The sequence below is a fragment of the Strigops habroptila genome, chromosome 1 (genome assembly GCF_004027225.2).
Source record: "Strigops habroptila isolate Jane chromosome 1, bStrHab1.2.pri, whole genome shotgun sequence".
Taxonomy (NCBI): Eukaryota; Metazoa; Chordata; class Aves; order Psittaciformes; family Psittacidae; genus Strigops; species Strigops habroptila.
In genome coordinates, this window is record NC_044277.2 from 109,473,348 (window position 1) to 109,617,526 (window position 144,179).

The window sequence follows — 144,179 nt, forward strand, 5'->3', positions numbered from 1 at the left end:
TCAGCTGAGACCTGTGTCACAAGTCAGTGTGAAAAGAGAATGCAGACAGTGTTCCAGCAGAAAAAATAACCCCTTGAACTCACAGGGTAATCAATGCAAAAATCAAACTTCTGCAATGAATAAACTCAACTAAGACAAATAATAAATTAAAACAAAGAACAGAATTCTCACATCTTTGAACTGAGGAAGTACTTTTGCATCCACTGCATTCTAAGGCAGATATTGATATATATTACAGTAGTTTGGATGTGGATCCAACCTTTCCCTCACAAAAGGTACATTGCCAGTGGTAGGACATTATAAATGGAGATATTTACATTATTAGAATATGACAAACAAAATATACATTAGTTATTTAAAATTTGAAGTTTTCACACATTCCATTTGCAGAAAGGAATCTCAAGAGGGATGTGAAAGAACAGTAGAAGGCAAAGTCATGAAAGGGAAAACACTACTGTATCAGCTTTTAACATGATCTTATGGCTGAAAACAAGGAGAAACGAGCACCATATACCAGTTTCTATAATATAATAAGAATGCATGGCTTTCAGTTTAAAGACCTACATGGTGCTGTGAACATTCTCAGCTAACTACAGCACCAGAATAAAGAAGCCCTGAATTGCCATTTTACGAGATCTTCATTCTGAGACATACAAGAGGAAAAACCAATTTGCTATAGCAAGGACTGTCACAAACTAGGGAAGCTATTTGTAGCTAATAAGAAAAAAACCCAGCTGCTTTGAATTATAATCCAGAGAACCCACCTTCTTCCGTGATCATAACAGAGAGCTTGCTACTTAGCTTAAAGAGCTTAAGCTTGTATGAGTCAGACTCCACAGTGTTTATCAAAACTCTAATACTCTGTGGTGCTTTAAAAATAGGATAATTTTGTTTTGTTTTATTGGACTTTGTTAACAATACACTCTTCATGTAACAATCTTGTTGCCATAATAATCCTAAACCAAAATGTTTAGTTTACTTTGGATAATTCTAAAAGTTTTAGAGAAAAAGATATTCAGAATTTTATAACAAGCATGTTGCTCCTTCCAATTCACTTTTACTACTTCACTCACTGTGATACTATAACATTACTAAATTTCCACTTCTTGAAACAACACTCAAGTTCAGTACAAGTTAATAGTAGCCCTATCATCTGTAACCAGCTTGGAATATCTAAGTGTTTATTCCTAATGGAACCAGTTCGTAAAAACACTGTTTCTGACAAACTGAACAGCAGTTCTGCAACAGAGGCTGTACCATATGGTAAAAGCTCTTTCCTGTCTGGTTGTGTTTTTATATTCTCACCCCACTTTTCTTCCTGCTTCACATGTATTTTCCCTGCATACACCATGACCGTGTATCAGAAAAATAAACTAGAAAAGTCTAGCTTAGATACCAAATCCTTTTCCAAGTAAGGCCTTTCTTGCAGTAGAGTCTTGAAAAAAATTCTGTCATCAGTGATCTGAGTTCATAAGACAGTGTCAGAAATACTGAGCTTACCTGGAACCTCAGCTTTCCCATCTAGAAGTGGTAGTCTAACACAGAAGACCACTTTTAGCCTTTGTTCAGCACAGCAGATTCTGGATTCTTTCTATCCTCAGCCTCAAAACTGTCATGGTAACAGGACACATGGCTCTCAATGTCTATACTACTAAAATTACAAAGATAAGACTTTCCTCCCATGATAAGACTTTCCTCTTTCCTGTCATGAAGCTGTTAATGTTGTTGGCTAGAATGAAAGTACTACTTTTTAACTTTTACTGTTAAACCATAAAGCTGTAGCATACAGAAATTTTAGACCATGTGCATGTCATGGATTTTTACGGGAAAGGGAAGTTGTAATCAGAAGACAGGAGGCAAAGCAAATAAAACTTGACAATGTGATACTATTATCCTATTTCCATGTTTATATTTATATCTTATAAGGGAAGCAATGTGCTTCTTATCACATTTCATATACAACCAGCACTACAAGTGAGCAAAGTCACTTGAAAATGAACCTATCTTGGGGTGGTTCCACAGAGTCAGGAACATGGATGGTGGCGGAGGTCACTGACACAAAAGATCACAGAACAGTGGTGGCCAAGCGTACTAAAAATAGTGCTTACAATATTGAGTAGTCTTCAGTGAGAGGAATGACAACTGAAGACAGCTGAATCTTTCACAGGAATATAAATTATTTTATAGCTTTAGATTCAAGAATAAATATCAGTAATACAGAACCTAAAGTTACATATTCAAGTCACTGATAAAAACAGCCTCTCCTGGAAAAAAAAAAAAAAAAAAAAAAAAAAAAGAAAAAAAATGGCCCAGTATCCCTAACTTAGCACTGGTAACAACAGTGTTACTATTCACACACATCTCAAAATAACAGTAACTGTGGGAATAAAGATTACTTTCAATCCGTTTTAACAGTTACGCTTGTTCATGAAATACTAAGTTACTAGAAGGTAAAGTATGGAAAATAATTTTGTATTGTGGTATCAGACAAGTGGCCAATCCAACCATTTCTACCTCAAACTTCTATGAAGTTATTAAACTGCACTTTCATCATGAGTGGCACAGAGAAAAAGGAAATAAGAAACATTTTATAATTTTCCGATAACTGTTATCTCATGCAAATGAAGTTTAACATGGAAGCCCTAACCCACACCAGCTTAGAGCCTGCACTGCGAACACGACCATGCGAACTCATTACGAGACTACAGTGGTTGTAAAACTGAATTAGCTCCATTATAAAGGAACAGAGTACAAATTTCCCCCCATAACATGATCCCTGTGCTGGACATGTGCTCAGCTGTCTCACCCTCCAAAGCCTGTATTACATCTTTCCTGTTAAGGACATTTATTACACTTTGTTCCAAGCACTTGCTGACTGACAGCTGCCAGAGGTTACCATGTAAGGGACTGCTGCTCCAGACCTGCTGACTACTGTCAGACCTAATCTACAAGTTATCTTGTTTCATTTTCACTACTGCCCTGACTCCCTAGCAACATCTTACAACTTGATGACATCATCTACAGCAGCATAGACTGTGGCATCTCGTCCATGTGTATGGCTTTCGGGAAAATCCTGGCCCTAACATTTAAAAAGAAAATGACTGCAATTCCAGTGATTTTAGCTTCTCCATGCTTCTAATGATTCTTAGAGTCACAGAATCATAGAATGGTTAGGGCTGGAAAGGACCTTAAGATCATCTAGTTCCAACCCCTGTGCCATGGCCAGGGACACCTCACCCTAGACCATGTCAGCCAAGGCTCTGTCCAACCTGGCCTTGAACACTGCCAGGGATGGGGCGTTTACCACTTCTTTGGCAACCTGTTCCAGTGCCTCACCACCCTCACAGTAAAGAACTTCTCTATATTTAACCTGAACTTTCCCTGTTTAAGTGCACATTCAGGTTCGTAAGATGATCTCAAACCTGATGCTCTACTACAGTGGGCCTAAGGTTTCCATTCTCACAGTCCCTGCACCTGCCTTCCAAGACTTGAGTGGTGTGGCTAGAGCACTTGTCAGTGAAGACTGAGGCAAAGTAGTCATTGAGAACCTTCTTTTTCTTTACCCTAGACATCTAGGTACTCCATGAGTTTGACTCTCTTCAAACTATGAAGTGATCTCTGTTTGCTCATTCATCAAAATCTTGCATTGACTCATGCTACTCGCCCTGCTGGCTGCACAGCAAGAGTTTCCTCTCAGGATTCCAAGATTTTAAAACTACACTGATTCTTCCTTAAAACAAAAATATTTTCAGAGCAGCTGCAACTCAGCTGGCAGTCTAACCATGCACATAATCTTCAGATGTTTATAGCCTGTAGCTGTCACTCTTCCCTTTCATGCAAGATGCTATACCATACCCCAAAGTACAGCCACATACTACCCTGGGACACAAAGGAACAGGTGAGTCACATGGACCTTCCAGTCCCCTGGAAAAAAAGTTGAAGACAGCTGTACCATAACAGTCATTAAAGCAATGTTGTGAGACATTCATTTTAAAGACAAGATATTGTGTGAGGCATTCAGTCTCAGCAGCAAATAGAGGCATTCAATATATAAGAACGCTGCCTTCCTGGAAGGTAAACGATAAGCTTAAGATAATTGTAAACATTAAACATGCTCCATCTATGTCTGATCAAAACAATCACCATTCAATTTATTCACAATATACTGATTATTTTCACATAATGATTCTAATGGTGTTATTAAAATATATCATAAAGGGACTTATAAGGTCATTTGTATAAACAATCAAAGAAATGAATATTTTCTTTATCAAAGGAATTCCAAGGAATTCCAATGTGTGTACAGTTTTGGGTTTGTCCTTTTTTTTTTTTTTGTGCTACAGCATGTAGAACTGACTGGCTGGCCGCACACAAAGAGTTGTGATAAACGGCTCAATGTCCAGTTGGAAAGCAGTAACGAGTGGTGTCCCTCAGGGATCGGTGTTGGGACCGGTCTTCTTCAACATCTTTGTTGGTGACACAGACAGTGGGATTGAGTGCACCCTCAGCAAGTTTGCTGACGACACCAAGCTGTGTGGTTCGGTTGATACGCTGGAGGGAAGGGATGCCATCCAGAGGGACCTTGACACGCTTGTGAGGTGGGCCGATGCCAACCTTATGAAGTTTAACCAAGCCAAGTGTAAGGTCCTACACCTGGGTCGGGGCAATCCCAGGCACAGCTACAGGTAGGGTGAAGTGATTCAAAGTAGCCCTGCAGAGAAGGACTTGGGGGTGTTGGTTGATGAGAAGCTTAACATGAGCCGGCTTCAGTGTGCGCTCGCAGCCCAGAAAGCCAACCATATCCTGAGCTGCATCAAAAGAAGCGTGACCAGCAGGTCGAAGGAGGTGATCCTGCCCCTCTACTCTGCTCTCATGAGACCCCACTTGGAGTACTGTGTCCAGTTCTGGTGTCCTCAACATAAAAAGGACATGGAGCTGTTGGGGCAAGTCCAGAGGAGGGCCACGAGGATGATAAGAGGGCTGGAGCACCTCCCGTATGAAGACAGGCTGAGAAAGTTGGGGCTGTTCAGCCCGGAGAAGAGAAACTGCGTGGAGACCTCATAGCAGCCTTCTAGTATCTGAAGAGGCCTATAAAGATGCTGGTGAAGGACTCTTCATTAGGGACTGTAGTGGTAGCACAAGGGGTAATGGGTTCAAACTTAAACAGGGGAAGTTTAGATTAGATATAAGGAAGAAGCTCTCTACAGTGAGGGTGGTGAAGCACTGGAATGGGTTGCCCAAGTTGTGGATGCTCCATCCCTGGCAGTGTTCAAGGCCAGGTTGGACAGAGCCTTGGGCGACAGAGTTTAGTGCGGGGTGTCCCTCCCCATGCCACGGGGGTTGGAACTAGATGATCTTAAGGTCCTTTCCAACCCTAACCATTCTCTGATTCTATGTGAGATAAAGACTATTTCTGGTGTCACAGTTGGCAAAGAATGTGCACAAATGCATTCTTACAAGAAATCAATATTAAATATATCTCTGCTAACTATTAAAATTTCACAGGCAAGGAGAAACAAGAAGATACTATTAAATCCCTTCACAGGAAGAAATTAGACAACATTTCATAAGGCATCCAGACTGGCATCTCACAAATGAAAATGACTCTGCTAGTTATCAAAGGCCATTTTTTCTTATTCCACAAATGGAAACATTACATATTTTTATCATCAGTTATGATCTCAATTCAGTCATAAAAAATATTTAGAAGCAAGAATATGAAATTTGTACCTGTCAACTACTACACTGAAACTATCAATGGGAGTGAAAAAAATTCCTGACATTCTTCTTAATTTCAGCATTAAGACGAAGAAAGAGGTGGGAAGGAAGTTACAAGCAGCAAAAGCAAGGAGGAGCAAAGTAAAATGGATGGTAGGAAAATAAAGGAAAGGAAGAAAAAGAAGGCTGGAGTAGGGAGAAAGTGAGACAACAAGTGTATACTAGGAAATAAGTATTGACTGAACAGCAAACAGTGTAAGTAAAAATAAATATGTCCACCTGAAGAAACAATCATCTTTGCTGTTACGTATTATTTACAATACCATAACAGAATAAGAAAAAAAAAAGAAAAAAGAAAAAAATCAAAGGTGAATACTGCTTCTTGAAGTGCAAATTATTTGGACCAAATACCTAACTTTATTGCTTTAAGTACTTTTAATCTCTCTCAGAAACTGCTGGCTGCTGATACACAAGCTCTAATGGTGGCCCCACTCTCTACTTTACTGCCAAAATTGCTCTTTTAGTCTCCTCAGTCCTGCAGAAAGACAACTTTGTGGCACTGTTCTTCCCAGATAGATTGTGGAGGAGACACAAATGCCCTGTACACTCTGGAATACATTTCATTTTCACCAGTTATGCTCCCCTTCCACCTCACAATCCCCCAAATTAATGTCTTCTTTAGGTTCAGACATTTTGAATACTGAATCATTTTTCAGTCCAATAGTAAGATACCACACTGCATAATAAGAGCATTTGAAGGACTAGGGTCATAGCAGCAACAATAAAAAGTACAGTCGTATATCATTCCATCCGAGCACTCTATCACTAATGGCTGCCTGAAGTCTCCACAACCACCCAGGTTATTTTAAACACTGCTAGAACCTTCCATTTGCAGGCAAGCCACAAAACTGCAAAGAAAAATATGCATAACCTCTATTACAAAGAGTGAGATCTATCCTCAAAGGGAGAAGAATCCCAAGATAAATATTTGTCAAATCCATTGTTTATCAGTGCTAATTAAAGCAACATAAATACTATAACTTATGCAAAAACATACAGTAAGAAGGAAGTTCACTATTTACAATGCAATACAGACCAAATTCACTTGTTTAACTCTTATGCATTATCAAACATGTAAAGACTGCAAATCATAAAACCACAGTTTCAATTAGTTTAATTTTAGATAAACTAAAATTCTCCAGCATCATGGGACCTGCTGCATATACAAATATTTGGGAGGACTGACTGCATTTTTAATTCATCATATCAGTAACTGCGTAACTATATTTATATTACCTTAATTATACTGCCATGTTAATTTGGGATTATAAAATTCAAGTCTTTGTGGAAGGGAACAACCATTGTGATGTCTGTAGAACATCAAAGCTTACATTTAGAAATGAAGTTACGCTTATCAAACCAACTAAATTAGATTAGGTCATTACTACTGGTATCACTTCCTGAAGTATAATTGTGGGTATATAATTTTGGGTAGAAAAACATTTCTGTGTTTTTTGGTTGTTTTTCTTTTACACATAAAAATGATCCCCAAAGTCATAAAAGAGAGGAAGAGGTTACTCTTTCCTTAAGCAACCCTGAGTTATACAAATCATGTGAATTCTTCTTTATCTTTCCAAATTCTTTCAGATTTTTTTTCCCTTGCAGTTGTTTCTATGAATTCTGCTGAGGGAAGAAATCAGAGACAGCTTTAGGACAAAATGTCCATTTGGCCCCAATCCACCTAAGCACTTAGTTGTGTGTCCTGTATTCATGCCTTTCCGGAAACAAAAGACTAAGCATTTTTCCAACCTAACTCTCCTGAGGAATATAACAGATCTTCAGAGAACTCCTTAATATCATCCACTCTTTAACAAAAGTGACTTCCACGTAAAATTACACAGTGCTCACCTCTTCTATAATATGGCCTAGCAATTACAGCATATGACCAGAAAGTGACGGTCCTGAGATCAGTTTTGCTCAAGTACATTGAAGCCTTCCTCCACAATCTGCCCTATCAGTCAGGAAGACATTTTTCAGGATGAGGACACTCCAACGCTCATACTGAAGCTGTTACAAGAATTCACTAATCCAGAAGTCCTGTACAAAGGATAATACCACCTAATAATCAAGTAGTTAGGGCACTCATCTATAAGAAAGAAGTTCTGCATTCTAGACAATGTTCTAAGGTTACTGTTAATATTTTTACATTGAGCATTAGAGCAAATAAACATAATTCGCATCACATAAATAGTAATTCTCCTTGATATCTTAAGATCATTTGTACTACTTAAGAGAACACTGCAGAAGTACAACATTCTGCTTATACCATGATTAGTCTACTACCCTTTTAATGCAGACCTTGAACATGTACATTCACCCTACCCATTTCCCAAGCTGACACATACCCTCTGTAGCTCATAGTACAGCAAGCTTACAAATTATCCTGTGGCGCCAAATGATGGCTCACTGTGGAAGTTTTCTAGGTGAGAAAGAAAGACTTTCATATTCTTCCCCCCCAAATCAGAAGAAATAACTTAGTCAATTGTATGATTCATTGATCAATTAATTAGCACAATGTTTCCTTTGCGTGAAGTGTCTTTTTCTGTTTCTGAGACTTTTTTAAACTCTGAGCAATTATGATACATGCATGACTAGCATGGTTCATTTTTTTCCAAACCTTGTGTATCTGACACAACATATCTTTCACAATAACACAAATCCTCTTTGATCTGCAATATTTTTGGGTGGCACTTAGCTCAGTCATGAATTTTCCTACCCAATAAAACAAGAAAAACACAATCCTAAATTAAGAAGTGGACTTCAGATTGTGTCAAACCACAGAAAGATGCATTTTTAGGGGCTTAAAACTTGGCTTTTTTTCAAGAATCAAACTTTGAAAGTTAGATAACCTAGAAATATATAGCATGGTAATAATACTTGTTTGCTGGTGGCACTGAACAGTGAATTTAGCAGTTGGCAGCAGGAGGAAGGAAAAATAATGCCACATAATGAACCTGCTGAACACAAGTTAGAAATTTTAGTACGTGTCATTTAAGAAAAGACATGAATTTATCAGGGAAGAAACAACTAACATGCCTAAAGACCACACTGACCCTTTTTCCATATAGCTATTTTTCCATGTAAGTATTTACAGAATGTTTTCCATAAAAACCTGGAGGCTTCAAAGCTAGTATGAGCTGAACAATACTTACTGGGTTCGAAGTTACATTTCCATTCAAAATATATTGGAATTAATTAATTAAGCTAGGAATTAATTTGCTATTATCATGTATTACATTCAGATTCTGAGATGGAAACACTGTGGAGGAAATAACTTCTACAAAAATACTTCTCAATCACTGCTTTTTTTTTTTAATAAAGAACAGTTATAATTAAGTAAACACAGGGATTATATTTGTGCTTTTCTTTTATACAAGGCCTGATTCAAGTACCACTAAAAAGTCTTGCCATTTGATTTTAGTGGGAATTTCATCAATGCCTTGGATTTGTACCTAAACTCTCAATTGAAGTCAGGCAAATTCAAAGCAACAGCCATTTGACATTCAAGAAAAAGTTGTAGCTGATGTTGAGTATGTGATTTTCCTTCATGATGAATACGGTGATGTTTTACATTATCATCCCCCACTGGAAATAATAAAACATCCTTATGGTTGACAGTTTTCCCCTCTCCCACGCCTTGTGCTAACGGGGGCAGTGTAAATGGCTTGCGCTTGCTACAGTACATTAATAAGTATTTTTGTCCCTGTATAAAATGGGCATATTCATAGACCACTGGTATGACTCTCTCTCTTTTAAAAGCTGATATTGCAGCCAACCAGGACATCATCCATCTTTACAGAGAAAATTATTTTAATTTTAGATTACTACTGTGAAGTAACATTAACATTTTCACCACCTTTTCTATAATGTCTATATTGGTCAGTTTTAAGTAAATTTCTCTCCAAGGCTATGTTAATTGATGTTCTCTACCTAAAAAAAATCTGTACCAACCAGAAATAATACATTAGAAAATCTTGTCTGAATATTTATTAAAAGACTTAACTATTCTTCTCAAAACTGAGTTATCTTTCCATTGCTTTCATCTCCCTTCCTTTCTCAACCAACTCCAATAGCAACTTGTTTGAATCTCTTGGAGATTTTGCTATACCTTTTGTACCACACTAGTTCTAGATTTCCTCTCATTTACACCTTAAATTTCTAACATAAAGAGAGCCTTGCGTATGTTAGTGTCACTAGGACTGTCATTATGCAAGAGAGAAACTAAAAAAAAAAATCCCCAAAACCAACCAACAAAACAACACCGAATCCAGCCCCTGTATTACAAAATTTATACTGTTAGCATGACACAATTGAAGCATGAAAACGAATAGGAAAGAGACTAAGTAGTAGAAGAGTTTATATGCAGCACGTAGGGCCGTGCAATATTGTAGAATTAATGGAAGAGAACAGTCAGTTTTCTTCAAGAAATCACTGTCACCATCTGCCCAGAAATGATAACTCAATGACTTCTTCTTTCCTTCTTTTCATGCTAATCTGTGCATTCCATGACTAGCCTGTTTCATTTTAAAATGCTGAGATTTCTATAAATCCTTCCATCTCATTCTCTGTTCTCTGCCTGTTTTTTAATAATATTAAAAAGTTGAATATGCAAAAGTTAATTGTCTTTATGATTCATAAGTCTCATGAAAAAATGACAGCTGGGCAGAAGAGACAGCTCCTACAAGCACCTCAGACAAACCTGAAGTGTGGGCTCACGTACCACTAGACTCCACAGAATCCACATATGAAAGAAAGGTCTAGCTGCAGAAAGTAGTTTCATTTGGCTGGAAATCCACTCATTCAGCTCTGTTACTCATGCAATAATCTCATTCTTTCTGGACATGACTTGCTCTTCCTAATTTAACTTCATTTCAATGGAAGATGTTGTGCTAAACAGTCTTATTTAACCTTGTGGGATATAGTTGCAATGCAGCTAGGTACACCTGTATAAATCATGAAGTACTGGATGCATCTCTGGTATTACATCCAGGATATGAACTGTTTTATAGTTCAAATGCAGCATGGGTAATGATGTTGGCACAGAAAGTTGAGGTGAGTAGCAAACCAAAGTATATTTAAAGGGTCAATCGGGATTTCTTAGGTAGTGATAAGACTTAAAGATGAGCAAATAGACTAGATCTAGATGGCACAGGGAACAAATGGGCAATGGCACAAGGATGCAGCAAAGCATCTGCAATGGTCAGTATCAGGGAACAGTCAAAACCCTCCTGTCCTCTCCCTATCCCATGTAAACTGATTCTATTTAGTACTACAGTAAGAGGACAATTAAAGAGCCTAATGTAGTGTGCAAATCACCTGCTGAGGTTTTATTTGGATATTTATTATCAGTTTGCATATCTCAAAAGAGCCTATTCTCTTATGTGCCAGTATGATTTATACAGGTGTACCTAGCTGCATTGCAACTATATCCCACAAGGTTAAATAAGACTGTTTACCCCAACAATCTTCAATACTCAAGCCAAGCAGTCACTCCTTTAAAGTTTATAGGCAATTGTATTGCTGGAAGATATTTAAATATATCAAGACAGCCTCAGGAACAAACAGTTCCACATCTCTTTCTCTCCTCCCACCTCTACTTTAATGACTTGACACAGACAAAATAGAATTCTTTCCTGACAGATCTGTTGAAGAACAATGTAGTAGCTGCATAAATGATGAAAACAGTGAAATCATAGGCAGCTTCCTAGTTACACAAGGGTGGGGAAAAAAATACATCACTCATAAGTTCATAATGCCCCATAAGGCAATTTGAGGAAAAAAATACTTTCAGAAAATAATAGCTCCTTAGCATCAAGGCTGTATTTGAAAGCAAGAGGGACAAGTCTACCTACAGACAAAGTGTAAATGTTTTAGCTGTAGTGAATAAAACAAGGTAAGCCAATTCTAAAAAATTTAGTAGCTGCACCAAGCCAACCAGAACCAATGCAAAGCTTTCTCAGAGTTGCTCAAATGACAAACTATCATTGGTCCATGATCTTAAAGCATTCATAATATTTTACACTAACCAAAGACCTTCCTACTGGTTTTACAGACTTTGGATCAAGTCACAAATCACTCAAAGACCTTAATTTATCTTTTGCAGAGCTACTCTCCAAGAAACTAATGTGATTCTAATTCAAACCAGAAGCCTTTAAAGAGAGTATATGTGGGTTTACATATTTCTAAAATACAAGTTCACCTTTATTATAAACTATGACTCAGAATGTTCTTTAGATTCAGGAAAGAATACAGTAAATTCCCCTGTAGAATCACTATTGTTCATGGTATGCAAACTCTTTGGCTACGAGTCTTTTCTGTTATCAAATCTTACACTCATTTTAGCCTCTGAGTAGATCTGCAAATGTGAGCTGCCCACATAGTAGGTATAAATATCTATTTGCAGGTATGGTTTCTTCAAACATTTATCTGTGAGTAGTTTCAACTGAACTACTCAAATGACTGTACTTCTGCATGTGTCTGTGTGAAAGCTGACAGGATGACCATGTATATTTTTACAATATGAACTAAGATGTGAAGATGTTGAATAAAACCAGTAATTATTACAGCAATTAAAATATAAAACATGAGTCAGCATTCTGCTGCTGTTCCTGACTCTCTCCCTGACTTGCTATATAATTTTGGGCAAGTAACTTAGCCCCTGATTCTGCAAATACTTTTACCTACGCTAAGTACCACAAAGCATATGGGATAATATGGCTTTACTTGTTTAAATTGAGAAAATCGGGGTCTTAAGCTGTTTCTTACATTGCTATGATCAACACAATTATTCTATTGTACTCCAATACAGTGTTACAATACAGAAAGTTTAAGAGAGCATTTCTCTACCAGTACTAAGCACTCCCCAAGAAAAAGCATCAGTGCACAACAGGAGAACAAAAAGGAAGGCAGAAAGACTGGGATTCCTATCTAAAGTAATTTCTCCCAACTGCTTTACCTCTGTTACTTCCTTAGACTCAACCTTTGTCTCCAAGCTGTAAATACTTACAGGAGGTAACTTCCTTTTCCTACTGCCACCTGAACGTCTGCTACAGTTTCAAGATGCCACAGCAGCAACATACCCCAGAACGGATGAGAGGAGCAAAAAGACAATGAACAGAGCTCTAGGCCTTTGGGTTCCCTGCCTGACAACGGCATACGTGGAGCAGACTCTGTAACACAAACCCTGCCAGGCGACGGCAGAAGTAACTCCTTTCGCTCATTGTGCATTCACTGTGCTCCTCGCTCCCAGCAGAGCAACAGCTGAGCGCGGCAGGGCAGGCCGGGCCGCCTCAGAGCAGTCGGGCAGGAGCAGCCGACACGCTGGAGACAGATTTCCCCCTCGAGCCCCAGGCAGAGTCGGGCACCCCCACCCGCCCGCCAGGCCTGCGGCAAGGCTCACACGGGACGGCCAGGCCGGGCCGGACTGGGCCGGGCGTTCCCGGCCGGCGCAGGGCACAGACACCCTGATCTCGGAGAGCGCAGCCCCAGCGCGCGGGGCCCTGACGGCGGCCCTAGCAAGGGTGTCCGCCGCAGCGCTCCCGCAGAGCGGGCTGCCCACACGCGAGACGAGAACACGCGGCGCCCCTCAGCCGCTACCGCGGAAGGGATGAGTTAACTCTGGCTCACAGCGCTCCCTGCCTCCCCCCCCCGCTGCCGCCAGCCGACGCGCCAGCCATGTTCCCGCATCGCCCCCGCCTCGGGCGCCGCCGGAGGAGGAGCACCGCAGGGACCCGCGCCCCCACCTGCAGCCCCGCCCTCCACCGCTCCCTCAGCCTCGCGTTACCCCCCCCCCCCACCTGCCACATCCCTCCGACCGTAACTGCACGGCCCCGCCCGCCGCAACGGGCGCCGCTCGGGGCGGCAGCTCGCTTTCTCATTGGCCGCCCGGCCCGCCCGTCAGCCGCCGCTCCCGAAGGGGTGTCGGAGGGCGGCACCGGGCTGGGCTGTCAGCGGGAGCGGGGAGAGGAAGCGGCGGCGGGCACGGTGGGGAAGAGGCGGGTGGCTGCTTGCGATGTGAGGGCTGCGTCTCTCTCCCGCTCTTTCCTCGTCTTCTCTCCCTACCCCGGGCTGTTTCCCGCAGCCGCCCCCTCCCCTCATCTACCTGTCTGTAAACACGCACCTACACCGTTTTTTCTCGGGTTCTCTTCCCGCAGACGCTAGGTACTCGATCGGGCAGAGTGCGCACGCCGGGCAGCAGGGCAGACCCCCCGGCCAGGGGCTCCCTTAGCGACCGCGCTCCGTCTCGCCCGCCGGTGCCGCCACCGCAGCGCCATGGATCACCAACCGAAGTTCTTCGAGAACCTCTCGGGCACTGGGAAGGCCATCGGGGTGCTGACCAGCGGTGGTGATGCCCAAGGTAGCTGCTCACGCCGTTCGCGGGGGGGAAGATGAAGGGAAGGAGCCGCGGAAGGAGAGACAGAAGATAGGGGGAGGGGGAAGAAACCATGGACACGACGGGGAATGGGGGCAGCGGAAAGGCACGGTGAGGAGCCCTTCGGGGATGGGTTGAGGGTGGCTGGAGAAGGAGCCCGTGGGGGTAGCAGCGCCTGCGAGGAGCGAGTAGGAAGCATGGGCTGCTCTGGGGTGGCGGCGGCGGGAAGCCACGCCGGTAGGGGCACGTGGGGATGGTGGATGGAAAGGGGGTCTGGGAGTGGGACACACGAGATTGCCGTGATCCTCGGGTTCCTCTTCCTGTGATGGCCTTCGAGCTGTCTCTCTTATTAAGAGCATTTAAAAGATAAATCGCTTTTGCGCGGCCTGGGCGCCTGAGCTGCGACCATACCCTCATCCTTTCTCAGACGTTTCCTCTGAGCCTGCCTTGCAGGGGAGAAGGTAGAAGCGCTCTGATAACTTTTACAACCAAAATGTCTTCACCCCTCGTGAGATGGTGGGGAGAGGGGGGAGAGCGGGCGGCTGATGCGAGCGGGAGGAGGCCGTGCTGCCCTGCACGGCGGTGGGAGGCTGGCTGCGCCGCTGGGGCCATGCCAGCCCTCGCCTCATCTGCTTTTCAGTTCATGTTGGCACCAGGAACACTTACGTTCTTACCCATGATTTAGAACGCTCAGATGGTAGTGTACTGTCTAGCCCCGTAGGAGTGTGCTGGAAACGTGCTTCACCTCCTGAAATCTCTTTACGTATAGAGGGAGTGCTTGCTACAGCGCAGGGCGAGCAAAAGACCTGTAGACGTTAAAGAGGGAAAGAGGCTTGATCCCCATATACTTAGTCATAAAGTCGTTTTCCTACACTTTCGTTTCCTCATTTCTACCAGAAAATCTCATGTATGTTAATAGGTTGAAGTTTCAGTTAATTAAGATTTCAAATATGCGGTACTCCGTGCTCTTTGAGAGGACTTTTCTCTGCTTTTGCCAGGAGAGTTGTTTAGTGATGACTGGTTTTAGCGCTTTCCCTTAAATGACGATTTTTTTCTTTATAATTATTATTTTTTGCGGAGCGTGTCTCGAAAGTACTTTCACTTAGAGAAGAAACGGCACTCTTACTCGCGTTTGTGAACAGAATGGGGGGAGGGGGAAGCCTCTCTTTACTTTTTTGTCTCGGCTCGGTAGTTAATGACCAGTTTCCCCAGCTTTCTACGCGGGGACGTGAAGGCACCAGCCCGCATCCGTGGCTGGGGCGTTCTGCCCGCTTTCCCGGGCGCAGGCAGCCGCCTCTTGTCCCCTCGCTTCCCAGCGCGTCCATGCGGCTGGTGTAAGCCTCTATGGACCAGTGTGTCCGCGCTCCTTCCCCACCGCCGGTGTGTACGTGATCCGCCGCGAGTCGCTGCAGATTCCGCCTCCTTGCGTCATCTGGGCTGGGAGAAGCATCCTCCCTCCCCCTGGCTGCAGGAATAACGGGGAGCCCCCGGGTTTACCTGGGATTATCTGAAACTAATCAGGGGTGGAAGGGATTTGGTAGCAATCGGAGAGGAAGACGCTACACTTCCGAAGAAAACGCAAGTCGATGCCTCTGAATGGCTTCTCTTTTGCCGCTCAGTGGGGTTACACTTGTTCGAGTTTTATCCACAGTTTGATCTCAGTGTCATCAGTTCCACTGCTAAACGATTCTAGGAGGGACCATGAATCAAGGCATCTCTGTTTTAATGGTCTGGTCCCCAAATCGCCATTTTAATTTTAAAGTGAGACAGAGCTTTGCTTCAAGCAGCAGTAGCATGTTCAGCAAGAGGCTGAGCCCTGCAACTTGCTTCCGCGTGGCTGGAGATTATATAATGCAGCAGATGTATCTCTTTTTATAAAGTATTAATCTGGACTACGTGAATTAAAGCATTTAAAGGACTTGCAGAATCCATGGGTAACATCTAGATTTTGTTTTCTGGCATATTGCTTCTGAAGCACATTTACGTGGAGTGATAAAAAGTGACAGCTTGTGAAAGTTGTTCTGAGGAGTGAGATTGTCACAAAGACCAAACAGAGTAAACTGGATGCCTTCCACATTGTTTTGCAGGCAGTGGTGTTGTCCTAACTTAGAAGAAAAAGGGGAAAAAAAAACCCAACCAAAACCTTGATAATTTCAACTGACTCATGCAACACAGTCGAGGTTCATAACCCTTATGATCTTGGTGACAGTGTAGATGTGTAAAATACACATCAAGTCTGTTCGCATGGTAGGTTAGGAGTTAAACAAGGGATGGGGTGAGTCATGCCCTGTCAAGGTCGTTTACCTTCTGTAGGGCAAATGTTTGAGAGAATTGAAGTTCTGCAGTATAAGCAGAAGGGAATATGTTGCTATTATTGCAGAGCTGTTCAAGCAAACTGTAGGTGAGGCAAAACTGCTAGTACTGAAGTAGGCAAAAAAGTACTAATACTAGAAAAAAGTTCCAGTCTCCTGTGTTTTTTGGAGGGTGGTGGTGGTAAGGTTTTTTTTGGTGGTTGGTTGGTTGGGGTGGTTGTTTTTCTTTTACGTTTGTTAGACACTAGAAATTCTCAGAATATCTGTAATGCAAACTAAACTCACAGGAAACTGAGTGGAAAGAACACTCATTATTAGTGTTTCAGTAAACACATAATTTTCACATGAACAGGTGCCTTGATTTAGATTTGGCCGCAAATCTCAACCCAGAAAAAATATGCTTGAAACTGTTTTGAAATGAAGGTACTACCTTTGCTGTTACTATACTTCTTAATAATTTAGAAGCAGCATTATGTAAATTACACAAGCCTTTGTATTTATAGGACATGTTATGTTTTAAATTACTTCCTGACATCTGTGGTATTTCCTTGAAAGGGTTTTTTGTTTTTCCTTTTTACTACCTGTGGAATATTAAAGACAATAGAATGTCTATATGTCATACTCGAACTATTATGGTTTAGTCACTGTATTTTAAACACAGGTATATTCTTTTGTTTGGTGGAGTTAAAGAATTTATCAGTGGCTTATTTAACTGCAAAAAAAGATTTGCGTTTTGTATACTTAATGTATGTAAATACTAAACTTGGCAGTCCATCACTTCAGCTAGCCAGCTCTTAAATTGTGAGCTAAACTAAGTAATTTCCACCATAATCACAAGTACCTTGAGAGGCAAAAGCTTTGACAATTGATTCTGAAGATTTAAGGGTTAGTTCAGTTTCTGAACTATTTCTAAACTGTAGTGGTTGCAGCTCAGAAATGTAGACTAATAAATGGGTTTTAAGTCATACTTCTGCTTTCAATGTGTGGGACTCTGGCCATAGTCTGCTTCAGGTCATGAAGTACCCTGGTTGTATTTTATGCGGGTTACCAGTGGCTGCCACAGACAATTTTGGCTGCTGTAGGTCACTTTTATTTTCATTTCACCTCCAATCAGACTGCTTGTTCTAGGACTGTGATAGGTATGGCTGGGCAGCAGGAGCAGTGTCATCTGAAAGCTGCTGACAACAGGCGATTGTGCTATTGAGGAATGATGTGTTTGTGGCTACTTTGAGCCACTGCCCAATTTACTGGCTCAAGATTATTTGAATGTGACCATGTTATTTTTGAGATAAACTCAAAGATCTAGTGTTGTGGAAGACAGCATAAGGGGCCTATGGATTCTGTGGTAATGGTCTGGGCTACTGTATACCATGAATGTTGAAGTAAAGATTTACGTATCTCTACGTTTGAAGCATTATGGGCTTCTCAACATTTCAAGGCATATTTAATATAGTAGTGTAGATGTACTGCTCTTGTCCTGAAGAAATTTTGCCCTTGAACAGATAATAAATCTCCACTTAGGGAGCAATTATTGAGCTTAGAAACAGCTAAAACCCGATAGTCTCTTGTATTCCATGTTTTAAAGTACCACAGACCATGACTGTGGAAGCAAAGAGCTACGTGTACTTCTCTTGAAGCATTACAGGCTTCTGAGGAACATGGCAAGATATCTGATACGGTACTAGAGATGTACTGATCTTGTCTTGCTAGCAAATGGTGGAAAAAGAAATTTGCTAATGGACAAATAAATTGCAAACAAGAAAAAGCCCCACATTCCTTTTATGTCATTCAAATTACAGAGTTTATTTAATTTACGTAATTTGAAGATAATCTCAAGGAGTTTTGAATTCTAAAGGCACTTTTTCCAGATAATGTGTGTGCATATAGATATCTATATAAAATACATATATATGTGTTCACATATGTAGTAGTATAGTTTGTATGTAAAATTGAGGAATGTGGCTATTAATGGATAAGTGTAACTATTCTAATGAATTCTATATTTTGGAGGAAGTGCTTCTATAGTTAATGGATTTTATGGTTGAAACTAGTCTCAAGATTTTTTTTTTTACATCTTGAAGGAGATACGTACGTAGCTATGTATGCAGGTATGTAATTTTATTGTATATATTCAGCAGAATGCTCTGATCTCGTACAGTGTTACTGTTTAGAAAAACTGTATTCAGGTATCTAGAATCTGTTATTATATGCAGTAAAATATGTTAGGTAATTAAAAGCAAATTAAACCCAAATTGGAACAAAACCTAGCTAGTTTTCTTAATTATTTGTTCAGTTCTTGTGTTTGACTGCTTCTTCTTATCTTTCCTTTAGATGATTATACGCTCTTACAAAATTACTGATATATCTATCCATTTGCATACTTGAATGAAGTCTTTCTAGTTGTTAAATGTTTAGACATTTTCCTTAGTTTGTGTGTTTTGCTATATATTCTTTTAAGTCTGGGTCTTTGTTCAGGGTAGCACTTAAACGTGTGTGCTAAGTCTTTAAGCATGCATTAAAGCCAGTGTTTATCTTTAAAATTGGTGGTACTTCAGTGTTTCTTGATGCTTGTCCAAGATGCATAGTTTTGATTTTTCTTTTATATGGTTACTATTACAGTTATTTAAAGGCCTGTCTAGCTGACTAAAGTGAGGCAAACTTGGCTTCAACACAAAATACTGTAGAATATCCTCTGTTGTGGTGGCGCATATGTATGTGGAACAGGATGTAGGTGCGTGAGAGCAATACTCTTTTGGGGAAGGGAGTGCCTTTAAAATAATTCACAGATTTCTGCAGTATTGTTTGTAGCAGTGATATTAAATTATTGCTTTCAGAGGCAATTGGGTAGACAATACCAAGAAAGACAGTAAATTATCAACCCTTTAATTCAGACATTGTGTAAAGCCATGTCAGTAGTTGCAGTTTAGTTAATCTTTGCTGAGTACAAAAGAGCAAAATAAATCTTTTTTGCTGTCAAAAGCTTTAATGCAAAAGCAAGTAATTCTGAAATAATTCTTACATTAGTAAAAAAATACCGGTTTTACTCGTGGCTTTCTTTTGAAGCTGCTAGTCTAATCCTATGTTTATCAGGCTATATTTATTATTCAGGACTAAATCCATAGTTAACCCAGTAAATCTCTTTTTCAGTGGTAAGCATATAATTGCAATAGTATTTGTGAATTACCATAATAACTATGAAATGTAAGACTCCACAAATAATCAAATACAACAATATTTTGTTAGACAAGTTCTGCAGAGACTTCATGAAATTTGCTGTATTCGCATACTTGAATCACTGCAAGCAGCATATTCAGATTTAGATAGCCAACATACAAATTTAAAGCTTCAAAGCTCTGTGTTTTGTAAATATCAAATTATAACATTCTTCAGTCCTCAGCCCTTCTGAAATGTAGGCCACTTCTTTAGGACCTTGCCGATAGACACCCAAGTCATTTTTCTGTATAAAGAGACAAAATATACATTGACAAATAATAATAAAATGTATGTTGCATAAACTTATAAAATTACACTGGTGCTACTGATAAGATGCACTCTGTAATGTGTGTTTCTTTTGTTTCCTGAGCTTTTGCCCTTTTTTGCAGCAAATAAATTATGAATTTTACCAATTCTTCATGTAGGATACATGGGAACTGGAAAATATTCACTAAGAATATGTGTCTGTATTATGAATATATTCGCATGGAAAGAGTTAATGGATTTGTCATTTTGAGAAATAAGTGCTTGCATTTACTCTGTTTTGCAAGAAGTATGAATGTTGATCCTAATCAGCCATTGCAGGCTAATATATGCGTAACAAAGGTATGGCAGATCTGAAGAATTTGTGATGAGAGCAGAGTGACTACCTTTCTTTAAAATAACTGATTGAGTTGCATGCTAAAGATAAAAAGATAGGGTACATGACCAATGAAGTAGAAAAGTGAGCAAGAACAGGTAGAAGACAAGTACATATCTTGGTAGACATGGATGTTTAGTGTCTTCCTATTTTATTAAGTACTTATTTTTGCTGACAAAGCTATTCTGCTTTAATCTGTTTGGATCATAGATGCTTTTTCTTTATTCTAATTAGATACTTGGAATACAGAGACTACTGCTGCACGAAACACTGGAATCGTTAAAACTGAACATATGTTAGATACCTGGAACAGTCTTGATGTTTCTTCTCAGGTGCCAAACAGGAGAGCTGACAAAGTTGAACTTCAAGAACAGAAGGTTATTAAAAGGGCAGTTCTTAGTAGTACTCGTGTGGTGAGGATGAACTTTTTCCATTCAGAAAATGAACCTTTTAGCTGCTTTTTGAGAATTCCGCAGCCAAATACAGAATATAAGATGTTTTTCTTCTCTCTAAAAAGACCTCCTTCCATAAACAAACAACAACAATGCCCCCCCAAAAAAACCCCAAAAAACAAAAAAAAAAAACAAAGAACAAAAACCCACCAACTCCAAACGAAAATGAAAACTCAACCAAAACCCAAACAGTAAACTACCAAAACACCTCCTTACCAACCACCACCACCAAAAAAAACCCAACAAACCTCTTGCACATGCGTATTAATAGAAGCAAACTGTGGGCTTTGATGGTGGGAGTAGCTTGTGCTTATGTCTTTTGTGTTTGAGGAAGGTGGCAGTGCAGTGAAGAATTGTCGGTTTTATAAAGTTAAAGGACTTTGCAGGGGACATTGTGTGTGAGAGGTGAGGGTGTTCATTTTGTTATGAAAACTGTTTCACTGAGGAGATAAGTTCACTCCGTGTAGTAGGTTTGTTTTGATCTGAGACTCAGCATGCTAATTTACTTTTCAGTACAGCCTGTCAGATGAGATGAGATTCTCTGTTTTAGTTTGGCATCATCCAGTTCATCGTCTAAAGCTGTGCTTTTAGCTCTCTTGGCATTTGAAAACTACAGCTCTGCCACAAGGCTGACTCTGGCTCAGAGAATTCTTGATGTTATTTGCTGATGTGAAAACACTGTTACTCGTGATTTTAATCTTAAGTGACACCTATGCAAACAGCAAAGCAACTTCTGATTTTGGCAAATTTAATTTCATCTTTTGCATTGGGCAACTTCAGGGACTTTTTGTTATGTTCCCAAAATAATAAATGTTTGAGTAAACCTCAGTCTCATTCTTTATTCAAACAGATAAACTTTTATAGCTCAGTATTTTTTCCAGTAATGGTAGATATTGTAGGAATAAATCTTTACAGCTTACAGTGTTGTAGGTTTATATATTGTAGTTACAGATTTTATATCTCCAGATAGGTGAACGCTTACCACTTACATTGAACAGCAAAGCTGACCTACTACTTTGCTGTTAAGTGCAATAGATTTGGAGAATTGGTGCCCAGTATGTTGGATTGTCATGTTTCTGGCATCCCTTTTCAACTCATGTGCCAAGGCTATTTTTTGTGGTGTAGCTCAACTACTGTTTCTGTCCTCATGCTTTGCATCATCTCTTGTGTCTGTTTAAGTGGTATGGAAGCAATTAGTTTATTACTTTTGAAAACTTCCTGAATAATGAGTAAGGTAGTACAATATTGGAGGGGATGGGTTATAACACAAATTCATTTGACCTATGTAGGGGGACCAGTAGAACTTCTGTTGTTGCTCAGGAGGTTAAATGTTTGAGCACTGGACTTAAATGGAAGATTTTACAGGAGTTTGATTTGTCAGGTGTCTGTGAGCAGGGAATTCCCATTTGAGCTTGCAGTTCTGGGAAGCAAAGTGGCATTTAGGCACTTTCTGTCAAATAAATCCATGCAGCATTTCTTGTTTTAGCAGCTTACTGCTACTTCTGTCTTTTTAGGTGGGCACCTGTCTATGTCAGCTTTGTCTATGCTCCCCACAAAGTACTGTGTGTGCACCTGTGTTACTTTGGAAAGCCTAGAAAAAAGAACTGTTACAGTATATTTTCTCCTTTGAAGAAGTTGAATTTTAACTGGTTGAACATTTTACATTTTAGATAGAAAACCTATCATTATTGTGAAATAAATCTATTTTCTGTTTCTGGTTTGGTAGCTGTTACTTTTACAATGCTGTTTTACAATCAGCAGCAATTTAATCTCTGATTAACACACGTACTGGCATCCACATAATTATTGTAACAAAGCAAATAGTTCTGCACTCTTCATGGTCTGATTGCACTGTCATTAAGCAAATTTCTGTTTTGATAGATGCTGATCATTGTCTTTAGGAATGAATTAATGCTTCAATTTTTTTTTAAAGACATCGAAAATTTGTAGTATGCAAAAAAAAAACCCAAACAAACCCTGATAACCTGTAACAATGTGATTTTGCTTTTTTTTCCCAGGTATGAATGCTGCTGTGCGTGCAGTAGTACGTATGGGAATCTATGTAAAAGCCAAAGTGTATTTTGTTTATGAGGTTAGTTTCTGTTTTATTCATTCTGTATTTGTCTAATGACTATACTTGAGTTTTTGTGGGCACCTCATGGAAAACGAATAGTATAAAAAAAAAATGTACATGTCATTTAATCATATCACTGTTTTATTTAATTTTCTTATTTTTGTGGAAAGTAATTTTCATGAGGCATATGCTAAAACTATTTCATTTAAAGGCAATTTTTTAAATATATGGAATTCTTCATGTGCCACTAGAAGCTTGGAAATACTGAGAAAACCAGAGGTGGTTGTTACCCAGCAGTGAGCTATGTACCTCTGTACTTGTTAGATGTACTTTATAAATACCTTCCGAAATCTAGTTAAACTTCTAATTCTTAACCCTCTGACTTTCCCCCAATCTATTTTCCTAGGGTATGGTAAGGATGTGCCATTACCCTCATTTCACAGATTACACAACTTGGTCAAAACCAAGAGTACTGTCGGGCTGGTGCCGTCTTTCCTGTATTATAGTTGTTAAAGTTGTAACTGAAAAAACTCCAACTAACAAACAAAAAAGACTACACCAGAAAACCTGCACCTGAATTTTGTGGTTGAAGCTTATTACTGTATGTGCATGAAGATTGTTAACTTCCATAATAATTACTTGATATGGAGAAATAATGAGTTTAATGTAAATGCCAAAATAATGTATGAATGTATGTCTTACTAGCAGACTAAGTTATAGTTAGACTTCCACATGAGGGAAATGTTCCATTTTTATAAAATTTGCAGATTAAACAATACAGTAAATAATGGATCAGGAAGTCATTCTGTTCACACTGGAATTCCCATACAATTCCTTAGAAGTTCAAGCTAATTACAAATCATAATAAACATTCAATATTGGGCAGAACGTGATAGGCAATATTCCTACCAAAATGCAATTTTAATGTTTACTATAAAAATATAGAGTACTGGAGTTAGTGGAAGTGCTGGGGAAGTACTTTGGATTTAGTTTTGCCCATGCAAAATATACAGTTTAGCTTTAAAAGGCAATTTATTCATTTTCTTTCAGTGTCTGTTTATTGGTATAGTTCCTTTACTAAGAGATGCAAAGTATATTGAAATGCAAATAAGCAGAGCACTGTGCTCCAAAATTCTTTTGTACTACAGTGCTGCAGCAAGTAGCTCTGAATACTTAGTGTGTACTAATTACGTGGCCAATCTCTAGAATTTCTTCAGTGATCAGCTGTTTTGCAGGCCTGTTGAAATGGGTCAGATACTTTTGTGGAAATTAGGGTTTTCTGGCTGTATTTAAAGGCCAGGTTGGTTTGTTTGTTTTTTTAAATGATGTTTAAGTTAAAAATTAAAGTATTTGTAGTTCATTTTACTGTATGTTTACTTTGATCACCTTTTAAAAACTGTTTTCTATCACAGTGTGTTCAGTAATAAATTTCCAGAGAAATCTAGATATTTCTCTTTTAATAACTTACAGTGTTCAAGTTATTATGTTCCTTTGTTAATTGCTAGAGTTTGCCAATGTGAAGTCACAGGTACTTGAGAAGGAAAGTCAGTTGTAAAAATCAAGTCAATGTTGGAGTTCTGAGTTTCCATTATATATTGTCATTCTTCATTATAACAGTGTAGTCTGGGAGAAAAATGCACATTTCACTGTAAGTATGAATAATAGTTCTGAAAGAGATCTTTGCCCCTAGATTACTCCGTTCAGTTTTGTTGCAGGAAGTACTGAATGCTAAGTTTTTTTCTCTCTGACTCTGTGCTAATTAAAATATGAAGTCAGTTTTCTTTCACAATGCATGTAAATACTTCAGAGAAATACTTGCAAGCTTTGAAATGAAACAACTTTAATTTCAGCACTTTGAGGTGCAGGTGACAAGTATAGAGGAAGGTAAAAATCTTAGGGTAAGGCTTACCACTAATGATCCTTATTAGAAAACTTTGCATGATGTATAAAGAAATATATTTTTGTATATACTTGAAGTTATGTCCTTCTCAATTACAGTTTTTCAAATGCAACTTCAGTGTGTTAAGCAAGGAGAATAGTATATTTTTAGCCTACATTTTCAATAGGTGGTTTAACTACATACATGTGTGATACTTGCATTGAAGCTGCTTTGAAAAAGTGAGGAAAAATCCTGAAGTGGCAAAGGGGAAAAATTTTGGGTTTTGGAGCCAAAAATGGAGTTAAAGGTCTCAGCCTTTTCAAGCCTACTTTGCTCTAGTTGTCATACACTCTTTTTCTCCTATAACTTTCTCTGTCATTTTTTGGTACTGTAAACCCATCTGTCTTCTACAGTTGTGGCCAAAATGAGCTCCATATTCCAAGTAAAATGATAAACCTATTTTTCTTTTGTTTCCTAACTCCATTTTGGTTCATTTTGTAGTGAGAGAGTACCAAGATAAATAAATAGAAATTTGCAATAAACTAGATGTAAGTATTTTGTTGCCTTTTATAAGTTGGGTTTACCAAAGCCCAGAGAAAGAAACGGTCAGAAACTGGAATTGAACATACTTTGATTCCCAAAAGAAAAACAAAACAAAGCCACATGTCAAAATTAAAGGGATAAAATAGTTTATATAAAACTATAAATCACTATAGTTGTATACAATTTATATAATTTCTATAAAAACTATAATTTTATATAAATTAAAAATTATTATAACATTTAAGAGAACCCATGTATCTTAATTCATTGAAATTAGCACATTTGAAAATTTTGCTACTTACTTGTGGTAACAGTGCTTATTCTTGCCATTGTTTCATATTTTAATCATGCTAACATCATTCAGTATTTAATTTTGATATATAAACAGTCTGTAGCCACCCTGACTGACTAGCATCATGGTACAGTATTCCTCAGATCTGTCTCAGTCTGAATTAAAATTTGAATATCCATGGACTTATTTCACTCATGCTGTGAATATCTAAGAGATGGAAGTACATGTAAAAACACCAGGCTGCTCTAGGAGGTTAGTTTAATTTTTTTCACTAGCAGAAGTGACTTGTTTTTTGTATTTTTTCTTTTTAATTGAGAATGAAAAGAAGAAGTGATGCCTCTCATTTATGGCAATTCATTTTAGAAACTGAGGTCTTAAGTATTTATACAAATAACCTGGGCTTTTTCCAGGATTGAAGCGCACTGTTCCCAGTGGATGCGTGCTCTTACTACTAAGCTGTGGAACTTTTAGATTCTTCATCTTGATTAGGAGTCTTTTTCTCAAGAGACCAGCATTGGAAATGCAATGGTACGGCAGTCATGAACGTCTGTGAGGAAAACTTCATCTTTTATGGTGGTTTGTGCACTCGGTGATGCTAGTATTTTACTTTGCCAAGCAATAGCTAAAAAAGCTCAGTAAGTAAACTTAACTGTTAAAGCCCCAAATGTCCCACATGTAGCAGAAGATGGCTTGTTCTTCTTGGAAAGCTTTAGTGTTAAACCTGGAAGCAAGGTTTGCTGTCTTTGCCACTCTCTCCCAGAGTTACCGTGTATATGTATGTAGCCTGTGAACGTTTGACCTGCAGAGATTTCTTCTTGTTCATCTTTCGAATATTCAGATTTTGAGTAGAGGAAGGAATAAGCATAAAATGGGGTTGGTCCTCACATACAGTGCTTGCTGTGTTTTGGACAGTTTACTTTCTTCAATTCTGGCCCCATGATTTTAGTATCTTAGTACCCAAGCTGCTATTTTTAGAATGTAAATTGACAGGTTCGCATCCTCTTTTTATTAAGTTGTGTGTTCATATCTGCCAGTAATTTTCAGTAGCCAGACAACTCAGTGTTGAACTATTTGATAAAATATTTCAAGTTAAATTCCACCTTTAAAATGGATTGCCCAGTCCCTAAGTCAGCATCAGTGTTCAAATAACTAAAATGATAAATGGGAATTGTGATCATTGTTAATAGTTCCGTTATAATTAGTCATCTTTCCCCAACACACACCCCCCCACACACCCCGTAGCTTTTCTGCAGAGTGGTTCTAATTCTATGGAATAGAATATTTCATATCTCTTAATGGTATAAAAGAATAGTGTGGAAATTCTAGCTACTTTGTACAGATCTAGTTTAGATACACTACTTGGAAAAGAGAACTGTTAGGAAAACTTAATGTAACAGTTAAAATGGATCAGGCCTATTCCAAAGGCTCCCTGTCCTTGCCTTGTTGTGGAAGGAATTGTTAATACACCCCCTGTACTCACTTCTCTTCACAGAGAAAGTAGAACCGATGTGGACTCCTGACCAGAATGCATGAGTTCTTTCTCCTTTAAAGATGCATGGTGCAGGAGTTACTTGTAGCTTGTCCTTAGCCTAGCTATAAAGTATTTCAAATAATCTTATGGACAGTTTCAAATAGTAGTTTATCCATTTGCTTTTCCTTGTGTTTTAGGCTTGTTAATAAAATATGCATTAGAAATTTTCATCTATGAGTGTCATGCTATGTAGATAATTATTTGTATATTTCCTGTATATAATACTTTCTTGGACACATTTTCTTTATTTTGCCTTTTAAGTAAAAATGGAAGGTGAATGACTGGAGCAAATATGTGAGCTATATATGTTTTTGTCAGCTTGAGGTACAACTTACTACAGTTAGTGTTACAAACTGAGTTAGGATGCAACATCACGCTATTCTTTCAGGATTTGTTGCCTATGAATCTTTGTTATTGTAGTTGCCAGTAGGAACACCGATAGGAAAAGCTTTCAATTCGTTACTGAGTGATATAAGGAACACTGGATACTTTGCCTTAAAAAACTCCAGCAGAACAGCAGAGCTGTGATAAGTGAACGTGGTAATTTATTAGCCTTCAAGCACAGTTGGATCCACTGGAGTGTTTTTGTCTGAAAATATTTGCACTTTATAAATTATTTATTTATATAAATTATTTATATATTTATAAATTATTTTATTTTGTTGGGTTGATACATAATCATTATCTTTTCTCTAACTTACTCAAATTTTGAAGGAATTGCGCAAATGTCTTGGCTTCAAGTCATGTGTATACATTGGTATAGAAGACAATATGTGTATACATTAGATACATATCAAAGTTATCTCAAGAGCGTACAAAATATTGAAAAGATTTGTTGAATGACAGAAATTAAGAGACACAGGTCATTTTCCAGTTAGCTGTGTCTTTACTATTACTTAATCATCTTGTATGTAATTTCATTAGTCAAGTCTTACTGAACAGAAACTTTAATGCTTGCCCCTTGAAATCTGTACTAGAATCCTAGAAAGCTTAATTTGAATAACTCTTACTTTCCCTGAGTCCACATTATCTTTATATTATCCTATCCCATAGTGAGGGACTCCAAGTATGATACAGTATTAATTTAATATATATGGCTTTTTAAGCCAGTGTAGGCTTAGTACATCCCCAAGTTAACTCCTTAGTGGATAAAATCTGCACATACCGTGGATTGTGCCAAAGTAAGGGTCTCCAGTTTATAATGTCAGGTTTTCTATCTTCTAAACTCTCTTCTGTTTCTAGTTCCACCTGATATATTCTTGAGAAACCTAAAACTAAATATGTGCAGTCTTGCAAGAACTGAAGAAAGGTTAACTAACTGTTCCTCAGCATTATTACCTGTGTGTACACATAATCTAAAAATGGAGACATAAGCTTTATTGTTTATTTTTCTTTAGTGGTTTCTTGTTTGTTTTCTTTAACCTCACATGTTTTTGATTTTTTTTTTTTTCTTTTTGGATTTAAATAAATATCAAACAGTTGAATGGTAACTCCAGTTTTATTCTGGTGTCTGTATCAGTTAGGTTTTTCCAGTTTAGAACTTTGCTGTATTTTCTTCTTTTAAATTGGTGTTTACAATACCACCTAATGGAAAAGAATCTGTAATTGTCAGTGTCTTCCTGCTGGTATTTATGCAGAGGATTAATAAAGCCAGGCATAACAAAACCCTTCAGCTGCTGACTGGATAGTTTTCCTTCTTTCAACTGAGTGTAGTTCTTCCCATATTACAGCATGCCTTGTTTTCTGAAGACTATTTAAGATAAGGTATTAAGGAGTTCTTAAATGCATCACTGAAATTGTATTTTTCTACTAAATTTCGTTCATTGATCTGTTGTGTAATTGCCTCAAATATGGCCTGATTCTTCTTCATTTATTAAAAATATTTAGTTGTTGCTCTTTTTTGTTTTGCTTATACCTCCCTTGGGGAAAAAAGTATACAAAGTGTTGCATAGGTAAATTTTTCCTAACATTGTGACCTCAGGCTGAAGTTATTTTTTTAGGAAGCACATTTTATAATGTTTTTCGAACTTCTTCCATCTTTGTAGTTTTTCAGAAATGACTCAATATTTGTTCGTAGGAGGGAGAAATACAATGTCGTTCTAGTCTATAAACTGTTATCTGTGTAAAATATTAACTTTATCTTGAACTTTTCCTCAGAAACAATCTTCAGGAAGAGGGTTTGGCTTTTCCGCTCCCCCCCCCTCCCCCCCCCATGTGATACCTGCTTGAATGTTGTTTCATTTAAATTGAGTAATTTTTTATTCAGTGGTTTTAATTACTTAAAATTGTATTAAAATATACAAGGTGAGTATTACTGCAGTGGAAATGTTACACAATTTTTCAAATCAGACTTCTGAAATACTTTTTCTCTTTCAGGGTTACCAGGGAATGGTTGATGGAGGAGATAATATTGTAGAAGTTTCATGGGAAAGTGTTTCAAGTATCCTACAAGTGGTAAGTGTTGGGGGGTAGGACCCAAACTCTCACTCTTACAACAGGGAACCAAAATTCTAGATCCAGGCAACCACTGTAATTATGGATTTGAATTCTGTGATGACTGAGCGACCAGCACAATCCACTTTTAGGCAGAGGCTGTATTCTACAGTGTGGATGTTTGACACTTTCTAAAGAGCTTTGTATGGTCTTTTATTTGGTGCACAGAAATAATCTTGAAAACCTTTGTGCTAGATTTTCAACATTACATCTCATTAGCCTCCTGAAGCCATAATGACAAGCCTGTATATAATAAAAAAGACATTATAGGGCTAAAATATGAAACAGCTGTTTCGTAAGGCAAGTGTTTTATTATGAAACCCTGTTGGCTTTCTGTATTAAGTGAATTTGGAATTATAGTAATGCATGTAGTTACCGTACAGTTTTCCAGAGCTCAGATAATACCAGTGACTTAGTACATTTCTATTACAGTGTTCTGCAAGGGGGCCATTTGGCTCTCCTTACATTTTACCTCAGCATGGTAATGCTGTTACCTTTGCCAGAGCAAATGCTATGTTTGGCAAAGAGGCCCTACTGCTTGCCAAGCTTTCTGAAAACTACTTCTAGGTGAAGCGTGGATTTCTTTTGAGCTTTCTGTGATTCTAGTATAATAAACATAAAGCAGTTAGTAGAGAGAAAAATAGACTTTTTTTTTTTTTTAAACAGAGATTCTCTAATACTGTGAGATACTTTGTCCATGTATGTTTGGGGTTTTTGGCTGGTTTTGTTTTTTTTTTTTTTTTTAATCCTCTCTCTATCTTGTAGAATCTATAAACATAGAATATCTCAGTTGGAAGGGACCCGTAAGGGTCACTGAGTCCAACTCACTGCTTCTCGCAGGGCTACCTAAAGATGATGCTCCTAGATGACTAGGAGCATCATCCAGACGCATCTTATGGTTAAGAGAAAGATAAGATACCATGGCCAAGCCATGCAAAAGCATAGACAGGAGCAGGATGTAGGCATCCTATACAGCATACATACTGTAATAACACCTTTCTGAGCTTGATAGGTAGGAATTTAACAAACCAACTGAGCTGAGGATCCATCTTAAAAAGTGTGTTTAGTTATTTTGATAAAAGATTTTTCATTGGCGTGTGTTTCTGTTTAATCAGAACAAGTTGTGATACATTGTTCCAAATACACAGTCTCTTTTCCACTTAGAACTAGTGTTCTAAGTATGAAAATACCTAGTTTAGATATGATTTTTTAGTACCGTTTGTTATTTTTAGAACATCTCCATGTGTACACTTTTTTGACTGTGTAGAAGGCTTCTATTCCACCTGTTTTTTTTCTCCAACTAGCTGTTGTGGTTGCAACGTAGGTGGTAAAACAGTGCCTAGGACTGGCTTGAAAGCTGAAACAATTTTTTTTGCCATTGGTAGGGCAAATCATATCAGTACAGCCTCTACAGATTTGAAGCTCAAATTTAGATTGACATGGCTGATTTATTACAAAGTAAGGTGAAGGAAATGTTTGTGCAAAAAAGTGAGGTAATCATCTTCAGATTTGTTTGCAGAAAAAAAAAAAGTTTTTGCAGTCTTAATTTTACTTTTTACTGAGACAATAAATAGGCAAAAATAGACTTTTCTTGAGTGACTGAACAACATAAATGTAGTTGTGTAAATAACTTGTTTTCAGCAAGATGCTCAGGAATTTTCAGTGATAGGGTGATTCAGTCTTTTTTGAAAATAAAACTTCATTTCTGGGAGAAGTTCCTTAAATCATGTTAATAACTACAGCAGATAATTAATAAAACAGGAAGTTCAGCATTACTCTGATCCATGAGGTACTAAATATGGATGCAGTTCTTCCCACAATTCTGTGGGATGACAGATGCTAATTTTGATAAGGATACGCATTTGCTGTTATTGTTCACATATCTTATTTTGGGGAAAAATGTCATACTTTGAAGCAAATTCACCTGAATATGTAACTACTTAGTATCATATCACTTTTACTATTATCATTGCATGTAAGTAACAATTAGATCATTTATTGGCATGCTACTGAAATTAATCCCAAATAATTTAGCATTTTCCTTCAAGAGTAGCTCTTTATCAGCCGGTTTTGAGTGTTTTCTCCCTTTTCCCTTATGTATATATCTGCTCCTAAGAACATAATTTCCCACGGGTTTGATAATTCTTCAGTTTTCATTACTTGTTACCTTAAAATTGAAAGTTGAGGTTATGCTACAAAATAGCCCATGCATGATTAATCCATCTTGAATACAGTAAAATACTGGGTTATATATTAAAACTGTTATACTCCCTTTTTCTAGGGAGGTACAGTTATTGGTAGTGCACGCTGCAAATCCTTTCGTACCCGGGAGGGCCGCCTGCAGGCAGCCTACAACTTGGTTCAGAGAGGAATCACTAATCTTTGTGTGATTGGTGGAGACGGTAGCTTAACTGGTGCCAATCTGTTCCGTGAAGAGTGGAGTGGGCTTCTAGAAGAACTGGCACAGAAAGGTAAGTTTGCATTTAGACGCTACAGACTTCTAGTCCAATCTCCCGGGAAGTTATGTACCTTAACTATACATATGCAAACTATATCCAGAGCTTAAACTCAAAATCAGATGCATACATTCTAGGAAATTACATGGTTCTTCATAAAGTAATAGTTTTTTATTTCTGCACATTCTCTCTTACATACCATAAAGGTTCAAAAAGGCCAAATAAGTTACTGGGCAACAGTCTGTATGGCTTTTTTTCCCTTCGTTATGAATCATTTTCAGGGTCGAAACTTTGAACGTTCTGCTTGAAAAGCCTTTTGCCCTCATATCCAAGCTGAGATGGTAATTCCTTTTCCTCAAATAGCCACACGTGTGGTTGTTACTAAATTATGATTCCTGACTATATGACACTCTTTAAGATCAGAATGTAAGTGGCTGTTGGTAAAAGTGCATCCCACCCAGTAGCTGTCTTTGATAGCATCCAAAAGCATGTATAGGGAAGAGTAAAAGAACAGGACAAGCATAAATAATGCTGTATTGATGCTATATGTTATTCATAATTTATAAATACTCTTGATAGGTTCCATCCATTTCTGTCTTCGGGACTTCCTGAACCAGATGCTGTTAGCAGTCCTTAATGAATTTCTCTTCTATGAATGTATACAGTCTCCCTGAAAGCGTACAGATTGTTGCTGAAAGCATTGTGTAGCAAGGAGTTCAACTTCATTGAATGATGAAGATTTTGAAGAATCTTCTCCTGTTTATTTTGATCCTTCTGGCTTCTGATATCATTTGATGTCCTATAATTTTTATGCTAGAGCAAACAGTGATCAATCCTGATACCTTTCTGCATGCCACTTGAGACTTTACAGCTGTCTTATATTCCCTTCAGCATCTCTTTTTCTAGATGGAAGAGTCCTAATTTGCTTAGTTGTTCCTTATATGTAAGTTCTATACCTTTGATCATCTTTGTTACCCTTCTCTGAACCTTTTCCAGTTCTACCATGTCCTTTTTGAGGTGGGGAGGACCACAACTGCACCCAGTATTCAAGATGAGGGCAAACCATGGATCTACACAGTAGTATAATGATCTTTGTTTTGTTCTCTGTTCTTTTCCTAATATTTTCTAATATTTTAATTTTTTTTTTGACTGCTGTTGAGCATTGAAGCTGATTTATTAATGAAAACAGCATTATTATATTCTTATGCTGAAAATAGCATTATTTTGTTTGTGCTGTTAGGGTACATTTTTCATGTGCATTAGTTTACATTTGTCTACAGTGAATTCCATCTGATATTTAGTGCTCACTGTGTCTTGCTAGTCTTCTTCATTTCTTCTCAGACACACCATACCTTTAGAATGCAAATAATTTGGTTTGATCAGTAAACTTTGGCACGTTACTGCTCATTCCCTTTTCTAGGTTATTGCTGGGTATATTGAACAGCGCAGATCCCTGTAGAACTCCATTGGTTACCTTTCTCAGATACCAGAACTTGCATTTGCTACTGCTCTCTGTTTCTTATTTTTTACCCTCTGTTTCACATTATGTATTCTATCAAATGCCTTCTCTCTTATGCTGTAGCTACTTAGTTTCCTCAAAATCATTTGGCGACAGGTGTTGTCAATGGCTTTTTGGAAACCTAAGTAGAATATGTCAACCAGATATCCCTTATTCATGTGATTATTAAGTCACGTTTGGAACTCTAGAAAAGGTTTGTAATGCATGGTATACATTCATAGAAAACATTTTGATTCTCCTTCAGAATGCTGCATTTATCTTTATGGACATAAGTTACATTTTTTCTTTGTGTTTTCTGTTATTTTCTGTAGTATAGACATTAAACACACTGATACATAGTTCTTGAATCTCATGTTAAAGTATTGGCATTATATTTACTACCATCCACAGATACTAAGGTAGTTTTAAGCACTTAAGAAGCTAAGGTATTTCATCCTTGAGATCCTTTAAAACTCTTGGATGATTCAGCATTTTCACTGATGTCTTGAGTGACTAAGACTTGGAATAGGAGCTTTTCTATTATATTTGCTTATTAATCATGAAATCAGAGCCTTTCAGTGTTGCAGAAGAGATGTCTTCAAAAGTTTAATGCTGGGTTTTGATTGTTTACCGATGCCCATAATCACATCCAGTTTGCATACTTTTACTTCTTCATTGCATGTTATAGACTGAGACTACAATTTGAATGCTATTGTTTAAGTCCAAACCATCAATTTTAAGGTTGGTTGCAAAACTTGATAATCTGCTGACATTTTGAAATGGACTGAAAAGCTCTTGTTTCCTTCCTTACTGTAAGGAGTTCTATGCGGGATTCTTTTGTTTGGTGGTTTGATTGGCTTTTGTTTGTAGTTTTGACTAACCTTGTTACCTAAAATATCTAAACATAATTTTATGTTTGGATATGTTTCATTTACAAAAGTAGAGCATCCAAGCAATATGTCTAAAAGTTGTTTGTGGTTTTTTTGGGTGGTTGTTTTTTTGGGGTTGGTTTTTGGGTTTTTTAGTTTTTGTTGGTTTTTTTTTTAAATAATAATCTTACAGCTCTTTCTCTGGATACTTTACAGGAAAGATTGATGAAGAGGCTGTTAAGAAGTATGCTTACCTTAACATCGTGGGAATGGTTGGATCCATAGACAATGACTTCTGTGGTACTGATATGACCATAGGTACTGACTCAGCCTTGCACAGAATCATTGAAGTTGTGGATGCCATCATGACCACTGCTCAAAGGTAAATTGTTCATATTGTAGAAAACTGTAACAGATATACAGTTGTTTATGCTTCAAATCTTAAGTATCCTATTGCCGTACAATAGTGGAGAATAAAAGTTAATCTTAAATAGAAGTTAGGTAACTAGTATTTGTAGTATTTCTAGAGTAGAAATAAAAGTTCTTTTGGCTGTATCTTTCAAGTGTCTTGGGTTCTTTTTTCCTTAGTAACTGCTTTTCCATCATTCCTGTTGTGGCAGCACTTCAAGCATCTGGTTGTAGAGGTTTCATCAGCTTTAGGGGCAGGCTTTGGTTTTTTTAAGATGTTTTCAGAGAAAATAAAGAAACACCTTGAATAGTACAAAGTAGCATCTATTTGTATGTAAGCTTCCCCTAGGTAAAATTTAAGCAATTACATCATTTATATATATACATACCTTTTTCTTTCTTTTTTTTTTCTTTTTTTTCTTTTTTTTTTCTTTTTTTGGGGTGTGGGTAATACAGCTATAATCATTACAGTTTTTAACTATGGGTCTGCATCATTTGCATTTCTAGTAAATGCAAATTTTACCTCTTCTCTCCTAACTGCCCTTACGTGTTTTAGAAGAAAATAGTCAGGAAAATGAATTATGTGTTGGAATATATATCATTTTAAATACACTGTTTAATATGGCCTTCTGTTTTGCTAATGAGTTCTGTGTTTGGTGAGCATGGTACACACAGGCTGTTTCCTGATAAGAGGTTCTGATTTCAAGATTTTGGACTGAACTTTTGAGTTGCAGTATTACAGTTCATTTGTTTTCTTAATTTTACAGCCATCAGAGGACATTTGTTCTGGAGGTTATGGGGAGACACTGTGGGTATGTATTATCTTCAGCAGTTTGTGCCTCATATAGATATAATTATGAAAGATACGGAATCTGAACAGGAGATGTCTAATCATCTGTTATGTTTTATTAGGTATCTAGCTCTTGTTAGTGCCTTAGCCTGTGGTGCAGATTGGGTATTTATTCCTGAATATCCACCAGAAGAAGGATGGGAAGATACAATGTGCGTTAAGCTTTCAGAGGTAATCTATTAATATATTTGGGATTTCCTGCCATTTTTGCAGATGTTTGTTTGAAAACGGTGATTTAAAAATGTGATCAGGACTTTCAGCAAGCCTTTGCTTCTGGTGTCACAGCTAGTGCTATTTGACCTTTAACAGTTCTTTTCCTGCATTTTATGATTGTTTTGAAGAATTATATGACCTACTCTAGACATTACATAAAACTATTCCTATAAAACGGCATGTATACCTTTCCTCATTAATTTGATATAAGACATTTCACTTTATCAATGAAAAGACCTATATGAAGATAAAATGTGTTCAAACTCTGAAGTGACCAAATAGAAGAAATAGTTCCTCAAATCCTGGCAGCTTAGTGTGTAGCAATTGATTATAGAATTGTGATGTAAATTGCAGTGTTTTATTATATGGAGGTGCTTTTGTTTTTATTACAGAATCGTGCACGGAAGAAGAGGTTGAATATTATTATTGTAGCTGAAGGAGCTATTGATTGCCATAACAAACCTATAACGTCAGAGAAGGTTAAGGATGTAAGTGTCAACAGCCCTGTGATACATGGAGCTTGTTACTAGTAATAAAATTTCTGTAAAGTACGTCTATTCCTATAAAGTAGCTTATCACACAGTTTGCTGGTTGTATTTTATATTTATGCTTCATTATCTGAATCCATATCCCACTTAAGGGAGAATTGTTTCAGTGGCTGTTAATTAGAACCTTTTCTCCTTGTAATGTAAGACAACAGTCCAAAACACCTACTTCATGGGTGCCTTAATTGATAATCTGAAATCATCTCAAATCACTAATTATAATCCTATTTTACTTTATATTTCTTGTAAAATAGTGTTAATGGACTGTTTCACAGTGAAATAATACTGTCTACTTTGGGCAAAGTCTTGTCACTTTTTTCTAAATGGTTGCTTTTCCAGAAATGTCAATGGTATTTAAGATTAAGAAAAACTTTCGAGCTGAAATTATTATTTTTCTTAGAAAAATAAGAATTCTTATTCTTCTTTCTAAAGAAGGTCCTTTAAGGAAAGATGTTGCAGACCAGTCATTGGCAAGAAGGACCTATGCCATTCTGATTTTACCTGGGGTTTATCTGTCCTGTGACTGTGAAGTTTTGTTTTCCATAGCTGTCAGTTTGAGTTTTATTATTATAATTTTTACTGCAACTTTTAAAAGTCTTGTCAATTAAGGTTAAATCATCCACTGAAGTTTTACTCAATCTTTTGGGATGTGCAGTCTTACACATAGATGAAACATGGAGTTAATCACACACTGTAATTGCACTTCTTTCAAGTATTCTAATTATAATATTTAGACCTGTTTTTATAAGGCTGAAGACTGTGCATAATGGAGTCATTGTAACTGTAGTTAAAGCATGGTAATCTAAGCCATATTTTATTATTAAATAAAATGTTCCTTGGAAACTAAACCTGAAGTTTAGTTCTAGGTTAGGAATAAACTAAAACTTTTAACTTCTTGAAGTTAACTTACAAGTTAACTTTAAGAAGCTTAACCTAGAAGCTTAGAAGCTTAACTTCTATAGTATTTTCATTTACTGTTGACATACTAATGTATACTATATGTAGAATTTTATTATTCCAATATTTATTCCAATAAAGCAGGGTAATGCTAATGCATATATGAAATAATGATGATAAACCCACTGTATTTTGAAATTCTTCGCAGCTTGTAGTTCAGCGGCTCGGTTTTGACACACGAGTAACTATATTGGGTCATGTGCAAAGAGGTGGAACCCCTTCAGCTTTTGACAGAATTTTGGTGAGTAAACCTAAAATACTTACTCATGACGCACCACATAGTACAACTACATTTTGATTATTTATTTGGGGGTGAGGTGGTTCTTTAGCTGATTAACTTGACAAATCCAATTACTATACTGCATTAACTGTTTGGATAGCTCAAATTCAGAATAATGAAGCATTTTGTGCAAAGGAATCTATATTAGGATTAAATAGCAAAGCTTCAAGAACAATTGTCCATATAAACAGCCTGCGACATTTTCGCCTACCAAGGAGTGAGTGGTTTCAGCTTGATTTACAGTGAAATCATGACCATTTCTGTGATTGGAAGCCTTGTGCTTTTAAGTACTTGGTTGAACACTTGAATATTATCTATCTTCAGGCAAGTCGCATGGGTGTGGAAGCCGTTCTTGCCCTTTTAGAAGCTACTCCAGCTACCCCTGCGTGTGTCGTGTCCCTGTCTGGAAACCAGGCTGTCCGTCTGCCTTTGATGGAGTGTGTGCAGATGGTGAGTTTCTGGCAAAAAGCCAGTTTACAGTTATTCATTAGCTACAAGAGACCACTGTGTACAATAATTGTCCATTGTCATTAAAACAGTGGTGGGGATATGTGCAGAACTTTCCCACATTTGGGAATAATGAACTTCATGTGTGTTCTCTATGTGTAATTACTTGCAAACCACCAACAAATAAGAAATATGTTGGGTTTGGTTTTTTTGGTTTTTTTTTTTTCTAGTTTGTTTGTTTTTGGAGTTTTTTTGTTTTCTTTAAAATTTCATCCCAGATCTTCTCTTTTTGTTGCTGTAACAAATTATTCAGATGCTTGCATCCATTTACATGTCATACACAACAGTCAGGTTTCTGTACTAAAACTGTTCAGCTTAAACTGAAAAAAACCCCACAACAAAATAGATACATTGATTTTTATTTTTCGTCCCAGGAAGGCTTTAGGTGTCTGCTTCTGGTTTGTTCTTCTCCTGTCTGCTGTAATTTATGCTATGATAGAAGGTAGCTCGTGAATTAATGAAATGTCAGTATTTTATTTTTTTTTTCCACTTTGGAAAGTTATTTCAAAACTATCTATTTGCTGGAATATAGTAAATAATCAACTTCCTGTGTTTTTTAAACACACTGTGTAATCCACTTGTTTTTTCAAGACTCAAGAAGTCCAGAAAGCCATGGATGAGGGAAGATTTGTTGAGGCTGTGAGGCTTCGTGGAAGGTATGGCCAATAGCTTGTATTGGTTTATTATTTACTCTAGAAAAGCTGAATTGCTTTGCTGTTCTGCTAGCACTTGGCATTTTATTTTGAATTTAATATCCATATGTTTTTATGTATTTAAGAATAATAGAGAATACAGAAGAAGAGTTGTTGAAATAGAGTAACTAAAACTCTTATCTGCATAAAAACATGCAAAGCAGTTTTTGTGAACTTTTACTGAACTAGTTTAGTTCAGTAGTGTGTCAGACTAGCGGCTGATACTAGGCTAACTAGTCACAAAGAAAAGAACTAGCGGCTGATACTAGGCTAACTAGTCACAAAGAAAAGAACTGCTATGCTGTATGAGCTGACTAGTAGCAACCATATGCCTGTTCAAGATTTTGAGGCTAATCCTATGCGCTTGTTTGTAAGTAGCTGGTAGTTTTCCAACAGTAATGTTGGAGGGAGACATTCTGCGCTCGTGTCAACAGAGCATTTTCTGTTTCAAGTAATTTGATAATAAAATGCTTTATCACTGATCTATAAATATACTTGCCAGCTATATAGTTATTTTATGTTTTCTTACTACTTTATATTTTCTCACTGTCTTACAGGATTGAGTATTTTCCAGTGTTCTTGCATTTTCAGTTTTTGTGGTTTGCATTTGTATTGATGCTAATGTTATATACCCATTTTAAAGCATTTCTTTAAAATAACTATGACTTGAAAAAATTACTGTTTTCTTAATTTATCTTTATTTATTTAGGAGCTTTGAAAACAACCTTAACACCTACAAATTACTGTCGCACAAAAAACCAGATGCTGAGCTTCCAAAGGTAAGGATTTTTTTTGAGTGTACAATGCCTTTGGGGTATTGTAACAAATAGCGTTTTTCTTCTTCTCTCCCCATCATACTGCCTTAATTCTCTCTTCAGACCTATGCCATAGCATGATAAATTTGTGTATTAGCTCAGGCTGTTGAAATTTTCTTGCATTTTGCTTATGCAGTTTGCAATCATTTAAATTCTGTTTCCTAAATTCCTACAGAGTGGCTAAACTTTCCCAAAGGTCAGTCATGTACAGTTTTAATTCTTTACTTAGATTTTGCTCTCAATATGAATTTCAAAGCTGTAAAAATAAAACAATATTAATGCATTGCAGTGCCTTCTTGATTTTTCAGTAATGGATTATATTTTTATCTGTTGTAAATCAACACTTACTGATGCCAGTGTTGTATTAAATTATACTAGCTGACCGTTTCTTAATCAAAGATAGTGGTCTCTGATTTATGTGGAAATAAGCATTCTATTTCATGGAATATTTCATATACAGAAGATCTGCATTTCATGCTTTTCAATTAAAATTTAATACAAAGATGCTTACTATCATTTTACACATAGTAGTACTCTTGCTTTTTATACCCTTACAGTGCACATTCAGGAATAATCTTTCTGTTACATTTTTTTTTTTTTTCATTTTAATGCAAGTGTTGATGTTTTTTTCCTCTGGGAAAGAATCCATGATCTGAATGATACTGGATTTATCGGTATAAAATGTTCTTAATTTGAAAACTGAAAACTCTTGTGGTTTTAGAGTTGGGTCTGTTGTATAAAGAAGTTTTTAATAGTATTTTGTAGTTAGATTGTGTGATTTTGGCTACTTGTGGTGTTCAGTCTTTTAATAACCTTTTAATAAGCATTAATACTAATGCTTACATCCATTTAGCGTAGTTGTTTTACCTAGAGTACAATTAATAACAAAGCAATAGAAATGGGGACTAAATGCATAGGTAGGGAATACACATTATATATCAAAATATTTAATATTTCATGTTATGTTTTTAATACAGCCTTCTCTGGTACATTGCCTGTGGTTTAAATTACAAATGTATATTTGGTATCTCAGACTTTTCCATTTGCATAGATTAGCTGCTTACCTGGAGTACTCATTAAACTTGGGGAGACACAGTATATAAGCAGTTACTTTGGGTTGTTAGGAAAAGCTTTAAAAACTGTTATAATCTGAAAACAGATAGTATTGAGAAGTATGTCAAGTGCTCCTTTTTACTACTATATTGTCAGCTGCTCTAAAAACCTGGCTGATACTTTAATTTAAAAGTTATCTGTTCTGATTTGCATGGTACTGATGATACACACCTAAATGCTGTGGTGCTAGAATCGGTTCCTGCTCTTGCCTATTCTGGGTAGTTTGAAAAAAAACTACTGCTTCGATAACATGAAAATGGTTGAATAACATAGGGTAATTTATATTTCTTGAACCTACCTGAGCTAGAATATAAAAACCTGAATAACCTAACCTGCAAACCAAATGAAAATGTGTTAAAGTCTTATTTAAAACCAAACACTCTTTTTTTTTTTTTTTTAACTCTTTGTTTCTATATGATAGTCTGCAAATGGGGAAATATGTGTATGTATCTTCTAGTTAACTTTACATTTTGGATTGGGCTTCAAAATTTCCTTTCCTATATTCCGATATTTAGCAACTGTGTAACTGTGTATGATGGACACATTAACTGTTGGAGAAATTGAAGTGCTTATTAAATGTTGGTTTTTTTTTCTTTGCAGACTAATTTTAATGTGGCAGTTTTAAATGTTGGTGCCCCTGCAGCTGGAATGAATGCTGCAGTGAGGGCTGCAGTGAGAGTTGGCATAACTGAAGGCCATAAAATGTTTGCTGTCATTGATGGATTTGAAGGTTTTGCTAGAGGGAAGGTCAGTATTACATGTGTGCCTGGCATAGTAGCGTGTATGCCATCTCGCACCACCACCTTTGTTGATGTTCTTAGAAGGTATGTTCTGTCATAACTGTTGTGAGAACCAATTCTGTAAGTTCTTTTATTTCCTAAGGATATATAACACCCAGATCGTAACTGTATGTCTCAACTATTCAAGTCTATAGATTCATACGTCTTAGTTATTGCTAATCACATGATGCAGAGCTACAGAATTAGTTCAGGTGAATCCTACCTTTAAATTTTGGTCAGCATTTAGCATACGGCAAGTTTTCCACAGAATAGTAACAGATGAAGCGCCAATTCTGTACAATGAGTTGTTGCACCTGTGTAGTTCCTTTGCTATAAGAAACTTTGCAGTGGTACTTGTTGAAGGAGGAAGCTATTTTTTTCTCCCCCAGGTGAGTTAGATTTTTCTGTTTCCCTGTCTTAAGTATCACTTGGTATACTGAGGAGAAACTGGATGCAAGACTTAAGATTTCTTATTTGCCAAGTTCATTTTTGGTGCTTTCTGTGCCCAAAACTTGTTCCAACAGCTTAGCGTTAAATAGTACCTGGTGTTTGCTGCATATCATGAGAAGTAATTGGGTAATTCCTTAACAGAATCTCCTTTTTTATTTTTATTCAAAGATAAAGGAAATCAGCTGGGGAGATGTTGGAGGCTGGACTGGTCAAGGAGGATCAATTCTTGGTACAAAACGGTAACATCAATGTTTTGCCAATTAATATGATGAATTCTAGTATGTTATATAGAATCATAGAATCATAGAATCAACCAGGTTGGAAAGGACCTGTATGATCATCAAGTCCAACCGTTCCCCAGCAGTCCAGCGGTTCCCCAGCAACCAGCATATGATTCCCTGTTCTTTTTCTTACACAGAATGTTTTAAGTGCTTGGGGTTTTTTATTTTTCTTTAAATCGTTACATTCCAACTTAGGTATCTTTATAGTACTGTTCCAGCCCTGAAGGGAGAATGAAAATGAGAGTCAGGACCTCAACTTGAAAAATTCCTGTGGTCCTTACACTTAAAAGGACTGCAAACTCATAGTTTCTTTACAGTTGACATGATTCCTTACTGGTTGTCGGGAAGAATTATTTGTGTGGATAAATACATAAAATGAAAAATATTGCATTGCCTGCTCGGTTTACTGTTTTAGCTTAGTAATTAGTTCTTACTGCTGCAAAGTCTGTACATTGTTTTTATTTTTCTTTTGGTTTAATAATTTTTAGTACTCTTCCTGCAAAATATTTGGAGAAGATTGCTGACCAGATGCGCACTAACAACATTAACGCCCTTATGGTTATTGGTGGATTTGAGGTACACTGAAATGTCTAATTATGTTTGAGTAGAACTACTAACAAAACAAACCATTTAAATTTTAATTTTTACCTAATCTTCATGTAAAATGTATTTGGTTTTAACTATTTTTTATATACAGCACAAGTAGTGTTTAGGATCAGAAGTATTGTCAATCACAGATTGTGTGGAAAAATTGACATTCAAGACAGTGACCAGTAACTGCAAAACAGGATGCGCTAAGTGAATAAATAAGGTGAGACAGCATGATAGTGGTGAGCCACCAGAACAGGTTGCCTGGAGAAGCTGTGGATGCCACATCCTTGGAAGTGTTTCAAGGCCAGATTGGACAAGGCTTGGAGCAATCTGGTCTACTGGAAGGTGTCCCTGCCCATGGCAGGGAGATGAAACTAGATGAGCTTCTCTTCCAACCCAAACGGTTCTGTGATTCTATGATAATATTTTTTTATTAATAAATATATATATATTACTTCAGTAGTGCCAGGTTACAGTTTATACTGTATCAATACTTAGAACATGTAGAAGTTCTTGATCTTTAGTAGTAATTGCACTGTGGTCCCTTATTTAAGCTGCTTTTTGCCACACAGTGCATTTCAAAATCTGTAGTTGATCTAGAGAAGTATTTTCTCTTTTTCCATATTTCATGTTTATTTCCTTTTACCAAAATAATAAATTTCTTGAAACCTTGATTCAGGGAAGTATTTTGCTAACTCTTCCCAGAGAAGACATGCTTATTGCTTCTTGGTAAGGAATGAATCATCCATTCTTTCCAACCTTTTAGGCAAGGTCCTAGTTCAGGAATATTAAGATTTCAAATGAGCAGTAACAGTACCAGAAGATTGGGGAACTAGTTTGCCGTTGTTTATGTTGTACAAAACACTTTGTTACATCTGAATTATATATTCCTGTGAAAATGAAAGTTCTATTTATTTTTTGTTTTGAAAGGTGTACCTGTTTTTAATGCTTTTTTTGTGTGTGTGTTAGATTTAGTTCCTTAATGCTTTGACGTGCTGAAGTATGCTGTGGTAGAAATGGCTCCCCCTGTGGCCCTTTCCATTTTATCACTCCAACTTTGCCCTTATTTTATTCATCCTAATTTTTCACCCAATGCCTGTGCCCAACAGGCATACCTTGGACTTCTGGAATTGTCAGCTGCCCGAGAGAAATATGACGAATTCTGTGTTCCAATGGTTATGGTTCCTGCAACTGTATCCAACAATGTACCGGGTTCAGATTTCAGCATTGGTGCAGATACTGCTCTGAACACTATAACTGATGTAAGTCTATTCTGGTGTGTGCGCTTACTAACTTACAACAGCAGTTCTGGTTAAAACTGTCTATATTGGCTAGAACTGGATATTTTTATGGACCAGAACTTTGGAAATGTAATTTGGAAAATTATACAGTTACTTGATAGAGCCACATTCATGATGATACCTCTTAAAAAAGACAAGATTTAGGATCCTATGCATTTCCATTAGGTTTCCTCTGAAACTACAGCTTTCAGGTGTGATCTGTACATTTTTAAACTACAAAATAAGGTGGCATATATGTTATATATGGAAAAAAGAAACCTAAAGCTAAAACTTGGTGATCATTTAATGCACTGTAGAGGAAATATCCCTCTTATATGTAGAGTATCAGTATACCTAGCTGTAACAAACACTGTGTGAATGTTCTGTTCACGAGATCCTTATTTATGTAACATGTTTATTCCTCTAATAGAGAATGTAAAAGGTCCACATTTCTCTAATAATAGGTATTAGATGTATTCTACTAATAACAGATGTACCAAGAAGAGCTGAGACATATGAAGTATTTTATAAAAAATCACATCCAGTACTATGATCTAAATTAAAAATGGGTTTGTTGTTAATACAAAACTGAGTTGGACAGAAAGCATTGTCAAACACCATACAAATTAAGATGTCAGGCATGCACAATTACAGTTTATCTAGATCACTTGGAGAAACATTAATCCACTGCTAAGAAGAGCAACTCTATATATTATGACATAATTTTGTCTGTGAAACAATAGCACTTCATTTTTGTTTTTCAGCATAATCTGCAGACACATACATATTGCAAGTGCAGTTGTAGAGTGTCCATAGTTCATTTAAAATACAGCAAAGAACTAGTAACAGCATTCATCTTCAAAATTTAATTTATATTTTCCCTTCCAAAGAAGAAACAGAATTATTTCATATCTTAGTGAATTACGATGAATTACTATATTATATTATAAGTTTCACTTTTTGATTTTTGTCTCCAGTCGTGTTGGAGCCAGAATGTAGAATTTTTCACTGATTGTACATAGTGAGCTGCATTTTAAAAAGTGAAAAATCACGAGCACAGTGCTTATGTAAAGCAGGAAAAGAATGTAGAGATGATTTTGAAAATTAAATGTCAGTTCTTCTATCAATCAGTTAGGTGTAGTTGAAGATTTTAATCATAATATTATTTTCAGAAATTTGATGGATTCCTCAAATGCTATTAACTTCAGAAGCACTAACATAATTTTCACCTGTTTTGTTGTTTTGTTTTTTTAACATGCTAACATGAATATTTTTATCTGTAGCAAAATGAACCCTTCAGTTAGGAAATATCAGTTTCCTTAACTATTGCCTTGAACAAGACAGTAACTAAACTAACTAAAATTTATCTTGAACATACTCTTTGTAGACAACTTAGGTTATAAATGGTGATGTTGTTTCCAGTTCTGGTAAATAAAAATATCTCTCAAAAATGATCACAAATTAAGGTGAGTAAAATGATTGTGCATAACACCTACTTTTCTTCTTTTCTTTTCTTTATAAGCTTTGTTTACCTAACTGACTTCTTTTTATAGGTTATTTAATGTAGGGAGGATATATCATAGTCAGTCTCTCTCTCTTTGCGGCTGTGTTTTGCTTTATGTTTAGGTTTCTAGGTATAATTTGCTTTCATTGCATAATGTCATTATCTCTAGATTTTCAATTCAGTAGTTGAAAACTTGTCAAAATGATTTTTTTTTTTTTTTTTTTTTTTTACTAATAGCTTCTGTCTTGGTTTTGCATTTTATTTTCTCTAGATTTTTCTCTGAAATAAATAAGAAATGTAATGGCTTTGCAAGATTTAGATTCAATCCAATGGAAAATTAAATTTTTTTTTTTGGGGGGGGGAAACAACACTTTTGTGTTGGGGAAACATTTCTGCTTGGTATGTTGTCACTTTTCTGCTCTGATTGATTGAACATGATTCACTAAAACTGATAATGAAAATATATCCTTTCATTCCTGTGTCATATTTTCAGATCAGGTTTGGTAGTGATGATGACCCTGTTAAGTGTGACTAGTAGACTAGTACAATTCCTACAATTGCCTGTGGTAAATGAAAGTAGCAGGTGGAACATGAATGTCCGTTATCTAGTTTATAGCAGTTTTCTTCCTGTTGCCTCTATTAGATCATTAAATGCATCATAGTTTCCAACACTCTCAGATTAATACCTCTTACGAACACCAAATGTCATCACACTTAGTTTTTCTGTGGTATTGTTCTTCTGTATTGTTGGCAACTTTTAGTAAGGTAAGTACATTTCTGCTGGGTAATGACCCTTGTTAGTATTTAGCATTACTAGACACTTGACAGTATTAGGTTGTTTGAAACTTGCCAGTATGTAAATGGTACCTCAAGACATTTGCAGATAAAACGTGTTAAGATGCTGCATCTGCATTTAAAAAAAAAAAAAGGAAAACAAACAATAAAATCCAGACCAAGAGATACATAACTTCCAAATGAGAGATTAGATAGGAGTGTTCTTTTCCCTAATTCATAGATAGTGGATGGAACATTTCTCAGTAATTAGAATTTAGATTCTATAACATATATGTGAGCCTCTTGAAACGTTCAATTTAATTTTTTTTTCCATTTTTGTTTTATACTACAGGCTTGTAATCAGTTGAATAGTAGAATTTGGTCTGTCTTTTGAATAGTGTTTTAAATTTATTATATGCTGTATTTTTCACTTAACTTTTCAGAATATTATTGAGAACAATTGTCAATGAGAACTCCAATATAAAATACCTGGAGAAAGCTGAATGTTTCTGTACCTGAAAAGGGTATGCATAAGGCTTGTATATCTAGATATGCAAATTAAGTTGTTCAGGAATGAAGAATAAGAACATGAGCTTTGAGATTTCTGTGAAAAGAAAGCGTCAGTAAAATAAGTACCATAATAAAAATACCTATGTTCTCAACTCCATGTTGTTAATTCCGTGAAATGACTAGAATATTATCTCAGATAGTGTGACCTCTGGAATTTCCCTTGGAAAACACAGACTCCTGTAAGCTCCCAGTTCTGGTGCTAGCATATATGGCTTCACATTAATCTCAACTAGGAAGCTGAAAATCAGCCTGGCTAAGCTAGCTAACTAGTTAAATTTTCATCCATCCACTTCACTCCTAGCAACAGCTGCATGTGGAGGTAGGGCAGTAAATCCTTTCAGTGGCCATGTGCACTTAGATCAACATGAAGGCAACAAACCACAGTCTTTGCTTGATTGTGTGTATTTCTTTTTAAAGCATCCTTAGTTATGGCAATACCCTTTTTAATAACACGTACAATAAAAGGGTGTGAAATGATTAAAGCATTTTATTGACATAGTACAGCATCCCTCTGTAATCTTACTGTAGTACTTAAGAAATAGTTGTAAAGCAGTTATTAAAACCTCCCATTAATTGTTTACCCTTTATAATTATTAAGTGACCCTTTATTGAAAGTATTACCATATTTGGCTGCAGTGATGCGAAGATGTTGCATTATAATCATCTAATGCTCGTGCTTGGTGAAGGTACGGTCTTTCGATATGTTTGCTGAAATCACTTGCATCAAATAAAATGGCAATATTTAATGCAAGTAAAACATATCATAACTGCATTTTAACATATCATAAATGCAGACTAACCAATTACGTTAGTTATTGCTCTAAAGCTCCCTTCAACTTGGTTTCCCAAAAGGTCTCAATATAAAACTTTTTAGAGAAACTAATGTTTTGCAGATATCCAGGAAGCCATGTGGTTTTACCAAACCGCTGTGACACAGTGTCTATCTTTATTTTTCAGTAGAAATAAAAATTCAAAGCAGCCTGAGCTGAGTTGGGCTAGGCAGTTACTGAAATTTTCTCAACAAATCTCAATAATTTTCTCATCCACTCAAAAAAAGAAAAATCCATTTGTGGCTCTTCTGACTATAGTGCTTCTTAGAGCTACAGGTCCGAAAGCTCAGTGTTCTAGACTATGTTTGGGCTTCTGGAAATGAATTCTATCACTGACCTTAACTGAAAGTTGCACTTTGAAACACATGAGGAAAGAGACACTTTAGGAAGTCAGTTTGCTCTTATGCACCTACCTATGTGTCCTGTCCCCCCACTGAACAGGGTCTACTTGATCTATGACAAAAACCTAGAGAGCAGAACTCTCATAGGGGAATTTTTTCCCATCATTTTCTCCTAAGTTACTGTGTAAATCAGGCACTGAATAGATATTTGTGGAGACAGCTTGATAGCCATCTAATTCTGTTCTACAATAGTTTGCTTCTCTGAACTTGCAACAGTTTGCTGCTTTGAACTGATTTGAGAAATTGGAAAGATGAGACTTCTGTGAACATCAGTCCTTTCTGGGAGAAAGAGATTAAGAAAAATGTAACATAGGATTCAATCAGGCTTTCTTGTGGAGAGTCATTACCTAGGCAGTTTAAAAAATTGCTGCACATCATGAGAGATGCTGATTAGTCTACATTAGAAAGAATTGGAATAATGTAACTTAAAAATATGTTTACTGACTTAGAACAGCTGCAAAATCTTAACCTTTAAGTATTATTTTGACATCTATTAGGAACACCTAATCCTTATCCCATGATGATTTATTTTGAGTGTTTGGAATCTTTCCAAGGACCTACAGATGCTTTTGAAAGAATCTTGAACTATACTCAAAAACTTTATTAACTCATCCATGTGCATGTTCCTGGATTTTTCTGGGCCTGCGTCCAGTCTGCGTTCATAGAGGCAGATGTGTGATGTTAATAGAATCTTCGAAGGCACAGGCAAAACTTTTTTTCCTTTTTCTTAGAAATAGATGTGTCTCTTGACTTTATAGGATAACATAGTTTTTTAAAAAGCAGCTTTCTTTAAGCATTTCTTTCAAACTGTAGATGTTTTACTAGTTAACTTTCTAAACTCCTTAACATGTATCAAACTTCGTTTCTTTAAGTGGTTTCTTGTGGAATGATTTCCAGTCTACCTTTATGCTGTCCTTTTCTGCCCAGCTGCTTCAGATGCCTGTGCTGTGCACACTTCACGTTCGCTCTGTATTAGCTTGCCCTAATCTTCTGCATTTCTTCAAAGAGCATTGTGCCAATGCAACCCCAGTGCACTGTTGTGATATGTACAGGATATCCACCCCCAAATAATCTCACCAATTTTATTTACTTGGGCCGATGGACAGCCAAATATACCATCACATACAAGGAGTCATTAGCAGAGCAATCCAAAGACAAGGAATGTATCACTCATACTTGTACCACTGCTTCAGGCCTATGAAAGTTGTCTGCAGCTACATGAGGCACGTTCCTGCTTTGAGGAGTTTTGCGTACCTATCTGTGTGTTGCCTGCTACTATTAGCAACAATGTGCCAGGCACAGACTTTAGCATTGGTGCTGACACTTCCCTGAATGCTATTGTGGAGGTAAGACTGCGTATCTTTTTAAAAGTCAATTAAAAAAAAATTAAAAGATAATAAAATGCATAAGATAAGGATACCTAAAGACCTTGAAATGTCTAGTTTTCTGAAATAATTCTGTTATCGAGGTGTTTTTATGGTTTATAGTTAAGAAATTTTTGAAGACTAATTAAAGATTAACCTTATAAAAATTCATTATGTTCTATGTTTAACTTCTGGAGAGTATGTTTTGTTATCCAGGATTGCTGCATTAGTGCTTAGGGCATTTTCTTTTACCGAGAATAAAATAATTTGCTTGCTTTGATTTTGTTTTTTATCTTGTGTATCTCCTCAGCATTATTTAGGTGAAAGAAGAAAGCACATTATTTATAAATAAATACCACATTATTCCACTGAGCCTAGTGCAGTAGAGCATTTTAAGTACATGGTTAACACTAAACACATGAATAATCCTATAGACTGCATTAGGCTTAACATGTATTAAGTGCATATAAATGCATGCATAGTATAAGCAGTTAAGGCTGTCACTGATGTCACTGTAACTAAACAGTGTAAGGCTAGAGCTTGCTATGAATGAGTGTTCTATTTCAGTCAGAACAATCAATTTTCTAGTTTTAGTCTGCCACAGCTTTTTCCCTTAGGTAAAACTGCTATATGAACTCTTTTTCTTCACTGTCCTATTGAGTCTGCTGGAGCCACTGCAAAGAGAGCTGAGTTGAGGTATAATGCAGACAAGAGAGTAAATCTCTGAACAGTTCTGGGTTTTATCAAACCCCTCATTATCAGTCCATCTAACTAATTATGAAGTAATTGGCCAAGAAAGAGTAGAAATCCAGGGGTTTGAGAAATGCAGGTTTGTTTTCCTGCTCTGATACAGTGTTACTTATTTATATGGAATGAAGAAGCTCCAATAGATAATTGAAAGAGCTGTGGTGGATTACATTATGTCCTAGTCTTCCCTGGGGTGAAGATGACCTAAGGTGTAGTGTGGGTGAACTGTAGCAGTACATTTATAGGCAGGACCCAGTTACTTTCACCACTCCATTAGCTGCTTCCCCCTCAGGCTGACATTTATAGAAGTAGATTAAGTCTGTTACTTGTGACTGATACCACTTCTAACAGAGACCTACCTATAAAAGTGAAAACATGAAAACATAATGGAAAAATTATTAATGGGAAAATACATTGCTGCTGCTTCTGATTTCACTGGGTTTATTATTAATTTTAATTGCAATTTGTACAGCTTTCAGTAATGCTATCAGTAAAAAATAAAATAGAAATGGTTGTATCTATTGTATTTCACAATGGTTAGAATGTTTAGTTTATGCTAAAAATACTACACTGTTCATTTGGTGAAGTTTTATATATCACATTTTTTTTCACGAAGCTGTATCAGTTCCTATGAAAGCTCAATTAGCAATGGAATACCAAAGAGTCCTCCAAAGATTCACCATGCCTTTATGTTCAAACTTCTGAAACCTGCATCAGGCACTTGAGTTTTGGCCTTTCCAGCCTATGAAGTATTATATGAATTAGTGATTCTTTAAAGTCAATATGTGCCATTTTTCTATTTTGGTGTTTTCATCATAGTCATTCTGAGAGATTAAGAATAGTAGAAAGTTTCTACTATGTGTTTTGTATAGCCGAGGATAGAAATGCTTCTAAATGAATCTAAAGTGGGTAATCCCACGCACAACTAATGATTTATATCCTTGCTTAGAACTTGGACCTTCTCAAAAGGTAGAAAATTTTATTCTACTACCAGAAGCTGGCAAACTTCTTTAGAAAGCTTGGAGTTTACGAATGTTTTTTAGTCTCTCAAAATGAAGGAGATGCATGTGCATTTACTTCTTGAGTGTCTAAAGCCAAGATTTTTTTCATAATGTAGGCTAAACACATTGTATCCATCCAGTTCCAAGCAGCTTTTTTCAGAAATAAGTTAAAATTGGTTCAGTGTTGCACCTGCCACTATTTAAAGTAATGGGGATTTTAAGAAATTTGTTACTGTTTACCATATGCCAGAAGCCAGTATTCTACAAAAATTCTCATGAAACCACATCTGGAAGGGGAAAGTAAAGTGCTTGAGGTCATTGTAAACTTCAAAACAAGTAAAAGAAAGTGTCATTTTCAAAATGTATGTGTATATATCTGTGTGTGTATGTATATATGTAACATGCACATATGCAAATATATAAATAAAATATGTATAAAGGAAGTACATGTATCTTTTGGAAGCTGGACCCAAATAAATACATATACTGGGTTTAGTCATTCAATGCATTAAACATTTCTATGTTAGAAGTTCTTGTTTTCTATTATTTTACGTTTTCTCACATATCAATCCATTATTTGTTCTGTAGTATGTTAGGTATATTTTTAAAAGCTGTATTGCTCATGATCTTAATTTCAGCTTGAAGTATTATTTTCAGTTAGCTGAATTGAAGATTCTAGGTAAAGATCTGTGAAACAGAAATACTCAAACATTACAGCATCTGCAGTTATTCAGAAAATCAGTAAGGCATGGGGATTTTTAACTTTATCATAATGCAGGTTTCAAGATGATGAATTTCCCAGGTATTTCTTGTTTTATTTCTTGTTTTTACTAAGCAGAACTGCTTTAGGGACAGTGCATCAGTTTCACAGAATTCTTCTTGTCACCAAGTGTGGTATAACCTATTTATCTATTTTTAAGACAGAAAGGGAAATAATAGTATATTTTGTTTCTCTTATTTGCTTTGTGAAAGGAAGATAAGTTATATGATGACTTTGACTTTGAATGGTAGAAAAATTCATTCCAGGAAGTGAATTGGTCAGATAGCTTTTTGCTTATTATGAAAACCTGGAGATGCATACTAATCTAGTTCCTAGGTTTCTATGTTTTTCTAAGTTTCCTATGTCCTGCCACACTGGAGATTTTCTCTGTTACTAAGTCTCTTAGCTCTAATAAATATTGGTGTTAATTGGTGATGTGTAAGCAACAGACTCTTTGTAGAGAACATTCCTTATTCTGGTCAGAGTCAGATGCAAGTGGAGAATGCAGTCTTTTTATAGTATGTTTGTAACTATTAATAAAAAATGAAAACATTTAAAAATGTGCCAGTAGTGCTTGAAAGAATAGTGTTTATGTGGATATCATTATTGTGAAGGAAACAATAGGGCAATACATGCTCAGAACTTTAGTTTATGAAATTGTACCTTAAGTATGGTTGGCAATGCAGTGAATTTTAAAATCAATACTAAAAGAAAATAAACTCTTCAGTAATGAATAGAGTTAAAGCAAAGAAGAAAAACTTATACAAGAATTGATTAAAAAGCTCCATTTTATCTATTTGTATCTCTGTTAGAAGACTATCACAACTTTTAATTCCACGCACAAACCAAAATTAATTCTTGTTTTAGTATTTCCAGGAAGCAAAAAAATAAGAGTTGATAGTAGCAAAACACTTTACTTTGGCTGTTCAGTGTGTGATTTATAAGAATTACTTTATTTGGTAATTGTTATAGTTGAATGGGTTACGGTATTTTTTTTTAACATATATTTTTATAAATGCTTCAAATTCTTTTACCAGTAAGTGATGGAAAGTTGCATGAAATCTAAAAACATAAAAATTTAGGTTTTTTTATTAAAGCTTACAATATCTTGTCTTTGCCTAGACGTGTGATCGCATCAAGCAGTCAGCCAGTGGTACCAAGCGTCGTGTATTCATCATCGAGACCATGGGTGGTTACTGTGGTTATCTGGCTAATATGGGGGCCCTTGCGGCAGGAGCTGATGCTGCTTATATCTTTGAAGAACAGTTTGATATTCGAGAACTCCAGGTATACAGCATTAGAGATGTTTTTCTCATTTTTAATTAGATCCTAAAATTGTTGTACATATATAGCATAATGTGTATTTTTAAAGTAGGTGGCTCATAACAGAATTAAGTTTAGATGCTATCTAAAAGCTGTGCTTGTCAGTAGCACTTTGGTGTAACGTTAGTTCTTATGCCATATTATGTAAAGGAACATGAACCCAGTTACTCTTGGCATCAGGTTCAGTTAAATGACAAAATCACTGTATTAACCATATTACTAGATTGTTTAATTTTTGGTCTTCTGATGGAAATTCAAATTACATACAAATGAACAGATTTGGGCAGATTTTTATTAAAAAAACCCACAAAAAAACAGACGGGGGAGGGAAAGAATACTTCTGTGATATTGCCTCAGTTCATTGTGTCAGAAGGCTATTCAGGTCAGGAACTAAGCAGTATATAAGGTGTATTAGGTACTGGCTTTGATAGCACAACCATTCAAAGCATGTCTGGAGGTGTTACTAAAATAAAGATCTTCAAGATTTTAAGGATTACTTATTAGGATATAAGCTGATATAGAACTACCTGTGGTCATCAACAAATACAAAGCTAAAAAGGTAGAAATTTCCTGAAAGGAAGAGAAACATGAAATTTCCTGAAAGGAAAAGAGGTGTGAAATGAATCCTTCCCACTCATTTCTCAGTGGTGTGTACTCTTCGTGTCATATAGGGGAGTACCAGCACAGCAGTATGTCACTATCCAGTGACTGTTGCAAGGACTGGAAGTAAGGGCAAGCTATGATCTTTTGTGGCAATTTCTATATTTTTATGTATATTGAGGTTACTCAACTCAGTGCTGTACCAGTATAGCATACAAAACCAACCTTGTGTCATGATTCAAATCATGTAGTTGTGATGTAGAAGTTAGTTTTAACCCAAGATGAATAGCCATGCACAGTATATTCTTCTGGGTCTCCAAAAACATATTGACTATTTGAATTTGAACATAATAGTTGATGTGGAATAATTTACAGAAGTTCTCAGGAGATGTAGGCTCATTAAAGTTGTTTTATAGTTCTGTATGGCTTATTAAAAATACTTTTGTTGTTTCTAGGCTAATGTGGAACACTTGACTGAAAAAATGAAAACCAGTATCCAGCGAGGTCTAGTGCTGAGGTAAGCAAAAGTAGTTTTCATAGTGATGAAAATCATCAGTGGTGCAGAGCACTTCCAGCCAGGTAGGCTGTTGGGCCACTTGCAAAGACACTCTGAGTCTATGTTCCATGATTATTCCTTTAGCATGAGATTTTTAGTAAAGCTGTTGCTGCAGAAGGCAATTCTGGGACCTGTCTGGAAGCGCAAGTCCAAAACTTCCTTCTTTCTATGTAAATATATTTGCTTATAACCTTAACATTTTATCCTGTTTTCTCATCAGCTTTGTCTGTTATTGTAGACTCTCTCTTACTAAAGATAGTGTAAAAACTAGCATACATGTGTACCCATATAGTATGGCCTGTACTATAAAAATCCTATTTAGCTTTCAGGAGATACCACAGAATAAAATAGCTTTCAAAAATCAAAACAGTTAAAATACGTTGATTGGCATGTTTTAAAATTACACCTTCTTAGGCAGCCTGAATCAGGCTGTCGCTTCTCTCTTGAATATTTTCAGTCTGCCAAATAGCAAAGGGCTGAAAGAGGAATACCACAGTAAGTTATATGGGGATACCATTGTGTTTGTTCACGTTCTATTAATAATGGCTAGGGTGAAAAAATACCCTACGTTTACAGTATTATAAGGAACAACCTAAGGTAGTATTCATTATCCATGCTTCTATCAATGGCAAAATGACGATATTGGATGCTGATGACTTTTCACTTTAATGCATTTTTTTCTCTGCATAATGAACTTGTCAGACCTAAAATGATATTTTTCACTACCTTATTCAACAATGGATTCCAAGTGACTTGCCAGTGATGTCAATGTAGTAAAAGTAATGCAGACTTCAAAATCAGGAGCATGTTACATGGTAGTGAACATATGTCATTAGATGAAAATATCCAAGCCATGATTATTGGTATCCAGAAAATGGGAAAACATTTGTCATTCAGTAGCTGTAAAGACATCCACTATTTGATAGTAAATTTGCTAACTGTATCTGGCCTTAATTGTTACAGAAATGAGAACTGCAATGAGAACTACACAACTGACTTCATTTATCAGCTGTATTCTGAAGAAGGGAAAGGAGTGTTTGACTGTCGAAAAAATGTATTGGGCCACATGCAGCAGGTAAAAAATGACCTTAAAATTACAGACAAGTGCATGAACAAAGAGCATACACTATTCAAGCATTTCAAGCAAGTCTGATTCAATAGTAAAGAAAAAAAATGTAGATTTTTGTAGGCAACTTGGAACTATTTGTTTGCAATTTCTTAAAAGTCTAGGGGGAAAAAAGGCATTAGATTCTTAAAGATTTCCATTTTTTATTCCTCTCCTGCCTATATTAATAAATAATTATACTTTTTAAGAGATAATACAGCTATCTTATTATTTAAAAGTCTAGGGGGAAAAAAGGCATTAGATTCTTAAAGATTTCCATTTTTTATTCCTCTCCTGCCTATATTAATAAATAATTATACTTTTTAAGAGATAATACAGCTATCTTATTATTTTAATACATCCTTATAACACTTATCTGCCTATCTGTAATGTATCTGGCTTCTGAATCCTGGAAGAGATGAGATTTCATTAAGAAAATACATGCAGATGGATTGTTCTTGTAGAACAGACAGTAGTAAGCTACTCCTTGTAGTCTTTGTAACTTGCACCTCTTTATCTCACTGTACTGCTTGTCAATGGGCAAATAGTAAGCTTCTAATTTGGCTACACTAATCACTAAGACTGAGGTAGAGTAAAAAACATTTAGAGCCAAATTTCTCAAGTACTAGTAGTGAAACGAGAGTCTCTCATTTTAAGTCATTTCAAGTTATATGCACATTTCCCTTACTCATATTTTTAGATTATTCAATGCTGAGGTTGGCACTTTCTGCATAAAATTTAGCAAGGTTTATTTTGAAGGTCAAGACCAGCATTAGTCAAACAATCTGTTTAGACCTATTTGTAACTACTTCATATGATTTCAGTCCCATCTGCTGCATTGAAAATGGACAGAAAAGTCAGACTTTATATAATATACAGAAAGGGTTAAAAAAACCCAAACCCAAACCAACCCCAAAACTAAAAATATGACTTCTGTTCACAGAACACTATAAAGGCTGCTGTAATGCTTGCAGTGAAAGCAGACAAAAAAAACCCAAAACAAAATTGGTTCAATAACTAAACTAACCTGAACTTCAATTTTCTCACAGGGTGGTGCACCTTCTCCATTTGATAGAAACTTTGGGACAAAAATATCTGCAAAAGCTATGCAGTGGATCTCCAAAAAACTGAAAGAAACCTACCGGAAAGGTGCAGAAATATTTCTCTCTCTGTCTTTGATTAGCTACCAGTATTGAAGACTACTACTATGCAAATGTATGAATGTGTATTAGTTTGTTAGTCAACATACTACTTTCCCTCTTGATTATGTTTTTATTGTTCGGTAGTGGCTTGCTGTGCTTCCTGCTGTAATGTTTCCCCTCGAGGTCAATAATTCAGAGAGCTGTTTTCTTGTCTTTCCTTAAGAAAATGCTAGTGTGATTGCAGTTTTTCATGCATGAAAGAATTGATGGTTATATAGTTACATCTGTTCTTCCTTTTTGTTTCATGGTGGCTACATGGGAGACAGAAGAAGGTAATATGTCTTCTTTGGGAATTTTTGTAAATCACTGTTTACTAAAATCTAGTTTAAAACTGAATGTTAAAATTCAGTCTTATTATTGCTTAGTCTCACAATTTTCATTGCTAATCACAAAAGCTAAACTAAAAACTTGAAGATGTCCTAACCATATTCAAGTACTAATTGATGTTTTATCATTGCATTAAATGTTCAGTAACTGGAATTAAGCTACTGTAAGCTTCGTATTCAGATTAATTACAGAAAAAATGGCATTTGCCCTTACAAGTGAGTAAGAAAGATCCTGAATTATTTAATTCTTTTTAGGAAAAGTATTTGCCAACACTGATGACTCAGTCTGTTTGCTGGGAATGCGTAGACGCAACCTCGTTTTCCAACCTGTGGCTGAGCTTAAGACTGAAACAGACTTTGTGTACGTATACACTGCTTCCATTTTAAACATCTCTGCACAGGCTTCCTTTCACCACATCAAACAAACAACTTCTCCACAATGCTGACACACAGCATTTGCTGGCCCTTTCACTCCACTTTTGTCTCTGGCCTACATACAGCCAGCAATTCACTTTGATTGTTCACTTGTCTTTTCTAATGACTCCCGTTGTGCTTTCTTTTCATCCTCTTTATACTTGGAAGTTTCTTGTTATGAGTTCTGGGATTCCTTTGTTCTTTTAAGTAACTTTCTCATAATTCTTTCATAAAACTCTCATAAATCTATCCTTTAATGCTTAGAATTACTTTACTTCTGGTACAGTTTAGTGGGGCAGCATTTTTATGCCAAATTTGATATTGCTCTTACCTATATAGAGCATCTTCCCATAAAATCTCTTCATTCCTTCAATATTCTGTCCTTATTTCTCCCCATTTTGGGACAATAAATGTATCTGATACTGTTTATAAGGAATGCCATTACTGCTGGTATTGTCCAATGTGTTTTTCTTGGCCATTAAGTAAATCACCTGATGTCTTTTCACCCCCACACCTCTCACACAGACACAGGATTCCCAAGGAGCAATGGTGGCTCAAGCTGCGACCGCTGATGAAAATCCTGGCCAAGTACAAGACTAGTTATGATGTCTCAGACTCAGGCCAGCTGGAGCATGTTGCTATGCACAGCCCAAAGGAGGCAGAAACCGGAGCTATCTAAAGACATCACTTCTAGATTATTGTAATAGATGCACATTGTGAGTAACAATGCTTTAGAATCGTTACAGCTTTGTTTTGTAACATTTAAATTATTGTACCAGCACTTTATGTGAAATGAGACGTTCAGATGTCACACACAGATTTTGTCCTGTATTTGTGTTACGTTTGAAACAAACCCTAGCATCTAATGGATAAGCACCATTTACTGATACTACCCTTTAAGAGCAAGTGCAGCACTGTTCTATGCACTCTGTAAGTTACTCATCTCCTGCACTTTGATTCGGAGTACTTACACCCAAAACTAGGTGTAGATGGCTAGCTTTGTGTTGAGTTACAGAATGTGCTTAATGTATCTGAAGTGAAATAAAATTCTGTTGCAAACATCACGAGCAATGTGTCAGGAATTGTGTTTACTTGCTTTTAGACAGTTGGGGGAATAATGCTTCATAAAGTATATCCTCTGTATGCTCCAGTGAAGGAAAAAAGCACCTGCCAAATGATGCAGGAAGCAGTCACAGCAGCAAAAGTTGATTTTGTTGATTCAGAATTGGGCTAGAACTCAGAATCATTTGTTTTTGTACAGGCATAAAACTGTTTTAAGGGGAAGTGGTGGCGGGAAGCAAGCTTTAAAAACATGAGGGTGTAATGTGGTCCTTGTTTCATGATCCTTTCTCTGGGCTTCTTCAATACTATTAAAAACACACTGATGAAAACCAGTAAAAATATTTCTTCATGCCAGCTTATCTGTCAACTAGACCTTGACAAAAGTTAAGCACTAGACAGTGTCATATCAAAATATTACCCAAATTGGCAAGATAAACTGAATTTAAAATACACCAATTCATTCGTGATGTGCCCACTACCCTGCCATTCACTACACTCTAAGCGTGATGTGACGTGGAATGTACTGTCACGTACAGGGCTCCTGGCTGTAGGTGGATTATGCAAAGGAAGCTGGAATTATCACACCAAAGAATAAATCTGTCAGTATGAGAGACATAATTCTTTATATATCCAACAGCAGGCATGATTTCAAACAACCACCATTTAAAACTCTAGAGTTTTACATATACAAAAATATTTAATTTATATAGTATTCATATGCGACTGGGGGAGCGAGTCTTCAGTAAAATATTAAGGTCTGTCTTTGCCATGCAGAGTCTACAATACTTGCTCTCAAATACTGGATGGTTAGAAAAATTTTCATGTAGTTATTTCAAGAAGGACAGCTTTTAACTGGTTTGTTGGACACTGTTAAAAGCAGCAGTGAGCATTTAGGTTGGACCATAGCACTGTTAACAGTTACTAAAAAGCCTAATGAGATAGTCACACAGAGTGGCTTGTTATTAGCTTGGATGTTCATCAGCAATTCATCGTTTGACCCAGGAGGGATCTTTGGTGATATCTGCATTCTCTGGGCCAAGCACAGCTTGACCACGAGTGCTCTTTCCAACTGCAAGGTACCTGCAAGAAAAAGACAGAAACAAAGAAGGTGCTGCATTCAACTATCCCTAACTCTGCTCCATAGTAAAAAATACTCCCACCTCAGGAAAAAGCACTGTTTGGAACATACCCCCATCTGCCTTGACAGCATCTTTTGTATTTACAGTGGTTTTCCCCCAGTCATCACGATACAATGGTCTCCTAAAGCGCAGCCCTAACTAGTCTTACCTCCTTAGCCTGGTATTCTTCCATAGTGGAATTCTTAATCTAAAGTGGAATTTGCAAGTCTAAAGAAGCACAAAATATTACGGCTCCAGAAGCAGCAGCTCATACAGCCAGGAGCTGATGTCTGTCTCTCCAGGCAGTTTCTGGACCTTTCGCAAGCAAAACAATCGCCCACAAAGTCAGAATGTAGGAGGGAGTTACATCTGCTAGAATGCCATAAGCAGGGCATAATTAACATCTCTCTCTGTGTTATAAAAGCAAACAGTGGAAGTGGTATGAAAGGCCAAGGGAAGAAATCCTAGAACTCTCTGACAACTTTCACAAACTGTTTTCTTCTTTGAATTATGCTTTAATTCTATTTTTCAACATTTTCCTAAATTGAGGAAAGACTTACTTGTTTGATACATCAACCAGGTTATCACTGTTGACAGCAAAAAGTTGTTCCCTGTGCAACTGCTTTTTTTCATCCGAAATCCCATATAAAAAATGATCCATTCCTAAGGAATAAACAAAACAAACTCAAGCACAGCGTTGGTGCCCTGAATAATCTCAGTGACACCTTAGGGGAAACTAAGACCAGTACATGTCCTAGAAGGGAAGAATAGGCCGTCCACTGGGCCATTGTTCTGAGGCACTATCTAAATGCAAATCAAATATCACAGGTTAGAACTGGGTAAAAATTAATTTTCTGAGGTAGTCAGTTTCCTGTTTAAGGGGAAAAATAAAAAAGATTCATACTCTATTCTGGCAAGGGATTTAGTTTGTCAAAAATCTGAATATAATGGTGGTCCAGAAAACCTAAACACAGAATCATAGAATGGTTTGGGTTAGACGGGACCTTGAAGATCATTTAATTCCAACCTCCCTGTTGCTGAGTTGCCAAGCCAGATAAACATAGATCTTATGTAGGCCCTATGTCAGAATGATACTGTAAGGAATCTAGAGGCACTTGCTATTTATGTGTATCTGAATCGGTCCTAAAAATCTCCAAAGTAATTCCTTAATTCTCTTTCTTCAGGAACTTGGTTAATTCTAAGAAGTCTCAGTACTTTCTAACAATATTTTAGCCAAACTCTATTTCATGAAGTATCTATTTTTATTGTGGTTTCTAACAACAAACTCCTCTAAGATTTGCATTCAATTATATGTGCAACACAAAGGTTTGATCACCTTTCTGTACTACACACAGAAATCTGCATACAAATAGTTTAAATGCTTCTGTTAGAATACTTGCCTATGGTATTTTAACATGACTATTAATATTACAGGTTTTTGAACAAACAGAGAACCCCAAAATAATCACAGAAAAGCTTTCTGTGAAGCAAAGAACCATAGGGTAAAAAATGTGGCTTGGGAGGACATTTGGCTGCTAGCCCCACCTCTGGCCCCAAGCAGGGCTGGCTTCCAGGCTAGGTAGGGCTGTTCAAGTCCTTACAAATAACAGTAGCACAAGGGCACAGGTATTTCTCTCTGCAACAGCTTCCAGGCCTGTTGAACAACATGCTTCTGTTCAGTGTTTCACTAAATTTGCCATAGCTCTGTTAAGTTGCATGTTCAAGCATCAAAGACTGTAAATCACTGCTCTCACAAATGCCAACATTCAATATGCATTTCACCATAGGCACCTAAGACTGGTTACTTTTTCAACTGGCCAGACCAAAACCAAGTTCCATCAACTGAATGTCAGCTTCATTTTAAGATTTCTTGTTTAATAAGTTACTGTTAATACAAGTACACATTAAAATAATGCTAATTTTAACCTTGCAACTCCTTTATGTATAAGAAATGAATGTATTTTAATGCAGCAAGTTTTGAACTGAAATTAAGCTGAGAATGGGGGAGGGAGGGAGGGAGGGAAAAAGGGAAAAGTGAGGAAAGCAAAGCAGAGTGTGAGCAAACTGAAGATACTACCAAGCCAACAGAAGTACACAGATATGTAAAGAAGGTAACACCCTCCACCACAGCAGACAGACTTTTAGGCTTCAGCTTCTTCAAAAAAAAATGCACGAAAGGTCAGTGACATCCATCTTCAATAGGTGTACTTGTGTCAGGAAAATAATCCTTCAGCGTTTTTCAAATCAGAAAAATCAATATTCCCTTTTATTTGCTTGCATTCAATGCACTTTCTAAGCCTTGAGTTGTTTCCTTAATCTACACTCAGCTCGTAGTTGTATTCACCTGACATTAAGGAGCCACATGAATACGTATACTTCAACAGAGGCTGAATGCATGTGGTGTTTCTGAAAGGGAACAACAGGAACCGATTGCTTTGTTGAAACTGCAATTGTCTTACATCTGTCAAGTACGAATCTTATCCTATCACACAGTTTAGCAAACTATTTTCTTCCCTTTAAACTTAAAGAACCCCAAACATTGGCAGCGCTGGGAGGCTGGTGAGAATGTACCTTTATCTGAAGGAGCTACTGGTGCATCTACAGCAGCAAACACTGCTAGCTTTGCTTCATCGATATCTTGCTGTGTGAACTCTCCAGATTTGGCCCATTCAACTGCTTTTTCAAATGTTTTCAGGGTGGACAAGGAATTCGGGTCTCTTAGAAGGGGAAAAAAAAATAAAATGAAAAATGGTTTTGTTCTCATTTCATTTATAGTTACTGTACATCATACAAACATACATGAATGGGGATTAAACCAAATTACAAACTTACTTTTTATGTACAAAAAAAGGTTTGTTTTGGTTTTCTTTAAGAAAGAAATATTATAAACCAGGCATTTTTTACTTTTAGATACACAAGTGTAGCAAGTTCAGTTCCAAGACAGTGTGCAGAGAACTGGTATTACAAAAGCTGGTAAACCAGCACTGTTTACAATGTGCTATCATTTTCCTGCAACAGCTTCATAAGCATGACTGTCACTAATATCAACAACAGTCATACTTATGATATGCCCTATCTTCTCTAAGTTACTTTTCCTGCCACACCTGCTTTTGCTCTCTGTAAAACAGGTGCAACAGGTTAACAACTACCGAAATACTAACCAGGACAAGTCCTACCATGCTGAAGCTCCACAAAGAGGCAAGGCTGCTCAGATTTTAGCTAGGAATCCAACCAAGTACTGTGCTAGGCTGTCTTTGGTATAGGAAAATTATTTAAGCCAGGACTCTATAGCCATATTTTTAGTGGAGATCAACTAGTCTTTAATACCTCCAACTCAAATTTCATCCAAAAGTGCCTTGGTAAGACCAATGAAAAGTAACTGTTCTGGACTGGCAAAAAAGAGGAAAAGAAAAGAAGGGAGAAAGCAGTTCTAAGCTCATCACCAGCAACGCTTTCTGCAGAACCTCTGATGATTCCAGCCAGTTACCAAAGCAAGCTGTGTATTTTCAGGTTGTTAGGGACCAACATTATTCTACTTGTCTCAGACTTAGAGTAGTCTTGAATTCCCTTTTTCAGGACCTCCTCAACCCAATAAGCAACAAGTGAAACCCAGTTTTACATAACCTGGTAATGGGACTGTAAACATCTAAGTACAGAAACACAACAACAGTTGCTATCAGCAGACGTAAGCTAGGCTTTCCCAAGGACACAAACCAGAGAAAGTAAGGAGGGGTTTATTATATACCTTAAGCAATTAATCTTAACATCATCAGCACTGAATCACTTTCTTGTTGTGTCATTCTTTTTATTGCACTCAGTCTTGAAAGAGAGCTACTACTAAGTCCAATATAAGACACATGCAAGCACAGTCAGTGGTCCCCTCAGACACAAACAGGAAAGAATGAACCCACTGTTACCTGTAGGAGTAGAAAGTGAATATGCCATTGTGACTAAGTTTAGCACCTCCACCATAAGCCCCTCCCTTCTCTCTGATTTCTCTATGTAGGAATTTCGCTGTCATCAACCGTGCAAGAATTCGAAGGCTGTAATGAGAGAAACATCAACAGCAAAGATGTTAAATGAACTGGACAACAGTAATGCTCTCAACTTCCTCTAAAGTTCACAAAGATCCCCATTTGCAATGTTTTGCTTCTTGTAATCTACAACAGTAATGATAACAATACTCAATATTTAATAATAGCTGAATAATGTGACACTGTTGTACTGCTCTGGAACATTTCTTCACTATTTCCATGCATTTCACTTTAATGAAATACAAGAACAGCCTCCTAGCTTTGTACATGCAGTAGGATTGTCAACTCAGATGCATCCAAGCAGGCAAGGTGTTTTATTCCAAAATTAAGGGGCAGTAGCCTCTCATTATTTCATCTCAGCATTTACTCAAACAGGGCATTTCTGGGCCGGGCCACGCAAAGGTTGCTCCATTAAGATTTTGTGACAAATGCACTGCAAAGCATTTTCTCTCAACACTCCATTTTCTGTGGTCAGCCTAACACTCTCCATTTCATTTTGTGCTGTGCAACATACACAGAAGCTCCTTGCTGGTTCTGCTCCCTACCTTGCATAGTCTGCAGCGGTGTAGGGAACTGTTCGAATGCATTCCCCAACATAGTTCACTGGGAAGGGAAGTACAAAATGGGTCTTCATCTGGCATGGTTTGAAAGTAGGATCCTACGAGAAAAATGCATTTGTATCACAGTTAACAGAGGTGAGATAATTTATCCATTTGAGAACTCAGGCTTTTCTGGAACTATGCAATTCTGTCAAACACACAGACACACAAATGCTAAAGCTGCCACTTGACCTACACTGCAACCAGTGACACCTCACTTGCATCCACATCAGTAGTCCGATACAAAGAACTGCCTTGGGAAACTAATTTATGTGGACACCGTACACATCAGCTACCCATCCTTGCACACCAGCTTCTCAGTTGTGCAGATCTTATATTATTGCCAAAGAGTTTTGACTGGCTGTGTACCCTGCCATGTTTGACTGAAACAAGTCTTCCTAACTCTTCACTTCTATGTCCACATATGTAGATGGTTACCACATTGTATTTCAGTCCACCTCTCAATTTTAGATATTGAACACAGATTCAGAAACCAAAACCCACAAAAAAATACAAACTATTTATGAACAGCAGCAGCTATATGAATTTCTGCTCAAACATCCCCTGCAATAAACTCAATTCTTCCTTACAACCCCACTTCAAAACCCTCAGTCCCCTTCATGTCTCCAGGCTTCTGCAGCACTCACTTCTTTGCCTCCTTCACACATACGCCTGCCTGTGTGCGTACCTAAGCATGAGCAGAGCATTACACACTTCCAATAGCTCTTACTACCCCATTTCAATACTCCCAAGCTTTTCCTAACTTGAAACCCATTCCCTAGTCTCTAACACAACTCTGGCTGATTGGGCCAAGCAGAGCAGCCTATCTATAACTGGTCAGCAAGCAAAACCATGGACTGAGCACTCTGCCTTCTTCTCAAAGGACAGCTCAGGGTATGCAAAGCTGGTTTTATCTCCTGTAGCCAAATACAGATTTCCATTTCTACTTAATTGCCACTGATGCTCTTCTGTCAAGTGTCATTGACATTCAGAATCATTTAGGGAGGAGACGAAGGAAAGGACTAACTGGGAGTGACACCACACCAGCCTGGTTCTGAAAGAAACCGGGCAAAAAATAAAGTAAGCATCACCTACAAGAGGCAGCACAAGCGAGTATTTGCCTGCAGGCATGGATGTGGAGTTAGCTAAAAGATCTTCAGGCCAGAACCAAAGAGAAGGCAACAAAAAGGATGACACAAAGGGATTAACAAGTTCAATGGCTAGTTTAAGGAAACAATTCAGAGAGTGGAACTGAAGGGCACCTTATGGTTCAGTGGTGCGCTTCTAAACAGTAAAAGAATCTGTAACAGCTTAAGACATAACAGTTTAGTATCAGTAACAGCCCTGTAATGCCAATATCCCCAACCAACAACGTACTTACGTTAACTAGCTTCCTTGTGATCTGCAAACCAGTAAGCATTTCCCTTCCCACAGGTGCGACTTCTGATGATTTCTGCAAGAGACCCAGCTCTCATATTAAAAGATGATTTAACAGTTTAGACCAAGAATACTACAAATGCAACCCCTACCATTTAAACCTCTTTGAAACTATCATCAGACTGTATCTTCACAAACATTACCAAGATACTCAATTACTTCTTTATATTTTAATTTCTAAGCAAATGCCCAATAAATTAGTTTTTGAGAGCAATTTGGCACTGAAAGACACCAAGAGATTAAATGAGTCCCAGAAAGTCTCATACTACCATTTCCCTCATGGCTAGGGAACTGGGAGCTTACACAGTCTTGTCAGAAATTAAGACAGATCTACCTATCGACACAGCAGATCCTTTGTCAACATTGCTGAATCAAGCATTTTGTGCCAAATGTCCTGAACACACAAATAATGAAACAAATTCCTACGTAACTGAGGAACTGCACGTCATGCCCTATTTCCTTTTGGCCAACATTTCATGTGAAGTTCAGCTAAAAAAGAAATTACAGTTTTATGCAACAGAGAAAGGAAGAATTTCTTCTCCCGCATCCCACGCAAAAGCAGTGACCTCAGGGTAAGGCTTGACAGCTGATCTACAGGATTACTATTGTCTACTTCATTGAGGTGAAGACAGCACCCGTGGCAAAACACACAGCAGCTTAGCACAGAGCTGGCTCTTGCAAATTTCTTCAGACATCTTTGTATGGACATACTGTCTGAGTTAAAACATCTTCTTTTGATTGCATAGCTGTCTTTACACAACACCAAGTCAACCGTATTTGATGCCCTAGTCACAAATGAAGTAATGTCTTACCTCAATCACATGGGGACGAACAGGTTTTCTCTCTTTTTTACTTCTAGCTATACCCTTTATAAATTTCTCTACTTCTTTAGATGCTTCTGATATTTGTTGAGGTGCTGCATTCACTGAACATCTGTTAAAAACACATAAAAAGTTTTTAAATATGTTTTTGTGTTTTCAGGCTCTCCTTTGTAATTTACAACCCTTTTTCTTCTTAAACATTTTCTATGAAATCATCAGAATGTTAGCTCTGTGCTCACTGATAATCATTGCCACAGAAAAATAAGCAATATACTCATAATCCAGTATTTGATGTGCCAAAAAAAAAGTCACAGTCCAATTGCTTTTCTGTTGCTTGCCAAAAAACACCTTTGGAACTCAAGTTTACCAGCAGCTGTTAAACCACTTCTGTGCACAGGACAGGACTACATCAGTTTTGCAAAATACGGATGTCTCACAAAGAAACTAATGCCCTCTGTATTCTCACTTTACGGGCAGACCTACCATGGTTTTGAACAGTACAAATATTTCCATTATTTCATTCACCACTTCATGCTTTGCAAACCAAAACTTTCCAACTTATGTCACTTCAAAAGGACTTATTTTTGTAACTAATTCATTGGACACTAAATATCTTAAAGTGCCCTCTTACTTTTTCCAATATGTGCATAAAGCAGATTTCAGAATGTCACTGTTCTCCTTTTAGGAGGGAAAAAATCCCAAACCAAACCAAAAGAAAAAAATCCAAACCAAATTCTACTGCTACAATATGATGTAACAGCATTTGTGAAATGGGCATGTTTAAGGAAAAAAAAAGGGGGGGGGACGGGACGACACAGAATTTTGAGTATTTCTGTAAAATCCCACAGGCCATTTGCACACTTTTGGTACACCAGTTACACAGGAAATTTGCCTTAAGTTTCTCATACCTGTTAAAAATTGAACAAAATAAGCCACAGTTACTACTTTGTAAGGAAGGAGAATTTAAACTGGTAACATTTTTGTATTTTGCCCCACAGACAACCTGTTTCACAAAATCCCAGTATCCCATGAAGCACAAAATGCACGTTCACAGGCCATGGCCTCTCTTTAACCAAAATGCCTCTTTTCTTTTTTACCTGGAACTCACCTGATGTTGTCACTATTTAATAAATACTTCTTAATGCGTGGTAGCTTGCGTAGTACCGGTTTAATATCAGACATTTCTGCTATTCTCTTCATCAGCTTCACCTGTGCAGGAAGACTTCAGATTAAGCCAAGCAGGAGAAAAGGCAAAACCAAGCACTAATTCCAAAGTTTAGGATTTGGGCCTTGCTGAAGGACACTATGAACTCTTCACCTGATCCATCCCGCTGAACATCTCTTGCAGTTCTCCAGAAGGCGTAAGGTTTTTGCTGGCTCTAATAGAGGCATATAAATGCCCACAGTCTGGAATCCCATTTGACAGTTCCTGGGCAGTCTTCTTAACCAGCACTCTGAAATGTTCTTCCTCCTCAAATCGGGAGCTGAAAAAGAGTAGAAGCAGGTCTCTGGATCTCATGAAAAAACACACCAATGGAATTTATAATACTGAATCATCCATCACCCCAAGTTCAACAAAGGGCTTTTAAACTGTTAGTTGTCCATTTAGTCCACTACACGGTCATGCAAATGATGGAATACTTAGGTTTAGAAACTGAGAGCCACCAAAGATATAGCTATAGAAAGAAATCCCGAAGTAGGATCTCTAAGAGGAGAATGGTTGGGCAAAGAGGGAAAATGAGAACCCCAAAACACATGCAAAAACACAAACAAATGAAACCCCATGTACTGTACTTGTTAAATATTTCACTCCATAAATGCATCATGTCTGGCAGATTTCTATCCAAGCACAGAGATGAAAAGAGCACACCCTGAAGGAAAAAATAAAAACAAAACACAAAAACCCCCCTTCATACCACACAATCAAAGCAATGGCCTGTGAAATGCACAGTAACTTTTAAATGAAAGTGATACAATGATGCCGACCTAATGCTACACATCACAAAACCACTTTAATGCTGGCTATGCTACTAAAATTAGAGCAGATATGAAACGTGATTGTTCTTCACACAAAGCAAGCCTGTCACTTCCTCCTCCTCAACAGCGAGTAGCAGTTTAGAAACAGAGTTTCTTATTTTTCACATAAAGTACAAATGGAACTGCTCTGGGGATGCACCTTTCTGCAAAGAAGTCCACCTCACCCAGCTCTGGGATCCATGGGGAGCAGGCCACAGCAGCAGACCCCCAGCAAGTCTGAGAAAATCCTTAAGAAATACTGCTTGGACTGTTATGTCCAATTCTAACGACCTTGCAAACATTCCATGTTTCTGAACCACATCAGCAGTGACATACGCACGTTAACAGCCATCTCTATGTATAACATCATACCATTCTGTTCTCTACCTTCTGGTTCCACAATTTTTTGCAGCACTCAGAAATACAGTGACAGATGCTAGTGAAGCACTGCCTTAAAATGGATAACCACACCAAGCACTCCCCCTATGCTAAAATATGAAATCACTGTAATGGTCAAATTTAAATCTCATGCAAAAAGGCACTGGTCCTTTTATGCACTTTTCCCATTACTTTTATACACAGTTTCCAATGCACATTAGCTGACTCTCTACCTAGAAGCCTTGACTGACCCTTAACTACAAAGCTGTTATTGCAAGTGTAACATCTTGACATTTATGATTAATTTACCTGTTCATACACATCCAGGTGTGAATCATCTGGAATGATATGTGGGCTGACAGACATCCCGCCTGTTTTTAGTTCTATTTTCTGGGCTTGTTCCCTGTAATCAAGGGCTCCACATCCCATCCTGTGAAAAACAAGAGAGATTTACTTCCATTTTCAGTGTACGACAAAACTTGAATCCATATGGCATTTGCAAAGTAGACTGTTTAGGCCAATACTAATTTGACAACTAAACAACTGGGGCATTATCAAGCCATCATAATAGTTTACAATTTATAAAAGCTTCACACCAAGCTCTTCAATTAAAGCATCAAAATGGTGTATTAAAACACGTGCTTTATGTACAGGCTTGCTGCCAACATCTATATGGAACATTAAAAACATCACATAAACTGTTATCACCAATAAAAAGAATAGATTCCTCCAGCTCAGGTCACTTGGTCTGCTCTATGCCACTCTTGCTACTCTGATAGGGTTAGTGTTTCTGTGAGTACATGGTGAAATTAAGACTAAAAATCTATCCAAGTGAAAACTTTAATTTCTGCTAGGCTATTTTCCACTTATATGGATTTTCCAATCTGTTCATGTTGACACTGAGGAACAAGGCAATGCAGAGACTGATGAAGAAGGGGAAAGGACCTGGCAACTCTGCAGAGAAGAGGGAAGACCATTTCCCTTGTATACTAAGAACAGATGCTGAAATCATTAAAACCAATATTATTTCAGTAAGCTGTAACACAGCCTTGTTGCTTCAGCTTCTAAGAAAGTAAACCTCTCACTTTGTAATGACATTGCAGAAAAGTGGCACATATGGTTTGAGCTCCTCAGGAAGTGTGTTCAAGCTGGAAACAGCTCTGAAATAAACCACCCCATTGGTTGGCTGAGCACAGTACTGGACAGGAGTTTCATCAGCTGCGGATAAGAAAAAAAACAAACAAGCAAATATCAACCAACAGCTTCCTACTATAAACACGTAAAAGCGAAACAATTTCTTACAAGATCTTCCCATTAAGAGTTATTTTCTCTTGGCACTTCAGAGCCACTTCTGTTTAAATTTTTCCCACTTCACTGAATGCTACACTGAAGTGGTTGTTGTTGTTTCTGTCCATGATAAGGTAATGCATACCTGGACAATTTGAAGAGAGAATTCTGTTGACAGAGGCCACATTTTAGAGGCAACACTCAAACAAAGGAGTGGTAATTTGTTTCTGAACAAGTCAAGAAATTTTGCTCCCTTATTTTTTGCCTTCATCACCTCAAAAGTTGAGGAAAGCAGGTTCCTGCATTCTACATTCTCTCTAAGCTATGGCATTAGAATATACACTCTAGAATTTTCACAAAACCAGGCCATTCTGGCATCAAAATTATACAGTACTTGACACTTGCTGGCAATTTTGCAGGAAAGTGTCTGCTAGAAATACACTACAGAGCAGTGTTACCTGGAATATACTGACAGAACTGTAAAAAAATTGAGATCTACAATTTCTTGTTTCCTATCAATCCACAGCGTAGCCACTGGCAAAGCAGGGAGAAACTGGCACTGCAGTTACAAAGAATGACAACTTATTTTTTTCCTATAGCTCTTGTATGTTGTATTCTGTAAGAAATGGGTAGGCAGGAAGAGCAGTAAGGAAGGCTCGATGCACAAGCTGCCAGAAGTACTGCACCCTGGATAAGCCTATAGTAAGAACGGAGATTGCCCAAGAGTGGTGGAGCATGCCACCTAGAGGCTCCCCTGCCCGTAGGGCAGGGCAGGCAGCAGGGAGCTTGCTAGCATCAAGAGCCTACTGCCAGACTACAGGAAACAGACCATAACTATAGACAACAGAGAGTACGCATGCTTTGCAAAGCACAAAAAGGAGGAAAAGCTGGGCAACAACACAACACTGCTGCTCTTTTCAGGATGAAACAGTGGTTACACCAACCTACAAGTGTGGTCTCTAGCACAGTGAACGGGATTTTGGGTTCAATGTCGGACACTTTCAGAGCTGGGAGACAAGAGGTATCTTGAGGTTTGCTCTGAAGATCAATTAATTCCAAACCTAGTAAGGAGACAGAATACCAGTTTGTCATTTTCAGCTTCTAGTGAAAGTGCTGTCAAAGCCTACTGCAGTGATGCAGATGAGAAAAAACACAAGAGTTTGAAGTTTAGAATTTTCTATCAATTCCTCCAAATATTTTACTGAAATAAATTCTGCCGATTATCACAACAGCAAACAGAACACTCTATCTTCGTAAATTCTCTTTCCAATACCCCCTTCATATCCTGCTTGCAGTAACATGCAATTTAAACCCTGAAGAAGTGACATCTGCTGGCCTGTTCTGCCACCCAGCTCTGCGAATACCAACCCAGGCAACCCAGACCTTGCAGGTAAGAAGCTTCTTCCTAATCCATTCCTCTCAGTTCTTACTCAAGTGCTCTGTCAGTACACTGATGCAGCTAAATTGTGTTCAATTTTACATTTCAGCCTTTCAGATTCTAGCTGGCCACCTCTAAGTACTCTTTAATTTATCTTCGTAAGTAAGACTCGTCTCATTTTCTGCTCCCTTATCCCCCACCTAGTACCAAAGCTTCAGAAGACTTTGGAAGAGCAACGCCACTTCTTTGGAGGATTTCTGCGACCAGACCACTGTTCTCACAAGATTAGATGACTACTCAAGGTGTCTAAGTTTAAGTTATTGCCCAGAATAAGTTAAACACAACCCACCAATGACTTTTTAAGTAGAAAAAATAAGAAACACGATTACGAAATAGGAGTTTTATAGAAGAATGGGACAGATTTGTATGCTCAAAAATAAGTAACAGTTTCAAGGTAAATGGTGGAAATAATCTTGTATTTAGTGCAAGTTAACATGAGAAAGAATAAGCAGATAAATATTTTGAAACAATTTCCCTTCTTCTGCTCTAGGGGAGGCATTGATAATTCTGGTTTTGTGTGTTAAAACAAATGGAACATACCAATTATATACCGTAGTGTAAACACTGTACTGTATAGCCCCATAACACATATACACAAACTTCCAAGAAAAAAATCATCCCTTTCAAAGCAAATGCTGGTGAGTGCCTGACAACTGGAGATATTCTACAGAGCACCAGCTAAAAGAACTGGCTGTGTTTTTAAGCAGTTACCCAAGTGAAAATATGAAAAAGCACATTAACCTTTTTCAAAGATTTGGGTTTTTTCTTCTTTGGAAAGAGCATTGATCTTTTTTTCCAGCTTTTCTGCTTCCAGTTTTGCTTGTTTATCATGGTAGTCTTCCTCTGGACTCATTGACAGAGTCAATCTATGTGGATTATCCTGCAGAAACGTATCACAAAACAAAGCATTATTAATTTTGAGGGCATCTGCCTCCTGTTTTGCCACAGATTGTTGCTTCATCGGCAGTGGATAAAAACAGCCTGTGCATCATTTGGCTTGCATATTATCAAAAATATCACAAACAGGCAATCTGAACTCTTCATTTCATACAGAACAGCCTGCTGCAAGGGTGGGGAAGAGAGGCAGCTCACCACAAGAACAAGCATGAACAACCTTCTGTGAAGCTTTACTATAGAGTCAGAATCCCTCAACAGCGCACAGTACTCGTTAGTTTAATTAAATCAAAGTTAAACAACTGTACGTAACGCTACAGAGCAGCATGCTCCAAGTTTTATCTGGAGAATGTTCTAAGATGCGGAATCTGGTTAAATGCAGGAGGATTTCATTAAACACCTCTTTAAACCTGCCCAAGCTTGAGTGCACAGAGATTCCATATGATGCAAAATGTGCATGCCTCGTCCTGCTCAGAAATGCTTTACATCAGCCTTACTGCCGGAGAACTCCCTACGTTATGCAAGTGTCACAACTGCTGTTGAATTTCTCTTTGTTTATACCGGACCATGGAATTTTAGTAACAAAATTACTCAAGCAGCTTCCATTTTATATAATACCGGGAGGCCAGTCAAATGACAGTGACCTCAAAAACTGTCAATTTCAAAGTAGGAGTCAAACAGCAACATCTGTCACTGACAGACACTTTGGGACAATGTAACCGGATTCTGTTTTATGAGTATCTCTCCTATGCTTATGTGCAAAGACTATGGAAACCTGGTTGACTATGGAGTTGAAGAGGGAAACGCAAAATTACCCAGGCATAGTAAAATGGACAGGATGAACAGTATTCTCTCCCTCACTCTTAGCCTTCCTGCTTTATTAATCTCTAGGCACGATGTACAACAGAGTGTAATCTTCTGATGTGAGAACACCCAACTATTCTCACTGCTTCCTACCCAGTCATGTTTTTGCCTTAGTCCCCTTGCCAGAACTGCACAATAAAGGACATTCTCAAAAATACTGAACCTGTGTTTATTCCCTACAAAATCCAAAACCTTAACAACTCCCTACTACTTTCAGACATTAACAATGCCTTTAGAAAAACAGATTTCAATTGATGCCACCGCCTCTTGTTGTCTTTGAGTATAGGAGAACCAGCACCCACTCACTATTACATCAGGTTGGCAATTACCTATAATAGATCCACCCTTCAGAAAAGCTTAAACAATTTGACTGGAAAAAAGGCAAAAATAAAAAAGACACCAAAAAAACAAAAAAAAAAAAAAAAAAAGGCAAAACCACACACAAAAAAAAAGGCAAACCAAAAATAAATCACCACCACCACAAAAAAAAAAACAAAAACCAAACACCAAAACACAAAAAACCCCACAAAAACCAAACCAAACAAAAAAAAAAAAACAAAACCCCCAACCCCAAAAAAAAGGCCAAACCACGTTTGCATTGATATTACTGGATTTTTTTTCTTTCTGACATTAGTTAGTTCAGGTCTTCAGAACCATTCAATGTTACAATGCCTTCACCATTTCTACTTCTTCAAGAACTCCAGTAGGATGTATGGAGGGCAAAACAAGAAAACGAACAGAAAACAATTGGCACTGACAACACAATTCAGACAGCAGTTCAGTGAACATGACAAGCACTAGAATGATCTTACTTATTCAAAGAAAAAGAGATACATCTTGCTATGCCAATATACTAAGAAACACATAACTAGGTCTATAACTGTTTACATCTGAGCTTCTCATTAGGAAACACTCATGTTGCATCAGGTTTCACAGTTCAGTAAAACGCTGGTGTTTTATTAATGTTCTAATATGCATGTTTTCAAATGTCCAACCAGACAATTTTTTCCACTTCAACCATTTCAAGTTAACATGCCTCATTAAAAGTGCTGCTGTTCATCTACATCTGAAAATATGCAGTATGGTTATAAGAAATTACCATTGAGTTTAATTTTAAAGCTAAGACTGTGATTTAAAAATTAACACCAAAGATACTTGTCTGTAAGTTTGCCTACCTTAAAATATGTTTTAACTTTTTCCTGAAGAAATGTGGGATTTTCTTTAAGGCACTGCCTGAACCGAGAGACTTTATCAGCAATCTTCAGAAGCTCCACTGGATCCCCATCTTGATTCCAGCAGGAGGCTATATACTGAGTAGGAAAGATTAATTAGGTAAGCAGAACAATCCATCTGCATTTCTACAATGACAACACCTGTGTTCCAAAACCACCTTATCATTTATATTTGAATAGCAGACATATAATGAGTAGTTCTATATATCTGGAGAGGAAAAAAAGAAAAATCAGCTGAAATCTTTGTTCAGATTAAAGAACTATAGTCCATCATCATCTGTCCCCTATTCTCTCCTCTAATTTTACCATATCAAACCACCTTCTTTTTTTCCTTTTCCTTCTTTGTTTTGCATACGTGTGTATATCTGCATTCTGGAAATCTATCATAATATTCTTTCCTCCTTCCCATTTAAAATTAATTCATTTTTCAGCCCAAGAAAAAAGGAAAAAAGAAACAGGTGGTAGAGACAAAGCAGTACATAAATTTTACAGTCTATCCATTTATTGTAACAGATGAAATGATTTATAATAAGGTAACTCAAACACGTAACATAGCTGGGACTTTGGAGAAAGAAGACACTAAATAACCAGAAATATCCCCAGGAAATTTCTTTTGGAAGGATTTTTATTCTAGTTTTATTCTTTAATTTGAGAATATTAAGTTTGCTCAAGTTGCTATTGAAAGTTATTCAAACACATCACAGGGCAAGTTATCAAAACCTTCTCCATTTCTACCCCATCTGATGGGGTAAAAATGAACCAAGATAAAATAAAAAAATTCTGACACATATGAAAGCGAAAAGCCCTTAAAAGCATATAGAAAACAAATGCGTTTGAACTGTCAAAACCACCTTTTCTTATTGCTTTAGATACAAGCTGGTATCAGAAGCCTTCCAGACTCTTTCAGTAATATCTATTATTATCTATTCTGTGGAAATTCCCTAATGTGTTTTAAAGAATAATATTCTTTTAGAACACACTCAAGTTAATCCTTTTGAAATAAAAGCCTCCTTATCTGAGGCTTCCATAGGGTCATTACAACAACCCAGTTCTGGTTCTCAGTAAGCAACCTAAAAGCCTAACCATGTATCTAAGAGCCCTGCCCAAACGTTTCTTGAACACTGACAGGCTTGGGGCCATGACCACTTTCCTGGTGTCATGGTTTAACCTTGGCCGGCAGCTCAGCCCTGCACAGCTGCTCACTCCCTCCACTCACCACGGGATGTGGGGAAGAATCAGAAGGGTAAAAGTCAGAAAATTCATGAGTTGAGATAAAGACAGTTTAATAGGTAAAGCAAAGTTACAAATGCAAGCAAAACAAAGTAAGGAATGTATTCACCACTTCCTGTGGTCAGGCAGGTGTTCGGGCATCTCCAGGAGAGCAGGGCTCCATCACGTGTAACATTTACTTGGGAAGACAAACGCCATCACTATGAACATCCCCCTCTTCCTCCTTCTTCCCCCCACCTTTACTGATGAGCATGATGTCAAATACAATGTGATATCCCTTGAGTCAGTTGGGGTCAGCTGTCCTTGCTGTGTCCCCTCCCAACTCCTTGTGCACCCTCAACCTCCTCACTGGTGGGGTGAGAGGCAGAAAAGGCCTTGGCTCAGTGTAAGCACTGCTCAGCAGTAACTAAAACATCCCTGTGTAATCAGCAGTGTTTTTATCACAAATCCAAAACATAGCCCCATACAAGCTACTATGAAGACATTTAACTCTAGCCCAGCCCAAACCAGTACACCTGAGGAGCTTGTTCCAGTGCTTAACCACCCTCTCCATGAAGAACTCTTTCCTAATATCCACTCTGTACTTCCCTGATGCAGCTTGAAGCCATTTCCTCCTGTCCTATTATTATTGGACACCAGAGAGAAGACTTCAGTACCTCCTGCTCTTCTCCTCATCATGAGGGAGTTATAGACAGTAATGACGTCACTCCTCAGTCTCCTCTTTTCTAAGCTGAACAAACCTAGTATCTCAGCAGCTCCCCATAAGTCATGCCCTCTACTCATTTCAGCATCTTTGCTGCCCTCCTCTGGACATGTTCTAATATTGTTATGTGTTTGTATTCTGGAGCCCAAAACTGCACACAGTACTCAAGGTGACACCACACCAATGCTGAGTGTGGGACAATCACTTCTTTCTACCAGTTAACTATACTGTCATTAATGCACCCCAGGATATGACTGGCCCTTTTTGCCTTTATGTGACTCATACTGAATTTACCACCAACAAAAAACCCCAGATCTCTAATCATAGAATCATAGAGTAGCCTGGGTTGGAAGGGAACTTTAGAGGTCACCTAGTCCAACCCCCCTGCAATGAGCAGGGACACCTTCAACTAGATCAGGTTGTGCAGAGCCCCTTCCAACCTGACCTTGAATGTTTCCAGGCTCTTTCTGAAAGGCTGCACTCCACACTCATCCCCCATCTACACGTACATCCAGGATTATACTGTCCCAAGTGCAGAATCCACATTTGTCCTTATTAAATTTCATACAGTTTGTGATTGCCCAGCACACCAATCTATCAAGATGTCTCTGTAAGGCCTCTTTAACCTTGAGGGAATCAACAATTCCTCCTAATTTAGTATCACCAGCAAATGTACTTAGTGCGCACTCGACTCCTGTGTCCAGGTCTTTGATAAAAACATTGAAGAGAACTGACGTTAAAATTGAGCCCTGGGAAACACCACTAGTGACTGGCCACTAGCCAGACATTACCCCATTTACTGAGACTCTTTCAGCCCCGCCTTTCAACCAATGGTTCACCTATGGTGCTGTGTTTTAACCAATAAATCACACACAGGGAAGTCCTAATTTTAAAGCTCGCATAGCACTGGAATACAACATGGAAGTGAGGGAATTTTTTTCCACATGACATTTAAAATTACACAGGCTGTCACCTGTGATAGCCAAAAGGCAAATAGTGGCCCACTAATCTGGTGGCATCTCTACACCTGGGCTGGGGCAATGACGAGTAATCAGTACAAGTTGGGTGATGAATGGTTTGAAAGCAGCCCTGCAGAGAAGGGCTTGGGGATACTGGTAGATAAAAAATTGGATATGAGGCCACAGCGTGTACTTGCAGCCCAGAAAGCTAATCATATCCTGGGCTGTATCAGAAGCAGCGTGGTCCACACATTGAGAGAGGTGATTCTCTCCCTTTCTCCACTCTCATGAAACCCCATGAAGTACGGCATCTAGCTCTGGGGCCCACAGCACAAGATAGACATTGACCTGTTAGAGCAGATCCAGAGGAGGGCCACAAAAATGACCACAGGGCTGAAGAACCTCTCCTGTGAAGACAGGCTGAGACGGCTGGAGTTGTTGAGCCTGAAGAAGAAAAAGGCTCAGGGGAGACCTTATTGTGGCCTTTCAATATATAAAGGGGGCTTTTATGAAAGACAGAAACTTTTAACCATGGCCTGTACTCATAAGACAAGGTGCAACAGTTTTAAACCGAAAGAGGGTAGATTTAGATTAGACATAAGGAAGAAATTCTTTATAATGAGGGTGGTGAGACACTGGAACAGGTTGCCCTGCGAAGTTGTGAATGCCTCATCATTGGAAACATTCAAGGCCAGGTTGGATGGGGCTTTGAGCATCTAGTGGAAGATGGCCATGCCCATGGTAGGGAGGCTGGAACCAAATGATCTTTAACCGTTCCTTCAAACCCAAACCATGCTACGATTCCATGATTAGTTATAACTAGGTGCCTTTCAGTCCCTTTTCAAGGTCAACTTCTAAAACATGACCTCAAGGAAGCAAACTGAAGTATAACCCTCCTCTATGGGAGTATTAACACCAAATGCTGCATGACTGGTCTTTAAAAGCAACAAACGTTTACGAGCTTTCTGTTGTAGTATTAAGTCCTAATAGTTGAATCAACTTTAGGACTTAAAACTGTTGAAAGATAAAATATGTGTGTAAATATTTCATCAGACAGAGTAACTCGCACAATATGAAGACATGCTAGGAAGCGCTGGCTATCAAAGTCAGCCACATTTTTCCAGATCCTACAATGAAACATGACAGGCAATTAAACATCCACAATTTGTCTGTTTCATTGTATGGCAATCTGATTTGAAACAGCTCTTGGTTGTGCTCTCCCATCTATAAGTCTCATGTTAATCCAGGGCTCTGGCACACAAATTTAGGTAAAGAAGCAAAGGAATGAACTCCTGTTCATGTTGAAGATGATGAGCACTTGAGAGACAGAAAGCAAAGGAGCTGCTAAGCAACTGAAGTTGCTGCAGAGCAGAAAAAGAGAGGACACTGGAGAACAAGTGGCAGCAGGAAGCCCTGATTTCCAAACTGACTGCAAATACTGCAGCTAACTCGTTCCCAAATTTACCAATGACTTGCAGGCTTACAAAGACACCACATTCTGCTGTGGAACATGTTTTCTGTAACAGCTTTGTACCAAATTTTGATAGAGCTTTAGTATAAAAATTTGAGGCCAAAAATTGGTGTGTTTTCACTTGTGAATCTTGAAATTAATTTACAGCAGTACAACCCTAAATTCCATAGAAAAGTACGGGCCTTCTATTTGATCTTTAAAAATACATAGGCATCTAGCTAAAACACAAAGTTACAAGAGCCAGTATGGCAGCCTCCTGCAGAAGTAATCAGCGCTACTGCAATTAAAGCTACTATTCAGGCAAAAAGAACAGGTTCACTGCCTGCTTAAGTCATATGGTATGGAGTCCAGTGATAGCTTAAAGGCTACTGAAAAGAAGAAAGAAAGATGTACCTGAGATAACAAAGAAAAAGCCCTTAAGTTAGAAGTTACAAAATGACCCCCTATTTTTGTAAGACATAGACAGTAGATTTCTTATCCATTCCTAAAAGAAACACCTCACACAGGCACATATATGGACTTACAGATGTCAGGGCAAGTCCAAAACTTGTAGACTGATGCTTCAGCTGGATTTCAATTTTGTGAAGTAGAGCTTCAATTCTATCTTCCTCAAATCCTTTCCTTTGGGAAAGGGTGATAAGAGAAGGAAATCATATCCATTAACACTAATCACTTTAAGTGAAGTTATGAAAATGAACTATAACATCAATAAAGGAAGCACTACAACATAATGTCTTCTACACTGAATTAGAATTGATATGAAATAATCTTATCATGCTGTGTCATTTAGTGAAACTGCACTAATATCATTAAACTCCTGAAGGTTATGCTGATGAATATGCTACATTAGAGGAAGTAGCAGATGCAAGTTTTGATAGTATTGAGCAGTGGTGCACTTCATTTAATATAACTAAATTTTTAAGGTATGTTATTATATATATGTCTGTATTATTATATGCCTGTATATCATTATTAATATCTAATTGTAAAAGACTGTAGGAAAGAACTAATGGTATTCTCAAAAATTTAATATTACTCACGCAATAACTTCATCAACTGTTCTGGCAATTATCTGTTTCACAGTATCAATGTCTCTTTCAGCAATACCCTGTAGACCCACACTGAAATAAGCTTCTCTTGTTGAGCCATTAAACCTAGAATAAAGCATATTCAACTCAGAGAGAAGTACTATAACTTCAGCATTAAACCTGCCAACAAACGCAAAAGAAAGGGAAAAACACCCATCATTTTCACATACACACACGTAGGATTTTAAAAGCTAGACAGAAAGAAAAATAATTACCAAAGAGGCAAGAAATGGAACTTAAAAGCATTTTTTTGTTCAGTTTCAGTAGTAGCAGCCACTGTTAAGAAAACATACAGCATATGATATTAGAGAAAGAAAAACAGTTGTGGAAGAAAAGCTGGTCTAAAAGCTGGTCTTTTCTGTTCATCTTGCCATCCATATGTAAGTACTTTCACATAAAGAAGTCTCTGGTTTTAAGGTGAAAATTTTAGCTGCTTGTGATGCCAAACATGCATTCTACTTACACAGCTGAGTGGAATCGTACTTTTAAAGCAGTGCTTGTAAAGTAAGTGGTGAAGGTGAACAAAGCGTCCCATGTTTGTTGCAATTATTTTCCAATAGTACTTAAAACCATAGAAGATAATTTTGTCCAAACTGTCAGGCAGGGTTAATCCTAAGAACTCATCTTTAGAGAGACAAATGGACGCTTGCACAAACACAGAACACCTAGCAGTTTGAACCAAAGCCAACAAACAAAAAGCATTGTCCTGGTTTTGGCTGGGACAGTTAATTTTATCTAAACTCTAAACACCCACTATTCCATGTCTTAAAACGGCAGAAAGAATTCAACGGCAGACTCAGGTGTTGGATTCTTGAATATTGATCTCTGGACTCAAACTTATTCTTCTACATTGATCCATCAGCACAGTCACTAAGGCAAATTAAAGCCAACTGACTATACAGTTCAACCTCATATTATTGTAGTCAACCTGGAAGAGGCTCAGCTGACAAAACATACAACTGAATCACTACTTCAGTGTCTAAGCATAGATTTCTACTGCCATGCTCTGTAAAGTTAAGATGCCTGCATGGCACTGTCATGCATGACACGGGACTTGCAGGAAGCCCATGACTTCACGCAGAGACAGTTCAAGCCAGGCAGAGTACGACATTAAAATCATAGACGAGTATATTAAGGTTTCCCAACCAAACACCTAAGACAGTCAGTGGAGACAAAGGCATGATTTTTGTCATCATGAAGTAAAAAAATCAGATGACTCACACGCTGAAAGCGCTGCTTGCTTTCTGCTGATGATAAAGGCAAACTACAATGAGCAGCTGAGTGTGTAGTTAAGTGAAGACAATCCACCCACCCTTAGTCTGCAGCAGACAGCTTGCTCAGACTGGCTGCAAGAGCTACAGTTTGAATAAGTAAGTGCTGACAGAAATACCCTTTTGTATCGAGGCGACGGCAAGCTAATGGCACAAAAGCACATTTGTGCCAAACCTACCTACTACTAAATCACAGAATTAAAGCAAAAAAGCAAAGGTAACACAGCACAGAGAAGAGCTAGCAAACTCTTCTGAGTAGTACTAAATGGCCAAGACGAAAACCCCAAGCAAATTAGGACACTGAATGTATACCATACTCTTATCTACCCATTTTTCTTGTTTATAAGCTTTAAACAGTACAACTTTGTTTAAACTAATATAGCTTCTATCAAATTATTTTGACAAGCCAAAAATTACACTTGAGAATGCTTTATAGTTCAGCAATATAAACTCTTAGGATGTTTTAATATTAAAATATTATTCTAGTGTAAATTGACTGTATGAGAGATGACTTCTCACAACTTAATACTAGTTTTTAAGTTTCCTAATACTGCTTATAGTGACGAAATGTAAATGGCAACACTTACCCAACATCAGGAGAAAAATCTGTACCAACACCAGACTCAATTAAGGCTTTGTAAAAAGGAGAATTTGGCCCATCAACCAACAGTGACGACAACAGGCTTAGCGTGAACGTTTCAAAAGTGTCTGTAATACTGAAGACAAATTAATAGTTCTTAAAAACCATCAAGCTACAAACATGTGACACCCAGCATCACTGAGTTCATTTCAAAAGAATTATTTTTACAAAACAATGCAGAGAGTGCAAGGGAGAAATGACTGTCAGTTATAAACACTGCACCAAACCTTAGGGAAGTAAGAAAGTTCTGCATCTTTCTCTTGTAACTAGCAGTAAAGCAAGCTGAATTAGGCTGCAAGGGTAAAGTTAGCAGCAGGGTCATACGGAAAAGCTTGCACATGGCAGGAAATTGAAAGACAGGAAGCCATTGTTCCCAACAGCCTAATCCACTGAACAGTTCTATAATTTAACACGTGACTTTCCTCATATCCATCTGCTAAAGAAAAAGACAGGAAAAATTCTGCTTAGCAATTAATCTTCCATTTACTAAAGCAGGATTTGTCTGGCTTTCCCATGGCATTATTTACCTTAAAGATGACATTTATGAAGAGGGATTAGAGGACATGAAACATGGTGCACCTTGCCTGAAGTTCTAAAATGAGCCTTTGATTCAGAATTTCATTTTGATACACTTACTCTGTCAACAAGTAGCTGACACTGACAATTGTCTGCTTGGAAGGATCCGCAGCAAATGAGTCTAAGCCACATGTTACACTGTGTTCTCTCTGTAAAGTATAATAAATACATTTGATGAAAACTGAACTCAGAGCAGAAGTTACAAATAAAAAATGACTGCTTGCATCTTCATATATCAAGAAAATCCGGCCATAATTAACACTCTGAGCTGGGTTTCAAAGAAATGCTTACACTTCTGGACAAGCCAGGGAGAAAAAGGGGGAGGGAGAGAATGGAAAAAAAAAAAGTATTTTTCACACCAATGTTTGAGAGTTTAGGTACCATTAGAAGGCATATTTTCTGACACTAAGTACCAGTATTTCTATTAGTAGCACTAAATGCTTCCCATTAATAAAAGCTTCAAAGCTTCAAATGCTGAAGGACTTGAAAACTGGAAATTAGAAAAATAAACAATGGCATGCAATCATTACATTACTGAAAATCAAAAGTAAGTGTAGTTTTTCCCTGTTGTAACCAGAACTAAAAATATTTCAGCTCATTTACACATGAACACACTTCTAAACAAAAAAGTAACTCCAATAGCCTGGGCTAAAATATTAACCACTTATACACAGGTTCTGCAATTCCAAGATTGCATGTGTACTACTTTTTTTTGTTTGGGTTTTTTTTATATTTTATTTTTTATTCTTACTTACAGGCTTTTCCCAGAGTTTCTGTTTTGGGATGTCAGTATTTGACTCGATTCTTTCAAATTTTATCAATGCTTCCTCATGTATTTGCTTCAAATGTTGCTCGAGTGGAAAATTACCGTAAGTGAAAAATCTGCATTTCAAATTAAAAATTGGCATTAAGTATTAGATTTTACATGAAATTTACAGTAACAGCTTTTATTATATTCTCCTATGTTAAAGACCCACCAGTTTGCCACATACATAAAACTCAGATAAATCACACATTTTCCAGCTTCTGTTTTATGCTTTGGAGGCCACAAAAAGCTACAATTCGTTTAGTTGCAGCAATATATAACCTTCCAAGAAAAAAGCATTAATAATTGAAGCCAGAATCCCAGTGCTCTGAAGGTTTAGAAGACAAAATTCTTATGGTCCTCACACATAATGTATAAAACACAATTATCCATATCTCGACTGATCTATAAAATATGGCTGGGTTCTGCAGGTCAGCCCACCAACCATGTTCCCATGCCTATAAGAAATACTGATGACTTCCACTGGATTAAACATGAGCACAAGGTATGTCTCAGGTGAATCTTACTCCTCAATTAAAATCTAAACACATGTACAGTACAATACTTGGGATGATGAGAAAAACAAAGGGTGGTCATTCATGATCATGACACAAGTTGATGTTCCATAAGTGAATTAATCAGACTAAGACTGACTACTGATTTGGTAGAGAAGAAAGAACAACACTATAGATTTCCCTGCATATCACTTTCAAAATGACTTTTAGCTTAAATACCTTATTACTACCAACAGAATTAGTATCTGACTCAAATGAATATCCACTATTTAGAACCTGGTACAGTAATATGTGATCCAGGAGCAAATGAACAGCCATTCATTTTTATCTCCTTTTTATAACTTAATCTGTGTTGGCTTCAAGAAGGGCAGGAACCTGTAGACTCATCTATACTGCGTGTATCATAACGCCCTAACATTATTGCCAAATATTTATTAGTATGTTCCATTTCCCCCACAACCCATATGAGTTCAAGGTGAAACATCTGCACACAAAAATCCCCCAAACAAATCCTCATAATCAGGCAGGCAAATGCACTCTAGAAAGTCATCCACCTCTCTCTTTCCTGCCTCCAATTCACCCCTCATTGCTTTTCCTAGGGCAAATTCCTTGCTTCAGTGCTGTCCTAGCTGCTGTAGGGTACAGGTTATCTACGTTGCTGGCCATGTGAATGGAAACACTATATTGCTGGTTTTCCCCTCACAAACATACTCACAAAGTGCTAACACACTACATAACCTAGAATATTAGTCACAAATTTCAGATACCTGGAATTGCTTGGATGATAATGTGTGGCATGGAACTGTTTAAGCTGCTCCCATGTAAGATCAGGAATACATAACGGATCTCCACCAGATATTACACCGTATGTGTGATCAGGAAGGATTTTATTCTGCAGGTGCTGTGCAAATATCCTCTCATTATCTGTCTTAAGAGGAAAACACCACATTTTAGTAGAAGTCATCAAAACATATTAAAAATGAAAGGTGCTCTATAATAAGATCTCAGAGCTCTAACTCAGATAAGAACTCCTCACATGATCATTCTGTTCTGTAGTCCCACGTACTTTAATAAATAGCTATGTTTTAAATTTAAAAGAAAATTTGACAACAAAATCCATTAACAAGGTGCTCTTTTATATGTAATCAAGCCTCTGACATGCTAACATTAAGAATAACCATGTAATAGATCGTTGACTTTACTGATGACTTAAATTTCATAAAGGAGGAATGGAAATCTCCGGTGCAATAACATCATCGATAACCCACAGCTTAAACCACCATGTACAAGATCTCAAACCAAACATTCACAGAACTTACAAATGCCCCTTTCATTTCATTAAAAACAACTCCTTTGAAGACTAGAGGTGTCTGAGGATCAGCTGGGTTCTCATGCTCTAATCTCCACCCTTCTTGCCTGAAAAAAATAACAGGAAGTGTTGGGAGTTTGAAGCTTTTGGTTTTATTTTCTTCCTTTTTTTTTCTTTTAAATATAAGGCTTGCATACACCTTAAGCTGCCCACATCTTACCAGAAATCTAGTTGTCGCAAACATGGAAAAAAAGCTGCATCCAAGTACACTGACAGGAGATTCTGAAAATCCTTGGGATTTTGTGTTGAAAATGGGTAGAGTGTGTAATCACTAGCTGCATATAAATAAACATTAAAAGATCAGAGTTTTAGAAAGTCCAAGATGCATTTTGCCCTCATTTGTTACTTCTCATCCATATAAATAACTGCAAGAGAATAAACTTCCTAAATGAAACATATTTTTGCTGAGGAATACACAGAAGTTTAACACTGCAATTATTTTGCCATGAAAACTTTGCTTTTGCCACATATAATTAAATGCATTGTTGTATACTATACAGATCCAGCTCTATTGGGACTTTGTAAGTACCAAATTAACAAGAACTATTTTGTTGCCTTGCTTTGTTAGTTCTTTTATATCTCACAACATTCACACTTAATAATAATGGCTCTTCAAAGGGAAATTGAAGAGAGCCAACAGACAGCTCTACTGCAATAAAACCTCTTGCACTTCAAGTGTTGTTATTATTTACTCTAGGCTCACCTGTGAATGCATTCATAAAAGTGGACAGTGACCTGTTTAACATTTTAAAGAATGGATCTCTGCAAGGATACTTCTGAGAACCACATAACACAGTGTGCTCAAGAATATGTGGGACCCCAGTGCTGTCCATTGGAGTGGTTCGGAACTGTATACTGCAAGACAGAGAGCACAGAGGGGAATGTTGTTATTTCTGATGAGAAGTCCACCCACTTCTTATCTGCAGCTGTGATTTATGGGAACATTATCACTGTCTAATAACTGACATGACACAAAGCAGGATGCAGAGTTAGAGTTCTCAAGACGCTTGAGTGCTCAGCCACCTCTTTCAGAGGGTGCACAACCTATGCACTTCTATTTGTGAAGCTAATACAAAATTTTTCAGCACATAACTAAACACTTTTACCCAAATGGCTCAGAAAAAAGACTTCATGGAAAGTTATGGAAAAAAGAACTGGTCTACATCTTGTAACTATAAGGCAGTTTATCAGAAAGTCCAGTTTTCAGCTCATCAATGCAAAAGAAATTATAAGAAATTTGAAGTAGTTTAGTGTAGAGCCATAAAGATGGCTGGAGCCATGCCCTTCAAAAAGAGCCTGAGGACATTGGGCTCATTTAACCTGAAGTAGAAAAGGCATCATTTAACCTGAAGTAGAAAGGGAACTCCATAGCTGCCTTCCAATACCTGCAAGGTTATGATGAAGACAGGTTCTTTGCACAGATATGCCTGATGGAAGGACAAGACACAACGTTCATAAATTGAAGCAAGGGAAGTTCCAACTCAATATTAAAGAAAAAAACAACCCACCATATGGACAGTCAAACATTGGGAATGGGTTGACCAGAGAGGTTGCATAATCTCCATTTTTTGAAGTTTTCAAGGCCACCTGGATAAATGTCTGAGGAACTGCACCTGAATTAAGTGCTGACCCTGTTTTGAGCAGCAGACTAAACAACAGACCTCATGACACCTATTCCAATGTGAAAAACTCTAAGCAAGTCCCACAAAGGAAGAACTATCCTCTGTTATCACAGAAAAATCCAGATATGAAGCTGGATTACACTTTAGAAACCACAAGGTGATGCTGAGATAGAATGTGCTAAACACGTATTAATGTTTTACCTGAACAGATTATTGGAGTCCTCCCGGGCCACATGTAAATACCTGGCTCCTGTTCTGTCATGACTAAGCTTCACTGCAGTGAGGAACAGCTCAGGAACAGATGTCACCTGCATTGGAAGAAAACATCTGCATTACAGTGTGACTGCAACTAGGTCAAATAAATCATGCATGATAAAGCAATGATGAGTTTTAGCCTGTATATAATACTGCCATGTACAGTGTTACATAAATTCTTTGTTCCTATGATACGTGGGAGAGAAAAATAAGTATGTAAATGAAAAAAATCCTATTTTAAGAACCAATGAAAACAAGACTACAACCAGAGAACTATACTCTTCTGGTATAGATATACAGACCAGAACAATTCTATCTGAAATACAAAGAAAAGGCATATATTCAAATGCCCGTGGTTAGGGCAACAAAAGAAGTATCAATGAACCCAGTTCTACCATTAGCTCCGTCACTAGCAGTCACTTTTTGCAAATTACCTCTACTCTCTGCTTCCGCTTTTTACTTTCAGAAAGCAATCTGACATATTATTCCCACTGCAGGTCATTAACAAAGGTATTAGAAGCACCTTAGGAGATAAAATATTAGTTAAATATATTTCATAAAGCAGCACACAGTGAAGTTCTGTCACCTGCCAGGTCTTTTGGAAGACCACAACAAATGCTCAGCATGTGCAGCAGACACACAAACTCCTGGGGTGTGTTATTTACTTTAAAATAGAGTTAGATCAGTACAGGAACACGCGATAATGTTACCTAAAGGATGTGGTTGCAGAGAGACAACTGTAAGTAACGACTGTATCATTTTTTAACTGACCACCCAAAGCATCTATGTCAATATTTAGTGTGTAGCCTCCTGGCCTCATTTAGGTACTTTCCAGCCAAGAGAACATTTATCTATACGCACACTGAGAATGCACAAGGTGGAAGTCGATGCTCACCTGCTTTACAGTGAACCCATGGATCTGCTCGCCCACCCGGTACTGCAGCGCTCGTTCGCTAGCGGACACGCTCTTCCATCTCCATGACTTCCGATTCGAAGACCTGAAAGAACACTTCCTTTTAGACAAACACGCTCCCACCGGCGGTGCTACAACACCGAACGAGGCACCGCCGCTCACCGCGGCGCTGGGAGGGCAGCCGGGAGCAGGCTGCCTCCCGGCCCGGGGTCCCGCCGGCCCGCAGCGAGGAGCCGTCCTGTGGAGCTGGGCCGCACAGCTGCCCGCACAGCGCCTCTGCTCCCTGCCAGGGACCTGGCACGTCGCTCCCCGTCCTTGGGCTGAGGGCGAAGGAGCCGGCTGTAGTGCGGAGCGCGCCCAGGCCCGCGGCGAGCCCCGGACAGGGGCGATCGGGCCGCCATCCCCTAGGCGTGCCAGCGCCGGGGCCGCGGCAGGGCCAGGCTCGGGAAGCCCCCGCCCGCTCCCCCCAGCTCCCTCCCCATTCTTACCGGCCGCGACTCAGAAACAATCCAGCCGCCCGGTAGCGGCTCCACATGGCTCGGCGCCTCACTGGGACGGGACGGGACGGGACGGGACGGGACGGGACGGACCGGGACGGACCGCACCGCCAAACCGGCGCAGGCGCCGCGGCCCCTGCCCGCATTGGCGGCGGCGGGAGGCTCCGCCCGCCCGTCCGCGGTCCGCCCCGCGCTGCGGCAGCCGACCCGTGAGCGGGCAGCGGCAGGGTCACCCGGGGTGGGCCGCAGTGGGGGTTATCGGCTGTGAGCTGCTGGGGGGTTGCGGTGCTCAACCCCAGCAATTCAGATACACACGTTTCAAGGGCTGCATCTCTCCGTGCCCATGTCTTGCCAATGCATTTAGTATGTTTATGCAAAGATTTTGTGAGGAAAATCTGCAAAGTAAACAGGAGTAAGTGGGAAGCTAAACCAGGCTTTAATGCTGCAATTGTGTCTCTGTGGTCAGAGCCTTTATCAACTGCACAAGGCCAGGGAGCTGCAGGGGCAGCATGGGTTAGATAAGCTAGCAGAGACACAGATGTACTTCTCCCAGCCGGTGTCATGCAAGGAGCTTGGTGAAGATTCACAGGATGGCCTTGTACCCGCCAGGAAAGTGCTCGTACATGCGTAGGTTTTTATTCTTTTTCAAACTAATATGTTTTTTAGATAGTAACTTGGTAACTGATGTCACATCACATGTCCATGAGGTTTCCCAGAAGGCCAGCATCTGCGAAACTGGGCCACCAAATTACCAGTCTCTCATTCCTGAGCATGAAAGCCTGATTATCTGTTTTAGATATGAGGCCCGATGCCAAAAGAGGAGGCTACGTGGGATTTTAAACAAAACCAAGTTGAGCAACAGGTGCTCAGCACGTCCAATGCAGCTTATCTCCAGTTCTATGGCTATGATGTTAACTGAAAAAAATAGGAATTTAAAGTATCCCAGGAATTTTTGTCTCTACTGCCTGACCTCTTCCCCTTCTTCACTGTTTGGCATGCAGTTGTCTGCCTCCAGCTGCTGCTGTCGTCTGTCACATAATGGATTTTATCGTCTTTGCGTGACTCGGCCCTCTTGCTGCCCTCTGCCCTCCCCGCCCTGCCTGCCAGGCGCGCTGCCCTAAAGCACATCCTCCTCCATCGCCCCGCTAGCTGCATGTCTCTGGTCTCTCCAGCGCCATTCATGTCCTCTGTTTTTCTCATTTGTGTTTTCCATTTTCCCATTTCATTAATTTTTAAATTAAATAAAAAAGCCAATAACTTGCTGTCATTAAAGTCTGGATGTTGTGCATTAACCTATAAGACCTGTCATCTATCTTAATTACATACCTTTCTCATTCTTTTTTAAGGCTAGTGAAAAGATCCAGTAACTGCCATATAAAGCTTAGGTGCTGTGTCCTGGCAAATGCAATTTGCTCCCTATTTTCATTATACCTGATTTTCTCCCTGCCTTGTGCCATTTCACCTCATGTGGGTTTTGTCCCTTTTTTCTGCATTTGTTTCAGATTAGATTCAAGTTACACCACTTTGTTAGGAGTTGCTTCCAGTATACATTTCTTTTCAGTATAGGTTTCAGTATATTTCCAGAAAGTGTATGTTTCTAACAGCATGAAGAACCAGTCTTGATGGAAGCTTCTACATATTTTCAAGCTAAAAGCAACCAAGGACATAAACATAATAATGAACAATGTTCTCAAAAGAATAAATATATGAAAAGAAGTACCTCTCACATAGAAACAGGAGTTTATACTGTACGATTCAATTTTCAAATATTTCTAAATATTTCATATACTTACAGTTTATTATTAGTCACGACAGAGTTAATGTGCAGCAATTTTTATGTTAGAAGACTATACTGTTTTTTCTATTGACTGTTCAGTTCCATAGTTTTGCTAACATTTTCTTGATTTGACCATAAGCTTCCATCTCTTTTTACAGGTTTATTGTCATCGATATTTAGTTTGCTTCGTGGTTTATAACATTCATCTTAATGGAACATCAGGCTGGCATTCTGCTGCAGACATTTGTTTATTTTTAGTTGATGTTTATATTGGAAGGATGATTTAGTGGCTGTCTGTTTTCATATCACTGACATAGCGTTTGACAGGCAACCTTTCACAAACCTAAGCAATCTGAGCAGACAGAGGTTCAAAATACATCAAAAACATCATTCCGAAATTTAAATGTAAGTCTTTTATACTACCCCTCAGACAACTTTATTTTTTTTTTTTTCTTTCTCTTGCTGTTATCTTTGATGTATTTTGTGTATCAGAGCTTTTCTTCTGGGAAACGGAACAGACAGTGATCTGTTACACTATTTTTTCGTCGTTTTCTTGCTGTATAGGATTACTGCTGCACTCGTAAAGTGACAATAGTACACCATATTCTTTGTGAATGTACAGGCCCACACATACGTCTGTGTATATATATGTATATAATTTTATAAACATGTCTTTTGCATCTGAAGAAAAGTATAATTCAGAAAAAACTCACTGCCATGTAAAAGCATAACAAGCATAAAGTGGTCTTGGTCAACTTGTCTTGATAAATCACATAAAACCGTTTGGATTACCATGACCAGATTTTGCTTTCAGTTATTTAGCAATAAATTCCACATAACTACAATTACTTCAAAGAGCATTTCCGCTGGTGAAAATGAGATGACAGCTTAATGCTCAGAGTTTGACTAGGCAGATATCTCTACTTAGTGTTACTTTCCTTTAAAAGATTTTGTTTTCAATCACTTACAAATTTATCTAAATTAAATATTTGAGGTAAAGAGTCCCATGCCGATACAAGCTGTTTCCTTAAAAAAAATCAGCTAAAACTGTTCAAGGATGAAAATTCTATTTTGTGTTTAACTAAGAAGCTTCATTCTTTATCCTCTGCCACAGAGGTTGGTCCCTCCCCACTCGTCAAGTGTGTCTTTTCTTATCTTCATGGACAAGGCCCAAATTTTTCCAAGGTAAAATCTCTGAAAAACACTTAGTAGATGTTACAGCTGGAAAACTATATTTTCTATGGTGTCCTCTACCAAGCATGCTCGGATCTCAAAATTTTTCCTTGCATGGAGCATAGGCTGTGCTTGCACCTTTCTGCTAGGGTTTTCCCAGAGCTAAAGTTAATAAAAATTATTTCCTTTGGGACTGTTTCACCCTGCCAGGGGAGAGACCAGTGATTTTCTGCCCAGCCCTGTGCTACATGTTGTCAAAAGCAACATAAAACTCCTTATGAAAGTCAGCAAAAGATTAAAGAAAAAAATCCTGTGCTCAGGGTCTACTGAAAGATAGAAATTTAAAGGGGGTACAGTTGGTATATCAGAAATCATGCTGTCAGTGGCCAAAATAGGCCCTGTCAACCATTTTTTGAAGGCCATGAGTAAAGACTGTGAAGGGAGTTCATGACAGTGGTGAGGCAGCCATTGAGTTGAGAAGAATGAACTTCCACGTCTCAGATGCCAGCCCTTCTCTTCCCCGGGTCCCTACAATCACCACCCATCATCTCCCTGAGAGAGGGTCTGGTAAGAGGTATGGTCTTTGAGAGGATGAGAACCCAACCCCAGCTTCAGCTGTACCATCACATCACTGAACCCTACTAGCTCCTTTTGCTTGTGTAACAATTTTTTTTCAAAATTATTCATGTGCATTTGTATTTTTAAATGTATTCTTATCAATAACAAAATGTTTGCAAGCCAAAGGTTTTGCACCAAGGGTGTCAGCCAACATTCAGCGTGGCACTGGAATCAATATTTTACAAAGCCACATGGAGAGATAAGTTTCCTAGGCCTCAGCACACATCCTAATTTACTCTGTCCATGTTTTCTTCCAGACAAGATTGCAAGTAAGAGGTAGAGACAGAAGCTTATGGTTGTACTGCTGCTGTTTTTCTGCTTCCTTCCTACTTTCACAAGTGTCTGTTAACAATGACAGCTGAAGGAGTATGAATCTCAGGAGTAACATAAACAGTGAATTAGCAAACTGGCAGCAGTTTATTCCATACAGTATGGCTTAAAAATTTATAACTTACTTTTTTTTAAGGTGATTCTATTTGGAAGATCTACTTTTGCTGCTTGTAATACCCAGAAATTCTCAGCTGCATCCTTACATATTCATATCAGTCTTTCAATTCATCCTTTTACAAACAATTTGGGAATATTTCCACTTTAACCATTAGTGATGTTACTTGCTGTAGGAAGGTAGCCATAACACAGGTAATCGTGAGTTACATCAGAGTCCATTTTTTTCGAACAGAAGAAAACCAAAAGCCTCACTGCTGAGAAATTCCACTGTTGTTGGCTCAGACCCATTAATAAACTATAGTCCACAACACCAAGAAGATAAACAAGTTCTCGATACTGCAGAGTGATCCACATTTTGTGAATTTTCTTCTAGCCTTAATTGGGTTATATTTCATTTCTAAACTTCTTTGTTGCACCGAAGTGAAACAAGCCAGAATAGAGATTAATGCTGTGCAGATGTGGTCTCTCACATAGCTCTTAACAAGATACCTCAGTCTTGCTCCTGTCACCCTGTTGACAGAGAGCTGTTATTAAGTCCTTAACAGTGCAGACACACGTATAGCATAGATATAGGCCTAAGCGTACTCCTTGTGTGTGGGAAGAACAACATCTGCATAAAGGAGATGGGGAGTTTATGTAAAGATTTCATTTAAGTGAGCTCACTGCCCATATCTGAAAAACCACATGCTAGATCCTGTGGAGCTGCAGTAATGGAAAAAAAATGAAATGTATGCCTAAGTTTAGTACAAGTGAAACAAGTATTTTGAGAAGAAGTGGGATCTTTCCATGTCTGATGCTCTCTGGAGTAGCTGGAAAATTGCTCTGCATCTGTTTACATTTCAGCTGCCACATACTGGAAAGATTTTTTTCTTGTTATCTCTTACGTTCCATTTTGGGGGAAAGAGGGAAGGGGGAGAAAAAATATTTAACCCTCAGATTTCTTGCATTTTTTAGCATACTTAAGTGTCAGAGTACCAGGGCATCCCCATGGTAAAAAGCATCTTCGAATTGCAAAGCCAGAGAAAGTTCATAAAAATAAATGTCCACACTTTGGAGGACCTTCGGTCTGCACTTCGGAAACCTTCGATCTCCTCTGGTCCCTGTGTGGCCCGAAGATATAGCTGAGGGGAATTTCAGTTTAAATTACCTGCAGTAGTTAGAGAGCTGTAACACAGTTTACTGGGGTAGTGATTTTGTAATATGAAACTGGGCAGCATCCCTCCATGTGTGGGAAAAAGTCCTTAAAGAAATCTGAGTTGTAAAGCCTCAGGATTAAGTGGAAGGGTTGGTAAGGTGATGGTAGCCTAACCCAGTAAAGTTGTGTTCCCGTTGCCTGTTAGAAGAGAACTTTGAGCAAACTGTCTCCATAATCTCAACAGATTTTTTTTCAGGACTAGGTTATTCACTCCAAAAGAAAGCCTGAGAAAAGAGAGCCTGAAAGTGAATTAATATTTATGTGATCTAAACCATCAGAGATCAATGTAGCCAGGGTCTGTACTCCAATAGCCAGAGGAGCAATTCTTTACTAATCTTCAACCTTCTTTATTTGAATGCTTGTTTTAACAATTATTGTACTCAGCTGGATATATTCTGACATATCGAAGTAGTAGTGGCAATGAAAATGCTGTATTTGCATCTGTGACTACTTTAGGTGTTACTGGAAGTGTGTTACATGAAGAAGTAAGTGCTTACACAAGTTGTCACATGACCAGCAGGTATAACCAAATACTGTTTCTTGTTGGCTACATCCGTTACATTGAAGTTGAGCAATTCGCCATTATCTGTCCCCATATTGCAATGCCCTCAGGACCTTCTCATCCCTACTATGATTTTGCATTGCCTGTGCTAGTAGTGTAAAATCATAGCATCATTTAGGTTGGAAAAGATCTTTTAAGATCACTGAGTCCAATCACTAACCTAACTCTGCTAAGTCCACCACTAAACCATATTCCTAAGGGCCACATCTATGCATCTTTTAAATACCTTCAGGGATGGTGACACCACCAGCTTCCTTGGGAAGCCTGTTCCAATGCCTGACTACCCTTTTGGTGAAGAAATATTTCCTAATATCCAATCTAAACCTCCCCTGGAACAGCTTGAGGCCATTTCATCTTGTTCTGTCACTTGTTGCTTGAAGAAGAGACTGACCCTCACCTCGCTCCATCCTCCTTTCAGGTAGTTGCAGAGAGCAATAAAGTCTCCCCCAAACCTCCTTTTCTCCAGACTAAACAACCCAAGTTCCCTCAGCCACTCCTCATAAGACTTGTGCATAAGACCCTTCACCAGCTTTGTTGTCCTTCTTTGGACACCTTCCAGCACCTCAATGTCTTTCTTGCAGTGAGGAGCCCAGAACTGAACACAGCATTCAAGCTGCAGATTCACCAGCGTCGAGTACAGGGGAACAATCACTTCCCTAGTTCTGCTGGCCACACTATTTCTGATACAAGCCAGGATGCTCTTGGCCTTCTTGGCCGCCTGGGCAATCATATGCTGTAGCTGATTTGGAGTGATGCGTGGATAGAGTGCTCAGCAAACTGAACATATAATGGATGGGCTCTTCTGCTTTTCCCTCATCTGAGCACTTAAGTTTTTCTGCTGCTCATCTGTCTCTTTTAACAAAACATGGAATTTAATATCCCTGGGACTTCTGCTCTCATCAGGTTCCACTGCAATTACTCAGTTGGTAGAGGAGAGGGGAACTAAATGATAGACAGGAAAAGCATGAGCTGCAAGTCTAATTTTCTTAGAAAACCAAGATGTATAAATGATATCAAGTTAAAGTAGTCAAAACATTCTCCGTTTCACTGACTGATTCTGTGAAAAAGCAGTGCTATATTTTAAGTTGTACTTGGTTTTAGATTGTGTACTGGCTTTTAGACAGCTGTTTAAAATGCAGCACTTGACTTACACTTTATTATTACAAACAAATGCTAAGCAGAAACCATCTGTATCTTCCACTTTTAATGTCTACATGGTGCTGCAGTTGGCCAACTCTTATAATCAAATTCTAGACATGAATGTTAAATGTCTGTATTTCACACCATCATTTGGTACCACTGAAGTTGAACTTTAGAATACAGGTCATTGTTCTGAAAATTCAGAGTCAAAGCAGTTCAGAAATGTTGAAGACAGTGCATATTTTTTTAATTTTCTCAGCAACCATGTTTTCAGTTAATCTTTAAATCCCATGGGTCAGACAATTTCTGCTTGATTACATATGGTGTAGTCAGTCATACTGAAGTAAATAGCATTTCATGAAATAAACACCGGTGAAGTATTGCTCCAACACTGCTGTTCTTTATGGTGCTTTCTACTTATCTGTAGCTATGATGATAGCCACCTGGAAGGAGAGGCACACAACTACCATTGCCACCCCTCTGCACCCCAAGAAAAGCAGAAGAGCATGCCTGCTGATGGACATCTGCAGCTTGGGCTGCATTTCAGCCAGGGTACATGCAGCTTTTACTCCTGCAGCAGTGGCTTTCTGCTATGTGTCGCTGGGAGATTTACCTAAGTAAGGCTACAGAACTGACCCAAGGTTTTTATCATGCACATTTTACTTACAGTTTTCAGGACATGTAAGTCTCTCTCCTTTGAATAATCCATAAAGTCTTCAAGTAGACAATGTGACATAATCTGATGAATGATCTCATGCCTTGTCAGATGTAGGATATTATCTGAAGTGGATGAAATGAGATGGTTTGAAGTTTTGAAGAGATGTCTCTGGAATGTATGAACGTATTTGTTTCATCTTCCACATGTAACCCAAATAAAAACCCGATTATGATTTACTCCACATAGTACACAGTTCATTATGTTCAGCAACGTCTCTTCTTCTTGTATTAAAGCAATGTATTCTCTTTCATCTCCCTTCCTGATAAAGACCTGCCACCTTTTACTGCTTAATAATTGAAGGCAACCTACTACAGAAGCTGAGTGTTGAATGGCTGCCTGCACCAATAATATGAAAAAGAATCAAGTTATTATTTTTGATGGCTTTAGCAGTTATTGAAACTGAAGACTATATGTCATGGCTCCAGGAATCTTTGAACTCTGCCACCGACTTATAAAAAGAAACCCTGGCCTCACTGAGATTAATGGTGACTTCTGCATCACTATAATCTCTACTTCAGTCATCAAATCGTCAAGTCTCCCAGTTTCACAGTTTCTCAAAGAAATCATGGGTTAAGATTGCTATTATTATCTATTTTAGAGTTAGTGGAGTTACATTAATTAATCATTAGGACTCAGGAACAATATTTATTGCTTTGTCAGAATCACATAGCACCTATGTGTTGGCATATATGGGTGAAACTTATGGAGTTCCTGTAAGATTGGCACACTTTTCACAGCTATGCAAATTTATTTGTATATATTTAAAATTCAAATATCTATTTATCTTAATCTTTCATTACAAATTTCAAAACAAGGTAATTTTCAGACATACTTATTTTGCATAAATGCATTTTCTGAACAAATGGATCTAGTTTGAACAAAGACTTCTCAGTCCCCTCTGATGGTTTTACACATTTTGACTTTAAAAAAAAAAATAAAAATTAGTTTTCTTGGCAAGCTAATTGAGGGGTGAATCTTTCATAAGACCAGCAAATTCTCTGAAGATTGCTTTTGTTTATTTTGACCAAAATCATCACAAAAACAGTGTAAAAACAACTCATGAAATTAGCTTGTAGCTTCTGTCTCCTGCTTTGCTAAAAAACAAACCAACAAACAAACAGAAATAGTATGTCTTTCATCCATACATATATGGAATGTATATGTCACTCAGCTGTTTTATCTATTTGAAAGGTCATTTCACATCTTTCACAAACGGAGAACGAAGAGGATGTGAAAATTACTGATCAAATCAAGGGCCACTCTGCAAATAGGATCAGCACAGCCAGGTTTCGCATGTGGGCTTGTCCTTTCATTTTGTCAGGAGAAATGATACCCAGAACAGAACTGTGCTATGACTATGGGGTACGTAGTCACAAATAGAAAAATCCCAGCATCTGGTTGTGAGGCTAGAACAAAAGAGAATAAAAAAGAAATTAGAAAACTCTAATGAAAAATGTGTGGCTATGACTATTGAATCCTTAAAGCCTCCGACACTTACTGGCAATAAAATATGTATAATATTTTTCATTTTACCTATACTATATACTTGACGTTTCTGTACTTAGCAAATCTTAAAGAGACACTGTGTTTCTGGAGCATCAAATACTATATTCCAATTTGCCCTATAAAATGAATACTTAATAGAAAATTAAGACCAGGCAGTATGTAAGTGGTAAGTGGCAGAAGACTATATCCCCAGAGCAACAGCTGAGCATGAAAGCGAACATGATAATAACTGTGACTTACTCAACTCTTAAACATATCTTAGGGTGCAATTGCATTTGGATGAGACAATGTCTAACCCTGACATACAGAAGCACTGCTATGGGCCAAAGCTTTTGCCCTCTTGCGGTTTGTGTGCCATTATTATGATAAGCTTTCCTATTGTGATAACTCAAGCACATGCAGTTTGCCATTCAAAACACAACCAACAAAGCTTTCAATATACAGAATAATGTATACCCTGAATGTCAGATACAACATCAGTCTTTAGAAAAATCACTGTAAATGCAAAAAATTTTGAATGTACATGCCCAAGGCCTGCTTACAGGTACATTTCCTTCAATAATTTATCTATTGATAATAGAACTTACCAAACACACATTTTGCCTTCAGATAACTCTGTTTGGCTAAGATAGAATGTTTACCTGTGTGCTATGTAATGTATCAAGCACCCATGTTTTTATCATAAATGTTCAAACAATTTAAATGAAATACCAAACATGCAAAGAATACATCCAGTTTGCAATTATAGATTCTGCTTTCTTAATGTTAGCCCTAAACCTTCTTCTGGTACATTGACAATTTTCAAAAGGAGGCTTGTTGTAATTAAATCACAAGAAGAACTGCATTTATTTGCAAAACTGGACAGTTACATTTTCTGACCCTGCTTAACACGTTCAAAATAGAAGCTATAAGCTCCAGGTAGGAAATCAAATACATTTTCATTTTAAAAAATAACAATTTTACACAAATAGGCTTTGGAATAATATCTCATGGGTAAGCTTGTTTTGAGAGAAGATTAATTGGAGAATTACATAATGTTGTTAGTAAGCAATTAAAATTCAACTGAGCCTTAAAATTCACACCGTAGAGAACCCTGGTTGTCTTTACACATATTTCAAAAATAAAAGTACAGACTGCTTCCAAAGTGCCATTACATGCCATGCATATTTATGAGTTTTCTCTTAAATGATCTGTTTAGCCTTGCTTAAAGGATCTCAGGAATACAGTTTTAGATTACTGACTTTAGAACTATGAAAAAATATTTCATCCTCCACGACCAAATATAGGTTTTATTATACCCAATGCACTCTTCAGATGGCAAGTTTTGCTTTTTTCACACCTATTAATGGCTCAATTTTTAGGGAACTGATATTGGCAGTGGAGAATTTTAGCTCTGCATGATGGTGGGTGTTGAATTAGTGGAAAGTTAAAAAGCTCCCACATCTTCCGTGCCTTTTGAGACTGTGGAGAAGGTAGAAGGAAAACCACAGAGTGCAACAGACAGCTGGTGCAGCCGATGGTGAAGTTAAAGCTGGCCAGGGAAAGGGCAAGAGAAGAAGTGGTAAGCTGAGGCTGTGCTATGGAAGGGGTGATAACATGAGTTTAAGTGAGATTGAGTATGGCAGAGTTGTTCTTCAAGAAACGGTATTGGGAAGTGATTTGTTCTGCTCTGATTTGTTCCAGGAAAGTCACAACCTGCAGACTTATAGCTCCAGAAACTCTGAATCATCTTCCAGATAGCTTCAGTGTTTAGACCGTTAGTAGTTTTTCCCCTGACAGCTTCTGGGAAAGCGCATGGTGTTTAGCCGCCTCCTGTCTGGCTCCTGCACAGCCCGGGGAGCACAGCAGGGCCGATGCCAGGGAGAAGAAAGGGCTGCAGAGGAAATATCGGTAACTTGAACCATTCACCAGCTGCAGTAAAGGATCTGTGGGTTTGAAGGAGAGGAGCTGGCTGTTGGTCACTAATCCTCTAGAGGGCGAGTGCTCCCTGTTGTATCTTAAAACCTCCTGGAAGCAGCATTTTGTCCTGTGTTACAGTATTGCTTCTATGCTTGTCTCATCGAAAACTGGTGTTATCACCCTTTCTTACGGCAAAGCCTCATCTTAACCCTTGCTTTCTTGCCTGTCACACCGCTGGTTTTAGCTTCCTTTCTTTTGCCACTCAGATCACTTTATTGATGATGTGCCGGCCAAAAGGAGCTTTCTGTTGACACAGTTGGCAGTGAGACAAACTGAGAATGTAGAGCTCATTAGGTAGGTGGGATTATATTCTAAGGCTAAAATCTGACACTGCAGCAAAATGATGAAACACCTTCAATGCTACTCACTTCTACAATGCTATATCTTCTCTGAAAACTGAGTGCAGTTATTGCATGTGCAATTTATAATTTGCTTTTTTAAATGATTTGCTTAGAGATGTGGATCTCCTCCACAATCATGCGAAATTCAAAATAGGCTGGGTTTTTATTGTTTACCTTTCTACAAAACTGGCCATGCCATGACAGAACTCTGAAATTATATTATTTTAACTTGAAACGGAAAGCAAAATCTGGTGGGTTTGCAAACAGAAGCAAAAGGAACTAGAAAGTGCCATAAAAATGCTGATTGCTCCAAAGAATCAAGTTGAAGATATTTCAAAGTAGGAACAAAAATGGATAGTCTTTTTCCTAAAACAGGAAGAACAATATCTACTTTTTCACATTTAGCAAAGATAAGGCTGTGTTTGTGTGATACAAGACAATACTGTGTTCCAGATTCCTCTGCTATCTTCAAATGGTTTGGTATGGCTAAACAGCATTCCCATGAAGAGATACTAGTCTGACTTACACAAACAGTGTGATTCTCATACTGTGGAAAAAACATCTCCCTGAGGCAAAATGCAATGTGACACTGATGCATTTCTAATGCTTCTAGTTTTGTGACTAGCCTGTCCAGCACTTCAGTGCTTGGTGCAGACATGCCTAGAGTTAATGAATATTTGTGGAAAACTGAGCTATGACTATGAAGGATAGCATGCAAGGGCCCATGAAGATATGAAACATCCTATGCACCCTTATGGCTTTAAATAGCACACATTCAGAAAAATCACAATGCTGGATGTCCTAAGGATTACTAGGATACCAGCTTACTGTGTAGTATTCATTCTCTGCACTAAACAACACTTTAGAAAAAGCAGTATGTGATCAAAGACAGCATTCATTAATTAACAATTAGCTAACAGTCTTCAATCTCATATTTTCTGTGAGCTTGGTTTTATGCACCAGTTTAAAATCTCCTAATTTATTTTTGTGAAATGTAATGCAAAGATATATATCTAGTGAGTATTTCTCTAAAGGAGACAGGACCTATCAGAAATGCCTTATTCAGCAGTGTTGGAAAGAGCTAATTCAGAAGGAAGATGACTGAATTATGAGAAACAGCCTGAAGAGTAAAAGCCAAGACTGTGGAGGCTTTGTAAACCTTCCTGGATGTTACAGAGCTGAAGAGGACAACAAACCAGAAGAGAGAGGAGGCCTCTCAACTTCAGATGTGAGCAAACAAAAGTTTGGTGACTCACTGATTGGTTAATACTGCCGAGTGCAAAAAGTAATTCTTTAATTAAAACTCTTCCTGTGTGCTGAGGGAGAGGGCACCATGTGGTTGAGCTGGCAGCTAACTGTAACAAATAAATTGTAGGATTCTCTACATTTTCTTAAAGAACTGGAACATTGTGGTTGAAAGGAATGAATGTCTCTGCCCTTTGCATCTTCAACAGAGGGAAACACTAATTGTCCTATGAGGCAACAGCCAGCTAGGTTTTCCCGTGTCCATTCAGGCTCTTGCACATCTGCACAGAATTAAAAGTTGTAATTTACACCTAAATATATATATGTATGCAAACTATGTATTTATTAATTGTAGTTGTGTTTAAATGACAGGTTAAAGATCAAAATCGTCTTGCCTGAAGGACTTCCCATGAAAACTAAAGGACAGTCTTTGTCCCCAGACTGGCCGATTGAAATCCAATTAAAATATTTCCCCATCATGAACTATGATTAAGCAATGCCTTGAACTAAACATAATGAAAACATTATCCATCATTTTCAATTGTGGTTTTCCAATTATATCAGAACATAACCTATCTGACAATTAGCATGCAATGATGTCTGTCCTCGTGGTAAATAAATATCAGTTTGACTTTGGTATGATGAGAGCTTTTATTTTTTAACTGTTGACGCACGCAGGTGTTTGGACCCAGGCTGATACAAAAGACTTCCAACTGGAATATATATTCCACTCACTGAATGGAAATCTAGTGTGGGGTCCAATACAAAGGACAAGGAAAAAGGGCCAATATTATAAGTGAGTTTGAGCTGCACAGAAAATACTGAAATCGCAAGGCAGAGTGCTGAATGACACAGGGTGGCAGCACAGATCAGCATTACCGGCTTCTGCCCATTGAAAGGCTAATAAACCCACAGTGCCCTCCTCGCGCAAATGTGAGGGGTTTATTTGGGCTATTTTGTTCATGTCTTATTGTCACCATATAATCGTTTGCTTTAAAGGTCACTCACCTTAAACTGTATTGAAGTCAAGCTCATCTCCTGTGGCTTGGTTTAGCTCTAAATGAAATCATTAGTGGGTGAAGAAACAAGCTCCTAGGGAATGCTTATTCTGGAGTGGGTAAAGTTAGACATCCCAGGAGAAATACTGATTGTTGAAATCAAATGAGTGGTTTGTTATTGACTTTAATGGGACCCAGGTTTCAGTGCTAGGCTAGGATTTTTAGGAGATCGAAGGAAAGGACAGTAAGATTCAGGTGTTTAAATCATTTAGTCACTTAGGTTTGAAGACAGTGTTGCAGAGAAGTGATCTAGCTTGTTTGGAAAACCCTAATCCCAAATCCATGTTTAGTCACTTACTTAACCCTGGTTTGTAGGGGTTTTGCTTGTTTGCACTCCCTGCAAACACGTCAAGGAAGTGTATAAGACTATAAAGGGTTTCAGTTTGCAAATTTAACATATTGTTTTAATTTTGTATTCCTGTTACATAATGATATCCAAGGTCAAATTAAGCTATAATTTCCAGCAGAAGTAAACTTAATATTTATTTCTCCATAGCTAGCATACAGAAATTTGCGTTAATTTCTGTACAGCTGAGGGAACTGGGGTTGTTTAGGCAGGAGAAAAAGAGGCTTGGGGGAGACTTTATCACTCTCTGCAACTACCTGAAAGGAGGATGGAGCGAGGAGGTGGCTGGTCTCTTCTCCCAAGTAACAAGTGATAGGACAAAAGGAAATGGCCTCAAGCTGTGCCAGGGGAGGTTTAGATTGGATATTAGGAGAATTAGGAAAAATTTCTTCACCAAAAGGGTGGTCAGGCATTGGAACAGACTGCTCAGGGCAGTGGTGGAATCACTATCTCTGGAAGTGTTCAAAAACTGTGTAGATGAGGCCCTTAGTGAGCTGGTTTAGTGGTGGTGGACTTGGCAGTCCTGGGGTAATGGTTGGACTTGATGCTCTTAAAGGTCTTTTCCAACTGAGTTGATTCTATGATTCGTATCACCCTCGTGCATCAGGGTTTCCATTGCACAAAGGCTAGTGCAGCTTCTTAACTTTCAGCATGCCAGTTTTTCCATTACAGTCACATGAAATTACTTCCATGTTCTAAGTGCATGTTAGCAGGATCAAGGACTTTAGGTAATACACTGTGAGATAGTGGATGTTCTCTAAACTCTGTGTCTCAGTGGGGTTTAATAAATGAATAATGACCTTGCATTTTCATGTCACAATGTCATCATTGCATTAATTTAATCCAGTGCATTTATTTTCTCAGGAAGAAAAGTCTCATTTAATAGTAATCTTGAAAAAGAAAAAAAACAACAGGTTTTTCTTTTATTTGCTTAGTCATTTGTTCTTCCTTTATCTGCATTCAGCTCTTGTCCATCCTAACAGACTTTATGGTAACTGGAGATGCAATGAAATTATGACATCTCAAGACAAAAGAGGCAGAAATCTGAAGAAATGAGAGAAGAAAGGATTTTTAGCCACTGTTCACAACTCTTTTCACTCATTTTGACTGACATGTACTGAGCAGCAGTGTCTACTAAACATTACATGAGAAAATAGGGTCTACTTTCTTGATACAGCTAACGCTGAAAATAGATGCTTTTTTACACATTTTATTTCTTGTCTTTTGAATTAAAAACCAAAACACTTCCCCCATCCTTTAAATGCTGCAGTGAAGATAAAGGTCAAGTGCTTTATCTTCATATAAAGATGATTACAATAATCTCCTTACACATTCCCTTCAAAAAGCTGACTTTTCAGTGTCCTCCATATCTTTTTTGGAGTCCTTTGCTTCTGGACATCCTTATTTCATTCCCATTTACTGGGGATGCATATGAGCACATTGCTTTGGTCCAAACAACTGCACATTGCACCCACTATCGTTAGATACAGTGAAGATAGCAAATGAAGGTGGCTATAAGCAGGAAGAATTCTGCAACGAGTTGAGGCAATCTGTGTCAATGTCAAAAGGAGGAAGGACATTTGCACAGCATATATTATGCAGCAATAAACACTTTCTTGAATATACATTCTGAGCACATAGTCCTTATGATAGAGGTTGTAAGGGGATTTTAAACTTTTATTCCTAAGGGCTCCATCCTGCAATATGGTGTTGAAAGGCTGCAACTCCTTCTGAAGTCATTAAAGTGGTGGCAAAATATTAGCTGATTCAAATGATCATAGATCCATTTAAGTCTTTCTCCCCATTTCAGTAATAGTTTACACCAGAAAAATTCCTAATCCTTAGAAGAAAGAACTTAATTCCAGAAGTTGTTCAGCCCTTTACAGGATCAGATCAGCAGACATCAACAGCACCACAAAACATATTCCCAAAGAACGGCTGGGATTTCATATATCTTGGGCATCTGTAGGTATTTTGGTGCTAGAACAGCAGTCTGCATAATTTGAAGAGGGAGAAAAATCTGAACAGTAACTACTTTGTTAGTAATAATAAGGTGGCATCTGATATTTGAAGCACTAATCCTGTTATATTCTGATGTTCTCAGATTAGACAGTAAATGATTTTTCAAACTAGCCAAGATGGGTAGGGATAATTGCAATCAAATTATCCTCACTATTTTTTTTAAAGAATGGTTGGTCATTAAAATATTACCCCAAATAGGTCTAGCTATATTATCTCGCCTCAAAGTAAAAGTACCCAAGATGATTCCAGCAGCACGTCACAGCACTGAGAATTTTTATGGAGATGTGAGGTATAATGGATAATCTGACAAATGTAACTATTATGGTTTGAGCACAGCACCAAAATAGCTCCCTGCCTTCTGGAAAGTAACAGTATGTTTTGGAGCAGCTCAGACTCAATTCGTATTGATCCACATAAAGAATAATGACCAACCACACTGTTTCAGTAGAATTAATCCAATCTCTTTCCCTGCTTACCAGTTGAACCCTCAAGAGAGAATTATAGATTTCTTATACTGTTATGCTCATTCACTTACTATGTGGCAATGACCTACTTTCTGTTTAACACAGTGAACGTGGGACTCTGAATGTGCGAACATACAGCGTTAGGCTTGTGCATGTAGAGTTGTGATTGTCAGAGATAAAATCTGACAACCAATAAATCTTTGATCTTGAAAGGAAATGGTGCTTGTTTGCATCTGAGTGCTTGCAAGCAATTGCAGGTAATCCAAATGGAGAATCAAAGCCAGAGAAGCTTTTTGTGGGTAATTCACATTTAAAAATTCTAGGCAAAAAGCAGAATTCAGAGAAGCATGGATGCTGAATTTGCACAAATATACAAAAACGGCTTCTTTCCAGCTCCCTGTGACCTTGCCTTTGGTCATTGCAAAAGAAATGCTAATTAATGGAGCATAAAGTGGTATTTATGTGTTCCTTGTAAGTCTCTTACTCGAGAGGGATGCAACCTGGAGGGGATGTTGGTGTTGGTTATTATAGAAAGCAAATAACTTGTCTCCTCAAATGCTACAATCTTGCACATGTACTGGAAAGAATGGAAAGCCAGGTAATGAATAACAGAAAGGTTTGACTCAAAGGCTTGTGAACTGCAATGTAAACATCGTACCTCAGAATTATGGGCACGTAAGAGGTATGGTTGACACATGGTATACTGGGCTTCATGTCATGACTGCTTTGGTATAGGGCAAAGCAGTAATAATCCTGCGCATTTTTATGCCAAGAAGAAAATGGATTTGCTTGAAATGTGGAAAATTGATGATCCCACTGCCCATGGTTGTTGTGCTTCATGTGAAGGCAGAAAGGATCAAAAAATCTAAAAAGGATTGGGAGATTAGAAAATTTGACTTGAACAGAATAAAATTTCAGCTGTAAAAATTATCTGCCAATGGAATTTTCGCTGGAGGATTTGGGTGGGATTTTTTGGTTTTATTTTTTAAATGACAGTCTGGCTTTTTATATGAAGGTAATTTTAAAATACAAATGAGTGTTTTGCTTAGTAGCACTGGGCAATACTTTGTGGCATGAATAGAACTTCCTTTTAGTTTTTGTCTAATTTAGATGCATCAAAAGGAATGCAGACTGTGGTACATACAGATTCTGATTTAATTCATATTGCAAGGCAGATTTTAATATTTTTCTTTTCAGTCAGCATTCCTCCAGTGTCTTCATAAGCTTTCTGGTGAAGCTGGGTGTTGCTCACTACAGGTTGTTACCGTGCTGGCTTCTAGGTGAGTAATTGTGACTTAGCTACATGAGAACATTTAGCCAAAGATAGAGTTTAGCTACTTGTCCTAGTGTGCATGTCCTAGTTTTCTGCTATTGTAAGCTTGTGAATCATGGCAGCTGAACAGTGGATGTATATAAAAAATGTATCAGTCAGAAGTTCCTTTATTTTCTACTGTAATTGTTTGAGGAATGTAACTTATTTTCATCTACACAAAAAGAAAGGAAAAACAAAAATAATAATAAAAAAACTTTGGTTTTTATATAGTCTTATGAAAAACCTTACATTTTGACAATTTCTGAAATATTAAAGAAATTAATTTTATTTTCTTTAAATTGTCCCCTTCCTCATGTTTAACAAAAATGAGGTTTTCTCTTAAAAATGAAAAAAGCCTTCATAATAAATGGAAAGCAGTACTGCCAAAAGACACTTTCAGTGACAGACTGTTAGGTTTACTTTTAATGTGCATATATGACACGACATTTTTAAAAGTTCTGAGCTATGCCTCCATAGATGTTACTTGCCCTGTATTATTTGAAAACCAAATCTTCTGCAGTGCTTCAAAGAACACGATCATTAGTCATTATGACAGACCAAGTTTAAAATACAAGTTTATCTGTTTTTTTGAGAGATCTCTCAGGGGGGAAGAGTGCTCATATCACTGTTTTTCGCAGTTCAGAAGTATGGTTCTTCACCTTCTCGTAATTCAAAATATCTAACCAACTTTACTTACACTGTAAAAGTTAATTAATGGCTATTATAACATTCCTTTTACTTTCTGACAAGCTGTATGTATATAATTATAGTTTTGCATCCTTTCATTCAGTGTGTTGCATCATCTAAACCTGCATGGTGAATGAGAATTTTTGTCTCTGTGTTTTCTAGCGATATTAATGTTCAAAGTCACAGCGAAATGTCCTTCATATAAAGAAGTTTAATCCTAGAGTAATTAGGTTCTTTCATCTTCACTCACAAGATGGAAAAGGGAAAAAAATCCAAACCACTAAAAACATCCAGTCATTGCATAAGTCTTTCCATGATGACTGTAAGCGAACAGATAGACCGCAAACTTTTTGAAACAGTCAAAAGAAATCCTTTCATGTGGTTTAGATCTCAGAACCCATGTTCGAAAATGTCATGTATAAAATGAATAATGTTGGAAGCAAGACTGTTACACTCCAGCAGCTTTGTTCATAGTGCTTTCTAGGTTGATTGAAAACAATCAGCTGGAAAGACCTGCATACACACGGAAATGACACAAGTGGCCCTTACCAAGATGTGTAATTTTCCTCTTATTATGCTAATTAAAGAAAATTGCCTTCAATAATACAAAATGATATATCTATATTGGTTCAATTTAACTAATGTTCTATAGCTGCATAGGCAATCCATGAAAGCAAATAAAAAGATACTCAGCTAGAATTTATGGAAAGCATTCAAGCAACTCTCCAAAAGGAGGGCTGAGGTTTACTGTTTCCCCGCTACAGATCCTGCTTTATGCTGTTCAACAGATTTCCTACATTCTTTTTCTGATTTTATAATATAGCAATTACTGACTGTCCTGATAAATCTGATTTGATGGAGACAATATTGCAAAGTGACAGATGCTTTCACTCTCCTTTGACAAAAGGAAGGACCATGTTTTCTGTCAGAATTATGTGAATTCACTTCCAAAGAACAAGAATAAATAAAAGAAAAATCTCATTTAGGTTTGTCCCAAGCTACTCAAAATTCAATGGGTATCTTTTCAGTTTGCATTAATAGAATTTCAATCTAAGATGCCTTAACCCTGATTTAAGGTAAGTAAAATAAGTTATGCTGCAACTATGTTATGCAATGTGGAAAATATAATGGCTGTGGTCAGAACCGTAGTTTTATGTTTCCTGATTCATTTCCAAGCTCTTATTACATCTTTGTGACATACTTTCATGTAATTTCCATTTGTTTTAGGAGACTAGAGAACAGAGCAAAACGTATGGTTATTAAAGTGTTCCCATTTATTTTGAGCAGAGAATAATTCTTTAAATCAAATGTAACTTTATTGATTTCAATGATCACAATTTAGGTTCCAGCGGTAACTATGAGAAATCAGGATTTTCCAAATGCTACTGCAGAACACTATCCTTTTTTAATCTAAACGTGGGGGGTCATGAACTTACACAAAGAAGCATGCAGTACTTGAAGTTTGTTCATGCTACAAGGTGACCTGGTAACTGCTGCAGAGTAATTTGGCTATCTGGTGTGTTAAGTCTGGCAACCATAAAGCTTATATGACTTGAAGGAGGATCCTTTTCTTTACTACATGTTAGTGTTTTCCTAGCACTATGTACAGGAGCCTTAAAATATACCTACTGCCAGCTAATGAACTTCAGTGATAAAGTAATGACACTATTGTCATTAATAATCATAGGCTTGCCAAGCTGGTGAAGAGAGCTTCAAACTAAAGTTGCCCAGGGGAGGGGAACTTCAATCCATCCCACTCCTACCAGTTTCATGCCAGTGCCAGCAATAGGTGCCGAGAGCCTGAAGGGGGATCACAGGTCAGCAAGAGAGCACCTGAAGTGCATCACAAAGTAATTCCAGCTACTCCAGCCAGTAAATCAGCTTCACTGGGGCCCAACTTAAACACCTCTATGCCAATGCAGGTAGCATAAGGAGTGAACAAGAGGAGTTAGAGACGTGCACATGCCTGCAACACTGTGATTGGAGATGCAGGCTTCTATGAGTGGAGTGTTGGAATGGGAGGATACAGGGATTGAGTGCACCTTCAGAAAGTTTGCCAACAATGACAAGCTGTGTGTTGCGTTTGACATGCTGGAGGGAAGGAATATCATCCAGAGGGACCGTGACACGCTGGAGAGGTAGGCCTGTGCGAACCTCATGAAGTTCAGCAAAGGGCCAGATGCAAGGTCCCACACCTGAGTCAGGGCAATTCTAAGCACAAATAAAGGGTGAGCAGAGAATAGATTGAGAGTAGCCCTGAGGAGAAGGACTTGGGGTGTTGGTTCACAAGAAGCTCAACATGACCCAGCAATGTGTGCCTGCAGCCCAGAAAGCCAGCTGTATCCTGGGCTGTATCAAAAGAAATGTGGCCAGCAGGTTGAAGGAGGTGGTGATCCTGCCCCTTTACTCTGCTCTCGTGAGAGCTCACTTGAAGTACTGCGTTCAGCTCTTGGGTCCCAAACACAAGAAGGATGTGGACCTGTTGGAGTGAGTCCAGAGGAGGGTCACGAAGATGTTCAGAGAGCTGGAGCACCTTTCCTGTGAAGACAAGCTGACAGAGTTGGAGAAGAGAGGGTTCCAAGGAGATCTTAGAGCAGCTTCCAGTGCCTAAAGGGACCTATAAGAAATCTTGAGAGGGACTTTTTACAAAGGCATGTAGTGATGGGACAAGGTGGAATGGCTTTAAACTGACAGATGGGAGATTTACATTAGAGATTAGGAAAAAACTTTTTATTATGAGGATGGTGAGGCACTGGGACAGGTTTCCCAGAGAAGCTGTGGCTGCCCCATCCCTGGAAGTGTTGAAGGCCAGGTTGGATGGGGCTTTGAGCACCCTGGTCTAGTGGACAGTGTCCCTGCTCACTTCAGGGGTTTGCTACCAGATGGTCTTCAAGATCCTTTTCGACACAAACTGTTCTATGATTCTATGAGCAGTTCCAGAGCCACTGCAGAGACAAGTTAAAGTTAGGCTTAACTTGTGAACTGAAGCCCATATGGGAAGTTGAAGGACTCCCAGCGATTCCAGCTAGGGAGCTGAACCTGTCATCTACAGCAGCAGAAGGACTTTCTGCACTCTTGGACACTTGGAACAGATTCAATTTCCAAACCTCTTAAATCTTAACTTGTTCTGCTTAGATTGCCAACAAGTCAGCTAGTAACTGCCAGTTAAAAAGTGGTTTCCTGTTCAAGGAATGAGGTGCAAGGTGTCAGTGAATTTCATAACCACCCCATGAGAGGTTACACTGTGATTAGGTTTTAACCGGTAATCAAAGTTGAAAGATTCTGCCTGGTTGCTGGTTTCCTAAATCATTAAAGCTCCCACCTCTGGGCTAAACTTATCATCATCAGCTAGTATTTTAAGTTAAATGAATATTTGGAAACTTAATTTAAAGCAAAGTGGCAGCAGAATGAATGGATGAATTTATTTTGTAGCATTGGCAGAAAAATGGAAACTGGAAAAAGTTAAATGTTTCAGCTTTGCTGGCAAGAGATTCGTAAGGGGAGACTGTGTTTTTAAGTAGTCTAGCTTTTAAATAATGCATGTAAACTGTACATTGGGTTCCAGTCAGTTCACCTGGGTTTTTTCAAGAAACAAGGATTTTTGCAAAATCTCTTATTTTTTGGAACTAGCCAAAGTAGTTCTGATGGCACTCTTGTTGAAGCTTTATCTGTCTACATTTCTGTATCAGCATTTATGGGTATTTTTTGTGAACACACTATCTAAACACTTCACAAAATTTAATTTTATGCTCACAGCACTCCTATTAGTATTTTTTTTTCCAGAATTTTGCAAATATATTATCTCAATGCAGAATAAAAATTCTCCAACGTTACCCATGTAGTGAAACCATAAATTTCAAAGAGATTATGTCACCTGCCACTCCCTTCCTACATCAAACCATTTATTGATTGTGATTCTTTTTTTCTTTCTCATGTGCAACATTAAAACACTTCAAAAATTAGTGGACCAACAGCTTCTCTTTCCTGCTCTATTTACTCACAAGCAGAAGACAGAAGAGGACAGAGGAGCCAAATACCAGAACCAAGAAGACTGCTGGCAAATTTTCTAAGCTCAGAGGAGTGGAAGATCATGGCAGGTTTCAGATGCACAGGAAAAAGGAAAGGATTGGAATGCAGAAAATGGGTAATCAACTTCTGCCTAGATGTTCAGCAGAGCTTCCAAGGTCAGCCTAGATGGAAGTGTGGTTTTGGCATACAGAAAAGTAATTATGGGCTGAAAACCTACGCTTTGGATCCCAAGAGTGGATCCATACTGCTGTTACAACTATACAGCTTGTCCAGCCAATTCTACATACTGGTAGTAGATGCCATTCTCTTTTGGGAAAAAATCACTGTGCTATTCCCCATTTTCTCCAGTGTGCTTAGCCTCATCTCTGCCTGATCCATTCAGTCTGCCTGGGGAAACATTTTGCACCATGTGTATTTATGCTTTCCCTTTTAGTAGCACGCTAGGCATCAGTTAATCTCATGCATTGGTATGTAGTGAACAAGCAAATCTGTATCTCATGTTGGGTTGAGGCCATGTTTATTTGATGATATAGGTGGCTAAGGAGGGAGAGAGGAGAGGAGGCATAAACTGTAGCTGCTGAACTGCTATATAGCTCTTTGGGATAAAAAACTAAGCCCTGGGGACAGGTAGAACATGCACAGTTCTGCATAACTTTAAAAGAGAGTGTGCTTACATGTGTATTTGTCTGGGGCAAATCTTGGTCTTTGCACATGGTCATGCCTCTAAAGCACAAACAGACCTGGCGATCTGAACAAGGCCATGAGCATGCAGCATTCCCAACTACAAATTGAAGGGTATCTGTAAGAAAAAAAATTACAGTCATGAGAAATGGCAAAGTAATACCATTTATCCATTATTTGTAGAGTTGATTCTACTCTGCATAGTGTAAATTTTACCAAAAATAAACTGCTACAATGAGAGACAAAAAAAGTATACAGAAATCAAAAGCAAGGCAGGTCTCTAGGTACATTTGCAGTATTTTCCCTGATGTAGTTTTCAACTAAAAGTGTGATGAATACACAGTGACCTGTGAATGATTCTGAGGGTTGACACTCACCTGTTGACCCTTAAAGCTTTGAAATAACTACAGTAAAATATTTAAAGATGGGAATGAAAGATCACTCTCTCTAAAATACAATTTAATGACTAGCGGGTATTAAAAAGCAACATGTGCGGCCATCCTGAAATATAGTGTCATCACTCCAACTCTGGATTAAATGTAGCTAAAACCTACTGGCAGTACTGGAATGAAAACAATACTAGATTTAGTTAATGGTCATTAACTAAACATTGCAACAGGTCATTTTCATGCTGAGAGAAGTAAATGATCTTACAGTGACTTTTAGGTCAAATTGTGCAAGCTTACTGATGTTTCCCTCAATAGAAATCTACCTAATCTCTTACAAAATCTATTTTTAAGATTTCTTATGTTACCTGTCTTGAACTTCATTTGATATAAAAAAACTAGTTCTGATAATACCATGAAGAGATATCAAGAAAGAAAAACCTGTGCTTTTTAGTGAGATGGTAGAAATTCATTATTCACAGCTGCATACACACGATTTTGAGTTCCAACCGCCAGCAATTAGTTTAAACAGTAATACCACCAAGGGAAGCATAACTTAGTTAAAATTTACATTTAGATGAGATCATTTGGAGAAATAAAATGCGGAACAATCTGTTATTTTTATATAACTTTTCATAGTAGATTTTCTTAGTAAGGTATTCCTCACAATATAGTTTTATTACTTGCGGGTCTGGAATTACCATGATATATTTGTATGTGTAGGAAAAAAAAAAAGCCTCGCTTACCATTTGTTCATTAACAACCTGATGCAGAAAATTATCTCTGTTCAGGAAAGCATATTAACCAAATTTAACTTAACACTTGTGCTTGGCCCTGCTGAAAGCTAAGCAGTACTTAAGTGTTTTTCTGAATATGAATTGAAATTCTAAATGCATTTACTTGCTTTCTTCAATCGTGTTCTCAACCTACAGTGAAAAAAATCTGGTTTTGTTATGAAGCTCTTTGAATTTGTCAGCTGTTTTTAGTTATTGTAACCAGTTAAAACCAATGATACATCATCCTGCAGCAAGACTTTGTGGAGACTTTTATGTCAGATAGGAATCTCTTGAGATTTAATTGTGAACTTTGAAATTAGAAGGTCTGCATTTCAGCTTTTTTTTTTTCCCCACTTTTGTTTTTTTTAAATCTCATTTTTGGCCATTATTATAGTAAAAATTTTCCTCAGAATAAAAAGTTCCTAAATAGAAATTCTTGACATTCCCAAGTGAAAATAAGTCCATTCAGTTTTGTTTGGATGTTAAGCTTAAACTGCATCTGCCAATGAAGGGAGCATATTTTACAGGGTTTGTGGAATCTCTTTTTCCCATTTTCCTCCAAAGCTGGACTTCCTATCTGTATTTTGTAACACAGAATATGTAATTTTTAAGGACTCTGGAGAATAACTGACTCTCCTCCGTAACAAAACTATTCCGGCTATTACCTTAAATAGGATCCAGGCAAGGAGTAGGGGAAAGCTTTAGGGGCATAGCACTATGGAAAAATACCTTCCAGAAAGATTGGCAGAATAGGACCCTTAACTGCTAACCACCTGGGGGGCACTGCTATCCAGCCTGAGTAAATAAGCAGGTTTCTGTACTGGGGACTGTATATTGGACTGCCTGCATAATTCTTTGCCTGAGCTGGCAGGTAGAAAGGGCAGCCTGCAGGCAGCAGGCAGAGGCACCCACAGGAACATGGCTTGTGCAGTTTACTGTCAAAAATACAGTCAGCCAGGACTGTGTCTCCTACTGGAAAGGCTGCAAGTGTGTCACATCTATGTCCATGAGCCACTTTTCTGCTAAATACACTGAGTAGCTATATGACAGGTTAGACCAAAGCCTGTAAGAATGATGTCATTATCCATTCAAAACCTAGAACAAACGTTTCACGCAGGACACAAAGTAAGATGAGTCCATGACATAAAACATTTGTATAAAGATACGATGGAACAGCTAATAATGAAAAACAGTTGCATGCGCAGAATAAGAAAGTCCAAAACACAAAGGTATCGTCTGAACTGAATTTATATTAACAGTGAAGAGCTTTATAATCTGTTAATTATGGAAGAAACTCGTCTTTAATTTCTTATCACTATTATTTCTTATTTCCCTCCCTTTTTGTTCCATTGACTTACTGTAGTGGTTTTTAATACATCAGCGGCATGGCATGTTCTGACTAAAAGCTAAACGGAGCTCTTTCAACTTTCACCACTAGACAATGCTAATAAAACGTCTCTTGAAAAACATGAGGTAAACCTATTTTGAGATGGGTAGTTGGATGGGGATCAATAAAGCCTGTGCCAGCAAAAAAGTTTAAAAACATAACAGTGAGTGAATGAATGGTCAAGGCCAAAAGTGATGTAAATTAATGAAAACTTGGCCATCCTCAAACCTGAAACCCAGACTCATCACTCATTCCTAATCACTGCTGCAAGCTCCAGTGTAATAAAACAGAGTTTTAAACAGTCTCATTTTGACATGTTTATGCATTTGTGATGCACTCTTGCCTCTATCTGAAAACGACCCTCTGGCAATGTCAGCAGACAGACAGACCAGAAGCAGGATAGGCGTGGAGGCTCTCATCTCTAATGGTCACCTGCCTGCCCTGGTCAAGAGGGAGCAGGGCGTCAGAGGGAGACAGCTCTGATACTGCTTGTGCTGCCCTCATACTTTGGTCTCCTGTGCACCCAGCCATGCTGCTTACAGAAAGCACTAAAATTCATGGTTAAAAATGTCCCTCTTAGGAGTTTTAACAGCTGACAACAGAGCTCAAAATGATATAATTTGTTGAATTGAGAGATTTCTTTTAATTACCAAGTCAGTCTTTGTTGCAGCCTCTTAAATGTGTGGTTTTAATGTTTGTTTACTTTCTTTGGGACAGATCCTTGCATAGAACCACAGCTTTTCTTTCTTCATTGTAGGCAGAGTGACATCTTGTCAGATTTTATTATAACAGTTGCCGGCAGTTTTAGCTCGGAGTTAGTGGAAACCTGAATTTGAATAACTTCTCAGCTTTAGCATTTCCTTCATGCAGCACAGACATGTTATGCAACCAGGAGGTCAGGCTGGGTGGAGTTATGTGTGACAAATATTTGGCTACTTGTCTTGATCAGTTGATACCAACTGAGGAAACTTGTAAGTGTGAAAATGCTGCAGGATGGATGATTCATTCTGTTTTGGGATCCAACAGCCTCCTGACTTCAATGGGCTTTGGATCAGACCCTGAGCTTCCAGCAGACCTTCAGATAGTTCTTTTGCTGAGCGTCTATGGAAGGGAGTGGGTGAGTTAAATTAGAGTTAACTCCTTGCTACAAAGGAATTTTAATGCAGATCGTTCATGTGAAAAAATTTACCTGAAATGACTACATAAGTCCTGCTTTTTAGAGTCGAGCTTTCTCCATTACGTCATATATAAAAACAATAGGCTTTCCACTACACTGTTGTAGCTGGCAAGCCTCTTGCCAGTAGATCCAAACATAGCTTGAATTTGCCGTCCCCAAATCTGCAGGCAACGACACATCTGACTATCTTCAGCTTCTCTCATACTGAATTATATTGACACAACCTGGCTTTGAGAGAAAACTGATCTTTGCAGGATGTGCATAAACTGTTTCTTTGCACACAAACACCTTCCTTCCTTACACAAGCAGAATTATTTGGCCTTATAAGAACAATAGATGAGATAAATATAGGCTAGATCTGTAGTTTCAAGAATTCATGCCTATCAAAATTGACATGATGCAAAAATATATTTGGAACATTGCACTTCATTTTGATAACATGACCATTGCTGTCTGTAAGGCATAAGTCAGTCTTCCCCTCTCCAGAATTGGACTTGACTTTTTCAGCTTTTCTTAAAAAAAATAACACTGAAACTACAGAAGGAATCACTTTTAGGGTGTTTTACATTTTAAAGAACTTTCAAAAATAAAAGTTTCTTACTGTAATATTTTAAAACAAATTTAAACAAACCATTGTTTTTTCAAAGTTTCAATTGTTTCATTGTTTATTCAGTTGTTTAAATGGAGAATGAAATTTGTGCATCTGCTTGATTCTTAAAAATTGCCAAAATTGTGAGTTTCTGTTCTGTAATGGAATGGAAAATTTTCAAGTCTCAATTGGAAATCCTCAGAATTCATATAGTACTGACTTCTTTTTTTTCTTTCAACACTCTTGCATCTTAGATCATCTGTAATTATGGAGCAAAACTCAGTATGCATGACATCAGACTTTGGAAAATGAGCCATATATGTCAAGGAAATTCCTTTGGAATGCAGAAAGGTACCAGTTTACCATTATTCTTTGCTAGCAGTTTTAAGAAATTGGCCCTATTTCCACTGTCATTGGACATGAAACGATCATGTCTGCCTTTTCCCAGTCAAAGCTATTGTACTGCTTTACTGCCTGGAGAGATGCCGGATATATACTGTTAACTAATCCGACTGTGCTGACTGTAGTGCAGGTGAACAGAGCAGGAGAGAAAATATTTTTACTTCTCTGGGAAATGGTGCCCTGACTTCAGTAGATTACAAGAGTATTCATGCCGGTCAAAGGGGGAATGCCCAAATGACTCAGAAGTGAGCAAGGATAGGCAGAAGCCATTGATCTGTCCTTTGATTTAGACAAGATGGTGAATAAATGCAAATATAGTCTTCACTTGTCTTCTTTAAGGGAGCTTTGTTCCTCCTGAACTCTCCCAGGGTTGTGTGGAAACACCACGATCAATGCCAGGCTATGTACTCACAGTGGTTCCTGAGCTCATTTCTGCTTCAGCAAATAAGAACTTGGTGCAACACGGCGGATGGTCTGACACGGAGTGTGTTGCTGAATGGTAATTGAAGCTGAGATTAACTCATGTGAGATTATGTTTTGCCCGGTTTTGCTTCTATCTATTTGAAGTGTAAAATAAACTGGACATGTTCATAAAAAGTTTCAGCAAATGCTTCTTGTATCTCGGCTCTCATTTTGTGCGTGTGTTGATCAAATATAGACAGGTGGAAGCCACTGGTGATTTAAGACATTAATGCGGCCAAGGATTGTGCTGTCACTGTAAACCATGTTATAATCCATGTTTTGTACAGAAGCTGAGATTCTAGACTGAATTACAGATTTACTGTTCAAGTACAGTGCATTCACTGTCATTTATAAAGTAAAAGGACAACTACAGAGTAACAAAATAAATAAATATATATGGCATTACTTGCAGGAAACTAGAATATTTATGTATTTCAGCTTGAAAAGGTGTCTCAGGCTGTGATTTAGGAGGGAAATGATTGCAATAAATCAAATGAAGCAGGGGCCTAGATTAAAGATGAGAAAGCTGACATAGCCAAGAGAAATGAATTTGATTAAAGTTACTTATTTGTGATATTTGCAAGACCAGGTTCAGCAGCTGGTGTAAGACCCATCCTTAATTTCCCTGCTAACAGAACAGGTTTATAGGTACCATGTTGCTTGCTCTGCAATATCATGAACATTTTATTTTATCTAGAATTCTGCCATATTAATATATATTCTATTGAAACAATCTGACAAATCAGTTTCAGTGTCTGGAACATACTGAGGCATAGCATGAAATGATAAATCTTTGTAGCCACAATTCTAACTCAACTTTTTCAGTGACCTTTGGCCATAGGACTCATAATGCCCCCAGATAAATCAAACATATTGTATGTACCTGTGTACATGTATATATTTAGATCTGCGTATGTAAGTAGTTTTGTATACTTATTTGTATTTATGTAGATAATAACAATAATATTATTAACTTCTTCATTTTCTTTACTGGAGCCTTTGTCTCAAAGAATATATTTTGTTAGTAATATTTTATGTCCTTGGCCCCACAGAAGAGGGTTTTTTTTAAAAAAAAAAAAACAAAGCAAACCCACAAACACAAAAGTTTGTGATTTTTTTTTTAATTTTTCTGTAAGCTTCAGCCGTTTTATCTGATTGAAGTATTTTTAAATTATTTCATTTTTCATTTTCAGGTATACAATGAATAAAGCAGTGGAGAAACTCATAACAGAAATTGAGAACACTGGGATAAAAAAGACAAATAAGGGAACGTGATAAAAATATGCAAAACAATAAACATTGTAGAAGAGGTAGATCAGGAGCATCTGTTCTCCCTGTCTCATAACACAAGAATATGGGGACTTTTATGAAATTAAAGGGTGGTAAACTCAAAATAGATAAATATATTTTTGTATAGAGCAAAAAATATTAAAACATCTTGCAAAGAGTGCTGCTAAGGCTGAAGACTTAGTAAGATTAAAAGGTAGCTGAATGTTTATATAGTTCCCAAGAATATCCCCATTTACAATAGTGAATGATAATATAAAATCTGAAAGATTTAATAAGCTTCATGCCAGGGGTTTATAACAATCTTTATCTGTCATGTCTCTGGACTCTGGCAGGTATTATGATATTTCTTGTATGTTACATGATCACCTACTTTTGGTGATACCCTGGGAAAGGGCTGCCAATGAGGCTGATGTTCCTATGAGAATAAATGCACTTTCCTTATAGTATTGATATTCAAAGTGTTTCCTTGTATTCCTCAGAAGAGTTTAAAGTTTTATGTAACTTATGGCCTGAGACTACAGGCAGGTACAGAGTCTGAGGGAAGCCCTTACCTCTACACCTAATGATCACCATGGAGGACCTGGGCGGGTAGTGAATTAGGAGCTGAGCCTTCACTTGTCCGTGTTGCCAAGGAGGTGATTATAGCTGATATAAACTGACTCGTAAGTTTTGTAGTGCAGGTGAGATCATGGGGACTTGTGGGCAGCAGAAGGATAAATTTTCTTAGGCACCTTGAAGGAGGAAGGGTAAAATGTAGAGCTTAAACTGGGGTAACTCACAGAAATGTTCTGAAATACACAGATCATGAATCATGCACTTTCTAGGATATAGCCAAGTAAAAAAAATCTAGGTTCCTTGGATTAAAAAAAAAATCAAGGAAGATGGCTTATAGATGTATAAAATTGTAAACACTGAACAGTCGGAGGAAATGGAGGTTTGGATTTGCAAAAAAGTGCAGACGGATTAGTCAGATCCTATTCAGTTTAATTAGCAGATGAATTATTTCCTTCTTTTATCAGCATTAAGACTTAGCTGACATTTTAAATGGACAGTCTATACTGTTCCAGCCTTGGCAGCATTTCTGTTGCCTCTGGGCATTTGACTGACTGTTGTGCTTTGGCCTCACACACTTGGCTCACATACAGTGAACACCTTGGGTAGGATTCATCTGACTAGATATAAGCATCTACCTTGGGCATAAGCCATATGGGTACTGACAAGTAGAGGACATAAGGCCTAGCTTTTCAGTATGAGTCTGCCCCTGTACTCACTGGCTTTTTTGATGCACATTTTTGGGAAGTGCTTACTGTCTGCTATTCTTCACTAGGAACAAGCACCTTTCCCAAAACAGTAATTCATAACTTTTGCCTAGGACAGTATAACACTTCTAAGCATTTTCCTGCCTTATAGCCCAGAATTTTCTTTAAGCTTTTGAACAATAGATGAAGAGACCTTCAGAAGCTCATGAATCACTTCTAAATTTGCCTCTTCTCCACACTGGTATCTTCCTCTTTGTCCATCCCTTTTTAGTAAATAGTCAATTACCAATTTCCTTGCCTTGCTTTCCCTTCCTTTCCCTTCCCTTCTCTTCCCTTGCCTTTCCCACTTTCACCACTTGTTAAGCTAAGCCATGTCTTCAGACTTGAAATATTGGCACATCCTGGTCTACAGGCACTGCCTTGTCCCAAAGTGTTTATTACAAACAGATGATAATTAAGATTCAGATGATAATTAAGGTTTAATGACCATTCATTGTTATCCGTGTGCCAGGTGCAAATTTACTTCCAGTGGAGTGAAGTCAATATAGAGTGAAAGGCAGCAGGGATGGTAAACAAGCATCGCATTTATCATGACATGGTGAAAAATCTGCATTATCAAGTTGTACATAGTGAGGTCCTTCAAACACACAGCTGGTCATGATTCACAATATAGGTATGGATTATTTATCAGTTATTACTCCCCTATTTGACTAATCTGCAAACAAACAAGTGCAGGTCTGACATTATACATAGACTAATTATTATTTAAGAACTTTCATCAGTTTTCTGTGTTCATGATTTTTTGCACCTTTTTTGATTTTGAAAAGTCATTGATACTTACCAAATAGACCCGATTCAACAATTCATCTTGAGAACCTAACAAAAGCCTTATTAACTTTTAAAGGGATGGTCATGCTACAGAAGGACATATTTCTTACAAATAACAAAATTAGTTTTCAAACCTTTCATTCCTCCCACACTAATGTATTCCTAAACATATACAGAATCCTTGCTAAGCCTTTCAGTTCAGTTCCTGTGATTTAACCAGAGAGCTTCCCTTAATTATTCAAATAAATTAACTCCTTTTTAACCAAAATTGTTGGAGATCAAATCTCCAGATAAAGTTAATATGTGGAGCTCTGGTGCTTCAGCAGACAATGTCCTTTAAGACTGGTTGAAATTCTGTACAAGAGACAATAAAATAAGCCTAATGCAGCATATATTTTGTGAAATCTAAATCCAAGCATGATACCCTAAGCACTAAGAGCATTTGTCTTACAAATCAAATGAAACTGCTGGCTACAAAAAAAAGTGACTGAAGCCTGAGAGAAAATGGGAAAAATCAAATGTGACTGAATAACCTAGCAGCAAGCAACATAAAAGAGATAGATAGAAATGTTTGTAAAAAAAAGAGCATCGGCCTTTATAGGAGAATAAATGTTTACATGGGTGCTGGGTGCTTGCTTAAATAGCTGCAAAAATTCCTTTCCCACAGCATCTAGAATCAACAACCTGAATTAAAAGGGGTGTTTGGTTTCAGAAAACATGTCTGTCCTGGGAAAACATACCATGTCTACAAATGTGGTGATGCATTTCAAGTAAAACAATAATAAGCATAAAGATGATCCTGTTCTAGTGAACAGTCTCTTAATTTTTAACCATACATTATCCTTGGATTCAACAGCAGTCTACTACCTTACAGCTATAGATGCTGGAAGTTCAGATGTACTTAGCAGCAAACTAGTTAAAAGATGTTTACAGTTTTTCTAAAATGAAAAAAATTCCTATCATAATGAGGTCAAGGGGCTTTGGAGTGGAAGAACTCATCCTTTTTTCTCTGAATGAGGAGCTAGGAACACAACTATGACTTTAATAGAATATAAATCTTCAACAGGGGAATGTTTTTTATATAACTGTCACATATGCCTTCTGGTTTATTCCAGACTGTCTTATAAGTTCTCATTGAAATGAGTCAGTTCCAAGTTACTGTGGTTTTCCTCAGGTATTTTACAGCAATAAGGCTATTTCTTGCTCATTAGCATTCAGTGGCCATGTTATAAATTATGATAGAAGTGCTAAAATAATTATTCAATTTTACAAGCTCAGGTTCACCTTAATGAATATTTTAAAACAGTCAAAGAATGAGATAACATTTGGTTACCAACCAGCCAATCTCTCTTGCCCTTCAGAATATGGCCAAATGTTATACTGGTCATGAGTCAGAAATAAAAAGGTGTTTTTATAGCTTTTAAGTGCATGTGAAAGGCAATAATAATTTTTTTTTTAATTTAAAAGAAATCTTAAAATGTTTTTGGTTTGATTTTAAAGGCAAACATGTATGTCTGAGTAATGATTATAATAAAATTCAGGCATTCCCTTTCTTCTTTGTAAGTGGAGGGTGGATGAGGGTTTAGTCAGTGCATCAGATGAGCTGACCTAGGAAACGGTGACTTACCAGTCTGTGCAATTATACTCAGTGGAAAAGTTCCAAGTTTGAGGAAATCTGGCAGTAGGAGGCAGACAGAGTTTTATGCTGATGATCAAACATGGCAAAGGCTCTGGTACTCGTAAATTCCAGTCACATTATCTCTCCCTGAAAAATGATGACTTGTTTTGACAGTGTGTCACTAAATACATGCCTCCTAAATTAGAAGCCTGAGCTCTGGAGGAGCGAGTATGGAATGGGGATTTGAGGAATGTTAGAAGTCTAAACCCTACTCCACTACTGACCTGTTTTGGGGCCAGAGGTAATGTTGTCAGCTTTCAGCCTCAGTTTCCCACCTTCCAAATGTTCTGTCATGTTCTAAACTAAACATTTATTATGGATAATGAAGATTGTCTTATAGCAGGGCATTGTGAGATTGGTTTCAGAGTTCTTTCACAGTGCAAAATGAAATATGTAGTGCCAAATAGTCATTTAGTCCTGGCTTCCTTGAAGTCAGTAAGTCTCAATTTCTGTTTATTTGTGTATTTGCATCATACTAAAGGAAGCAATCCATTTGTTTGGTATTTGCATACGAAATCTTTAATCGAAGTTAAATAAACAGCCTGTTGAATGTATAAAGTGCCCAAATATGATTTGTGATAAATCAGTCATTCTTGTATAAAATTCTAGATTCTTCTGTATCTTTAAAGATTTTAAGAGATTTCTGGGTCAGATCCTCATCTGGTTTCAACTGTCATAGCTCCAATGAAGTCAGTGACAATGTCTTTTAAATTAGACCTGCAGGGCCCAAGGATGATGGCAGCCAACTGCATCAAACTGTCATACTTCACATCATTTGGTATCAAAGCTAAATGCAAATGCTGCTCTTGCACATGATACAGTGCACAGAAGTCAATCAAACCCAGACAATTTACATCAGCAGATTAGCTTGCCTGCTTCATATAATCAAACACCCAATGCTCATGAAAACCTCCAAGAAAGAGAAATTAAAATAAATGCATGGGACAGTGAGATCACGGAGCAAAGGCACAGGCTGGCCTGGCATTTGGCTGCAGTGTTTTGAGCAGTGGGACAAGCGGGATGCCTGGGGTTTAGCTCTGTTGCTGTCACTGATTTATTGAGTGACCTTGGAAATGTCTTTGTGCCTTAGTGACCATCTGTAGCACCACTTAAATACCTTGCAAGCTTAATTGCTGCTTCTAAAGCACTGTAAGACCCTTCGGTAAAAGACATCATGTCTGTTTAATGTCGCATTGTTTTATTCGAAAGCCGGAAACATTCAGAATATGAAATGCTGAATGTAAAGCTGTTCAAAACCATATGTCTTATTTCAGTAATTCACCATAAGTTCCTAGGGGAAATACTATGCAATAAAAGCCCATGTTACCCTTCCTCAGATACCGTAGCTGTAAGTTATTCCAGACGTCTGTAGATTTCAGTTTGAGGGCTTGTCTCAAATTCCAGCTGCTTTCATAATTTTTAAATTAAGGATCTCATCCAACTCCCACTGAAATCAAAGGAAGGACTTCCCCTGACTTTACAGGATGCTGGAGCTGGCCTAGAAAGAATATTTGGGAACCACAGCCATTAAGAAGCATTCATGTAGTGCCATTGTGTTTCACGATAGAGCAGAGATACACAATCTGTCCTGAGTCAGTGATACTCAGTTTTTAATACAATTAAGAGATGTTCTGTGTAGAAGGACACAAAAGTGTCACAGAAGGTAGAGTGAAAGAAAATTATCTGCCCTATTCTTTGAAAAGAGACGCACAGTTAATTTTTGTATGGAATGATGCAGCGTATGATGGCATAATTCAGCTGTTTACAACAGGAACCTTCAGGTGCCAGTGGCTAATTTGCTACAGTAAGTCAGTATTAGCGTGGATCTGATTAATTTTTCAGTGTAAGTACAAAAAAACCTAATCAGTCTCTCACAAAGTGCCCCTGTCAAATGTCAGAGTGAAATTTTGCTTTTTACAGTGTTTTATTTATACTTGGGGGCATGTTCCTAATTACAGTTGAGGGATTAATTTGTAGAGGGTATGCAGTTTGAAAAATAGAGCTTTTCTTTCTGTTGACAGAAATATTTGCAAGAGGATGACGATGTCCTCCAGTGTCTGCTCTGAAATTCATTTGGTGAATCTCTCTTCCAGGCACTTCCAGGCTCCATCTGGGGATTCTCTGAATGGAAATGTTACCTAGTTAGCAGTAGTCCAGATGATAACATTGCTTCTGTCCAGCAACAAAATGCTCAGGGACACATACTTTCTCCATTAACCTAGCACAATCCCCACCCCCAGATGATTGTGATGTTACAAAGAGATGGTGGAAAGCCACTGTTAACTCCTCATGTCTTTTGAATTTAGTGTTCTGGTTCATAGGATGCAGGAGCTACCTTGGACTCCAGGATAAAGGGTATCTTTACCTAATGATCCCTCATTAGGATCTTGCTGTGTACTGAGAGAATGAGAGGAAAACTTTGGCTGTGGCACACAACAAGTTGAAACTTATGCAAGATCGTGTAATTTGAAGACTCTTCCCATTTATGTTACTTGTCCCTTTGTCTCCCTTGATTTTGTCTAGCGTTGTTCGTCCAGGAAATAATATGTTCAGCTTCTCTATGCTATGGCTGAGCTGTTGCTAAGAGCTTAGTGCTGTCACATTTACATAAATAATCACAATAAACCCTGTTACTAATCATTACTTTATACAGCATTTCTAAACCACGAAAAACAGTCTATAACATTCTGCTTTGTCCTGTTTGCAATATGTTACCCTTCCTTAGTGCCTGAATTTCTTACATGCTTTACAGGAATTGCACCTAACAGAGTCCAGAAGATACAGCGCGACTATGTGCTCTGCTGTTCAGGTTATGTCCAAAGCACCTCAGCATAGACTGACAGAGGACAGATAATCAGATCTGTCATAACAATGTTTCTCTTTTCCACCCTCAAAATATGAAAGGGCTTCAAAGAACGCAAAAGTGGTCCCCAGAGGATACCTCATGAGGGGTTGGTCACAGAGTCTTACAGCCTGGCTGAGGACTTTAAGGGGATTTTAGGGTGTTTGGGGAATATCACTGAACACTGAGCATTGCAACTGTCTGTGCTCTTTGGGGATCAAAGAAAGCAAATCTTTTTTCTACTAAGAGCTGGACAGAGGCTTGTACAACCTCTGCATTTGGGCAGCCTGTCCCTGCCCTCTCCCCTTGCCCAATGTAGCAGAGATCCAACTCAAGATATACGCAACCAGATTCTTAGACAATAAAACCAAGTGCATCTATTGACAACACAGGAACTAGATAATTATTGGAAATTCTAGCCCAAAATACAGTGTCCTAATCTTGATGATGATGATTCTTGTTGCTGATTTATTAAATCAGAAGTTATTTTAGGTAAATCCATCTTGTAATCCCAGATCTGTCAGAAGGCTTCTGTTTGGGAGAAGCAGAAGCTAGAAGTAAGTGCTACTTAAGACTACTGGTAGGAGTAACTTCCCTTTGACTATCATATTATAAATCAGGTGCCTATTATGCCTCAATAATATAAAAGCTGGACTAATCAAATTTAAAATAGGATGAAAGCAAAATGTTACTTTGTCACATGCTGTTTCTGTACTGTATGCAATAGAAGTAGACATTGAAAGTAGGAATTACACTACATTAAATTCTATTTAACATTCACCTGCAGTGGATTTTCATTTAGAGATCTAGAGATAGTGTCCTATCTATTCATGCATATAGAGTTTATTTACAGTGCAGTGAATGACACGAATCCCTATATAAGAAAACATATTTTCCAAACAGAGCTATAGAAGTGGTGCTTTTGGTTGCCTAGAGATAACAACAGCAACAGATAGTCCCCGGCTTTGCCTACTGCCTTTCTTCAGCTTGTATGCGATCTTTTTTGTTGTTGTTTTGCATATACAAAAGCCTGCACAGCGTAACAGCAGGGACTAAAGCACCGTGGCAGCACCGTTAATAAGGGGTGCAGGACCTACAGAAGCGTTCCGCTTGGTGGCAGTGTGCTCCTCGGAATCCGCGCTCCGCCTGCGAAGTGATGGGAGGCATTGAACCTTGTTAGGACTGTAATCATCTTTGAAGAAAAATGTCCCCCAGAATAATAACTAGGAAAACTGCATACAAATTACATTGTCTTTTCAGGAAAAAAAAAATCCCCTGTGACTTTAAAATGCGCTAAAAATAGAACTTGAATACATATAAGGAACATGCTGGTTATTATGTCCTCACCTCAGGAGATACATGCAGTTAACTGAGGATAAAAACTGAATTCAGATTAGAAAAGAACATTGAAATAAAACAGTATTTCTCTTGATTTTTTTTTTTTTTTTTTTTTTTTTTTTTTAAGAATAAGATGCTTGAAATTAAAAGGGAGGGGTGCAGGAAATCCTTCCTCCCCTTCTGGTGGAAGAAGCAAAAAATAAATTAAAAAAAAAGTAAATACATCTATCTTGGGGAAAATCAGGAGATGGCCACAGGGAGATATGCACCTGGCTGCTGTCTTGCAGAATGGGTCAGCCAGATTGGACAGTAAGAAAGGGTAGTTGAAGGTTCTCAGAGATTTCCCTTCCACCCAGAGAAACAAGTTGTGAAATTAGCCCGTCATTCAGCACAGTTCTCCAGCCTTCTTCTGCAAATCAGAAGGAAGCTAAAATTGAAAATGAGCTGATCATGCAAACCCACTTAGAAAGAAGCAGTATGATGTGCTTGAGGATCAAGGTATAGGAAAATAAACCAACATGACTCCAGATCTGGAAGGCGTTTGCACACTGACGTGTTGATGGAGATGAATTGTGCTTTTGCCTTCAGCAAGACCGCATGGTGTGTTTCCACTGCATGCACTGAAATACCTGACTGAATGAGAGCGAGTGACAGAAGTAAGGTTACAGGATTGAAAGCAGCCTGAGATCCTGCAAGCTCCTGAAACTCGTAGATCCTCTGGAAACTGTTCATCACCTGAATGAAACACTCAGTGTCACAAAAATAGCCTTTCTTTACATTAGTCTGTAGGGTGATTTCTTCTAAGGTGACTTAATAACTTTACTAACATTTCAAATCATGCTGTGGATTCACCAACATCCCCCTTTTCTCATCAATACATTTAATCATAGCTTTTTATGCTGTGGTTTTCGGTTTTTTCCTTCCCCGTTTTTGGCTGCTGCTATGAGTATTCTGGGTATGGATGTGATATTTGGGAAGTTGTGCATGTGCAGTGTGATTGCTAATATCAACTGTGCTCCCCAAAAGCACCAGATGTGGTTCTAAATCAAGCTGAGCCTCCAAGCTTTGGGAAGTGGCTGATATCACAGAGCCTCAGGAAGACTGTAAAGAAGGATGTTGCCAAATGGCACATGGCCAATTAGCTTCCTCAGCGGCATATTTAGGAGAATTAGGGGATACTTGTGGATATAGGAGACTTGTGGATGTGGAATCTTTTTCTTCTTTCCTTCTTCCATTTTTCTTTCTTTTGTATTCAAGAAAATGTACAACAAGCTCTATGTTCTGGTAAAGTTATATGTTCCGATAGCCATCGCGCCTCAAATTTCATACTGTTGACTCTAGGTAATAGTGGTGTTACATTCTTAAGAATCAAAGCACAATATAATTAGGAGAGGTATTATTTTGTGTTTAGCAGAGCACTAAATTAATGATATATGGGCATGATTCCGCTGGTGCACATCCCTGTTACTATGGCAACAATATTATGTCATGTGAGTCTGTCCTTGGTGTTACTTAGAGCAGCAAGGTTTCAGCAAGCTCCTCATTTATTTCAGAGACCTAAATAGACTCTTTCTCTGTGTGTGGAATGGAATCACTTTTATTATAGCTACAAATGTTAAATATTCCATTAATTGCTTCTCTTATGTTATCGTGTTAATTTACTTTACTTACATGGAGCATTAGCATTAACATAAAACAGATAATTAGTGAACTGCAAATGACTAATGCACCCATATTGTGCAAATTCCTCTTTTCATATTCAAAGCACTACCATGTGCTTCAACTTCTTCAACCCCAACCATTAACCTCAAGGGTTTGCGGACCAAAAAAGGAGATGGAGTCAGTCCAAGAGGAAACATTCCCAGCCCCAGAAGCACTATCTGCTGATTCACAAAGAAAGAATTTCAGAAATCCAGCCTCTCTCCTTCCCCCATCACTTCTCCTCCCAGCTTCTAATAAAAAGGAAAAACAGTTTTTAGGATTCTTGCTAGGGGCACATGGTGTCAGGTTCAGTCCTCTGTTTTCCTGCACGTAAACCAAAGTTCTTCAATCAGGATCACTGACACTACTGTAAGCCTGACAACGAATTGCAGTGTGAAGACTGTATCAGATTAGATTTTGATCATTTTGATTTATTATTCTGTTTTTCCAAACGTACTTTGATTTGCAATAGTAACCTCTGAAATGTCTGAATCAATGTCACCGCATAGCACACTTCTCTCAGGTTAATACAATTGCCTTGGCTAATGAGATTATTTTGCAGAGCAGCAGCCGGCAGATGGCAGCCTGCCTGATACTCCTTCAGATAATGCATTTTTTATAGAATAGGGGAAAGTAAACCAGAAGTGCATCTACTGTGTGCGTACCGGGAGGGAGGAGGAGAGGAAATGTTTTGCAAGTCAGAATCTACAATTAAAGGAAAATGTCTTTTTTTTTTTTCTTTTGCATAACCTAGATGTGTTAATCAGATTCGTTCTGTTATCAGTCCTTTTTGCACTAAGTAATGCTGAATTCTGGTTAAAACAAAATGATTCCCCTCCCCCACTTCAAGCTTTGGGTACTTTAGAGAAATACTGTATCTCCAAAGTACCAGCTGGCCAATCAATTTAACTTGACATTTACAGCTGGGAAGTTCATCTATTAATAAGAGATACATCACGTACCAAAAGACGATTAATGATAACATTGTAGCAATATACAGACTATACATAAAGCCATACTCCTTCTCTTCCTAAGAAAATAGAATAGAGCTACAACATAAGAACTATAATGAAAAAATCTGAATCATCCACTGTTTGTTAATTCCTGGAAATACAAAGCAAGATCCTCAGCCTGTGTAAATCATGGTATCTCTGATGAAAGCAGCTGGAATGGCAGTGATTTAGATCAACAGAAAATGTGACTCATAGGCTTATCTGCAGTTTTTCTTACTGTTACATCTCTCTCCCTGGAGTCTTTTGCTTTCCAAAAAAATTCAGTATCACTCACTGCTAAAATGCATTATGAAAGGCAAAATAAGGTAAAGAAAGAAATTCTTTATACACATTAAAGAGTGTCATTTATAATTTCTGAGAAGACCGGTTGCCTTGCTTAGTCATTTCCCCATTTTGGGTCACTGCAGAAGGTTAACAACCTCAGCACAGGGAGCTTTCTGCATATCACAGAGCTGTCCTTCATTGCAGGAAACTGGAGATCAACGAAGACAGAAAATTTGATAAAGTATCACTGTGAATAACTGTTTGTTTTACCTATGTCCCTTTACTGTGCCTGGCTCTGGTACTATAATGATTGTAAAGAACCCCACACCTCTCCCCCTCCCTAATCAATGTTATTCTGAGCAAGAGGCCAGCTGACTCCTCCCCCACCCCTCCTCATCCTTCAGCCTGATTTGATGCTTGCAAAGGTCAATGGCAAAACACTGTTGACTTATGTCTGAAAATCAGGATCTAAAAAAATATTTTGGCCCAGGTCCTTTTCCTCCTTCCTCCTTTCTTCTTTTGTACTACCATATGCTCTGGTATTCCATGATAACGGCCACTGAGACTATGTCCATTTTACTGTTGATCGAATATCCCTTATTCATCAAACATTAATTTATACCAAGGAAAGTGATTACTTGAAGACATCTGTGTGCAGTATGTGCTACATAATGTAAGCTTAATTTGTATAAAGGGTCCCAGTAATGTTATTTTGGTTGCTCAAGCTTTTTCAGTCCAGGCTTTCTCGTACTAATGTAATAAGGGCTGTGTGGCCAATAAACCTCTATGTTTCTTTCTCTCTAGTTCAACCTCCTTTCTTCTTTCAAATTTCTCCTTAAAACTTTTCTTAGCCTGATATCCATTAAATGCCTCTGACAGAAACTAATGTTGTCACATTGGTTCCATCTTTCCATTCCCATTTGTCTGGTAGAAAATGAAATATCTGTTCTGGCTGTGTACATAGCATGAAAGGACCATGCTCTTAGTAAACAAATAGAAAAATGAAGAGGCCTGTGTTCCTGTCCCAGCTTTACTTGTTTCTTCCTCCAAATAAAATAGTATGATGTGTGATTTAGTGAAAGTGTTAAAGGGCAAATTACCAATCCCATAGGTAATACTAAGAATGAAGAATAAATAGCAATAGCAAACAATCATTTTCCCTTGAGCAAGCTTTCTAAAATTAAATCCTCGGCATGTCTGCCTTTCTGCTTTCCTCTTCTCACTAGGGAAAGTTAAACATTGAATTATTTAGTTAAATCATTTTAGTTAGGTCATTACTTCAGGCTACGTAGAGTAGATGGTTATGAGTCTCCTTCTGTAGATTTGCTGTTCCTTTTTAGTTACTGCTGACAGTTTCCCCATTACCATAGGGCACATTCTCATTGGAAGGTTGGTTGTGCAGTGGATTTTATTAATGGTTTTAATCTGCTGTCGTGTCAGTTAATGCATTTGCCAAGTGGTGTGATAAGGGTTGACTGAATTTTACAGCGAATATCACAGCGAGAAATGTGTGTGTGAGGTAACCACCACCCCGCCTCCCGCCCCAAGACTGACTTTTGGGGAGAAGTATTAGGAAAATCCCACAAATAATTGAAAGCAGTGAAAGCCTATATAAATTCTCCTTAACTCTTTTAATCTGTGAACTTTGAGATCCTCTTTCAGTTAATATTGTTGTTAATAAGCTGTTTTCCCCATAAATTTTCTTGTCCTTGTTTTAAATGTAACATGAGACAGAAAAGCAGAGCAGGTGCTTACACTAAAAGTTAACAGGAGAGAGACTTTAAAAATTCATTAAATACCTAATTTGGCATTAGCTAATACCTCTTAAAATACTCACCCTATATACAACTTCCCAGAGAGCTCCTATGAAATAGCAAGATTCAGACTTTTTGTTCCTGAGGGCCAAGGCAGTTCTTCAGCTTTGAGACTATCCTGTGTTGATTTTTCTCTTTAAATAAAATATAAATCCTGTTAAGAGGGAAAGTGCTGGTCAGATTGCAGTACTGTGCCTCAGAAACACTGTATGCAGTCTGATCTCACGTATGTAATTCTATTGCCTTTATTGTTTCAAAGGCCAAAAAGAGCTGTCTGTTTGAAAAAGGCACAACATCGGACAGGTAGTCTAGGGCAAACCCATGTCATTTTTTGGAAGCAAATATGAAAAATATTTAAGGCCATAAAGCAAATTCTGAACTGGAAGCTCTGCAGAGCTGTGCTTGGCTAAGAAGTTCTTAACATGTGTCTCCCCACAAAGCTTTGCTACAGAAGATTGATTGCCCTTGATTTCCTCAAAGGATTGTATTTTATCCAAAATATTCTGTCAACTTCTTTGTTAAAAAACTCTACTCCTTGTGTAACTCCAAACAAAACAATGGATTATAAATGAATTACAGCATTTTAGACTGAAGGTGGTAGCTGTGTATCTGTCTTTCAGCTAAGGAGATTTATGGTAGAAGGCAATAAATGTAAGCAAAAATAACAAGAAAAATTGAAACTGAAGTAGAGAATAATATCAAACCTCCTATTTTGAAAACAGAGCACAAGTATTTAAAGGCAAGATTATGATTTCTTGAAGTCCAGAAAATTCCTGATTTGGGGTACTGGGACCTTTCTCATATAAGTGAAAGCACAGTTGTTATATGCTCAGTCAGTTGCTGACATCTACTGAAGCATCAAAAAAGAGGTTGCAATATAACTGTGAACTTAGTTGTTTCAGCAGGGACACCTGTCTTGTATGGACTGATGCCAGGTCACCAAATTCATCTCTGGATGGCCACCCTGACGGTAACAAAATACTTCCGTTGTCAGCAAGCACTAACTCTTACTGCTGGATGCAGCAGGGTCCTCACGATATTTTTAAAGCAATCTGGCCACTTAGTGTTTTATTGTTTTTCATAGCCATTTAAATTCCGTTGGTTTTGAGTCTTTATTATTCCTTTGCCAGAGACTCTCCCTTGCTGTTCTGCCAAAGACTCAAGAGGTTTCTGGACTGTTGTACAGCAGGCATGACAAAAGGTTAATAATAAAAATAACCCATCTTGGCAACGCATCAAATTAGATGAAAGGAACCGCCTAAGTCCATGCATTTGCCAAGTAACCTGGCACAGAACCAGGATGAATGGTTACAACTTGTATTAGTGTTTCTTGAAGAAAATAGCTCAGCTGAAGATTCAGAGCTGCATTGGAAAGACATATTTAGGATTTACAATTCATGTCAAAAGGGAAATGAAGAGGATTTCACTGCTGATGAACAGAATTAAACCAGCAAATCTGTGACACTTTTGAGTTTACCAAATCCTGCTTCCTTGCACCAAAGACACTGGAAATTGTGACTGCTCAAGGAGATATTCCTCTACCATCCCTTTCAAAGTCTAGGACAAAGGATAAGCTTTCTTTTTCTCCTGTTGGCACTGGTGTTAGCAGTCACAGTGAGATATTAGTACCAGAGAGGTCTGAACCAGAGCCTGAGGCTCCAACATCTCTCACGCTTGACATTATTCACATTTTATGCTGGATCTTGCTTTTCATTAGAAGCCAGAGAATGATTGCTCACAATCTGCAAGGTTTCCGGGTTCAAGCCACCCAGTATTTACTATAGAGATTCCGAGTAGAAATAGTGGCCACGCCTTAGGCAATCTTGGTATTTGTACAAATTATAGTAGCCTCTGAAGGCTATCAATGGTTTTATGCTGTCCATCATGTAAATAATCTTTCCTACATGGTCTTACACTAGTGTTTGTAATGGCAGCATTTCTGGTAGTCTTTGAGTCTTCCCTAAATACTCTCTTGGATAGGGGAGAGGAAAGTGCATTAAATACTGAGTGTTTGGACTTGATCTGTGAGTAATTTCTTCAGTGTAGGGTGAAACGCTGAGTGGCAATTTAAGTTTTATTTAAATTTACTTTAATTTACTATGCATACCTCTAAAATTAAGTCAGTGGGTGGTAGTTTCTTTCTATTTTTCACTGAAAATCAACCAATTTCTAATCTGAGATGAGATCAGTAAGGAGCAAATAATTTGGTGCAAAGCAGCAGCATTGTCATCAGTTGGCAAAAAATACATGGCTTGGCTAAGGCCATGGAAATACACAACCAGCTTCATCATATAATCCTCTGTGGCTAAGCAGAATGGGGTAAGATGCTGACACTGCTCACACAACATGCAGAGAAGCTTCTAAAAACCAGTGGTGGATTATTCACAGACTGTCTTCTGTACTCCAGAGCTGTGGTCAGTAACATAGGCCTGGAGTGGGATTGTTCTGTCTAAGAAGGTATCACTCTTTTCTGCGATGTAGAACACATTACATGATCTCAGAGAAGATCGAATGTACTTAGTTCATCACCAGCCTGATGTTAAAACCACATCTATTTCACTTTGTTATTATTTATTAAAAACTGCCTCTTTTTGTGGATTGTTTACCAGCACAGGGCAATGTGAATGCCTTCTATGTCACATGGCTATTTTAAACTAACAAAAATGACTAGTAACTTTCTTCTAAATCTGATATGGTCCATTAAGCATGAGACAACATGTTCTATTGTTATGTCAGTGACACTATTCAGTAAGTGTTAAATTTATTTCACTACTTAACACGTGGTCTGCATTTATGAATTTAACCTCCTTTAAGGACAACTTGCTTTTTGACTGAACGGCTCTCCTTCTCCTTTTATTATTACTGGCTTTAAAGTTTCACCTACATGTTAGGAATTCTGTACAAAAACTTAGTAAGAAATTAAAAAACAAATTGTGAAAAGCTATATTCCTCCCTATTTGTTGTTTACTTGGGGTTATCTTTCTTTGGCTGAGCTAAATAAGTCAATCTTTCTCAGTTATATGTGTCGTTGTCCTAGCATAGTCCACCTGGTGCTGCTCGTGTGAAATGAAGAGTTTCTGTAGTTTCTACTGCCAAATTTTGTTGGTTTTTTTTTTTTTTGTCTCGGACAGACTATGTGTGTGCAGCTGGGAGAGGAGATGAGGCAGAGTCTTGTCAAGAAAATTGTGGTATCTTCTGTGTAGCATAAAACACTGTTTATCATCTTCATCAGTGACCTTGACAATGGAACAAAACATAGCCCCAGCAAGTTTTCAATTGGCACCAAAGCAAGCACACGAGTTGATAGTACAGAAAAGGGATTTCAACCAGCGGAAGTAGGTAAACAGAAAATTCATAATGTCCGACAAGTAGCAGTGCAGAGCCCTGAACCCGGGATGGAACAATCTCATGCAGCAGCCCAGTCGGGGAACTGACTGTCCAGGTGGCAGCTCTGCAAAAAAGGGCCTGAAGTCCTCATAAATAACCACCTGGACATGAATTATCAGTGTGCCCTTGCAGCCATGAATGCTAACAGCATGCTGGGCTGTATTAGCAAAACAATAGCCAGCAGGTTGAAAGAAAAGTTGTTTTCCTCTAGCCTTCCTTGGAAGGCTACCTCATGAGCAAGGTGTCATGTTCAAGTGAGTTCAGCAGAGGGCCACCACAATGGACCCGGGGCTGGAGCACTGGCTGTGCAGAGGGGCCAAAGAGCAGTTTGTTCAGGCTGGAGAAAGAAAAGCTATAATTGCTGTGTTCAACTGTCCTGGTGGGTGGTTATATGCAAGACAGCTTCATTCTTTTCAGAGATGTATTGTAAAAGGTCAAGAGACAATGGTCACGCAAAGAGAAATTCTGACCAGATGTAGGGAAAAGAAAATAACATAGGGGAAAAAGAAAATAAAATTAACAGAGTGGTTAAGCACTGGAAGCATACTGCTCAAACAGTTTGTGGGATCTCCATCTTCAGAGAAAACTCAACTGGACATGGCCTTGAGAATCCTGGGATAACTTTTAAGTTACTTCTGCTTTGAGTATGAGGCTGGACCAGGTGACCTTCAGAGGTCTCTACCAATATAAATCATTCTATTGTCTATGACTTTAAGTTAGTGTACAAAATTAAGGAAAACTCTAGTTCAATCCAGTACATCAGTGGCAAAAAGACCAATCGTCTTCTGGAAGGAGAATATTCATTTATTATTAACAGAAACCGCTATTTCAGTATTAATGACTGAAAGAACAGGCATTTCCTGGCATTTAGTGACCTGTTGAGTGCCTGAGAAGTAGCTGAGAGCCCTTTGCTTGGCTTGTCATTAGCTGACAGAAAATGACCAACTTGGAGTGCACTAGCGCTATTGTAGACACTGAGAATATTTGAAAGAAAAATAAAAAATACATTAGTTGGACTAAATTATTTTCTCAGTTAGATAATGTCAAGAGGGTTGAATGTATGTTACCAAAAGCAGATTTGGGGCCACAATCTTTTTCAAATATTTTGTATGTGTTGAATAACTGAAAGTAGATCCTCACATTGCTATGGCTACTGTGTTTATAATAGACAGCTACATTCCATCCTGATGAAAATCTATTGAATATGTCCTATAATTGCTAAGGGCTGGTGCTGTAAGGAGCAGAATGGCAGGATTCCATTCTCATTACCATGCCTCTTCTACCTCTTACTTTCCCTTCAACCATCCATTGCATGTTTCATTCTTATATAAAAGATATAGCTATTCCATGATATAATTTCTTGATTTGAGTGCATCATCAGTCAAACTCACAAACATTCATTGTTTTATTTCTTTATTTTCAGTAAGAAAAGCATGCAGCTATAGGCAATTGTCTTTTGCTAGGGCTTGAGCTCTGTGCTTTGAGCATGCTGTTTGTTTTGAGTGTCACCCGGGAGAGGATTGGAAAAAGTGAGAAGACTGTAGGTGTGGTCTTCAGATGCAAAGCGTAAAGACACTGATCTGTATTCAGGGCTGTGGGAACAGTACACTTTTCTGAAAACATTTTTACAGTCATTACTGCTATTTAAAAAAAACCCAACACCCCCCCCCCCAAATAAACACACAAACAAACAAAACACGAAGAAAACCCCAAAACAAAACCCTAAACCATGACGCTTATATCTTTCCTGTAGTATTAAATACACAGAAGCATGCAAATGCAGGCTACTACAAATGCAGAGAAGCAAACAATTTACAGCATACCTGAAAAAAATTCTCAGAATAAGAAGTGTAGTTTAGTACACCAAGAAGCTGATAGCAGGCCTCATTCTCTGCACTTTTAGAAAGATACATTAGTTTCTGCCTGTATCTGACATATATAGCTCATGTCGCTAACACAGCATTAGCAGATAAGAATCAGTGTTACTAAGACACGGCTATTCAGATTTAATAGTCGTTTTTAATGAAGGGTCAAACTCAGGCTTGACTGTCTTGTAAGAGGAAAGTTATAAAGCAAACAAGGAGACACCTGGGAGCCTTGCTGCATGAGAGATGTCCAAGGGAAGGGCAGTTCTGGCTATGACCCTGCTGTCACTGTGTCACCTAAAGCCAAGATAAATGGTAGAGATGTCAGAAGTGACCTTCATCGAAGGGTGTAGAGAGAACTGGGTAATGTTCATGCAAGGCTGCTCTCTTTTATCTAGGGAAGGTCATGGAGAGTGGGCAAAGGTCCACAAGGACTGGAGGAAGGCAAACATTGCATTTGTCTTGAAAAATGACTCAAAGGGTAATCCAGGGAATTATAGGTTGGTCAGAGAGAAAATCGTGAAGCAAGTCCTCTTGGAGCACATTTCTGGGAACGCGAAGGAGAAAACTGTGGAAGGGAACAGTCAATATGGCTTTTCCAAAGATAAATCATACCAGACCAACCTGATGGTCTTCTAAGATAAAATGTCTGGATTTACTTAACTTCAAGAAGGTTGCTGTCACTCTCCCACAGTATTCTTGTACTCATGTTTTGGTCTTAATCAGTGAGCAACTAGACAGATAAAAAAATGGCTGGATGGGCTATACTGTGCCTGGAGGCCCATAACAAGTTGAGTACCGCCGGCGTTTATTCCGAGACTTGTGTTTAACATCTCTGTGACCTGAAGGTGGCAACTCTGATCAAGTTTGCAGATGACATCAAACTTGTACAGGAAGGAGACAGAATCAACATGCCTGAGAAGACAACTGCTATCCAGAGCGACCTGGACACGTGGAGGAGCGGGCTGTCAGGAACTGTGTGAAATTCAGCCAGTACCAACATCCAGTCCTGCACCAGGGAAGGAGCAGCTCTTTCCAATGACACAGAATGGGGCTATGGTGGCTGGGAGCCTGGGTAGCAGTGAGTTGGGCAGGAGCAAGCTGTGCACACTGGCAGCAATGAGGGATGGCAGCATCCCAAGCTGTATGAACAGGACACAGCCAGGAGATGGAGGGAAGGGGTCATCCTTCTCTGCTCAGCACACGTTCAACCACATCTGGATACTTTGTCCAGTTTTGGGTCCCAAGTGCAGGAAACACACGAACAAACTAAAGCAGATTTGGCAGAGGCCAATGTGTTGGAGCACTTGCCTTGTGTAGAGAGGCTGAGGGAGCTGGGCTTAGTCTGCAGATGGAACCTTTAGGGGAGAAGGGAGCTTGGGGGTCCCAACACTAGCTCCTTAGTACCTAGGGGGGGCCTTTGAAAAGACAGAGCTGGGGTCTGCACAGTGGTGCATGATGGGCTGATGAGAGCCTATGGACATAAGCTGAGAAAAGAGATGTTCTGGGTACAAGGAAAACCTTTTCCCCATGAGGATGGTCAGACAGTGAAACAGGTACCCCAATGTGCAGTAATCATCCTTATAGGTTTTCAAGACCTGACTGGATCAAGCCCAGAAAAACCTGTCTGACTTTGTAGTTGATTCAGCTTTGAGCAGGAGGTTAGACTGGAGATTTCCTGATGTTCCTTCCAACCTGAAGTCTGCTACAATTCCTACGAATGCTGGAGGCCTGGTAATTTCAAAGATATGAAACCGTTATCAAAATGTCATTGCCTCTCACTCTGTTCATGTGTTTGTGTAAATGTGAGGGTATATTGGGCTGGGCTAGAATTTGTGTGAAGTTAAAGCACATGACCTGAGCAAAGTCGCATGTCAGGGTAGAGTTTATCTACAATGATACTGTATTCAACTCTGAGTCAACTCAGAGCCACCCAGCAACAGAATGAACCAGAACTTAGTCTAACCACAACTACTTCAGCATGCTGACAGAACATGCCACCGTGTGAATCCATTTATGTCTAGAATAAAATATATGGGATATCAAAAAGGTTGTAAGATAACTTCAGAAAAGGCTGCACAGGTCATAATAGGCGTGAAATGGCTTCCCTGTAAGGAGTGGCTGTGTAGGCTATGACTTTTCAGTCTGCAAAGGAGACAACTAAGGTGGATATGAGGTTCAAAATGAGGAAAATGATTCTTCATACAGGTACAGCTAAGCTGTGAAATTCCTGGCAACAGAATGATTTATATGCTAAAAGTTTCTATAGGCTAAAAGTGTAAGTGGATGAGTTTGTGGAAGAGAAATTAATCTGGGCCTACAGGACACAAAACTGAAGAGTTTCATGATCTGTGCTCAGCTGATGGCCAGGAGAGCCTTTTGAGGAAGTGAACAGTCTCCACTTCCTCTAGGACTGCATGATTGCCTGGATATCTGCTTCTGACCACCAGCAGAGTCAGCTGGGATCAGTGTACCTTTTGTCTGCCACAGTATCCCCACTCATGTAGAGCTATGTACTAGAAGCTGAATATTGAATACAAAAGGGAAGACTGATACTTAGAAGGTTTACCTGATTCATATCAGATGAATGGAATGTATTTGGAAACAACTCAAAAGACAGAAATCTCAGTCAGAACTGTGTACAAGCAGAGCTCATTCTGGGGAAATTGTGTGGCCCATGGTAAAATTAAACAAAAGGCTGTATTCAGCTGTGACACTCATGCAGCTCTCTCTCTGAAGTCACAGGATCCATGCATGCATGAAATCCAAGGCAAAATTAGATAAGAAGCAAAAATAGACCCAAAGGTACCTATGTGAGGGGAATAATCTTATTCACAGGAAAAGCCACAGTGTTTTTTTCCTGTTCAGTCTTTTATCACGGAATCCTGAAGGACAGATAGATACATCCCCCTATCTAGCCAGAAATGAAGGGTAATAATAGGTACTTTTCTTTTTAGACATGCTCCAGATTATTTACATTCAAAATGATAAAAAGAGTTACTTCTCTGAAGATCACCCACTGAAGATGGTCCCACCTACGGGTGCATAGCTAGATTGATAACCTTTATTTCAACTCCAGGGAATGCTTTGTTTTCCATGCCAACTTGACAAAGAAGTGCTCAATAGAAGCTCAAAACACTTTCTAGCACTTTAGGCTTTTCAGAGTAATATGAGGAAAAGATTGATTATGTATGCATTTGGTAGGTTTATATTTATATTTAACTAGATCTGAGAATGGAAAAGACATTTAATTAGGGTGTAGCTATAAATTAATGTTGAAGCTCTAAATAGGAAGTGGTGCAAAAACAAATCAGACTGAGTCTTCTGACTTCCAGAAAGGCGTGCATCTGTAGATGCAAAATCAATTTTTTACCTCTCAGCTGCTGATTACGTACAAAGTTCATCTGCCGTGTTGAAAATATATGATATGTAGCACAAACTATTGCAATACTAAGAATTTTCTGAAGTTAACTTTATGGGTACAGGTGCATAGTGGAAAGAATGTGGCTCTAGCAATTTTTCCTTTCTGGAGGATAGTTCCATGTTACTACAGATAGTTCCATGTTAAAGTTTCAAAACATGTTTCAAGCCACAGCACACAACATTCTTTATAACAGTTTTTGCAGATGAATTCCTTGTCCTTGTGGCAGTCCACTGTATAATCCCTGTGCTCCCTTTTCTGCCCTAAAGTGAAGTCTTTCCTGACTTCCTTTACCAGGAAAAGGACCAGAAGCATTAACATCCAGAACAACTCATTGAGGTGATTTAGCTTCATGTTTTTTGGAGAGTGAGTGGAGACCAGCTCAGTTCCGTGTCCTGCACTTGGGCCACAACAACCCCATGCAATGCTATTGACTTGGGAAAGAGTGGCTGGAAAGCTTCCTGGCAGAAAAAGACCTTGGGGTGTTGGTTGACAGCTGGCTGAATGTGAGCCAGCAGTGAGCCCAGGTGGCCAAGAAGGCCGATAACACCTTGGCTCATATCAGAAATACTATTTTCTAGTGATGATGGTATTTAAATCCTGGTATTTTTCTGCTTATGTGGTATTTAAATGGATTTTTCCTTCAATATTTCCAGTTTTGTCAGTGGCCCTAGATTCTTACTGAGATCTTTCAAATTGACATACAATTTTTTGACTGAATATTGAGATAATTTGATTAAACTTTTCAGCCTTTTTCCTTGTAGTTTGCTAACACAGGCACGTGGGCTTTTTCAATGATTCATCAGCTCTCATGAACAAACAGCAACAGCAAGGCAGAAGAGCTGAGCTCTGAGACTAATAGATGGACTAATCCAACTGAATTTTACAAATGCAACTTCTTCCTCCCTCTTTGGCACTGGTATACAGTTTGTATTTATTTCCTTGGCTTGTGGGCAAGGATGCAGTAGAAATAAACAAACACATGTATATGATGATGTCAAGTAATTTATTCAAATAATATAAATTAATCACAGCTGCAATTCTACACTCTGACTGTAAATTTCTATCATCCACTGCCTGAGCAGTACATATGGTTTACAGTCATTACAGTGTTCATTTTACCATGAGCCCAGGAATTGCAGTGCCTGCCTTGTAAGCCATAACATTTGATGTTAAGGGTCAATCTGTTGGGCTGTACCAGTGTGGCAACTATGAGCCATCTTGTTGATTTCTTTATTTGTCTGTAAGTATTTTAGGAACCCAGAAAGGAACTGTGGGGATTATATTTGGGCCAGATAGAGGAGTCAGTGAGGAAATACTGGTTTCAGGTGTTTATACAGTGTATAATCCTATTTTGCTAACAACTTTAGTAATTGATTTTTTAATTTATCTGAAAAGGTACTTGCCTTAACATGCGTATTCATACAGTCAGATTTGCTTTTCACTGTAGAGTTGATAACTGGTTGTTAGGTGAAGGTCCAGATTACCTTTGTCTTAGTCTGCATATTATTTCATTGTGGTCAAAATCAAAGGTGAGGGATTAGCAGAAGCATGGCATTTTAAAGCTCCCTGACAACTGTTCTTTCTGCATGAGATATTATTATCATTGTTTTCCGTGACTATTGTTAGGATGTCAGTATATCATGTTTGCTTTGTCCATTTTGTCACCTTGACATGCATTAGGCTGTAATTCTACTTGATCCAAACTTGGAAAGACAGCATTTTTGTGTTGTGCAGGAAATAAGAAAAATGTGATGTCTTCTACAGCCACATTTGCAAAGATTTGTTGTTGTGCTGCAGCCAGTTTGACTTTGCTTGAAGAAAAAGTTAACAGCAGGGCTACTGTAAGCTGCTTCCCAGACTGACTAGGTTGTATCCAGACAGGCCTGTTCCTGTGCGTCTCAAATCAGATGCATCTGTGGAAAGCAAAACTGCTTTTCTCTGGCTGACCTTTTTCTGGAGTCCTGAACTGTCAATCTGCAAAGATTGTGTGGAAGCTCCAGGTTTTAAATCTCAGCTCAGCCCTTCACCGTGGCTTCTCCTCTTCCAGTCTCAAGTCAGCAGTTGCTCAGTCTGCATGTTAGGAAGGCAAAGCTCAGTTTACCCTGCCGTTAGTGGTTTCATGTTTGAGTTCTGACAAACTGAAGTCATGGACTAAAATCCTTGCCATCACCCTGCTTGAGGGGTAGTTGCACTTAAATGTTCTTCTTGATGCGTTTCAGAGAATTTAGAGTTGCTATGGGATTCTGTATTCTGATTTTCCTCTTTCTCGCATTGTATTTAGATCTCAACACAGAAGTTTTTGGCTTGACTAGAAGAAGCACCCGAAAGTTTCTGAGGCTGCAGATAGCATGCTGAACTGAGCATGAGGAGACGAAAGTCAGCCTCTGTCCCTGGGGCATTATTTTGCCATGGCCATACTAACCGTTCTGTTGGCTTAAAGAGAAAACTTGGCACCTGGATTGCCTTTCTAGCTCAGCAGAACAAAACGCTGCATTCTCGGCTAGCTTGAACGTGTCCTTGGTTGTTTCTTTATATGGAAAATAATTCTCACTGCTGCAAACAAGAAAGGATACTGATCCCTAGCCTTTATATAGCACATATTAGCTCAAGCTTACAGCACCTTTGACTAACAAAACCAGAAGCATGAATTTTTAATTTTTTTTACTATTGGGAAAACCAGGGCAGAAAATGCCGAAAGTTATTTACCCAGTGTTATCTAGCAAGTCAGGGATGCAGCTAGAGCAGAATATGATCCCCTGAGTCCTAGTGCCTCAGACACTGGGGCTGTAGTAAGCACATCAGTAAAGAAGCTGCACAGTGAAGAGACCACAGCAAGAGCTGCCTTTTACAGCCTGTTTCACCAGCTTCATTTGTTTCCATTGTTTTCAATCTTTCCAAATCACTGTCCCTTTCAGGTGGTGAGGAATTTGGTTACATAGCATTTGAAAATGTGGGAGGCTCTGTTCAGAGTGAGAGGGAGATGACCTTCCAGGTTCAGAAGGAATTGAAAGTCTTTCATCCTCCTCTGCTGATTCTGCTCCACTTCTCCTGCTCAGGTAATGATGCCATGGTTATCAGTATAGTTATTTATCCCACTCTGTTTTCAGTGATGAAGGATGAAACTAGTTTGGCCCATCAGAATTCATTCATTCTTCAGAAGTTCAAAGCTGGGTCAGCTCAAATCAGATCTTTGGTTTGGAAGCATTAAGGATTTTTTTTTTATTTTTTTTTTTTAATCTTGCATTAGTGCCATGTTTAGCTATGTCCCCACATAAAAGCTTTCTCGCACAGAAAGTCCTCCATTCAAGTCATTCTCCTTCATGTCACCGATTAATTCAGACCATTAACTAAGAAGCAAACTAGCTAATCATTTGTCCATATGTGGCCTGCATATGTAGCAAGCTTGTAGGCTTATAAGTACAGTTGGCTAGCAAAGAAACCACTGGCATTTCATTACATTTTTGTGTGTCTCAGCACTTTCTGCCCCTGCCCAAAAAAATGAAAAGCCAAAGCACAGCCTGTAGTAACAGTAATTCCTACCAGTGAAATCAGAAACAGAAAAGCTCATTATTTGGCATTTTAGTCCAATTTCCAGAGCTCAGATCTTTTTACTAAATGGACAATCACCTGGTTCAAACTTTGGTTCATTTCTTGCAAACTGCGGTTGGCAAAACTCTGTGATGATTGCTAAGTTTATACTGTGAATAAAATCAAAGGGAGTTTGAATAAGTGAAGAATCAGTGATAGCTGAAATTTTGAAGTTAATTCTGTTGTAATCTCAATCTATGACTTTCATACTTTTATTACAGGCTATGCTTTACTGAAGTCTCTGAGCTTTCTCCCATCAAGTCCCAGTTTAATCAAGACTTTTATTTTGGCTGATTCTCTTTCAGTATTCTCATAGTTCAAGTCTATAATCACTATTCAATAGTTTTAATTATAGCTACTGCTCAAGAGACCTGAAACATAGCTTTTCTTATCTTTATGAGATACTTCTTGTATGGAGTTTAGAAGATCTCATAATTTAAATGCTACTAGAAAAGTCCCATGTGAAGTGGAAGTGAGATCTGGTCCATAGTGAATACCCATGAATGGCTTCAGGATTTTATTAATTGCTTTGTGGTTGATTCCTATAGCCATCACGGTCTTAACAGGTATAGGGTGCTTGTGCATGCTACAGAACTTTGCGTGAGGCTTCAGAACACAACTCTTCAGGTTAATAAGAAATGCCCAAGCATCTCTAACTTAGAAAAACTAAACGTCACAAACTCACTGCCTTCTGTC

The 144,179-nt window shown here is 38.1% G+C and overlaps 2 protein-coding genes across 5 annotated transcripts; one reads left to right on the forward strand and one right to left on the reverse strand.

Annotated features, from left to right (window-relative positions):
* Positions 1 to 13,680: 13,680 nt before the first annotated feature.
* PFKP (phosphofructokinase, platelet) lies at positions 13,681 to 58,706 on the forward strand. Of its 4 annotated transcripts, none has more exons than XM_030479547.1 (24): positions 13,681 to 13,791; positions 13,932 to 14,134; positions 22,785 to 22,858; positions 29,462 to 29,539; positions 31,860 to 32,049; positions 34,618 to 34,783; positions 35,577 to 35,621; positions 35,722 to 35,830; positions 36,265 to 36,360; positions 37,523 to 37,615; positions 37,979 to 38,104; positions 38,753 to 38,817; positions 39,563 to 39,632; positions 41,382 to 41,528; positions 42,179 to 42,249; positions 42,780 to 42,867; positions 43,992 to 44,144; positions 53,236 to 53,400; positions 54,492 to 54,553; positions 55,556 to 55,667; positions 56,747 to 56,846; positions 57,166 to 57,171; positions 57,481 to 57,586; positions 58,165 to 58,706. In XM_030479547.1, the coding sequence occupies exons 2-24, from the start codon at positions 14,050 to 14,052 to the stop codon at positions 58,316 to 58,318; spliced, it is 2,361 nt and encodes a 786-aa protein (XP_030335407.1). In that variant the 5' UTR covers positions 13,681 to 13,791; positions 13,932 to 14,049; the 3' UTR covers positions 58,319 to 58,706. The 4 variants fall into 4 exon arrangements, with proteins under 4 accessions (XP_030335407.1, XP_030335415.1, XP_030335425.1 ...); XM_030479555.1 differs by lacking the exon at positions 43,992 to 44,144 and adding an exon at positions 49,435 to 49,587; XM_030479565.1 differs by lacking the exon at positions 57,166 to 57,171.
* A 595-nt stretch (positions 58,707 to 59,301) lies between these two features.
* On the reverse strand, positions 59,302 to 88,869 carry PITRM1 (pitrilysin metallopeptidase 1). The gene is made up of 27 exons (XM_030479532.1): positions 88,725 to 88,869; positions 88,219 to 88,321; positions 87,270 to 87,376; positions 86,150 to 86,301; positions 85,607 to 85,721; positions 85,397 to 85,493; positions 84,845 to 85,005; positions 83,513 to 83,639; positions 82,818 to 82,906; positions 82,129 to 82,257; positions 80,223 to 80,336; positions 79,707 to 79,803; positions 74,763 to 74,897; positions 72,571 to 72,709; positions 71,336 to 71,452; positions 70,190 to 70,322; positions 69,414 to 69,534; positions 68,505 to 68,581; positions 68,029 to 68,194; positions 67,819 to 67,919; positions 66,702 to 66,822; positions 65,834 to 65,905; positions 64,399 to 64,511; positions 63,737 to 63,862; positions 62,391 to 62,536; positions 60,380 to 60,482; positions 59,302 to 59,781 (listed from the first exon to the last, which is right to left on the reverse strand). Exons 1-27 carry the CDS (start codon positions 88,769 to 88,771, stop codon positions 59,688 to 59,690), a joined length of 3,102 nt encoding a protein of 1,033 aa, XP_030335392.1. The 5' UTR covers positions 88,772 to 88,869; the 3' UTR covers positions 59,302 to 59,687.
* Between the last annotated feature and the right edge of the window lie 55,310 nt (positions 88,870 to 144,179).

Coding starts and splice junctions, on each gene's coding strand:
- PFKP (XM_030479547.1), top strand. CDS start 14,050: ATGGATCACCAACCGAAGTTCTTCGAGAACCTCTCGGGCACTGGGAAG. Junction 35,622..35,721: donor GTTATGGGGAGACACTGTGG/GTATGTATTATC, acceptor ATGTTTTATTAG/GTATCTAGCTCTTGTTAGTG. Junction 57,587..58,164: donor AAGACTGAAACAGACTTTGT/GTACGTATACAC, acceptor CCTCTCACACAG/ACACAGGATTCCCAAGGAGC.
- PITRM1 (XM_030479532.1), bottom strand. CDS start 88,771: ATGTGGAGCCGCTACCGGGCGGCTGGATTGTTTCTGAGTCGCGGCCG. Junction 82,907..83,512: donor AGAAACTCTGGGAAAAGCCT/GTAAGTAAGAAT, acceptor TATACTTTACAG/AGAGAACACAGTGTAACATG. Junction 69,535..70,189: donor TTCTGCAATGTCATTACAAA/GTGAGAGGTTTA, acceptor TGTTTTTCACAG/GATGGGATGTGGAGCCCTTG.